Source organism: Bubalus bubalis, chromosome X (assembly GCF_019923935.1).
Source record: "Bubalus bubalis isolate 160015118507 breed Murrah chromosome X, NDDB_SH_1, whole genome shotgun sequence".
NCBI classification, from domain to species: Eukaryota; Metazoa; Chordata; class Mammalia; order Artiodactyla; family Bovidae; genus Bubalus; species Bubalus bubalis.
In genome coordinates, this window is record NC_059181.1 from 105009589 (window position 1) to 105124231 (window position 114643).

At 56.2% G+C, this 114643-nt stretch overlaps 7 protein-coding genes and 1 non-coding gene across 16 annotated transcripts; 4 read left to right on the top strand and 4 right to left on the bottom strand.

The window, feature by feature from the left end:
- Positions 1-15061: 15061 nt before the first annotated feature.
- Positions 15062-20048, top strand: PDZD4 (PDZ domain containing 4). Its single transcript, XM_045164563.1, has 7 exons — positions 15062-15333; positions 16305-16395; positions 16825-16923; positions 17334-17396; positions 17822-17923; positions 18110-18220; positions 18413-20048. Exons 1-7 carry the CDS (start codon positions 15263-15265, stop codon positions 19976-19978), a joined length of 2103 nt encoding a protein of 700 aa, XP_045020498.1. The 5' UTR covers positions 15062-15262; the 3' UTR covers positions 19979-20048.
- A 3627-nt stretch (positions 20049-23675) lies between these two features.
- On the bottom strand, positions 23676-27599 carry SSR4 (signal sequence receptor subunit 4). Of its 3 annotated transcripts, none has more exons than XM_044937562.2 (6): positions 27392-27574; positions 25461-25576; positions 24615-24689; positions 24360-24449; positions 24034-24099; positions 23676-23837 (listed from the first exon to the last, which is right to left on the bottom strand). In XM_044937562.2, exons 1-6 carry the CDS (start codon positions 27456-27458, stop codon positions 23733-23735), a joined length of 519 nt encoding a protein of 172 aa, XP_044793497.1. In that variant the 5' UTR covers positions 27459-27574; the 3' UTR covers positions 23676-23732. The 3 variants fall into 3 exon arrangements, with proteins under 3 accessions (XP_044793497.1, XP_006043733.1, XP_044793498.1); XM_006043671.3 differs by having other exon boundaries at positions 25461-25579; positions 27392-27558; XM_044937563.1 differs by lacking the exon at positions 24360-24449 and having other exon boundaries at positions 25461-25579; positions 27392-27599.
- A 138-nt stretch (positions 27600-27737) lies between these two features.
- Positions 27738-36304, top strand: IDH3G (isocitrate dehydrogenase (NAD(+)) 3 non-catalytic subunit gamma). 3 transcript variants are annotated; one of them, XM_006043668.4, is made up of 13 exons: positions 27739-27895; positions 31310-31348; positions 31669-31680; positions 31954-32051; positions 32341-32453; positions 33391-33451; positions 33534-33666; positions 33792-33925; positions 34110-34212; positions 34304-34450; positions 35593-35687; positions 35771-35831; positions 36099-36304. In XM_006043668.4, exons 1-13 carry the CDS (start codon positions 27815-27817, stop codon positions 36198-36200), a joined length of 1179 nt encoding a protein of 392 aa, XP_006043730.2. In that variant the 5' UTR covers positions 27739-27814; the 3' UTR covers positions 36201-36304. The 3 variants fall into 3 exon arrangements, with proteins under 3 accessions (XP_006043732.2, XP_006043730.2, XP_006043731.2); XM_006043670.4 differs by lacking the exon at positions 34304-34450 and having other exon boundaries at positions 27738-27895; XM_006043669.4 differs by lacking the exon at positions 31669-31680.
- Positions 36305-36335: 31 nt separating this feature from the next.
- Positions 36336-41036, bottom strand: SRPK3 (SRSF protein kinase 3). The gene is made up of 15 exons (XM_006043675.4): positions 40895-41036; positions 40693-40823; positions 40451-40559; positions 40225-40312; positions 39852-39939; positions 39183-39289; positions 38931-39096; positions 38801-38826; positions 38189-38318; positions 37878-38117; positions 37690-37790; positions 37233-37340; positions 37088-37157; positions 36913-37005; positions 36336-36800 (listed from the first exon to the last, which is right to left on the bottom strand). The coding sequence occupies exons 1-15, from the start codon at positions 41017-41019 to the stop codon at positions 36616-36618; spliced, it is 1767 nt and encodes a 588-aa protein (XP_006043737.1). The 5' UTR covers positions 41020-41036; the 3' UTR covers positions 36336-36615.
- A 1401-nt stretch (positions 41037-42437) lies between these two features.
- On the bottom strand, positions 42438-57436 carry PLXNB3 (plexin B3). Of its 4 annotated transcripts, XM_025277253.3 has the most exons (36): positions 57069-57436; positions 55840-55953; positions 53346-54389; positions 52526-52705; positions 51943-52071; positions 51762-51862; positions 51197-51326; positions 50914-51070; positions 50715-50823; positions 50521-50635; positions 50314-50439; positions 50125-50241; positions 49763-49856; positions 49507-49676; positions 49190-49341; positions 48850-48955; positions 48194-48324; positions 47833-48009; positions 47546-47738; positions 47208-47450; positions 46955-47116; positions 46716-46867; positions 46472-46572; positions 46159-46382; positions 45835-46013; positions 45597-45663; positions 45019-45346; positions 44808-44911; positions 44622-44718; positions 44198-44376; positions 43900-44060; positions 43513-43660; positions 43310-43374; positions 43165-43240; positions 43013-43087; positions 42438-42762 (listed from the first exon to the last, which is right to left on the bottom strand). In XM_025277253.3, exons 2-36 carry the CDS (start codon positions 55864-55866, stop codon positions 42658-42660), a joined length of 5724 nt encoding a protein of 1907 aa, XP_025133038.2. In that variant the 5' UTR covers positions 55867-55953; positions 57069-57436; the 3' UTR covers positions 42438-42657. The 4 variants fall into 4 exon arrangements, with proteins under 4 accessions (XP_025133038.2, XP_025133037.2, XP_025133036.2 ...); XM_025277252.3 differs by lacking the exon at positions 57069-57436 and having other exon boundaries at positions 43026-43087; positions 55840-56129; XM_025277251.3 differs by lacking the exon at positions 57069-57436 and having other exon boundaries at positions 55840-56127.
- A 9941-nt stretch (positions 57437-67377) lies between these two features.
- Positions 67378-83197, bottom strand: ABCD1 (ATP binding cassette subfamily D member 1). The gene is made up of 10 exons (XM_006043677.4): positions 81818-83197; positions 78428-78608; positions 74381-74523; positions 74106-74274; positions 73606-73700; positions 71810-71955; positions 71406-71551; positions 68965-69049; positions 68596-68721; positions 67378-68507 (listed from the first exon to the last, which is right to left on the bottom strand). The coding sequence occupies exons 1-10, from the start codon at positions 82730-82732 to the stop codon at positions 68300-68302; spliced, it is 2214 nt and encodes a 737-aa protein (XP_006043739.2). The 5' UTR covers positions 82733-83197; the 3' UTR covers positions 67378-68299.
- Positions 83198-83434: 237 nt separating this feature from the next.
- Positions 83435-112564, top strand: BCAP31 (B cell receptor associated protein 31). 2 transcript variants are annotated; one of them, XM_006043678.4, is made up of 8 exons: positions 83435-83590; positions 84450-84584; positions 86007-86107; positions 89736-89883; positions 109356-109491; positions 110333-110453; positions 111251-111351; positions 112220-112564. In XM_006043678.4, exons 2-8 carry the CDS (start codon positions 84493-84495, stop codon positions 112256-112258), a joined length of 738 nt encoding a protein of 245 aa, XP_006043740.1. In that variant the 5' UTR covers positions 83435-83590; positions 84450-84492; the 3' UTR covers positions 112259-112564. The 2 variants fall into 2 exon arrangements, with proteins under 2 accessions (XP_006043740.1, XP_045020456.1); XM_045164521.1 differs by lacking the exon at positions 83435-83590 and adding an exon at positions 83861-84029.
- On the top strand, positions 88281-88385 carry LOC112582460. The gene has a single exon (XR_003106990.1). It is a non-coding gene; the product is annotated as a U6 spliceosomal RNA (small nuclear RNA).
- Positions 112565-114643: the final 2079 nt, after the last annotated feature.

A 114643-nucleotide genomic window follows, 5' to 3' on the forward strand; every position in this document is an offset into this window, starting at 1 on the left:
GCAGGGGCCCCTGGTAGGGCCAGGTAAATCTTTCTTACCTTCTCCTTCAGGGCCCCTGCCAGGGAATACAGTGTGTGGAGGTACTGAATGGCTCCCTGACTCAGTTCCTCAGCTTCTACATGTGCCACATGGGAATACAGAGGGCCTGCCTCCTGGCATCACTGCCATTGAGAAATCAGCAGGGCATTTGGTCCCCTGGAATCTCATCTGGGTGGGCGAGGGGTTGTGAACATCTGATCAGGCACTAAGGAGTGGAAAGTGGATGGAGAAGGCCTTCCTCATGAACCTGTCACAATGTCCAGTGACAGAAGAATGTCCAATATTATTGTGAGAGTTTTCCAAACAATAAAGAAGGGGGAGGGACTTACCTGGCCCTCCCGGCAGTTAAGACTCTGCCCTTCCAAGGCAGTGTGTTGGGGACCCCCTGGTCCGGGAATTAAGATCCCACAGGGTAGGGTACAAAACCAGACGGGCCCTGAGTTGTGAAGTAGAAAATATGAGATGAGTCAGGCACTGGACAGATACCGAGATGGAGGTACACTGAGTCCTTCTGCACATGAGCCGCGCCAAAAGAAGAAAGACCAAGAAGCTGGGGTTCAGAGCTGGCTTCGGATGTTACAAAGCATCACCCCTCTTTGTTAGTGCAGTCTGTCTCTTCTCAAGCTTGCTTTGAGCAGTGGAAATAAAAGGAATATTTTCATTTTGCATTGATCACTGAGGAAGGCTTCATTTGAATGAAAAGAATATTTCAGTCTTTATGCAGAATATTTGGATTACTGCAAGACATGGCCTTTGCCTTTGGGCCAACCAGGTTAGCCCAGAGGTACGTAGGTGGGAAGCTGTGAGCACGCAACCAAGGATGACCTTAGGAAGTGCTTTGCTTCACTTGTCCAGTGTGGCTTCAGTGGGGCATCCCTCACTCCCAGCCTCTCTCCAGGCAGGACTTGAGAGGTGCCTGAGAGGCCTGCTCATCCCTGGAAAGGCAGGAGGTTCAGGGCTGCTGGGTCAGATTTCAGCTTGCCCCTGGGTGGGCACCACCCACCCTTTGGGGAGGGCTTGGGGGAGACGAGAGACCCTGTGAAGCCCTTGCCTGTGGTCTGAATCCCTTCCAGGTGCCTGCAAGTCCCGGTTCCTCAAGGGGGCGCTCTGGGCCTGCACGACTACCCTGAGGCCCTTGTTAAAATGCAGAATCTGCTTCAACAGGTCCAGTGTGGGGCCTGGGATTACTCACATGCTCCCAGGGGATGGATGTTCGTGCTGCTGGTTTTAGCCTACACTCTGAGCAGTGAGGACCTCGAGTGTGACTTTGGATCAATCCGTGAACCCACAAATTCCATCAGTATCACATCAGTATCACCTAGCAAGTGAGTTTATTACAAATAAAAGGGAGGAGGCCTCAGCTCATATCTATCAAATCAATTTCCAGGGATGATTGTCCATGTGAGGCCCCCAAGGGACATAATCTGCTCTTCCAGGCCACGTGCAGCTCACTGAGCCTCTTCACGTCACCCACATCCTTACCAGTAACCCATAGGCAGCTCACATGGGAACCCAGACACACTCACCACCCCAATACTAAAGGATCCATTGAGATGAAGGCTTCCTGTGTGTTTCATTCTCTCCGATCCTGCCCCTGGGCGGAAAGGGTGGGTAGAGTTTTAGGGGTGGATGGTATAGCTTGTCCAGGCAGCCTCAACTGGGAGCACACCATTCACTGGGTCAGTCACATGTTGTTGGCATGTAGTATTGTTTCCCGCTAGAATTCTAACAAATGAAGGCATTTTGCAGCCACCAGTGCAATTCATCCAGTTGAACTGATCCAGCTGGGGAGCATCCTTGGGTGGTCAAACCATGAGATGAAAGTTGTTGCGGAAAAGAGTCCCTGGGTCTCAAGATATCACCCAGATGACTTGTGCATTAGGAAGGGAGAAGGCAGCTTTACCAGGGAGAGACTGAGTGATCACACTGAGCCTCCCTCACACTGTGTGGGGAGGGACACAGCCTGCCCTGGGTGGCCGGTCTCCTCAGAAGGCCTAAGCTGAATGTAACCAGGAAGGAAGGAAGCGAATCCAGACCCTGGGACTTGCTATGAGGCCAGTGCCCTGGACTCTTCCAAGAGGTCAGTGTCATGAAAGTTGTTTTTCAGTGCATAGGTTATTGTAGATACAGGAGACTAGAGACCTAAGAGACTTCCCAGGTGGCCCTAGTGGTAAAAGAACCTACCTGCCAGGGCAGGAGACATAAGAGACATGGGTTTGATCCCTGGGTCAGGATGATCCCTTGGAGAAGGACATGGCAACCCACTCCAGTATTCTTGCTTGGAAAATCCTATGGACAGAGGAGCTTGACGGGCTACAGTTCATGGGGTGGCAAAGAGTCAGACACAATTGAGCAGTGGAAGTGGAAGTGACAAATAGATTCAAGGGATTAGATCTGATAGACAGAGTGTCTGAAGAACTATGGATGGAGGTTTGTAATGTTGTACAGGAGGCAGTGATCAAAACCATCCCCAAGAAAAAGAAATGCAAAGTCAAAATGGTTGTCTGAGGAGGCCTTACAAATAGCTGAGAAAAGAAGAGAAGCAAACGGCAAAGGAGAAAAGGAAAGATATGCACCTGAATGCAGAGTTCCAAAGAATAGCAAGGAGAGCTAAGAAAGCCTTCCTCGGTGATCAATTCCAAGAAATAGAGGAAAACAATAGAATGGCAAAGACTAGAAATCTCTACGAAAATTAGAGATACCAAGGAAAAATTTCATGCAAAGATGGGCACAATAAAAGACAGACATGGTATGGACCTAACAGAAAGTGGAAAGTGAAAGTCGCTCAGTTGTGTCCGACTCTTTGTGACCCCATGGACTATATAGTCCATGGAATTCTTCAGCCAGAATACTGGAGTGGGTAGCCTTTCCCTTCTCCAAGGGATCTTCCCAACCCAGGGATTGAACCCAGGTCTCCTGCATTGCAGGCAGATTCTTTACCAGTTGAGCCACAAGGGAAGCCCAAGAATACTGGAGTGGGTAGCCTATCCCCTCTCCAGCAGATCTTCCTGATCTTCCTGACCCTGGCATCGAACCAGAGTCTCCTGCCTTGCAGGAGGATTCTTTACCAACTGAGCTATGAGGGAAGGACCTAATAGAAGCAGAAGATATTAAGAAGAGGTGGCAAGAATACACAGAAGAACTATACAAAAAAGATCTTAATGACCCAGATAACCACAATGGTGTGATCACTCACTTAGAGCCAGACATCCTGGAGTGAGAGGTCAAGTGGGGCTTAGGAAGCATCATTAAGAACAAAGCTAATGGAGGTGGTGGAATTCTAGCTGAGCTATTTCAAATCCTAAAAGATGATGCTGTGAAAGTGCTGCATTCAACATGCCAGCAAATTTGGAACACTCAGCAGTGGCCACAGAACTAGTCCATTGTTCATTCCAATCCCAAAGAAAGGCAATGTCAAAGAATGTTCAAACTACTGCACAATTGCACTGTCTCACACATTAGCAAAGTAATGTTCAAAATTCTCCAAGCCAGGCCTCAACAGTATTTGAACCATGAACTTCCAATGTTCACACTGGATTTAGAAAAGGCAGAGGAACCAGAGAACAAATTGCCAACATCCGTTGGATCATAGAAAAGCCAAGAGAGGTCCAGAAAAGCATCTACTTCTGCTTCATTGACTAAAGCCTTTGTGTGGATCACAACAAACTGTTAAAATTCTTCAAGAGATGGGAATACCAGACCTCCTGAGAAATCTATATGCAGGTGAAGAAGGAACAGTTAGAACTGGACATGGAACAATGCACTGGTTCCAAATTGGGAAAGGAGTACAACAAGGCTGTATATTGTCACCCTGCTTATTTAACATGCAGAGTTCATCATGAGAAATGCTGGGCTGGATGAAGCACAAGCTGGAATCAAGATTGCTAGGAGAAATATCAATAACCTCAGATATGCAGATGACGCCGCCCTATGGCAGAAAGCAAAGAAGAGGTAAAGAGCCTCTGATGAAAGTGAAAGGCGAGTGAAAAAGCTGGCTTAAAACTCAACATTCAAAAAATGAAAATCATCGTATCTGATCCCATCACTTCATGGCAAATAGATGGGGAAACAATGGAAAACAGTGAGAGATGATTTTGAACTGTGGTGTTGGAGAAGACTCTTGAGAGTCCCTTGGACTGCAAGGAGATCCAACCAGTCCATCCTAAAGAAAATCAGTCCTGAATATTTACTGGAAGGACTGATGCTATAAAGAAGGCTGAGGACACTGAAGAATTGGTGCTTTTGAACTGTGGTGCTGGAAAAAACTCTTGAGAGTTCGCTGGACAGCAAGGAGATCAAACCAGTAAAGGAAATCAACCCTGAATATTCATTGGAAGGACTGATGCTGAAGCTGAAAGGCCAATATTTTGGCCACCTAATGTGAGGACCTGACTCATTGGAAAAGACCCTGATGCTGGGAAAGATTGCAGGCAGGAGGAGAAGGGGACGACAGAGGATGAGATGGTTGGATGGCATCACTGACCTGATGGACATGAGTTTGAGCATTGGTGATGGACAGGGAGGCCTGGTGTGTTGCAGTCCATGGGGTCTCAAAGTGTCAGACACACTGAGTGACTGAACTGAACTGAACTGAACTGAGTGACTAACACTTTCACTTTCAGAGACCTAAGAACCAGGTGTGTGATCCTTGATTGGGTCCTGGATCTGGGGGAAAAAAAGGTTATAAGGGCATTAGCAGTATAATTGGAGAGATGATTGTGTCTGTGTTCAATCCCTGAACAAACACATTAAGGGTGTCGGGATTTCCCAGGAGGGGAAGCTTGGTGCCAGCTTTTTGCTTGGGAATGTGTGTGTTGAGACAGGAGGGAGCAGGTGCGTGGGATCTGGGTAAGGGGCATGCAGACGTCTCTGGGCAGATGCCATAGACAGATGTGCCAATGGCCCTGTGGGTTGACAATTTTCCAGCTCCAGAGATGGGAAGGCATGAATAAAGGCTTCTTTCTGGGCCCCTGAAAAGAGCCTACCCTGCTCTGGGTATCTCCTTTCTGGGTGCCGCGGAGCCAGACACCCAGCTGCATCCAAGGTGTTCCCTGGACACTGGCGACAGCAGAGCTGAGCTAGCCGGTGGGATTGGGCGCAGAGGCTAACTTTGGTTTCTGTTCTGCCTGGCCTCGGTTTCCCAATCCGCAGAGTGGGGTTGGGAGAGGCAATCCAGCCGTGGGCGCCCCTCGAATTATGGCGTCAACCCCCTCCTCCTCTCCTGACCCTGGGTGAAAGGGGCGTTCCCCAGACCTTCCAGGGGGCCGCGGGGCCTGTGGGACCCCCAGTCATCCGGCCCAGGGCTCTTTTCTCAGACTACCCTCCTCGCCCCGCTCAGCGATTCTCAAATCAGAGCATCTGGGACGGATGCTGAGGGCCTTCCACCTGAAGCCCCCAGCCTCCTAGAGCCGGGGCCGGAGATCCACCAAGGCTGGGGGCGGGGGCGGGGGACCAGAGGGGTAGGGGCCGTCGATCGGGCCGAGAAGCGCGGGAGAGACCCGGCCAGAGCGCGGGGGACCGGGCCGGCTGGGCGACCCAGCCTTGCTCGCGTCGCCGCCGCGGCGCGCTCTTTGTCTGCGGCTCCGCGCCCGGGGGGCGGGGCGAGCGCGCCCGGGCCCCGCCCTCTGCCGCCTCGGCCCCGCCCCCTCCCGGGCCGCGGCCGCCTCGCCGCTGGCGGGGGGTGGGGCCGTGCCTCCGGCTTCGCTGATCAGGCCCCTGCTTGATCCCCATTGCGTCCCCGAGCTATCTGCGTTGCTGTTCCCTGACCCCTTGCTCCTGTGTCCTGTCGTTGCCCTCATATCCCCACCATGTCCCACCGGACACCCATGTCCCTTCTGCTGCTCCACCGCCATTTGCCTCGCTCTTGCCCCCTGCCCCCCACCACGTGTTTCCCTCGATTCCACCCCCCCCCCCCAACATATACCCCCTACCCTTTCCAGGTCTGTCCCTCACTCTTTTTTGGCATTTAAAAAATTTTCGTCTTCTGAACCTACCTTTCCCAACGAGCATTCAAATGGTCTCACACGTCTGTCCTGGTAGAAACCAAACCTAGGGCTCTCCCACACCCCAAAGCCCCTTCCACCCCATTCTCTGCAAAAGCTCCCAAAGGCTGCGTCTATACAGGCCGGCTGGGCGTCCCCCTCCCCGACTGCCCTCTTTTAACCAATCTAGAGGGTCCTTCTGCATCCTGATCCCATCCAACCTCCCCTCCTTGGTACACTGTCTTGCCCAGCTTCCCTTCTTCACTTTCCTTCTCTTTGGGTGACTAAGCTCTGTATCTCTCTCTGCAACTGCTCAATGTCAAGGTGCCTTTGTGTCCTCCTTGGGCCTCTTATCTCCTCCTACACTCAATCCCTGGCTTATATACCTCCATCTCAGCATTTATAAAGGGTCTGCCTACAATGCAGGAGACCTGGCTTCAATCCCTGAATCAGGAAGATCTCCTGGAGAAGGAAATGGCCACCCACTCCAGTACTCTTGCCTGGAAAATCCCATGGACAGAGGAGCCTGGTAGGCTACAGTCCATGGGGTCGCAAAGAGTCAGACACGACTGAGCGATTTCACTTCACTTCAGCATTTTAAGTCAAGGACAGTCAATCCCTACTTGAATTCAACAACAATGGTCATATGACACTGGTTTGGTGGCTTGGTTGGAGACGCATGTAGGTGGAGTGGGGGATATCTGCAAATCTCAGGAACTTCAAAGCAGAGATCAAGATTTGCATCGGTGCTTCCCCGGGGGCTCAGTGGTGAAGAATCTGCCTGCCAGTGCAGGAGTCATGGTTCGAGCCCTGGTCCGGGAAGATCACACATGCTGTGCAGCAACTGAGCCCATGTGCTAAGAGAAGCCACCTCAATGAGAAGCCTGTGCACAGCAACTCGAGAGTAGCACTGGCTTGCTGCAACTAGAGAAAAGCCCTTGCAACAACAAAGACCCAGCACAGCCAAAAATGAACAGATTTAAAAACTTATTTTTTAAAAAATGATCTGCATTGAGTAAAACCAGTTCCCCAAGTCCTGCCTGTCCCCCAGCTCTGTGTCTTTTCCAGTGACCTGCATCTCTGTGAGGGCACCTGTGGTCTCTGTGGGTTCAGGGAGCAGTTTTAATTTTTTATTGTGGGCAGCGATGTATGTCATAAAGTTTCCCATTAGTGACATTTGAGTACTTTCAATGTGGTGTCATTGTCACCACCACCTAGTTCCAGAACATGGTGGTCACTCCCAAAGGGAACTTCCTACCATTATGCAGGCTCTCCCACTCTCTCTTTGCACTCCTCGACTTTCTGTCCTGATGGGTTTGCCTATTCTGGAATCATACAGCATGTGGCCCTCTGTGCCTACTTTCGCTCACTTGGCTGGGCTGCTGGGCTGTATTCATCCATGCTGTATTATTAGCATGTATCAGGACTTCACTCCTTTATATGGTGGAATGATCTGCTGGGTGGATATTCCCCCATTATGCTTATCCATCTGCTGGTGGACATGGAGGAGGCTTCCAAATTCTGCCTATTTAGAAAAATGCTCCTGGGAATTTCCCTAGCATTGCAGCAGTTAGAACTCAGCACTTCCACAGCTGGGACCCAGGTTCAATCCCTAGTCATGGAACTAAGATCCCCACAAGCTGCGCCACGAGGCCAAAAAGCAAACAAACAAAAAATAGTGCCGATATGAGCGTTTGTGTACAAGTTTTTGTTAGGGTGCCTGTTTTCCATTCTCGTGGTTATGCTGGATTGTATGGCAGCTCTAGAGAGTTTTCCACATCCACTGTTCTCCATTGACATTCCTGCAGCCTCATGCCCTCCCTTACTGTGTTCCTTCTAATCCCTCTGATTCCCGGAGAAGCCCTGTGGAGACAGCACAGCAGGACCTTGTGCCTGGAATCCTTGTCCTCACCCCCTGGGGCCCCCCTCAGTGCAGTGGGCAGTGACCCAGGCACCCAGACTCTTTGCCCCGGTTCAGCCTCTGATGCCAGGGGGCGAGGGGGGACCTCCCCTTCCTTGCTAACCTCCCCAACACCCTGGATTGTTAGAAGGGTCTTCCCCTGCCCACCATGACTGCCTCCCACTTAGCCTTTGGAGCTTGGGTTGAGCCAGTCCCTGCGCCAGCTGTGTGCCAACTGTGTCTCCTCTCCCCTATTCCTCCCACTCTCGCCCCTCTCCCCAGCTGCCACAGGCACCTGCCCTCTGGTTGTTGGAGGGGTCTCACCCCAGGGCCTGGCTTACTTTGAGGGGCTGGGGTGGGCAGGGCCCCCCTCTGAAGGCAGACCTGGGGGCCTGCTGTCTTCTCCCCCCTCTCTGATGCCTCGTGGGTCAGTGTGCCCCCATCCCTGGGGCCTACTGCTGCCTTCTGCTCAGACACGGGGCTGGGGGAGCTCGGGGCCCATTCCTTGGCCACCCACAGAAAACCCCTTCTGCAAATGCAGCCCTAGAGCCGGTGGCAGGGTGCACATGGGGGAAATAAATGGAGGGTGGGAAGGAGTCTGCTCAGTCCTGCCCTAGGCCTGAGACTAATTGACAGCCCCATGACAAGGCCCTTCTCGAGCCTTCCAGAACCAGCTTCCTGGTGTTCCCTGGGGTGGGCCTGGGACCCTCCTGGCCACTTCCCCTAAGGGTGGGCACTGCAATCCACTCAGGGGATCCAAGGTCCTGGGAGCTGCCCCTTCCATTTTAGGGACACCTGGACAAGAGCGTGCCTCCCCTGAGCTTCCCCAGCTCAGATCTGGATGTGAAGTCTGATGTGACTTTATCACCACTGCTCCCAAGGGGCCTGAGCCCAAAGGCTGCACCCCCCCGCCCCGGGCCAGGCCTGCCCAGGGGCCGGGAATACAAAGCTGCCCCTGAGCCTGGGGCCTCGGGAAAAAACTCAGAGCAGGGCACAGGCTAGATGGTTCTTGTCTGTTTTCTCTAGGTAGCCAAGTAATGTTTACGGGAGAAAATGCTGTAAAGAACAAAAGACGAAAGTCACCTAGAAATACTAACTCCCAGAGATAACCAGCCACTGCTGGAGGAGTCGCTCAGTTGTGTCCCACTCTTTGTGACCCATGGACTATACAGTCCGTGGAATTCTCCAGGCCAGAATACTGGAGTGGGTAGCCTTTCCCTTCTCCCAGGGATCTTCCTAACCCAGGGATCCAACCCAGGTCTCCCACCTTGCAGGCAGATTCTTTACCAGCTGAGCCACCAGGGAAGCCCAAGAACACTGGAGCGGGTAGCCTTTCCCTTCTCCAGGGGATCTTCCCAACCCAGGGATTGAACCCAGGTCTCCCGCATTGCAGGCAGATTCTTTACCAACTGAGCTATGAGGAAAGCCCTGACCACTGCTGACATTCTTCCATTTTCATGAATTTCCTTCCAGTCTTTAAAGAAAGGATTGTGTAATAATACTGATGCAGGTACCAATGAATATATATATCAGGCGCGCCCATTCCAAATAGTTTTCACAGCCCCGTTCACTCTCCAAGCTGCATACTTGTGGCACTACGATGCTCCTGTGGGCGCATATCTCCCTTCCCACCTGCACTCCATCAGCTCTCGAAACTGGGCTCACACTGAGCTCTCCCAGCAGGTGCTTGATAGTTTATTATGAGACTTGTCCAGCAATGCTATCTTTTTGAAGTCCATAAACAGTTTTTCAAAAACAATTTAGCCATGGTATATAAAGTTGGGAAGAAGGCAAATTCTCAGATCTTCATTTCCCTGGAACAATGTTTCTATATATTCTTTTGCAGTCTTTTACCTTAAACATACATTTTACATGATAGTCATCAGAATTCATGTGTCATTTTGTATCTTTTTTGAGAAACGCTTGTTAGAAGACTCTGGTAGGGCAGCTGTACATCTCTATGAGGCAGACACTTGTACTAAAGACTACTGTAAAGTTTTTGGCATTAGAAATAATGCTGGTACCTCCATACATTAAATAGAGAATGACCATATGGCCCCAAATATTTGAAAACAGGGTCTTGAACCCTTGGACACAAATGTTCACCATAGTGTGATTCACAATTGCTAAAATGTAGAAACAAACCAACGTGTGTTGAGGGATGACCGATTTATCCACTCAGTGCAGTTTTCTGGAATAGGTTGCAATATTACCCATAAAAGAAATGAAGTACTGATGCCTGCTGTCATATGGGTGGACCTAGAAAACATTTTGTGGAAAACTGCGAGACATACTGGACCACCTGTTGTAGAATTCCACTTAGGAAATGTCTAGAGGCAATTGCACGAAAGAAAGATTGGTGAGTGCCAGGGTGGGATGAATTTGGAGAGACTAGGTAGGGGGTCTCCTTTTAGGGGCTGAAAATGGCCTGGAATTAAATAGATGTGATGGTTGCATGACCGTTCAGAGGCATGAAATGCCACTGAGTTGTACACCTGAAATGGTTAAAATGGTAAATTTGACGTTTGCTGTATTTTCGCACAATATAATTAATAATGAATGCTTCTCTGTTCTGAATATCCTTATCATTCATGTAATATAAATTCTGATTATTTTAGGATCTATTATTTATATGAAATATACTGGATAAAAGGATATGATGAACATTAGCAAGGTTCTTTGTAGTTATCAAGATTCCTCCAGCAAGTTGACCATATTGTGTTTGGGGGTGAAACTGACCTTGGGCCCACACAGAGCGCCCCCGACTGGGGATTGCTTCTGGGTCTAAGCAGGAGCCGGGTGCCCCAGCTCTGCCTGGAAGACAGACACGGGTACAGCGCTGAGGGCCACTTGGAGCACTTCTCCTCTGAGCCAGGGTTGTGCCATCGGTCCTTGGGCCCGCTGACACGCACCCTGAGCCTTTGACCTCCCATGCTGGGAGGCAAGGCCCACGGGTAGCCTCCAGAACCTGATGGAAGGCGAGTCACCCTGAAACCGTCTGCTTGGCATTCTCCCTGGGGGGGTAGGGGGGTTGCCAGGCCTGGCGTGACTCTTGGGCTTGGAAGGGACACACTGGGGCATTTCGCCTTAAGTGAGTGTAGCTGTCCGCGAAGCAAGAAAGAAGGGCGTTGGAGGGAGAGAAGGCACCACAGGGGCCCAGCAAATGAAAAAGTTTGGCTGGAGTGCCAAGACCATCTCCACCTCGTCCACAGCTGCCACCCCAGAATCCCCTCCAATTCAGCCAAAGCCCCACCTTCTCCCCCCATCCCAGGGGTACCCACCATCCACACACCCCCATCCCCTACTATATATAGTCTGCTCCCTGCCCCTCACCAGCTGGAGATACCAACCGTGGTAGGCATGTCTGGGTGAATGGATAGTCGTGACACGTTCTGCTCTGAGTGCTTTTTGCCTGGTCCTGGAAAACGGGCACTAAGAGATGTATACCTGACAGATGAGGAAACGGGGGAGGCTAAAGGATTCACCCAGGACACAACGCCCGGGCCATAAACCTCTGCGGCCCAAGTCTCACCCCTTCCGCATCCTAATAGGTAACGGCCGCTGTCCCTCCATGTGGATGTGTTCTGGATTGTTTCTCAAGTATTGCGTGTGTACTGCCATCCAACCTCGAGGTGGGTCTTGTGGGTCTCAGTGTTCTTCCCATCCCTGACCCATCCCTCCCCTCCCCTGTCCAGGGGGATTCAGGTTTGTCACCCCGAGGTACATTTTCTCCTATCTGTGATGTTCATAAGCATGTGTATTGCCACAAACCACGTGTACGAATATACCACAACTTTTGGGTCCATTTTACCAATGGCAGACCTGCACTCTTTCTGGTATTTACATCCCACTGTCCTGAAGGGGCATCTCCTCAACCCTCCTCAAAAGGGTTCAGGGTCCCTTTTCCTAGAATCCCTGCTTCCCTACTGAGTTCTGGATTTTTCCAGTGTCCTGTTTAGTTCAGTTCAGTTCAGTCCAGTCGCTCAGTCATGTCTGACTCTCTGCAATCCCATGGACTGCAGCAAGCCAGGCCTCCTTGTCCATCACCAGCTCCCGGAGCTTACCCAAACTCATGTCCATCAAGTCAGTGATGCCATCTAACCATCTCATCCTCTGTCGTCCCCTTTTCCCGCCTTCAATCTTCCCCAGCATCAGGGTCTTTTCAAATGAGTCAGCTCTTCGCATCAGGTGGCCAAAGTATTGGAGTTTCAGCTTCAACATCAGTCCTTCCAATGAATATTCAGGACTGATTTCCTTTAGGATTGACTGCTTGGATCTCCTTGCAGTCCAAGGGACTCTCAAGAGTCTTCTCCAACACCACAGTTCAAAAGCATCAATTCTTCGGCACTCAGCTTTCTTTATAGTCCGACTCTCACATCCATACACGACTACTGGAAAAACCATAGCTTTGACTAGACGGACCTTTGTTGGCATTGTTCTGTAGGAGTTCTTTATTCTGGATAATCCTGTGTCCGTTCTGTGCCTGTCCTAACTGTAGTTATGATGTCTTTTGTTATCCAGAAGTCTTATAGTTTAACACAGTCAGAGTGATACCTTTTTCCATTCTTGTTCGCCCATGTTTTATCTTCAGGCGATTCCCTTGCTGTCTGGTGGTTAGGCCTGGGTGCTTTTGCTGCCATGGCCCACATTCAGTTCCTGGTCTGATCCCTGGTCAGGGAACTAACATTCCACAAGTCGTGAGGCCCGGCCAAAAGAAAAAGAAAAAATGGCTTCTCTGTCAGCACCATAAAAACACTTATCTCACTCGTCCAAGCTAGTTTTAAAGCTCGATCCATTTAGGACTTGGGTCCATTTCGAATTGGCTTGGTGTGGGTTTGGAGCAGTGGCAGCCAGCCAAGGAGGTGGGGCGTGCCTCTGGCGGGTGTAGACTGTGATCTTAACTTGTGGGGGACTCTGATGGGCTGGCTTCGGTTCACACCTGTCCAGACAGGAGCAGGGACATTTGAATGGTGGCTTGGCCCGTGCACACATGTCTTTCTCTTCTTCATGGCTGAAGGATGAGGGAGCATGAGAAGTGCAGAATACTGCTTTGATCCTTGCCCTGAATGTCGTCATCTTGTTGGTAGCCCTCACCCTCCCTGGGAGGCGCTCACATCTTACTTGTCCTGCCCTGTTCCTGCCCCTTATTAGCTCTGGGGGCTCAACGGGATGGCTGAGGAGGAGAGGAGGTTGAAGGCGCCCCAGGCGCTCGTGGCAGGAGCGGCCCCAGAATTCTAAGCCTCTGCACCCAGTGGTCTGCTTCTGCCTGGTACCACATGGGTCAAGGATCGGATGGCTGCAGGGTTATCACAGGGGTGGCCTGGATCTGCGTGTGTGTGCCCATCCCTCTCTTGACATCCCAGCCCACCCAGCTCTCCCCTCCCATTGCCTGGGCCCAGTTTCCATAGCAAAGCTGTGGCTGGCTACCGTTTCCAGGGAGAAGTACATCCCTGTGTTTCTCAGCGTCACCTGAGCATCCCACTGCACACCATGAAAATGTGAAATACGCCTCCTTCTGAAAATCCTGACTGCAGCAGCTCCACACGTCCCCTTCTGGACTTAAGGGCAATGGGGCATCAGTTAATGTTCTGAAAAACCCTGGTTGGGAGTGTTTGTCGATTTCTGTGGTGTGAATATTCCCACCACGACCACCACCCTGGCGTCACCGATCACTGGGTTGGGAAGAGACGCACAGCCACCCACCATCCTGTGGCGTGTCCTTCCAGACACACTAGACTAAAGGAACCCTAAGGGGCCATATAACTGGAAAATGTAGTAGTTAGAAAACCATGAGTTTGGAGGATTCATGGCCTTTGTTTTTAAGATAATTCATTTAGCTGTACACTTGTACCATTGAAAGGTCGATACTGGATGTGTGTTAACGGATGCCTCAAACATTCCTTGACCCTTTTGGCTCTGCTAAGGGCTTCAAAGCCAGTCTGCCCATTCCCTTGGCCCCCAGCCTTAGCCAGACCGGCCTTTACACACCCCCTGATGTACATAGCAGCTGGGCCTTTTCTCCCACGCACCTCCCTTCCCTCCTCTGTTTATAACTGCAACCTCCCTGGCTCTCTTGATCCTCTAGGGCTGTGCTGATAACATTCTACAACTAATATCTGTTTCCTTGATACTCTTTGATCCAATAATTCCACTTCTGGAAATGTTCTCTATCACCACCTAGATTATACAAAGACATACATAGATAATAGGTACAGAATGTACAAAAAAAGGTGTCTCTGCAACCTTCTTTCTGATTGAGAACCACTAGTGATAGACAGTAGAGACCAAACCAACACAGAGTGGATGGTCCATGAATAGGCTGCCTGCAGTCACAAAGTGGGAAATGACCAAGGAGGAGATATGCCAACAGTCACAGCTTTTACATCCCTGAGATGGTGGGTGATTTCTATTTTCTTCTTTAGGATTAAGTCTTTCTCAAATGTTCTACAGTAAAACTCTTTATTTGATAATTAGATAAACCTGATTAAAAAATCTTTCCCGACTATGGAAAAATTGGGGAGAGAGGAAATAATTTCCTGAAATTGCTGCCTACAAAGGACATATCCAGGTAGCCACAAGATGACTATCTGGGTTCCATGACTCAGAGGAGCCACCGGCTGTCCAAGGGTCCTTAGGACTCTGTACTTTCCTGGAACGACACTCAGGGGCTGGGCTGTTCTTGACAGCCCTGAAACCACAATTTTGCAACTATACTGGCTATCTTGGTGAAAACCCTCATTCCTGGAGACGCCCAGCTTGGGGGAGCACTGTCACAATTGAAGACTAGGAAAACTGTGGTCTTATCGGGGCCACTTCCTCAACCCCTCTCTTGGGCTCGGGTGTGTGGCATCCTTTTCTTTGTCGCAAGCCTTGGCTGCCTTGAGGATGGAGATCCAGTCCTTTGAGCCTTTTTGCTCTTCATGGCCCTTGCATCTGAACCTGTTCGTGGACTGACTTCCATTGGCAGAAGGCAGTCAAGCTCTCCCTCCCAACTCGGATGCTCGAAGGAGGAGGAGGGTGGCCCAGCAGGGCTCTAGGTGAGGCCCTCCAGCCCTCGAGGTGTGGCCCTGCCATCCCCAGATGGCTCAGTGCGGTGGCGGAGGGGGCCAGGGTCAGCAGGGCCCTGGCGCGTCCTCACTGGGGCGTGTCTCTGCCACAGGTGAACGGGAAGGAGCTCTCCAAGCTGTCTCAGGAGCAGACCCTGGAGGCCCTGCGTGCCTCCAAGGAGCCCCTGGTGATCCAGGTGCTGAGACGCAGTCCCCGCCTCCGGGGGGATGGCTCCTGCCACGACCTGCAGCTGGTGGACAGTGGCACTCAGACGGACATCACCTTCGAGCATATCATGGCACTGGGCAAGCTGCGCCCACCCACCCCGCCCATGGTCATCCTGGAGCCGTTCGTCCCATCTGAGCTGTGAGTTGCCCTCAGGAGGGCCCCGGGCCCTGCCTCCAGAGAGGGCACGCCACCTGGGGCGGCCATCCCAGGCTACCCAGAGCTGCTATGTTGTCGCAGCTCTGGGCATGGTGGGGAAACCCCGAGTGGGTGCCCTCTATGGCAGAAAGCAGGCTCCTTGGCCTGCAGAACTGACTGTCACACCCCCGGGCTCAGGAATCTCTGGGCTTCTAGCCTCTGGCTGGAGGCCAGCTGGTTTTGGGCCCGGGGGGTCTGACACGCAGGCTTCCCATTGTATCTACCCCCAGGGCCACAGGAGAACCGTCCTGGGACCTTGCTTCCGGAAGATTGGGGGTCCTCAGCTATTCCTCCTCCATTCTCTCTTCTCCTCTGCCAGCATCACCCCTCAAATCTTCTTGCATCTTTGTCTGTTCCATTCCTCTTCCTGCTTTCAGCTTCTTCCATCCCTTTGACTTTCTTCTTTGGCCCACTCGGAGGAAGGGCCTCTCCTCCAGGCCTGATGGCTCATGACCGTGTGAGCGCTGACTCGTTTCGCTAGAGTCTCCCGGGCAGCAGGGAGGTGGTCCCGTGATCCCCTCCTCTGCAGAGAGGCAGACCCAGGGCTGGCAGTGGCCAGGTTAGCCTCGGGGCCAGGAGGGCTGCCTCTGGATGGAGACTGGGTCCTGCTCCGCTGCCCAGCCATCCTCCAGGGCCTGAATAACTCCTGGGGGCACTGTGTGAGTGGGTCCAGTGCCAGCTGGGAGGGGCGCCTGCTGACTGGCATGGTGAGAGGCATTGAGCTGGGGGTCAGGACAGGAATGGTCCAGGGCAGGGTGAGGAGAGCTTAGGCACGCCTGGGTCCTCGGTGCGGACGACCTCACAATCCTGTTCAAGATATATTCCTGGTCTCTGCCTGGGTGCGTGTAGTGCAGGAGGAGGGGTATGGAAGAGGTAGCTGGGCTGCCACCTGATGCCCCACTTCTCCTGGGCAGCCCCCCCATCAGTCATGAGTATTATGACCCAGCGGAGTTCATGGAGGGCGGCCCGCAGGAGGCAGACCGGATGGATGAGCTGGAGTACGAGGTGAGACGGGTGGCCAGCCCTGGGATAGCTGTTGGCCGCCCAGCTCAGGCCTGGTTCCCACTGCCCCCAGGTGGCCAGACCTCACGGTCCTGTCCTGTGCGTGGCTTTTTACTCGGGCCCAAAGGCCAAGTTGGGCTGAGTCGGGGAGGGCACACGTGAGATCCCTCGCTTGGTCTGTGTTGCTGAGTCTGTGTCTCGTGCCTGTGTCTATCCCATGAGTCCCGTGTGTCCTCTGTGTGTGTCCTGGGTGTTTCCTGGGGTAGGGGAGACCACGGGACCTGTGTGCCGTTTGGGATGGTAAGAGAGAGCCTTGGGAGCTCGGCTGATGTGACACAGTCCTGGGGTCAGGGCTGAGCCGAGGCTGCCCCCTCCCACCCCCCTGACCCCCCCGCAGCTTCTCATTGTCTGTTTCTTCATCTCCCACGGCAGGAGGTAGAGCTGTATAAAAGCAGCCACCGGGACAAGCTGGGCCTGATGGTCTGCTACCGCACAGATGAGGAGGAGGACCTGGGCATCTATGTGGGAGAGGTATGAAGCTGGGAGGGGGCAGGGGTCTTCTTGAGGGCTCCATGCAGCCTCCCTGTGCAGCAGCCTCCCTGTGCAGCAGCACCCAGGAGGGGCCAGGGCACCCCGGGGCTCTAAGGCTGCTCAGAAGGAGCCCACTTAGCACCACAGGGAGGTTGCCGGTCAGCGAGGCCAGGGCAGCCCATAGCTTCTGTGTGTGTGCAGTCAGCTGGTCCTCCCCACAGGACCCGGGCTTGTAGTGGAAGAGCCCTTCCCAGCAATCACAGGGGTCCTTCTCCTCACCTGTCTGCTGCACTCAGAAAGTCAGCCCCCTGTTCGCTTGCGGGGCTGCCCCGAGGCAAGACTGCCCCTTCCTACCAAACGGGCACCTTAGTGGAGGGGGCCGAGGCCCCATTGATGCCCGTGCCTTGCAGGTGAATCCCAACAGCATCGCAGCCAAAGATGGCCGGATCCGTGAGGGAGACCGTATCATCCAGGTGAGCTTGGGGGACAGGCTCTCTCCCACTCAGAGCCTAGCCTGAGGCCGGGCAACCCCCCACCCCCGTGCCTGAAACCAGGGCTAGGACTCACCTCCCTGCTGCACAACCATGCCCCCGGCTCCTGTGTGCCCATGGGATCTGCTGGCATGGCAGGCCCCTTGCTAGCCTGTTCCTCCGTGCCCCCGACATGAGCAGGTCTCCCACTCCACGTGTGTCTCTGAGCACACGTGCTCTTGGGTGGGCCAGGTGGTCTCCATCCATGGCATCTTCCACTTGCCTCCATCTTGCCAGACTCCAAGAGCCTGTCCTGGCCCAGGGTGCTTGCTTTGCAGCTCCAGGGGAGGGGGACCCCTGTAGCTCAACTGGGCCCTGCCCCCAAGCCAGCCCCGGGATCTCCGCTGATGGTCCCTGGCCTGCCGCAGATAAACGGCATGGATGTCCAGAACCGGGAGGAAGCGGTGGCCATCCTGAGTCAGGAGGAGAACACCAACATCTCCTTGCTGGTGGCCCGGCCCGAGAGCCAGGTGGGTGTGTGCCCACTCAGGTGTCCTGGGCCCCCGACCCTGGGTTAGGGCTTGGGCTTTCTGGCACCGATGGGGGGCAGGGGGGTGCGATTCCAGGGCCCATTGCCCTCTCTGGGCTCTGATGAAAGGGGGGCGCTCTGGGGTGGTCCTTGAGGCCACAGGGACAGCACAGGCCTGTCTCTGCAGCTGGCAAAGCGCTGGAAGGACAGCGACCGGGATGACTTCCTGGATGACTTTGGCTCTGAGAATGAGGATGACCTGCGGGTGAGGAAGCTGAAATCCCCCCCGGCCCAGCAGGTGAGGAAGGGGGGTGCGGGCGGGGAACCGGGTGCAGGAGGGCAGAATGAGGAGGGGTTTGGGGGGGCTGTAGGAGATGCAGCAGACCCAAAAGAAGCCCTTGTAATCCCCACCCCCTGGCGACATCCCCCCCAACCCCGCCCTCCCACCCGATGGGGCCCCCACTGAGCAGGACTCCTCTTGCCGCCCCAGCTTGGACACGAAGAGGAAAAAGGGGCCCCCGAGGCGGGCCCAGGCCTGCACAACAGCCAGGAGCTGGACAGTGGGGTGGGCCGGACAGACGAGAGCACCCGCAACGAGGAGAGCTCCGAGCACGACCTGCTGGGGGACGAGCCCCTGAGCACTGCCAACACGCCTGGGCCCTTGCGCAAGTTCGGCCTGCAAGGGGATGCCCTACAGAGCCGTGACTTCCACTTCAGCATGGACTCCCTGCTGGCTGAGGGCGCGGGGCTGGGCGGCGGTGATGTGCCGGGCCTCACGGACGAGGAGTATGAGCGCTACCGTGAGCTGCTGGAGATCAAGTGTCACCTGGAGAATGGCAACCCACTGGGCTTGCCCTTCCCCCGGGCTGCGGCCAGCCACGGCGCCCTGGATGTCAATCGCAATGAGAGTGTGGGCCATGAGCTGGCCGTGCTGGAGGAGGAGCTGCGGCACCTGGAGTTCAAGTGCCGCAACATCCTGCGGGCACAGAAGATGCAGCAGCTGCGGGAGCGCTGCATGAAGGCCTGGCTGCTGGAGGAGGAGAGCCTGTACGACCTGGCGGCCGGCGAGCCCAAGAAGCACGAGCTGTCTGACATTTCCGAGCTGCCCGAGAAGTCAGACAAGGACAGCACCAGCGCCTACAACACAGGCGAGAGCTGCCGCAGCACCCCACTGCTGGCCGAGCCCCTGCCTGAGAGCCCCCTGCGGCGGGTGGCAGCAGTGGCGGGCAACTCCAACCTCAACCGGACCCCCTCGGGAGCCCCTGGCGCCGCCCAGCCCAAGGCTGCTGCCCCCCCTCCCGTGGGGAGCCCCGCCAAGTTCCGATCCCTCTCCCGGGATCCCGACGTGGGCCGGAGACAGCACTCGGCTGAAGAGCGGGTCCGCCATGGACCCAAGACAGGGGTGGCCCTGGAGCGCGTGGGCCCCGAAGGCAGCCCCTACCTGTCGCGGCGCCACCGCGGCCCAGGCCAGGAGGGCGAGCACTATCACAGCTGCCTGCAGCTGGCCGCCCCACGCGGCCTCGAAGACCTGGGCCCCGGCCCCTTGAGTGTGGCCGCTGGCCCCCGGGTGGGTGGAGGGGCCGTGGCTGTGGGCCCTGAAGCACCCCGCATGGAGTGGAAGGTCAAAGTGCGCAGCGATGGGACCCGCTACGTGGCCAAGCGACCCGTGCGTGACCGCCTCCTGAAAGCCCGGGCCCTGAAGATCCGCGAGGAGCGCAGTGGCATGACCACTGATGATGATGCGGTGAGCGAGATGAAGATGGGCCGCTACTGGAGCAAGGAAGAGCGGAAGCAGCACCTGATCCGGGCCCGGGAGCAGCGGAAGCGGCGCGAGTTCATGATGCAGAGCCGGCTGGAGTGCCTTCGGGAGCAGCAGAACGGAGACAGCAAGGCTGAGCTCAACATCATTGCCCTGAGCCACCGCAAGACCATGAAGAAGCGAAACAAGAAGATCCTGGACAACTGGATCACCATCCAGGAGATGCTGGCCCACGGCACACGTTCGGCCGACGGCAAGCGGGTCTACAACCCTCTGCTCTCGGTCACCACCGTGTGAGCACCCTCTGTGCTCCAGGGCGTGGGTCCAGTGACCTGGCCAGATCCCCATCTCCTGCCCTCGCTTAGCATCTGGCCTGTGTCTGTGTGTGAGCGTGGGACTTTGCTACCCAGACAGAAGCTCCCGCAGAGAAGGGATGCCTCTCCTCATCAGCAACTTCCTTCTCCTCAGGGAGGGTGACCACATCCATAGTTGGCTTGGGGACAGACATGTATCTGCCTCCCTTCAGCCATAGGACGTGTGTGTGTGTGTGTGTGTGTGTGTGTGTGTGACATGAACCCAGGCACATGTATGTACACACACATGTACTTCCCTCTAGAGTGGCTACTTGGGGACAGGGAAGTCTGCTGAAAAGGAGAGGCAAAGAAGACTGTCCTAAGCACAAGAGAATGTCCATTATTTGTAGACAGAGGCAACCCTGATTTTTTGTGGCTCTTTACCTTTTCTGTGCTTGCTAATTGTTTTGGTTTGTTTCTTTTGTTTTGTGGACCTGCTCTGGAGCCTGGCAGCTCCTTCAGGCAGCCTGACCAAGGTGGAATCCCCAAGTGATGGCTGGGAAGGAGGGGGTGGGGGGAAGAAGGGACGGGCGGGGGGCGGTTTGGGGGTGGGAGGGAAGGTGGGGAGATGAAGGCAAGAAGGGGAAGCAGCTTTGCAGGGGGCCTCCCCTCTGAGGTGTGGGGACAGGGAGCGTAGGTGTGGCTTGCCATGCTCACCCTGGAGGTCACCTCCTTCCCTGGTGGCCGTGGGGACGTAAGGGGCAGTCTCTATCCAAGACATCAGCGAGCCCAGGCTATGTCAGACACCCCTGGAGCTTGCCTTCTCTCCTGAGTGGCAGGAGGGGTCCAGAAGCCAAGTCCCCTGAGTTGCAGCAGAAGATCCTGGTGACGAGACCCATATGGAGCTAGGGAGCACCCTGGCCCTGAGCGACAGGCAGGTGCTGCCAGCTGGGTGGACTGGGGAGCAGATGCCCTTGCACCTCACTTTGCCAGTGTGGACGGGGGCCCCCCTCAGGGACCTGTGTATCAGTAAGAGCTGGCCTCAGGACCCTTCCGCAGTTCAGAGGGCCTCAGATGGGAAGCAGACAGACTACCCATCCCTGCCCCCTGCCAGTGTCGTGAGAATAAAGCAAGCTGCCTTTTGAGGGTGACTCCTGGTCTCCTGGTATTCATTCTTCAGCACTGGGGGCTGGTTTGGGGCTTGGTGGGTCACGGGGAAGCTGAGAAACAGGGAAGTGTCCTGCAGTCAGCCTCCAGAATGCCGGGAGGAGGAGGGACAGAGCGCCAGGATCATTTCCAAGGTCTGGCTCGGTCACAGGGATGGTACCCAGGTGTAGGAAGCGAGGCAGAGACTGGACTCAGGACTGGCAATGGCCTGGCGCTGGCATGCACCTGAGGCCAACACCCTAGCTCTGGTCAGGTCCTAGAGAAGTGGTTCAGGGAGAGCCTTACAGGGCAGTGGGCTGTGGTCTTCTGGAAGGCAACGGCTAGCACTCAATGTGTCTTTTGACCTGGGCTGGTGGGAACTCTCAGAGTCCATCCAGCACAGCAGTCCTGCTCAGTGCCAGGAACCCTGTTAAGTCTAGCAATTCCAGGGACCATGTGTGTGGCCAGCCCTTGAGCTTGGTGTCCTGAACAGGACAGGACACTGCCAGCACCTTAAGTGGGTGGGGATACATTTAAACATTTTCTTGGAAGAGCAATAGACTTCCTCTAATTTGCCAAGATTGGTGTGAGCAAGAAATCTGATCCCATAGAAGTGGAGTGCCCTGCTGAATGAACAGCTGGGAGGGAAGGCCCAGCATGGCACATGGAACAGCAGTGGCTTCTTCATGAAAAGGGCAAACAGCTGACATCCTAGGCCTCTGGAGGTGGGGGCTAGGCATGGCAACTCTTGGGACACGAGTGTCCTCGAGAGGGGACACTCCATACACGTCCCCGCAAGAATGGGGTGCCCAGGGCCCAACCTGTCACAGAAAACTGGCTAGAGCAGGTGACCAAGGGCACTCACTTTGATCTCTGAGGTGGGGTGCCAGATGCCCAGGGCTCCTGGGATGGGGTCTAGAACAGGCCTGTAACCTTGGGTCCCCATGTGAGAGCTTAGCTCTCATTGGCTCTGGCAGATGTGACATCACAATGCCCTGGACCAGCGACTTCACATTTGGGTCTCACCCTCTCCCAGCAGAGTGGTGATGGAGCCTGCATCTTAAAGAGCCCCAGCGTGGCCAACTGCTACTGTGCCTTTTTAGGAGCAGTGCTCAGCTAGCAAGCACCTGTGTGGAATACAGAAAGCCCCTCAGCCAGGGTGCCCTCACCCCTTCCGGTCTTAGGGGCACTCAGCTGTGACCTGGAACCTCCCTATTCCTGCCAGTCACCCCCTGCCCACCTGAGGGTGGGGGCAAGGAGCAGCTGGGATCCCAGAGTCCTAAGGAGGTCCCCAAACAAGTCCCTCCATGCTCCCAAGGACAGAGCCCAGAGGAGACCCCCTACCTGCTCAGGTAGGTTTTGAGTCTACCCTGGTGGCTCAGTTGATAAAGCCTCTGCCTACAATGAGGGAGACCCGGGTTCAATCCCTGGGTTGGGAAGATCTCCTGGAGAAGGAAATGGCAACCCACTCCAGTATTCTTGCCTGGAAAACTCCATGGATGGAGAAGCCTGGTAGGCTACAGTCCACAGGGTGGCAAAGAGTCGGACATGACTGAGCGACTTCACTTTCACTTTTGGTGCAGCCTCCCTGGAGGCTTGTTATTCATTCTCTCTGGTAACAGGTAATGGGCGCCAGGTGCTTTGCTGGCTGATCCCAAAACAATCTCTCACTGATGCCCAGGAAGCAGCCAGGTCACAGGTGAGCAAACGTGTGCAGTGGGGAAGGACCCTAGGCATTCCCCCCTCACCCACCCGCGGCAGGAGGGAAACCGGGCTGGAGGGAGGGCTGTGGGTTGACTCAGAGCATGGAGCCTGCACAGGAATGCCTGCCAGGTGCTGGGGGGGCGGGGAGGGGTTGCTAGGAAGCAGGTTCAAGGCCAGGCTGGAAAGGGCTGACAGTGGGCTCCTTGGAAGCTCGGCTGGGGGGGGGGTCTGTCTCTGCCTTTCTCTGGGCCCCACCTGATGTCATGAGACAGGAGCATCCTGGGGGTAACTGGCTGGAGCAGAGAGCCTGCAAGGACTATCCCCCAGAGAGCTACTGGAACTCGATTCAACAGCATCAGCTCCATAGGGGTACCTGCAACACCCCCCAGGAAAAAACACAAAGTACTGGGGTGTGGCTCGTGCCCCGAGTTCCAAAGCCCAGGAACCCTTCCGAGGGCCAGAAGGGCTGCGCCTGCATATGCTACTAACTCCTGAGTTCCAGGCAAGCTTCCCACAGCACTGTCCCTGGGACCCTGCCCTCACAGTGGCAGGTGGTCAGAAGGCCCTTCCCTAGGTGGGCCCAGGCAGGCTGGGTGAGGGCAGGCAGACAAGGCCACACTCTTCCAGAAGACGGGTGGGAGGGAAACCACGAAGTCAACCCTGAGAGATGCTGGGCACTGAGCATTTGGTCCCAAAAACCATCTAAGGGCTAAGAACGGAGTGGTAGTGACAGCCAAGGAATGAAGCAGACACACATGAGGAGGAGAGGACCTCCAGACCTGTGCCGTCTGCCTGGGTGGACGGATGCTGGGCACCCAGCTCTGCCCATGTGCGTGACCCAGCTCCAGTGCTCAGGATAGCCAATAGCTCTTTATTCAAAGAAGCAAGGGTGGGGGCGGGCACCACCCTCAGGCCTGGATGTGGCTCTTGGCGCTGAAGGCCAGGTAGTAGATCACTAGTCCGATGGCTGCGGCCAGGACTTCAGTGGAGACCCAGGGCCCGTTCCAGGCACCCTGCAAGAAAGGAGACCACGGTCATGGTCTCCTTGGGGAGACCATGGGGACAGACAGGGGAGGGGGCCAGCCACTCCAGGGGGCACAAAGACATGCCACCCACCTTGGCGCAGCCCCCAGTGCCCCCTCAAAGGCGAGGCTGGCCATGTGCCCCACCCCTTCCCCTGGGCTGAGCCAGTCCCCTCCTCCAGCTTACCCGATGGTCCACGCTGACCGTGAATAGAGGCGGGATGACAGAAACGTCCTCGTTGTTTCTCTGAGCCTGTGAGGGAGGTGCTGGGGTCAGGGGGCTCTGCCTGGTGGGCAGGTTGAGGCAGAACCCTGCCCAGAGTTGTGGGAGAAGAGAGGTGGGCAAAGGAAAGGCATGGGGCTAGCTGGGGTGGGCGGTCAGGCAGGAAGGTGGCTACCCATCCATCCTGCTCTGAGTTGGGGAGGGGGATGGGGCTTGCAGGGGAGAGAAAGCTGTGGCTGTGGGCTGCACCCTCCTTCCAACAGGCCTGGGGGGGCTTTGGGGACACTCACCTTCCTTAGGAGGCTATAGGACTCCTCATCAAAGAACCGGACCTCATAGGTGCCCGCGTGGGCACTCTTGTGATCTAGGCTCCAGGACACCTGGGTGGAGTGCGTTTGGCAAGGGGTGGATACGATGGGCGTGCTGCTGCTACCAGCGCACAGAGTCCAAGGACCTCAGCTCAGCTGGCCAAGCCGCCCAGGGCTTCAGGCTGCGCCTGCGAGCAGGTGGCCTCCCCCGAAAGTGACGGCCACAGCCTCCCTTACCTGGTAACGTCCCACGTCCTGGCCCCGGGTGACAGGAAATTGTTTTCCGCTGACGTCAGCATAGAGAGCCATGTTCTGGGGGAGGGGATAGAGAGAGAGTCACCTTCTCCCCTCTTGGGCTGTCTGTGAGGTTTCGCTATGCCCACGCCTGGGGTAAGCAGGCTGCCAGGCAGAGTCAGGGACTGTGCTAGGTCTGGTAGGGGCACCAAGTGAGAACCATGGGGGCCAGTCTCTCCATGTTGGTCTTGCTCCTTGGGGCCCACACCTCCCCGCTGGCCTGGTCTCCCTAATCCCCAGCAAGCCTGTTAGGTGAACAGGGGTGAGATGACTGAAGTGTTCTCCTTTCTTCTCTTGAGTCTGGAAGTGAGTACTGGGATCAGGGGCACCCAAGGAGCTGCCTAAAGAAGGTGGTACCTAAGAAAGCCCAACTTCCATCTTTCTTTGGGCCTTCAGGTTGCAGGGACCCAGGCCAGGGCTGCCCAGTTTTTAAGTCACCAAATGCCCACGTAGACACATGTTTCAGCCAACAGCAACCAGGAAGGGGGTACAGGAGCCCTGGGGCTGAGCCTGGCTCTCTCCCTTCCCACGAGCATGCGTTCCAGACACAGCAAAGTGTCTACCCACACCGCTGCATGGGGGAAAAGTAGACCTGGCCGGTGAGCTGGATGTTCTTTAGTCACCTGTGCCCTGTTCTCGCCTTCAGCTGGGCAGCGAAACCCTGATGCTCGCTCTGTCCTCGTGGAGCCCTGGGTCTGGGCTCACCTGGTGCTACTGAGGGCCCAAAGGCTCAGGCTCCCTGCCCACCTCTGAGCCTTTGCCCTCTTGGCTGAAGCCCTGCTGCCTCACCTGAACCCTGTTCTTGCAAGTCAAGGAGATCTCCACGATGAAGACAGTCTCAGTAGAAATGACAGCATCCGAGGTGGTATAGTAGGAAGGGGTGATCTGGGGCTCCACACAGGCCTCTGCTGCAGGGAGGAGGCAGAGAGGGAGGGATAAGGCCTGGCTTTCGCTCACTGAGTTGCAGGGCAGAAGAGACCACCCTACCCCACTTCCCAGAGCTCATCCACTAAAGACACAATGGGCCCTTTGGACCCTGCCAGGTGGAGTCTGGGAGACGGATCCAAATGACGAATCAGAAGCGCAGGGGCCAAGAGGGGTGGGGTAGCCTTTAAGGAAGGCAGAGAAAGGGGGATGGGAAGACTGTGTGTGTGTGGAACCTTGATGTCAGGGCAAAAGAACAGGTGAGCATGTTGGGGGGCGGGGAGTGCACTGTGTGAATTCACTGCACAACTCGACTCTGTGCCTGGACCTACAGACAGAAAAGCCATGCAATGGTTTAGGAATACAGCCTGCCCTGGAATACCCCAAAAGCCCAGGGCCAGGCTGACCTCAATTCAGAGCCGCAAGGCCCTAGCTAGTTGACTGAAGACGTGCTCTGCAGACATAAAAGCACAAAAACTTATGCGGGCTTCCCACATGAAGGGTCTCTGCCCCAGACAGTTGACAGAAAGCCAAGACTGGCCCCAGCGGTTCCGGAGGAAAGGAAATGGGCGATCTGGGTCCAGACGCACAACTTGTCCTCCTGCTGCCCTGAGAGAAAGGACACACCCTCACCATCTCCACACTGCTAGAGGCCACAGGGAAGGAAAGGTGTCACCTAAACCACCAGGCGCCAGCTGCTCTAATGCGGTGTCAGGGCAGGGCCATGACTTAGGCTGAGGCTTGGGACTGAACCAGTGGGAGGAAGACGCCTGGGAACGTCGGTGGGAAGTGGTTCTCAGGAGCCACGTTCCCCAGATGCTTCCACACTTTGCCAAGTTTGACCTTCTTCCTCCAGACGTGGGAAAGCACAGTTTCACGGTCAGGTTTGTCCTTTCCAGGCATCACTGCCTACAGCACGGGGAGTTCCTGAGGAGCCAGTGACCAGGGTGCGGGTTGGGTGGCCACTGAGGCTGGTGAAACACTCCAGGCATCAGGGGCGCTGGCCTGAAGTAGGGCAGATAAAGTGAAAGTGCTCAAAGTGGTCCTAACCCAGTCCAGACCCCTAGGCCCATTGTGGGCTCCTGGAAGGACCTCCTGCTAAACACACTTCTGGACTCCAGTGTCAGTCAGAACTCAGCCCGGCCACTGTTAACAACCTCTCAAGAATGTGAAGCCCTCTGACTCTGCTGAAAAACCCTATACGGATCCAACAAGGCCTTAGGGGACACAAACCAAGCGTCTGATCCAGACACTCATCTTTCCCTCTTCAGGTCCCTTCTAACTCGTCCGCACTCTGGGCCCTTCTGCCTGCTGCCTGGACCGTCTCTGCTTCCTCGCTTCACTCGGAGCCCCATTCCTAGGGAGGCCTGACCCCACATCGGGTCAGATGGTTCCTCTCCACCGGCTCAGTTTCTCGCTCCGATCGCCCTACACTGCAGAGCTTTGCTCCTGTCCACTCCCCTCCCCGCCCAGATCGGGGGCTCTAGGAGTGGCGGCAGGGACGAGTGTCACTTTCCCTGCTGGAGCTGGGGCCAGGCTCACAGAAAGGCTCTGGGAGTCTTCCTCACTGGAGCAGACGGGGCACAGATCAGGCTGTTTCTTCCAGCAGCTCAGCTGCTGGGTGAACGTGTGTGGTGCACGAGAGCATGGTGGCCTCGGCCGCCGCGACCAGAGACCACCTGCCTCTCAGAGGGAGAAGGCCCAGACCCCCGCTCTGCCCGCACCCGTCCTCCCCCGACGCACCACCAGTCGTGGGTGAGAGGCTCGCCAGAAAAGAACTCCGGCCAGGCCGCTACCTGAGCAGCAGGAGAGACCGGACAGCAGCAGTAGCGCCAGGGCGCCGAGAGATGCCAGCGCCGCCATCGCTTGTTCTCTGCCAAGGGAAAAAGAGAGTGGTTAGCCTGAACACGAGGAGTAGACGAGGAAGCGCGACGCGTCAGCGGCCGCCGCAGCCAATCGGGCGCCGGCGGGCTGGCCGGGCCTGTGACGTCGCCGGCGGTACTGACGTGTCTCCTCCCCGGACCAGGCGCCCAGCCGACCGCCTTCCAAAGATGGCGGCGGCGGCGCCTCCGGCGCCGGAAAAAGGCGTGGGAAACCGGTGCGGCCGTGTGCGTGCGTACTGTCGGGACCACGCCCCCTCCCGAGACGTCGCGCTCGGCCGAGCTCTCGCGAGAGCGGCAGCTGCGTGTCGGAACCTGCGGCTGTCTTCACGTTCTGTCATGGCGCTGAAGGTGGCGACGGCCGCGGGCGGCGCTGTGAAGGCAGCGCTCAGGCCGGCCCTCCTCTGGCGTCCTTGGGAGGTGAGAGGGAGGAGCGGCCCACGGGGACATCCGCCGCACTCACTAAGAGGTGTTAGCACCTCGGCGGGGTTAGGCGGGCCGCCGCCGCGCTCGGACCGTTCTGGACCCCGATTGGCTGCGGGCCTCACGGGGAGGGGAGAGTGTCGCGGCCCGGGGTTGATTGGCCACCTCCGCTGTCAGTGAAGGGGTTAGCTGAAGTTGACCCTGGTCTGGCGCTCCAGGAGTCTGCATGTGGTGGCGGGGGAGCTCCCGGCGAGCGGGGGGCAGTGTCACTTCCCAGTGTCCTTGTGGGAACCCTCGTGAGGCGGTCGCGTGTCCGGCCCGCCTTGCTCTTGTGCTCCTGGGAATCCGTTCCCGGCCGCCCGTCCTCCTCGGGTTTCCCTCTTATGAACCGCTTTGCCACCTCTCCCAGTGGAGGTGGCCAGTCTGACTTTTCGGTGCCCCAGGGACTTTCCCACCCTGCAGGCGCTGGGAATGGGAAGGAGCTAGGATTCCTGAAGCTGGCGGCGGGTCAGGAGGCCGCGAGGACTTTGCTTCCGTCCTTCTCTGTTTAGGATCTTGCTTGTTCGGGTCTGATTCCTCTCCTGACACACTTCCATGAGGATAGTGTAGTCCCTAGGTGGGTGGGAAGTCCGAAGCGTCATCAAGTCGGGACTGGCCCGAAGGGATGAGAGGTCTGACCTCTCTCTCTGGGCTCCAGTTTCCCCTCGCTGTCAAAGGATCCACCCACCTCTGACCTTCCAGAACTCAGTGACTTTGCTGACACTCCTTGCGGTCACATCTCCTGGCATGCTTCCCCGCTCTGAGCCCTTGGGAAGGCTGGCCTGTCGCAGCTTCTGCCTTATTAAATTCTGTGTAAAGTGCTGACTTCTCCCACTTGCTGGCGAGAGGCTTTCCAAAGGTCCCTGGCCGCTAGGCTCTTGCAGGATCCTGATGGGGACATTTGTCTCCTTGCTGACTTCACCTGTGTGTGTGCTTGTGTCCATATTGGGGCGGGAATGAGGAGACTGAAAGGCTGCTAGCTGGCCAATGCCTTGCCCTGAGACTGGTTGTCTTGGGTATGGGAACCTTTAGAGATGAAGCCCGGATCTTTGGTCCCAATTAGTGGGCCCTTGTGGGAAAACATGCAGACACTATTGGTACTTGATCCAACAGAAACATACTGAAGAGAGAAACTTCACTAAGGTGTGCAGCACAGGAGCCCTTTGGTTGAGTCACATACCATTCTGGAGTGCTTTCTGTGGTACTCTCAAAGGACGAGGGTAACAGTCCACCTTCCTGCTTGATGAACAAGCTGGAGACCAATGCATGTATCACATCTTGCCTTGTCCTGGGGTCCTTTGATGGGTAGGTTCACAGAATCTTTGTAACTCCCTGAAGGAAGGGGCCTGAGTCTGTCCAGAGCAAGGTCAGGGAAGTTGCTATCCCGAGAGCTCTCTGGGTCTTTGGCCAAAGCTGGATGGAACATGTAGCATTGGGACCAGATGAGGGAGAGGTTCATCCTGGTGGTAGTCATGGGACCCATGGTCTGGTGGGGGGTTCTTGCACTGAAATAGAGCCAGGCATGGTGTGAGTGGTGGCTCACCATTGTGGCCAGGTTACCTGGCCCGTGCCTGTGGGCCTCAGAGAGCTGGAACCCAGGAGGAATTAGCTGGCAGCCATAGGGGCCAGCCCAGCATCTCCTCATTGGTCACCAGCCTTGCACACTGGCCTGAGGGGCTGCTGAGGTGAAGGGGAGCCCTCATCCCTCAGCTCGGGACTGAACAGCTTGCATACCTCTTTTCGCTTAATGCTTCCAGTGGTCAGATAAAGTAGGCACTTCTGTTCCATGGATTTCAGGTAAGGGGAAGAAGCTTAGCAAGGTTAAGCTGTTTGCCACCAGGAGTAGTGGATGGAGGCTTTGGACTGAGGTCTCCCTAGCCTCAGAACCTGCCATATCTTTCTTCATCTTTTGATGCGTTCAGTTCAGTCAACAAATGTGTTTCGTGTCCCAGCTCTGGACCAGGCATTCTTCTGGGTCCTGGGGTGATAGTAGGAGATCAGACAGATGCCGTGTCTACTCTCTGGGGCTTAAGGGTTGGAGAAGGAGTGAGGCAGCCATAACCTAGGGAGATGGGGATTGGGAGGAAGGGAACGAGTAGGGCTTTGCAGCCCAAGGGGACCAGCAGCTCATCAGCCTTAGGGCATCGGGAAGGCTTCCTGGAGGAAGGGCAGTCTAAGCCACCATGTGCAAGTTTGTGTCGAGAGCCTATAGACAGATAAATCTAGATACTGACAGTTGCTAGAAGGCAAACAGAAAAACCCCAAGCATGCATCTGGCTCCTGATCCGGGGGCTCAGTGGATCAGTAGAAACCCAAGGAGCATCTTGTCCTGTTCATCACCCCCTTCCTAACTCCTATACCTACAGAGCTTTATGCAAGTGGGTACCTTGTGAAAACCAGCCGGAGAGACCCAGATGGGGTGGTCAGCCTCTGCCTGAGCTTTCTAGACTCCTAGCAGGAAGGCAAGGCTCTTTGGAAAATGGCCACAGTGACTCTATCATTGGCTGGCATCCTCTGCTGCTCCCCCAGCAGGCAAGTGGCAGGGCATCCCTGAGTGAGAAGGAGGGACTGTGGCTCGGTCCCCGCCTCTTTGCATTGAGGGGCACGCAGGTGGGGCCCCCCAGAGAGGAAAGTGTGAGCCTGTAGCCCCCTGTGGCAGGAGCTGGGACCTGGGCTTCTTCCTCCAGGAAAGTGTGGGGACTCCAGATGGGTCCCTCTGAGCACCTGTCCCATTTGACTCAAGTGGCTGTTGCTCTGAAGCTCTCAGGCATGGCACTGACATGACCACGTGTGGCCGTTGCAAGTGGGGGGGTTGGGGACATCTGTCATCCACGCAGGCCATGAAGCATCTTTGCAAACTTTTATGAAGGCCTTGATTAAGGATGAGCGTCTGCTCTTCTTCTGATCCTAGAGGGCTATTCCCCATGTGGCCAGTAGGGCTAATCTCTGGCTGGGCAGAGGGCTGGGTGCTATCTTTTCCCCTCTGGTTTCCATGATCCGGATCGTCACCATGTTCTGACCGTATGCTGCTTTTGTAGTAAGGAGACGTGATGGAAAAAAATGACATGCATCATGGTCGTGGTAGCCTTGTGGTTTGCTATTATGGTTTCCCTTCTGTACTGTGTTGAGTGTGCCAATTTCTGCTCACTCAACAGACCTCACTGAGCAGGAAAAATTGGCTGAGAAAACTCAGAAACAGCAAAAGGCGGGGAGGGAAGCGTCAACATTTTTGTAAATGTCTTTGGACAGTGGAAGCTCCAGAGCCACAGGGCCTGTCTGGGCAAGGTGGGGGTGCCCACCTCCCCTGCCAGGAGCTCGGCTGACCCTGGCCGACTTGACAACAACCACTGGCATCTGGGTTCTCTCTGCCAGGTTCTAGGTTCCCACGAGGCCCCCCGGAGGAGCTTCTCAGTAAGTAACCTGCCCTAGTGCATACAGGCACGTGTCTGTCTGTACGTGTGTGCAGAAGAGCGTGTGTGCAGGTGCATGTGGATGGGTTTGTGGGCACCTGGGGTGTAGAGGGGTGTGTGTGTGGGCACATGTGTGTGCCATGCCTCTTGGCTCTGTTCCCTCCATGTGTCCCCTGAGGCGCAATCTCCACCTCTCCTCCTTCCCTCCTCTCCTCTCCTCCTCCCCTGAACCCTGGGGGCAAAGCCTGGTTCCCTGGGCCCTGCCTTGTTCTTCTAACCTCGGCTGATCTGTGTCTTCTTCCTTCCTGTCCCCACCTCTAGCAACAAACAATTGTGAGTATCCTTCCCGTCTGCCTGTTTGTCAGGTTGGGGGCTTTTAGTGGCTTTGGGGTTGACCCAGTTCCAGGCGGAGGTGGGACCTGCTTCTGTGGTTGCCCTCCTGACTTGGGGGGACTGCAGCTCCCCACGAGCAGCGCTGCACTGTGGGTGGGGCAGGGCATATGGTTGGGGTACCCTGAGTTGGCACCTCCCAATTGGCTGGCCCACTGAGTCAGGGCTCGAGGGAGGAAGGGAACTGAAGGCCTGCCCCCTCCCCCTCCCTTCCAGCCCCCGTCGGCGAAGTATGGTGGGCGGCACACGGTGACCATGATCCCGGGAGATGGCATTGGGCCAGAGCTCATGCTGCACGTCAAGTCAGTGTTCAGGTACAGAGGGGGACCCTGAGAACGGGGCACCATGAGGGTAGCGAGCCAGTGGTGGGCGGCCCCTTGTCCTGGTGCCTGCCCTCCTGCCAGGCTGAGCCGGGTGAGGGGGAGGGCAGAACCCGAGCGACTCATGCCGTCTTGGAGTGTCAGGGCACCCCCATCAGCTGGCATAGCTAGGCTCAATCTCCCCTTGGCCAGAGCCCAGGCAGAGTGGGCAGCAGCAGAGGAGAGACCTCTGCGCCCTGTGCTTGGGGCCTGGGATCACCGTCCTGATCCCACTCTGCCCCAGGCATGCATGTGTGCCTGTGGACTTTGAAGAGGTGCACGTGAGCTCCACCGCGGACGAGGAGGACATCCGCAATGCCATCATGGCCATCCGTCGGAACCGCGTAGCCCTGAAGGGTGAGACTCCCTTGTGAGCTGACCCTTGTCCCTGGGCGCCCATGGGTGCTGCACCTCGGTGGTCTCGGTGTCACTAGCTGCTATGGGAGCCTGTCTAGGCGTGGGCTCCCTCCCGCCTGGGGCCGCCCTCTTTGCTGGAGTCAGCTGTGGCTCTCAGAGTCTTCCTTCACACACTGGGTGTCACACCGATGCAGGTTTAAGCCCCCACTGGTGGCCTTGGCTCTAGTTGGCACAGCTGTGGAAGTTACAGCTGGGAGCTTGACCCTCACTGAGTATTCCTCAGTTGGGTCCAGCTCCTTAAACTTTCCATCACTCATTCTGTACACTTGAGCCCATCACCTGCTCTGTAGGAGCAGTGAGTGAGCCGAGACAAAGGTAGAGATGTAGGCCCTGGCTGTGGCCTGGAGGGGCTGACATGCCAATGATAGGGTGCCCGAGGTAGCCCCGTGGGGACCTGAGAAGGGCCCCCTCAACTTGGCATTCTCTGACTGCCTTCTCTCAGGGGCAGCTGGCCCTCTGGGTGCCCTGGTTCCAGCCAAGGTGAAGGCGTGGTCTTTTACAGGCAACTCTTGCCTGCCCCTGAGCTGGAGCTCTTGTGGTGCCTTGACACAAGGCCTGGCACGAACCCTGGCCAAGCTGCCCTTGCAGCTGGACCCTGGCCTTGCCAAGCCTCACCCAGGGTCTCGCAAGACCTTCTGGCTCGCTGCCAGCTGTTTTCATCCCTTCCTTCATTTAGTATTTATCGAGCGTCTGTTATGTGCCATGAAGCCATCAGTGAACTCAACACTCAGACGCACACATCCATCCGCCCTCATGGCACTTCGACTGCAAGTGCGCTAGGGTGTTCTGTGAAGCCCTGCTCCCACCAGCTCAAATGCAGGAGTACACTGGAGCCTGGGCCCCTCTCCAGCCTGCCGGTCTTGTTTCTCTCCTGCAGGCAACATTGAAACAAACCACAACCTGCCCCCATCCCACAAATCGCGAAACAACATCCTTCGGTGAGAGCCAAGGGTGCAGCGTGGGTGCTGGGTGGGGATGGTGGTGGCCGTGGCCGGCTGATCTGATTTGGTACACCTGCAGCACCAGCCTGGACCTCTATGCCAACGTCATCCACTGTAAGAGCCTGCCAGGTGTGGTGACCCGGCATCGGGACATTGATATCCTCATTGTCCGGGAGAACACAGAGGGCGAGTACAGCAGCCTGGAACATGAGGTGAGTGGGGCGCAGGGGGCACCTGGCTAGGCTGGTAATCAGGAAGGCCATGCCTGGACAGAACCTCATGCCGGAGGGCAGGCTCCGACAGGATATGAGTCTCCGGTCCCTCCTTGCCTTCCCAGAGTGTGGCGGGCGTGGTGGAGAGCCTGAAGATCATCACCAAGGCCAAGTCCCTGCGCATTGCTGAGTACGCCTTCCAACTGGCCCAGGAGAGCGGGCGGAAGAAAGTGACAGCCGTGCACAAGGCCAACATCATGTACGTCCCCAACACTGCCCCTCTGCGCCAGGGCCCAGGCCTGTTCGCAGTGCACACATCGGGGGGAGGTGGAACGGGGTTCTTTCCACTCTGCAAACGGGACTGGTGGTTCTGTGGTGTTGGTGAACCCCGTCCCTCTGGTGGGTGGTGGCCATGGCCAAGCTGGTGTCCTGCATCACCCTAGGAAACTGGGCGATGGGCTCTTCCTCCAGTGCTGCAGGGAAGTGGCAGCCCGCTACCCCCAGATCACCTTTGAGAATATGATCGTGGACAACACCACCATGCAGGTAGTTGGGCTGCCATGCTGCACGGGCCCCTGCCCCGGGTGCATGGGCCTGCTGGTGCTCCAACTCCTGACTGCTGCTCCCCACCCCACAGCTGGTGTCCCGGCCCCAGCAGTTTGATGTCATGGTGATGCCCAATCTCTATGGCAACATCGTCAACAACGTCTGTGCTGGGCTAGTTGGGGGCCCCGGCCTTGTGGCTGGGGCCAACTATGGCCATGTGTATGCCGTGTTTGAGACGGTGAGTGCCACCAGCGATGCCAAGGCCGTGGGCCTTTGTGAACTAGAGCTCAGTCAGTTCAGTTGCTCAGTCATGTCTGACTCTTTGCCACCCCATGGACTGCAAGCATGCTAGTCCTCCCTGCCCATCACCAATTCCTAGAGCTTGCTCAAACTCATGTCCATTGAGTCGGTGATGCCATCCAACCATCTCATCCTCTGTCGTCCCCTTCTCCTCCCACCTTCAATCTTCCCCAGCATCAAGGTCTTTCCCAAGGACTCAGTTCTTCCCATCATGTGGCCAAAGTATTGAAGCTTCAGCTTCAACATCAGTCCTTCCACTGAATATTCAGGACTGATTTCCTTTAGGATTGACTGGTTTGACCTCCTTGCAGTCCAGGGGACTCTTAAAAGTCTTCTCCAACACCACAGTTCAAAAGCATCAATTCTTTGGCACTCAGCTTGCTTTATGGTCCAACTCTCACACCCATACTTGAAAGTGAAAGTGGAGTTGCTCAGTCAGTGTCCAACTCCTTGCGACCCCATGGAGTGTAGCTCCTCTGTCCACGGGATCCTCCGGGCAAATACACTGGAGTGGGTTGCCATTTCCTTCTCCAGGGGATCTTCATCTTCCCAACCCAGGGATTGAACCCTGGTCTCCAGCATTGCAGACAGACTCTCTACCATCTGAGCCACAAGCGAAGTCCACATACGTGACTACTGGAAAAACCATAGCTTTGACTAGATGGACTTTTGTCAACAAAGGTCGGCAAAAAACTATAGCTCATACACTTTCTAGTTCAGTCATTGAAAGTAAATTATTTAGTGGTTTCTAGAATATTCAAAATTTTGCAAACATCCCCACTAATTCTAGAACATTTTCATCACCATAGAGAGAAATCTTGTAGGCCCTTGCCCTCTGCGATGGCCCACTCGGTAGAGCATGCTTCTCTCTGAATCTGAATGAATTCACTTCTTACCAAAAAAAAAAAGAAATCGGGTAATTGTGGCCAGCATTCTCTTTCCCCTCCCCCCAGCCCCTTGCACCAATCTCATCTGCTCAGTCTCTGGATTTGCCTGTTCTGGACAGTTCACACTAATGCAGGGTACCCTCGGCATTCTTATATTCACCAGCCCCCTCCTTTTTCATGTCGCCTCTTCCAGGCTACAAGGAACACAGGGAAGAGTATTGCCAATAAGAACATTGCCAACCCCACAGCTACGCTGCTGGCGAGTTGCATGATGCTCGACCACCTCAAGTAAGTGCCTTTTCAATGCCCGGCCATCAGCCCCCAGACTGCGAATGAGGCCCAGAGGACTGAATTCTGTTCTTCCTCCTCAGGCTGCACTCCTATGCCACCTCCATCCGCAAGGCCGTCCTGGCATCCATGGACAATGAAAACGTGAGGCCCCCCAACCCCCAACCCTCTCCCAGGTTGAGCTGATAGAATGCCCAAGGGGCTGGAAATGGTGACCTAGTGCCACCATGAGGAGGGTGACACCAGGTTGGCTGGGCCTTCTTGGCCTTAGCTGGTACCGCGGCCCCCCTGGTGGCCCTTCCAGCTCCTGCAGGCCACAGAGTGTAGTAGGCAGCCCTGGGCTGCCTGCAGGCCAGGGCTCAGGGATTGGCCGGATCCTGGTGTGTGCCCAAGTTTGCCCGTCTCCTGCAGATGCACACCCCAGACATCGGGGGCCAGGGCACCACGTCGGAAGCCATCCAGGACATCATCCGCCATATCCGCGTCATTAACGGCCGGGCCGTGGAGGCCTAGGCTGTCCCCGGGACTGTTTAGGCCCACTCTTCAGATCTGCTTGGCGCCACCAGCACTCTGGGTGGCTCAGTGGGCGGACCCAGAATAAACCCACTTCTGCCCCAGCCCTTGGTGGCGTTCTTTTGTCACTATTGATGCAGGTGTTTCAGGTCACACTTTATTAAGAAGAGAAACAGCACACTTCCCATTCAGAGGGCCCCTCTGTGAGGGTTGGGGGGCAGAACACATTCTGAAAGGCCAGGTCCTGGCCTCGGCAGATGTGTCTTCTCTGGCCCGCCCCGCCCAGGTGGGTATGAGAAAGCTCCCACTCAGCAGGGTGGGCAGGAACTGTCCTGCTTTCCCTGAAGGCACTAGGGGCCAGGGGTGTAGGGAGGGAGCCGGGCCCGCCCCAAGCTGCCCAAAGTGCCCACGGGGCCTAGGGATTGAGCCAAGGGTGCTGCAGGCAGTCGGCTGCACTGGCCCGCTTCTCGGGGATGTATTCCATCATGGGCAGCAGGAAGGCGCTGAACTGTGTGGCCTGCTCCAGGGGCCACTCGTACTTCTCCATGAGCACCTCGTACAGGCCCCAGTGCTTGAGGTTGTGGATGTGCCGAAGCTCCCCTGGAGGCAGGCCAGCATGCCGCAGGTCAGCCTCCTCCTGGGAGGCCTGTCATCTGAGACCCCTCGGCGGCCCCCAAGTTCCCACATCACCCCTCCATCCAGGTGGCCCCACCTCTCCGGTTGAAGAACTCCCGGGAGTAGCGGCCTGAGAGGGCAAAGGCTGGGGGGATGTCTCCTAACAGCTCCACAATGTGGGCGATGTGGTCTGTGGACAGAAAGGGAGCTGGGAGGTTGGCCAGGCGGCTGGGAGGTCCTGAGGCCGGACCCTGGGGTTCGCCACTTCCTACCCTCATCACGACTGTAGTCTTCTCCCGAGTGTGGTTCGAATAGGTAGTCGCCAGTGGCCAGCTCAAAGGCCTGAAAAGGGCAGAGGGTAAGGCTGTTGGCCCCAGTGAGTCCGCCCGGATGGGGTACAGCCGTAGGCAGACATACCATGCACGCTGTGCTCCAAATGTCAGCTGGGGGCCCATACTCAGCGCCGATCAGCACCTCCACAGCCCGGTACTGCCGTGTCTGGATGTCCTCGGTGAAGTGCTTGTGCTGGAGGCAAGGGGAGCCCGGGAGAGGGGCTGGGGCCAGGGCTGGCCTGCCCTTAGTTGCCCCCAACATGTCTCCCACCTTCTGTGGGCCCATGTACCCCAGGAGCATCGTGGGGCTCGCTCTGAGCCTCAGGGGCCCCCCTTGTCCTAACAGGGCTTGGCAAGGTGACCTGAGACAGGCCAGCCCCTGCACCATGGCCGTCCATCCCCGCCCATGGGCCTAGTCCTGCCGACCGGGTGGGAGAGGTGCTGTTTTGGGCTCAGCCCTGGGACTGCAGCCTGAGGCAGGCATGGGGGTCTGGTCGAGCCCCGGGGACCAGCCTCGTTCATAGCAGGGTGCCTGCTCATACCACCCAGCAGGCGTTGCCCAGGTCTGCGATCTTGATCTTGATCTTGTCTGCGTTTTGGGGCTCTAGGGGGTTCACCAGGAGGTTGGAGGCACCAAACGGTGCTGGGGAAGCAAGAGAAAGGAGAGTGGCTGAGCTGGTTGGGCACCGGCCCAGCCCTGCCCACTGCCTGCTGGCCTGGTCCCACTTACTGCTAGGGGAGAGGAGGCCGCCAGCCTCCCGCTGGTTGGACGAGCCTGAGAGGATGGAGCACGAGGCGGGGGAGAAGAGGGAGCCCGAGAAGCCTGAGGTCTGGGAGCCTGGGCTGAGGCTGCGGTTGCCCCTGGGGGCCGGGGATGAAGAAGCCGGAGAGGGGTCAGCCCCCATGCTGCCCAGGTGGCAACCGGAAGAGGATGTGGAGCCGCTGCCCGCCTCAAGTCTGGAGCTGGAGTCTGGGGAGACAGGCCAAGGTGCTGAGTGGGCAGCCACCACCGGGGGGCCCACTCCCTGCTCCCGTCCTTACCCTCGGCCTGGGCCGCGGCCTCCATGGCCTCTAGTTTCTGCAGGTCACGCAGTCGCTCCTCCAGCAGCCGCTTCTGCTGTTTCCGCTTGCGCCGCATTTTCTTCCTCTTGTTTTTTGACAGCTTCCCCGTCTGCCGAGAGCCAGGGTCAGCCTGGGGGTGCCTGGCAGCCAGCCACGGAGCAGCCCAAGTGTGTCCACAGGGCTCCCACAGGGGACAAGGTCTGCAGGTCCCAGGACTCCATGGCCACCAGGGCATGGTCCTGCCACCTCGCCCACCTCCTGGGTCCCCTCCTGCCCTCCACTCTCCAGAGCTGGAGGCCAAGGAAGAACCAAGAAGCCTTTGGCTGGGCGCCAGCCTCCCCTGGGGCCAGCTGTAAACACATTGTCCTTTTGGGGAGGTGGTGGTGAGCCCCAGTGGCCACCCAGGGCCGTTTGGGGCTTGTGGCCCCCTCTGTATCACCCTCATCCAGGCCACCCAGCCTTTTGGAAATGCCTCTGCAGGAGTGTTGGGCAGCAGGGAGAGTTAGGGAGAAGGGGGAACCAGAGAGGCTGAGAAGTGAGCTCTGAGCAGATGGGAAAATGAGGCCTAGGAAAAGAGGTGGCCCAACTTACCAAGACCTCCTGGGGGGCAGTGCTGACTGCGGTGGAGCAGGCAGAGCCAGGAGAAAGAGAAAGGAACTGAGACTCAGGCTGGGGCTGAGGCCCATGGGCCCTGCCCCGGCCCCACGCAGGATCTGGGTACCTGTGGAGCGGGATGGGGGTGGTGCCCCTGACTGTTGCCACTCTGTGGCCTCAGCGGCCAGGCGCCGGATGTAGGCATCCCCCACACACAGCAGAATGTTCTCGGGCTTGATGTCCGTGTGGATGATCTTGCACTTGGTGTGGAGGTAATCCAGGCCGTGTAGCACCTGTAGAGAGCCAGTCCTGAAGTCCACCCGCCCTCCCCTGGCTGCCTGCCACAGGGCTCTTCCTGCTGAACTCAGGAAGAGCTCACCTGCCTCACGATGCTCTTCACACAGGGTACGGGCAGGCCCTGGTAGTTGGACTTGATGATCCACTTGAGCAGCTGGTGGCCGAGGACCTCCAACACCATGCACACATCTGGGGCCAGGAGTGAAGGGCAGCCGCTGGGCATGCAGCTGGGGCCCAGGTCCTGCCCACCCTCAGCTGGGGTGCGGGAGCCCCAAGGCTCAGGCAGCATAGAGCTGGGTCTGGGAGGTCCTGTATCACCACCGTCCCGGTGGTGCTCTAGTGTCCCTGTCACTCTCTAGTGTGCCAGTTGGCACCGTACTTTATGTGGTCTTCCTAGGGACAGGGCACTGGAGGAGTAGACAGGTTTCTCGGAATAGCCCCAGTCCTGTGCCCATGTCTGCCCAAGAGCCTATTGACAGCCCCCCCGAAAGGGAAGGCACACTGAGATGGTGCCTCCCACTTGGGGGTAACCTAGCCATGGATTGCCAATGCCAATCTGGTTATTTGCTCCACCCCCCATGCCCAGACACAAATCCCTGAAGTGGTGGGGGTATTTCATAGACTAGTGTTATTGGAAGGGATAAACCGCCTATCACACAGATAGCAAACTGAGGCCCCTAGAGCTGGAAGGCACCAGCCAGCTATCTCCTGCTGAGATGCCACACTTGTTTGCTCAGCCTGCAAAGGATATGGACTCCGTTAACCCCTGAGATCCTGAAGTCATCGATGAGCTGGACAATGGTTTCTCTTTTGGGGTCACTGGGGTCACTATCTCGGACCTGCAGTAAAAGCCAAGGGGCCACATATAGCTTCAACCTCCCCCTTGCCAGCTGCTCCCCCGGGGTGGGCAGCCTCTCCGGCCTTCCTGTCCCGCTGTGCTTGGGCCTCACTGGAAGAAAAGCCTCAGGCCCGCCCTCCAGGTCCTCCCCCTCAGCCGAGCCAGCTGGAGCCTGCCCTTGTGGGCGCCCCGCCCCAGCCTGTGGAGCCCGGCAGGCCTCACACCCACATTGCCAGGCCCCAGGCGGCTCCCAGGGAGCTGGGAACGGGTAGGGGAGGTGCCTCACACATTTCAGGAGCTTGATCTCATCTACAGCTGTCTCCGTGTAATGCCCCGCGCTCTTCACCACTTTGAGAGCCACAAAACGCTTGCGCCTGCAACACCGAGACCCGTGTCGGCCGCCGGCACCAGACAGACCCACGGGGCCCTCGCCATAGCCGCAGGCGTGCCCAGGGGCAGGATCCCAGCTGGCATGGAGCCCTGGGGCGGGGGGGGGGGGGGGCGACACTCACTGGATGTCCCAGCAGAGCCAGACAGTGGAGAAGTGGCCCCAGCCCAGCTTGCGCACCACGTGGTACCGCCCATTGAACAGGTCCCCGATTTTCACAGGGTAGTAGCCGCCTGGAGAAGGGAGCCCACAGAGGCCGCTGAGGGTGGTGCCTTACCCCTGCCCCAGAACGGCGCCTCGCTGCCGGAACCCCTGGCCCACGTGGGTGGGCTCCGGGCCCCCTCCTCCTCCTCCCCGGGGCCTCACCCTTGCAGTAGTCCTTGGGGTCTTCCTGCTCCTCATCGTCGGAGCCCAGCAGCCCCTGCAGCATCTGCGGCGCAGGGGCGGCGGGGGCCAGTTCGGAGCCGGAGGACTCGGGCCCGCAGGAGGCCTGCGAGCTGCGGGTGGGGCGGGCAGGCAGTGAGCGCGCGGGCCGCCAGGGGCCCCGGGCAGCCCGGCCTGGCCTTACCTGCTGCTGCTGTCGCTGTCGCCGCCGCAGCCGCCGCTTGCGCTGGCGCTCATTCTGGCCGCGCTGCCCGCAGCTCCGGCGCCCCGGGCGGCCGCTCCTCTGGGGCCCGGTCGCAGCCCGTGCATTTATAGCCTCGGCCGCTGATCTCACCCGCCTTTATAAATAGCCTCCCAGCTGCTCGGCTGTGGGCAAGGTATGCAGCGGGGAGGGGGCGGCGCGGTGACAGCGGCCCTCGAGGGCCCGATCCCCCAGGACAAGCCCCCCGCCCCCATCCCAGGGCTGGCCAAGGGCGCCGCCGTGGGGACACGGTGTGCCACTGCCTCCCTGGGGAGTTCCCTGGCACCCTAGGACCACCATACCGGAATGTGGTGACCTGGACCCCGGGCTAAGCTCCTGCACCCCAGGACTGGCAGAGGGCGCTGTAGAGTGGCCACGTGGTGGTGAGCTGGTCCTCAAACTGGAGAGCCTGCTAAGGGCCCTGTGGGCACGGTGCCCCCTCTCATATGCCCTCGGGCAGCGGCCACAACTGAAAACATGCTCTGGCTTCTGGCTTGTGCAAGCCTGCCCAGAGGCGACCCCAGCCACTCTCGTGGGTACCTCACTCCCTGGCCACTCGGATCCTGGAGCCCCAAGACGCGGCAGCCCAGTGTCCTCTCGTCCCTCCATGCGGCATCCCTGAGGGGCCCTGGCCAGGCGCGGGTCGGGGGCGTGAGGTCTTCCCACCAGAGGTACAGGCCTGGGGGCTGCCCATGTGGGACCCCAGGGCTGCATGGCGTCCCTGTGGCTCCCTGGGTCCATCTCTGCCTTGCTCCCTGGCTCCAACAAGTGCACATGTCCATGTGGGATGCACAGGGAGGTGTCCACCCTGACCCTGCCCTCGGGGAATCTTCAAGTGGAAAGCAAAGGAACCCATGGCTGTAGTGGTCCAGGTCACACAGCCTTCCAAAGCCTGTGACCCTGGGGTGGTAGCCAAGGGACCAGGTTTTGAAGAATCCGGTCCCTAAAAACGGGGTGGGCAGGGGAACCTCCAGAGAGGGAGCAGGACACACTGGAGACCTCTGTGGCTGGTCTTGGCTGAAACCAGCTGTGGGTGTGGAAGGCGAGGTGGGGCGAGGGGGCTTAGGTGACCAAGGAGCCCCCCAGAGCCTGCGGGCACGAATGTGGGGTTTCTGCAGAGGGTCATGGGCACTTTGGCTCTTTAGAGAGAACACGCTGATTGTTCCTGGGAGGGAATGGAGTCAGAATGGAGTAGAGGGAGCTTGGTAGTAACTGGTGATCCCGAGATGGGACATACTTGGTTCTACATCCCTGTACCAGAAAATAGTTGGGAAGGTGGGGTGGGCATAGATGGTGGTGGGAGGGCAGGGGCACCGTTCCTGCAGGGGTCACGTGAGGGAGGAGAACAAGGCCTTGGGGTCCTCTTTTTAGCATGTGGCAGAAGTTCTAGCTGCGGGCTGGGGGCTGGGCCAGGGCACCCAGGAGACTCACGGGGAAGGTGGGGCTGGGAACTGGGCATTTTCTAAAAAGACATGTTTGTGTTTTATTTCCAGATGTGATCCTCCAGCAAGCACATAAATACAGTGAGGGAGGGGGAAGGATTGCTATAAATTAGAAAGAAGCCCCCCAGCAGCGTGGCAAGGAGGGAGAGGGGGAGGCCCTCCCACTCTGTGCAGACTACGCCTCGGTTACGGGCTCCATCCAGGGCTCCATCCTGGGTCGAGTGCGGGAAGGCGCGGAGATGGTGGGTCCTGCTGCCGCCTGACTCACAGTTCGGTCACCTTGTTCTCCACCAGCGCGGCAATCTGCTGCAGGCGGCAGGCCAGTTGCATCTTCTGGCCCACAGGATCCTCCTCCAGGGCACCAATGATCTGCCAGGGCAGAGGGGGCCGCCTGAGGCCTCGGCCTCTGACCTGCCTCCATCTCAGTAGCAGGCTGGGAGCCAGACCTTCCTATCGAATCTTCCTCCATGAGGAAGCCGAGCCCCTTCCCCAGCCCCAGGCCCTTCCATTCCTCTGCCTACACTGGACCTGGACACTCCCGCCCCCAAGGGAGACTCCTGGGGCCTCCCTCTGGGCTCCAGAGGCACGCCCTTCTCCTCAGAGTGCCCCCAGGTCTCACCTGGTCATAGTACCTGTGGATGTGGGTGTAGAGTTCTTGCAGAGCTTGCAGGCAGTGGGGAGCCGAGGTGTAATTCTGGGGGAGGCACATGGTGGGTGAGGCCCTGGCCCAGACCTTGAGCCCCCAGCTTCCCCCTTCCCCTGTGTCCTCACCCCCGAGAGCTCAGTCAGAGCTGAATTCATCTCCTGGTAGCTCGCTGGAGGGCTCTGGCGAATATCAGAGTAGTATCTGCAAAAGGGCACAGAGTTAGAGGCAGGCAGCCCAGAAGGTCCCTAGTCCATGATGCCCAACACCTACCTCTCTACCATCTGCTTGTAGCGAGGGATCTCCCGGGCGTAGAGCAGTTTGTTCACTGGGGAATCCTGCTCCGGGAGGGGTGGGCATAAGCGGGGAGGTGCCCCCTCCTGGCCCCATGCCCCGTGGGGGTCAGCCCCACCCAGGGCTCAGTGCAGAGCCCCTGTGGCTACCCTCCACCCCGGCCTGCCCTCCTTGGCCCTCACCCGGCCCACTTTATGCTCCGAGACTGTGCAGGAGTCCATGAAGGTCTGGGCGATGACGGCGAGGACTGCGTCCACATTGTCTGACACCCGCACGTCAAAGATGAGCTGCGGGTTCTTCAAGGTGTTCACCCAGAACCGCAGCAACAGGCTGGAGACACAGGCCAGCCGTGGAGTGAGGCCCGGCCAGTCCAGCTCAGCTCCTCCACCTGGACCCCCGTGGCCCTGAGCTGCCTGGGGAGCTGGCCATACAAGGGGGGAGGGGGGCGGGGGGCGACTGGTCACCCAAGGTGACGGCCCCCAGGCCTGGGCTCCTGTCCTGGCCACGCTGGCAGTGTCTTGGTCTCTCTGGGACTCCTCTGCCCGGGGCCAGGCTGGCAGGTGACACACCTGTTCGTCTTCCAGATGTGCAAGGTCTCCGGGTCCTCAATGCTGTGCTTCTCCGCCAGCTCATCCAGGAAGTCAAACAAGTACTTGACGGCGATGGGCACGGGCCGATTCACGCTGAGGATGGCTTGGAAGGCGTCATCCACAAACTTCTGCAGCGTGCCCTAGAAGGCAGGGGATGGGGCAGTTATTTTGGGGGGTCAAGGTGGGGGGCCCTTCGAGCTGCGGCCAGCTCCATCGTCCCACAGCATCTCCCCGGCTCTGTCCAGGTGCCCTTGCTGAGCCTCCCCGGGAGCCCCACCTTCATGGACAGCAGGCGCGTGAGGTAGATCTCCGGGATGGCCTTGGCCCGTGCCCGCTCCCGGTCCCGGTCCCTCAGGCTGCTCCGCCGCGCCTTGGCTGCCTCGGGCTCCTCAGGGGCTTTCACCAGGTGCCACAGACGGACCCCACCCTCCTCGCTATCCTCCAGCATGGGGGTGTCTGAGGGTGCAGAAGCTGGGCCTCAGTCCTTGGTCCCCCTGCACCCATGCCACCAGCTGGGGAGCTCCAGCTCGCACCCAGGAGCTCCCTGAAGGTGACATGCCACCACCCTCGTCCACCCACGGGCCTGGGCCCAGTAGGGAGTCTTGGCTTCCCCGCTGATGAGGTGTTGGGAGACCCAGGTAGGGCCGATGGCATGGCCTCGAGCTCCTTGGGGCCTGTGGTCCCAGTGGGACCACACTCACTCTCCCCCGATGGGCAGCTGGGGGCCAGGCTCTGGGAGATGATGCCTCCTCTGTTGTGCAGCTGGGGGATGAGCCTCACCGTGGCTCCGTCTGGGACCTGGTGGGGAGGGGGGCAAAGGCTGGGCTCCTTCCCTTGCCAAGCCTGAGGCAGGGGGCCTGCCCCCCCAGACCCCACCCGCCAGGCACCTTGTAGTGTTGCAGGGTGTTGAGTCTCTTCCAGCGGTTCTGAGTCACCGATGTCACATCCTCATCTGACAGGGTGAGGTGACCCGCCAGGCCTGAGCGCCACTCTGGGGGTGCGAGGAAGGGACCCGGGGGAGCCAGTGAGCCCACAGCCCATTCCTGCTGGACAGAGCTAAGCTGCCAGGGGCAAGGAGAGCCTGGGGCGGGCACTCACCGAGATCCAGGGTGTGTGCCGAGGGCCTCTGGGAGAACGGGGTGCCCTTGTAGATCTGATCCAACACCTTCTCCTTGACCTGAGTGATTGTGTCTGTGTCGAGCACCCGGGTGGGGATGTGCAGTGCTGTGTTGCTCCTTGATGGCCCGCCTGGCCCCGGGCTGGCCAGCACCATCAGCGTCAGGGCCCGGAATTCCACATCCTCCCGCAGCAGGCGGCTGTCGTTCAGGGTCCGTTTTGCCTTGCCTGTCACTGCGTCCACGGGGCCCTTGTCCACCTGGTACTGGATGGCCCGGAGGAGCATGTACATTGGTTCACCAGCCACTTCCTGCAAGCATCAATCCGGGGATCAGCCGGCTGCATGAGCTCACAGGGGCAGCTGGCTGCGCGGAGCCAGGGCAGAGGGCGGCCCATGCCAGCAGGCTCGGCTTTGCATGTGGCCAGGGCAAAGGTTCACCACCTGTCCCTTACCGACACCCTGCCCTTGTGCCTGAAGCCCCCTGGGAGGGATTGGGCCACAGGTCAGGGAGGCCCAAGGCAGCAGCCCTGGCATGGGGTGAGGGGAGAGGGGCCCTCACCCTCAGGAAGGCGTACAGGCATATGGACACCCAGTTGGTGAGCAGCTTCTCTGCCATGGTCTCTGTCCTGCATGGAGCGGGCCCCAGGTCAGAGGGGCTGCGCAGGGCCGTCTTGTCCCCCACCCAAGGCCAGTGGCAGAGAACAGGCAGGGCTGACTTGCCCTACCAGTGGCTCGGGACCCAGCTGGCCGCCTGGGGCTCCCCAGGCCCACCCTGCCCAGAGCTGTCCAGGGCCAACCTGCGCAGCATGAGCTTGGGGTTCTTGTGCACGTAATGGGAAGCTAGGTCACTGAGCAGCGTCCTCATGATCTCGGTCAGGTACTCGAGCTTGCTGTGCAGTGCCAGGGACAGCAGCGAGGCCACGTGGCAGCGGTCCCGCTGAGAGAAGCTGGGTTGCCCCTCCAGGGTGTGGATGAGCTAAGTGGGAGTGGCAGGGCACCGGCACTCACTCTGGGGAGCCTGGCAGCCCGCATGGCCTCCCACCACGCAGCCCATGTCTGCCGACCACCCAGCCTCCCTCTTCGCCCCAGGCCCCCCTCCAGCCTGCCCGCATGGCCCTCACGGTCAGGAGGAAGAGCTTGCTGTTGAGCAGGTTGGAGAGCTGCATGAGGCCCTGGTGCATGGGTGCGCGGCGACCCTCTTCACCCGGCCCCTCGACGGCTGGCTGCAGGGTGCCACCACTGCGCCCGGGGAAGAGAACCCGCTCGGCGTAGGTGCGGTAGTCCACAAAGGGGATCCCGCTGGCCTCCAGGTCGCTGCTGAGGTCAGTCATCTCTGTCATCAGGTCTGCAGGCCGGGAGCCACCGGGGTCTGAGCTCGGGAGCGGCTCTGCCCGCGTCCCGCTCCCCCCGCCCACCCTCCCACCCCTGCCCCACCTGTGAACTCCTTGCGGCACTGGTCACCTACGCCGATCTCCAGGTTCTCCAGCTGCACCAGAACCTTCTGGTAGTCCCGCAGGGCTTGTTTGCTCTTGTGCCTGCCGCCGGGGGACCGAGCGTCAGCCACACAAGCCGGCCTGCCTGGGCCGAGACCCCCAAGCCCAGATGGCCGACTGTGGGGCACCCTTGCCATAAGTGAAGAGGGGACTGGACTGGACACTAGCGTGTATGTGATCCTCACCTGTACATGAGGGTCAGGAGGAGCACGGCAGTGATCAGCAGGGCTGCGCCCACGCCCAGGCCCACTTGGGCCTCCACGGGGAAGGCAGACAGCACGGGTTCCACCTCATACTGGACCGGGCCCAGCGCCAGGTGCACGTTGCCCATTTGCACCTGGGGGTGGTGGGAAGCACAGGATTCCTGAGCACTGGCTCTGATGGCTCCGGCTGCCCACCCCTGTGCCTGGGGTCCCAGCCTCACCACAAACTGCAGCAGGGTGCCCGAGCCATTGCTGGGCTGTGGGACCCGCGGGGGTGGCTCACAGTACAGGTGTGTGAGTGTCAGCGTCTTCACCAGGCACTCGCCGTCGCCAATGTGCACGCGGACTTCCTCCTTGCTGATGGCCAGGTTGAGGCCCTCGCCCTGGGAGGCCGATCACGGGCCTGAGTGAAGTCACTCAGCCTGTGTCTGCAGGTCCCCCCAGCCCCCCAGGACTGCTGGCGGAAACCCTGACCTCCACATCCAGGATGTGGCCTGGCTTGAGGCGGTAGGGGCGGGTGGGCCCCCCCTCATGATGGAGGGGGGCCAGCCGAGGGTTGGGCTGGTACAGGAAGTCCTGGCCCCCACTGGCGCTGGCAAAGTCCACATGTACGTTATCCAGGCTGAAGAAGACCCGCCGGGGGCTCGCCGTGTCAGGCACCGCGGGGCTCCGGCAGAGGAGGAGGGTGGATGAGTTGATGGAGCACACGCTGGAGCACTGGGAGGGGGCAGGCCGAGGTGGGGTGAGCTGGGGACTCCCGGCCCGCCCCGATCCCTTGCTGAGCACAGCCTCGCCTGCCGCTGCAGGCTCACCTGCAGCCAGCCCCGCTCCAGCTGGGTACAGGCCTGGGGGGCCGCAGCTGGAGCCTCGCAGCCGCTCCTAGGGGTCCGGTCCTGGGACTGCAGCTTCACAGCGGTCCCCTCCGAGGTCTCCAGCCACACGGACAGCAGGGGCTGCTGTACCACGTCCAGGCCCGTGCCCCTAACTCGGATCAGCCGCCCGCCCCTGCACCAGGACGGGACTCAGCACGGCCCGGGCAGCCCGGCCCCATCCTGCCACCCCACCCTGCTGGCAGGGTGCAAGTGCACCAGGTCCTTACCCCCGGAAGCTGACACTGGGCTCGGCTGCGACGAGCTGGGGGTTGGCAGTGTAGTGGAAGGGGCTGGCGAGCAGCAAGCGCTGGGCCTGGCCGAAGACCACTCGGACCACTGCATCTCCTGGGCTAGCCTGGGGCATGGTGTGGCACACGATGGCCTCAGGACACACCGGCTCTTGGCTGCAGGGTGGGGAGTGGTCTGGCACCTTGGGTTTGAGCCTCAGCCTAGCCAGCCCGCCAGAGACCCACTTTGCCTCTCCCACCAAGGGCAGAGACCCCCCACCACCACTGTACGCCAGGGGACTCGGGCCCGTCGGGAGCACCCCCAGCTGGCAGCGACCAGCTGGAAGCAGGAGCCACTTACATAGGGCAGGGCTGGCTGCCCACAAAGGCGCTGATGTTGCCTCCTGTCTGGAGGCGCTGTCCGTGGATGGTGAGCTGGGTTCCCCCTGCCTGGGGGCCCCTCTGGGGACTCAGGCTCAGCAGGACAGGGTCCTGGGAGACAGGGCAAGCTAGGGCAGGCATAGCCATCTGGCCTGGCATTTCCTCACCTTGGCTCCAGTCCCTAAAGCCCTGTGCCCCACTGCCATGCCCCACCAGGGGGTGCTCTGGTCCCCTCCCTGTGTCGTCTTGTCCTCAGCCCCAGCTCTAAGCCCTAAGATGCCGTCACCTCCTCGGGGACCTCATCACCTCCTCGGGGGTGCTGTCTGTGCCAAGGGCTTCCTGGCTCCGGAAAGGGCCCCGGACAGGAGGACAGGAGGGCTCAGGCTGGCACCTGGAGGCATCTCTGCTCTCCTGCATCCCTGTGCCCTCCTCACCCTCCCACCTTGGCCCCCAGCCCACCCCACACTCAGTGGCCAGAATGACCCCTCAGATCACATGGCTTCCTTCCTGGACAAGAGGTAACTCTTCCTGCTCCCCTCAGGTCAAGTTGGAAGTGCTTATCCAGACGTCACTAGCCTTCTGCCCCTTCTTGCTACAATCCCCCGGTATGGGCACACACCCTGGGCAGGCACTGACCTGGTAGGTGAAGTACTGGGTTGAGATGCCTGGGGGCCGCCCTTTGATGGCCACTTGGATTGGCCCCATGGTGCGGTTGGGGGCAGGCGATGTGACACACACGATCCTGGTGATGGAAAGCCCATGGCTGCTCAGGGGCCCTTGCCTGGCGGGAGCCATGGGGCATTTGCCAGCCGCTGCCCAAGGCTCAGCCCCCCTCCCTCTGGTTTATCATCCTTTGGTGCATCTGACCCCGGGCCCACGTGTCTTGGCTCCAAGCCTCCCTTCTTTCTGGGTGGCCAGTCTCTGTGGGCCTCCCTGGGATGGCATCCCTCCGCCCCTGGCTACCAGTATGCTTCACCGGGTCGAGATGCGGTAGAGAGATGGCTCAGGCCTGCAGGGCCGGCCAGCCACGCTCACAGCGTCCTGCACGTCGGCGAAGTCCCGGCCCAGGTTGGAGCCCTGGATGGTGAGAACCAATCCGCCCTCAGGGGGGCCAGTCAGGGGCTCAACCTGTAACCGAGAAGGATGGTGAGGGAATGCCCTTGACCCACACCCACTGAGGTGGGGTGGGCAGGGCTGCTAGGACCAAGAAAGTGGGGGCTAGGGGTTTAGGGGAGGAGGCGGGTGGCTAGGCCGTGGGGGGGGGGGGCGGTGGGTGCAGGTTCAGGGGCTCACAGTCTCGATCCTGGGTGTGGGACACAGCGTCTCCACGGCTCCAGGTGGGCATAGCGGCCCATAGCGACAGGCAGGCTGGCCGTGGCTGCACCACAGGCAGCCCAGACTCCCATTGGCTGCCTGGCAGTGACTGCAGTCAGGGTGGCCCACAGCGCAGTCGTACAGGGTCACTGGTGGGGGGGGTTTAGGAGGCATGGTGAGGCACCCCCGCCGGCTGCATGCCCTGCCCTGCCCACCCCACCGCCCCCGAGCTGACCATGAAGACTGTGGGCATTGTCCAGCCGCTGGCCCTCGCCACGGGTGACGTAGATGGGCACCGGGAGCTCCCGCTGGACCATGGAGGGCTGGAACTGGGAATGGAAGGGAGGGTCAGGCCCAACGCAACTCAGAACTCCCAAGACCCCCGCCCACCTCCTCCGGGAAGCTCTTCCCCACATGGATGCCCCCTCACCCCTGCCTGGTGCAGGGCACATCTCCCAGCCGTGGCCTGCCCAGAGCAGACCTCATGGGTGTCAGTGGGTTAAAGTGGGCAAGCGAGCCCCCGAGGGCCTGGGACAAGCCCAGGCGGCAGGAGGTGTCCAGCGGCAAGTGAGACTGGGGGGTCGGGCACCTGCCCACCTGCTGGGCCTGGCAGTGAATGAGGCCTGAGTCCCCAGACACCTCCTCCAGGGATGCTGGCAGCCTCTGCAGTTGTCCGGGCAGCTCCAGCCAGCAGTGGTAGGAGGCAGGCAAGCCCTAGGGGGTGTATGCCGTCAGCAGCCTGAATGCCATCGTCTGCCCCCGGCCCCCACCTGCTGGAATGCTCACCTGGAAATGCTGAAGGTTCTGCACGCGGAGGGCCAAACGGCTCTCCCAGCCCACTGGCACCAGGAGGGGGCCCACCAAGCCCTCGACCCGAGGACAAGCCCCCGGGCCACGCACCTGGATGTCCGCCTGGCCAGAGGAGACCGCTTAGCGCTTTGGAAGGCAAGGGGCCTGGGGCGGGGGGGTGTGGGGCAGGGTGGATCCACTCACCTCTTGGGTGCTGTAGATGGTCCTCTCGCCCTCTGGACAGTGTTCTCCATACACACAGTGGCTGCTCTGGGGGCACCAGTGGCAGCGCCAGAGGCTGCCCACACAAGCACGGCACCTGGGAGGGCAGGGGGCTGCTGAGATGGGGCACTGTCTAGGGTGCCCACCCCTACCCTGCAGCCAGGCTGGGCACTCACGGGGCAGCTGCCTCCAGGGCTGTGACTGCACTGCAGTCATAGAAGGAGAAGTTGGTGGCAGCCACGGGCACGTCCTCGAACATCAGGGCCAGGGGCAAGGTGATGTGGTCTGGGAGGGGGGTGGCAGCGGCAGGGCAGGTCAGGTGGCTCCTGCCTCTTCCAGTTCCCGCCCTCACCCCTCACCCCAGGGGCCCCTCACCTGTGCCTGGAGGGTTCAGTGGCAGCTGGTCCTGGGGAGGAGTGACGCAGGCCACCTGGGGCCCTTCCACATGAGCCAAGCTGTCATAGTTGCCAAAGGCACAATGGAAGTATTCGTCCATGGCCAGGGTGGGCAGCCGGGGTATCGACAAGGTGACCTAGGGCACATGCAAGGAAACCCAGCAGGTGGGGGCCTTTGGAGGGGGCCACGGGGCTGAGGCAGAGGGGTCCAGGCCGGGAAGGTGTGGGCAGAGGCAGAAGGAGAGAAGGAAAATGGGGTTCACCTGGCCCTGCTCCTGGCGGGGGTGTTGGGCTGGTAGCACGCTCTCAATGTGCAGACAGAGGCCGTCCGCGTACGTCCACAGCCACTGGTTGGGCTGGGTTGCCCGCCTGCATTGGCTCTTGCGGGTACACCTGCGGGGCAGAGGCCCGATGGGGCCTTGCATGGGACTCAGGCTCCCTGGGTGATGGGCAGTGAGGGGCATGATACGGTCCAGGTGGAGCACAGCAAGCGGGGGGCAGGGGAAGGGACTCCGCTCAGACAGGAAGGGGCTGACCCCGCAGGGCCTGGGGGCTGACACACGGCCTTTGGCCTTGACTGTGAGTCGAGGGCTGCTGCTGCGGTGGAGACGAGCACACGGACCTGAGTGACGGGCGCCATCAGGGATTGATTCCTTGGGCTGCCAGGTGGAGGGGAGCTGGAGTGGGCCAGGGGGCACCTGAGAGAGGCCGACAGAGGCCTTGCCCAGCCTGAGGCAGTGTTGGCAAAGGGACCCCAACCAGGCTTGGGGAGGTGGACTGACCTCCAGGCCCACCTAGAAGCACTGCAGACACAGTGTCCCGCCTCACCTGCCCTGCAGGACGCACCAGCCACACAGAGGGTCCTGGGCCTGGAGGCAGCTGCTGCAGTCCGGGAGCTGTGGGCAGGCTGCCACGGGTACCCGGGCCACCTGGACAGGAGGCAGAGGGCAGAGGTGGTGGGTGCAGGGCCTCAGGCTTCGTGTGCCTGGGCCCCTGGGACAGCCCTCACCTGCTGGGACGTCAGCACGTAGAGGTGGCTGCCGCTGCTGTCCACGAGCAGGTCGGGGCTGATGGCCGAGCCTGGGGTCCCCACTTGCTGTGAGTGGTACACCTGGCCTTGAGTGCCATTGAGAAAGACCTGGGGGAGTGGGGGACAAGGCTCGCTCTCAAGATGGCCACAAGCCAACCATTCGGGGCAGGTACTGTCATGGCTGGGGTTCTAGGGGAACCTCCTGGCCCACAGAGCCGGCTCCCATTCCCCCCAAGACAGGGCAGCTGGGCCAGGCCATTGCGGGTGAGGCAGGCCCCCGGGCATCCAGTGTGCCCAAGTAGCCTCCTCGATTGAGCCTTACCCAGCTAAGGGAGACACGCAGACCACGAAGAAGCAAGAGTCCCCTGTTACCAGCTGCAGCTGCCGCGGGACATCCCTAAGCTACACATCCAGAGGTGGAAGGAGACGGATGCTTCTGTGAGCCGTCCCAGGGTAGGAGGGCATCCAGTAGGGCCACTGAGGCCAGTCCCGGCATGGCAGCATAGAGGCTGGGCACCGGGGGGTCTGGCTGAGGGCCGCCTTGCCTTCCTCAGGCCCTTACCTTGTGCAGCTGGCCCCGGACATCCCCCAGGAAGGCGATCGTGTGTCCGTCCGCCTGGAGGGCCGCGACAGCACTGATGGAGTATTTGAGCTGCAGCAGAGGTCCTGCCTCCACGGGCTGGCGGCCTGCGATGGGGCTGGGCGTGTGCTCATCGCCACAGGGGTATGACTCTGGGGAGTCCTGCAGAGATGAGGACGAGCGGGGAAGGAATTAGTGCCCAGAAGAGGGAGGCCGGAGGTGCCTTCCCTGGGCCCTGGTCTGCAGTCCGTGGAAGAGGGCAAGGCAGCTGGTAGGACGTGCCCAAGGTCGCACCTAAGAGGGAGAGACGATGAGCCTGGAGACTTAGCCTAAGCTGGCCCTCCGTGTCATCCTCTAAAGCAGAGGTCACTGGTAATGGGGAAAGCATCCAGCCACCCTTGGCCAGACAGTGGCTGGATGGCTCAGAGAGTCCCTGGTGGCTCAGACAGTGAGAGTGTCTGCCTACAGTGTGGGAGACCTGGGTTGATCCCTGGGTAGGGAAGATTCCCTAGAGAAGGAAATGGCAATCCACTCCAGTATTCTTGCCTGGAAAAATCCCATGGACGGAGGAACCTGGTGGGCTACAGTCCATTGGGTCGCAAAGAGTCGGACACGACTGAGCGACTTCACTTTACCCTTGGCCAAGGACCTGTGACAGCCGCGGCTCTGGGCTGGGAGATGATTCAGGTCCACAGAGGGCCAGGGCCAGGGAGGCAGGCTGGGATAAGATAAGGTTGCCAGATGCCAGCGTGCAGAGTCTCAGGGGACAAGGCAGGGGTGAGGCCTGGGCCCAGTCACTCACGGGCGGCAGGGTGACACAGCGCGATGTGACGCCATATTCCACGGTGGCTTCCTCGGTGCCGCTGGGGCCCCGGCCGCCCGCCGTGTAGCAGAGGCGCCGGGCCCGCTCCATGCTGGCATCCAGCTCGGCCAGGGGAAAGGCGCACAGGGCCGCCTGCACGCCCCTCAGGCCGGCGGCAAAGGCCCCCAGTAAGGCTCCTGGGGCAAGGGCAGCGGCCTGTATGAGCCCGTGGCCCCGGCAGCTGAGGGGCACTTCCACGTAGGAGTAGAGGTTGGCATCCCTCAGGCAGACCCGGGCCACATACGAGCGATACTCGGCCTGCGCCCGGTCCCCGCGGCGCCGAAAGACAAAGTAGGCCGACTGGGCGTCGGCGAGGGCCGCCACATAGCTGTTGTTGTAGTCGGAGAGGTCACCCACCACCAGGCGGCCCAGGCCCTCGCTGGAGAAGGGCTGTGGCCCGGCCAGCTGGCGCACCGTCAGGGGTGGCACCCCCGCCGATAGCTTGCCTGCCAGGCCCCGGGCCACCAGCAGGAGGTCCCGGTCGGGTCCAGACACCACCAGGCCCACCGTGGGCACCCCCAGGGTGTTGGCGGCCACGAACTGCCCGTCGCCTGGGTCCTCAGCCCGGTAGAGGAGTTCTGCCACATCCTCCAGCCGGCGCTTCTCGCACACACCCTGCCGCACCTGCCCGCAGGCCACCAGCTCCCGGGCCCGCCCGCTGACCAGCAGCAGCTGGTTGGTGTTGTCCGTGAGCCGGGCCTGCGGGCACTCGGCTGGGTCCCGGAAGGGCACGCAGTCAGGGCTGTCGAGGACGGGACCCGTGATGGCCACTGACTCCAGCTGCAGCTCAGGGCTAAGTTGGAAGAGGCGATTCACCGCACCCACGTAGAGCGCCCCCTGGCCCGGTGCCAGCGCCAAGTGGTGGAGGGTGGTGTTGGGTGCTGAGAAGTGGTGCGCCCCGGTTGGGGTGGGTGGCGGGCACAGCAGTGGCAAAATGAACAGCAGGCGGGCACCCGGCAGATGCCGGGGTGCCATCTCGGGGCCCTGGGGGAGGCCAGGCAGGAGGGCGCAAGTCAGGGTGGCCATGGGAACTGAGCGCCGGGGAGCAGGAGGGACAGGCAGACAGAAAGGGAGGGAGAGAAAGGCGGATAGACAGAAGCAGAAAGCTGGGGCAGACAGAAGCAAAGGGAGAGGAAAGAGAAAAAGTCCAAGCGACTGGGGGACCAAGAGAGGGATGGAGAGTCCCCAGGGATGACAGTGGGGTGCCCATGCATGTGCAAGGGAAGAACTTTCTTCATCTTCCACTTTATATGCAGATCCTACAAGGCCACGAGAAGACCTGCAGAAGGACTGAGTCACCGAGAGAGGAGAGACCCCTGAAAGACCCTATAGACAGCAGGGGCCAGTGGCCAGGGCCAAGACAGAGAGCAGAGGGCTTGGGGGATAGAGGAGGGTGTGGCCCAGACTGAGCTGGGGGTCCTCAGTGCCGAGGCAGGGGAGGTGCAAGGGACCGAGAGACCACCCAGGGTTCAGGGATCAGGGGAGGCCAGTCCTTTGCTCCATGGCTCCAGGAGCCAGGGGTCCACCAGGGTCTGGCATGGAGAGTGTTGATGGGGATAGGGTATGAGAAGACAGGGCAGGGACTTCCTTGGTGGTCTGGTGGCTAAGACTCCATGCTTCCAATGTAGGGGCCCTGGGTTTGATCTCTGGTCAGGGAAATTGATCGCACATGCCACAGCTAAGACCCAGCACAGCCAAATAATTAAATAGAAACTTAAAAAAGACAGGGCAGAGAGAAGACAGGCAGAAAGAGTGGGCCCGGGGGAGTGAGAGGAGCGCTTGAAGGAAAGCTTGAGCCAGGAGTCAGGCATCCCCGCACCCCAGCCTTCAGCCATTTAGGGTCCAGACTGGAGGGAGCCCCCCGCAAGCCCCCACCCTGCCCCGGCCCTGTAGGGGCCCAAGATCGAGCCCGAAGCAGAAGGCTCTGAGTGGGGTCCCTGCTGCGCCTTCCAGCTCACCTCCTGGCCAGGGGCAATTAGCAGCCTTGCATGGTGCCCAGGTGACAAGATGACACGTCACGAGCCCCTGGGCCCATGACCTCCTGAGCCTCCCTCCTCCTGAGCCCAGAGGCAGAGCCCCAGAGACGGGGCAGAAAGCAGGTCCTGAGTTGTTGACTGAGGGTCCCACACTGTTGGGGGTGCGGGCAGGCACCAGCCAGGAGGGTACCCGCGGGCATTCCATAGCCAGCAGCTCCAGCCCCCATGGGCGTGCCAGCTGCTGGGAGAGCCCCCGAGGAAGGCCCCTGCGCCCTTATCTCGGGGGCACAGACAGGAAGGTCAGGCCTGCCTCGGGGACTGGGCCATTTCCTCTGGGGCCCGGTATCAGCGGCCGTGTCTGGGGCGGGTCTGAGGCTAGAGGGCCTGCAGCTGGAGGTGCTGGGCAGGAGACCCCTGGGCTCCAGGCTCTTCTGTGCTCGAGGGACTCGGGTACTTACCCCGGCGGACGGCAGCAGCAGAGGCATCTCCTGGGTGGCGTGGCAGACACCTCCTGGGTTCAGCTGCCCCGGGGCAGTGGTGACGGACACAGGATGGCTGTAGGGGGCATTGTCCTGAGTGGGAGGGAGACAGTCGAGGCTTGGCCCCATTCACATTCACCCCGCAGGAGGAGGGGGCCGGGGCCTGGCAGGCGGGCTCCCCCACAGCTGGCAGCTTTGTCTCTGCCCCAACAATGTCCCTTCTGTCTGGAGGCCCAGGCCAGGGACCCACTCTCTGGTGTTCCTAGTCCCACATCCAAGCTGCCCTGACCCGGGGGCTCCCTGTCACTTCCCACCCCCAGGGAGACACCCCCCTGGGGATCTGGAGACAAAGGGGGCAGAGTGCCTTCAGCCAGAAAAAAATGAGACCCACACAGCCAGTTCTCCCATGCCCACCCGGTGCCAGCCACCAGGCTCCTCTCTGTGTGCCCCCAGGGGTCCCTGTGAAAGGCCTGGAGGAGGTCACGGAGCGCCGGCCCCCCCGAGGGTCAGCCCCTGCATGGGCAGTCTCACCCTCTGCAGCCTTGGCGCCTGGCTGGAGGCAAGCCTTGGCCCTCAATGCCTGCCTTTGTCGCGGCCGGAGGCAGGGGAGAGGCCGGCCAAGGCAGCACCCCCTGCCGGGAGACCTCCCCTTATGCCCCCAACTCCCCACCCCCAGGGACTGGCAAAGTCGTGCCAGGTACAATCTGGTGCCAGTGGAGGGGGCCGTGGCCAAAAGGATGCACAGGAGCAGATGGGCACCCAGCCTTCAGCCTCGGGTGGGGACAAGACTACCAGCAGGTGGCCAGCTTCCCATGCCAGGCTCACATGGCCCCGTCTGCACACCGAGCTGACAGTGCTCAGGCCTTGGCTGTGGGGTGGGAACCAGTCAGGGTCCCCCTCTTGCCCACGGTGTGCAACCGCAGCAAGCTCCAGGGCCCAGTGGCAGTGGCAAGGCTGGCAGCCACCTGGCTGGGCCGGTTGGGTAGCTGTGGGGGTGGGCAGCAAGGTGGGCTGCTTCCCTACCCCCTGTGCCCTGCCCAGTGGCCAGAGGCACCAGCTCTCCCATTTGGGGCCATAATGGGAGTCTTACCACCCAGCTTTGGGGCCACCCCCCTGGCTGCGGTGGGGAGATCCATGCCCCCCACTCCCCCACCCTTGACCTGGAGGCCCCTGAACCCTGTGCCTGGCCAGCCCCGGCTCCTGCCTACCTGGGTGGGGCTCCTGGCCGGGGCCGAGGAACAGCTGGCAGTGCCAGGAATGAGTCCCGGCCTCCCTCCCCACAATGCAATCGCGCCCAACCCGCCTCATCCCGGTGGCCCAGCCTGGGCAGTCCAGCCCCTCCATGCCCGCCCCTTTGCCCAACGGCTCAGGGCAGGGCACTGCTGCCCTCTCCTGGCTTTGGTGGGCAGAGGTGCAGGGGCCGGCTGCTCACTTGCCCAGAGGAGATGGTGCCCTCCCATGGCGGGACTGGCAGGCATGCAGTCCATAGCCTGCCATGAAGTGCCTACTGAGTGCCAGACGTGACCCCGGCACTGGCACCGTTCAGAGACAAAGCCCACTGCTATCTGTCTCAAGACATTCCTGGATCTAAGAGGCATAACTACCTACCAGCGGATGAGACCTCAGCTCATCTGTGGACGGCACTGTGGATCACCAAGGACGGGGACTCAAGTCTACGGGTGCTCAGGTCCTCTAGATGTACAAACTGGGTTTAGAAAAGGCAGAGGAACCAGAGATCAAATTGCCAACATTCATTGGATCACGGAGAGAGCAAGGAAATTCCAGAGAAGCATCTACTGCTGCTGCATTGACTACATGAAAGCCTTTGACTGTGTGAATCACAACAAACTGTGAAAATTCTTTAAGAGATGGGAATACCAGACCACCTTACCTGACTCCTGAGAAATCTGTATGCAGGTCAAGAAACAGCAGTTACAACCGGACATGGAACAACAGACTGGTTCCAAATTGGGAAAGGAGTACGTCAAGGCTGTATATTGTCACCCTGCTTATTTAATGTATATGCAGAAAGCATCATGCAGAATGCTGGGCTGGATGAAGCACAAGCTGGAATCAAGATTGCTGGGAGAAATATCAATAACCTCAGATACACAGATGACACCACCCTTATGGAAGAAAGTGGAGAGGAACTAAAGAGCTGCTTGATGAGACTGAAAGAGCAGAGTGAAAGCTGGACTAAAACTCTACATTCAAAAAACTAAAGATCATGGCATCTGGTCCCATCACTTCATGGCAAATAGATGGGGAAACAATGGAAACAGTGACAGACTTTATATTTGGGGGGCTCCAAAATCACTGCAGATGGTGACTGCAGCCATGAAATTAAAAGACACTTGCTCCTTGGAAGAAAAGCTATGAGAAACCTAGACAGCATATTAAAAAGCAGAGACATCACTTTGCCGACATACATGCACATAGTCAAAGTTATGGCTCTTCCAGTAGTCATGTACAGATGTGAGTGTGGCTGTGGCTTAGTTGCTCAGTCATGCCTGACTCTTTGCGACCCCATGGACTATATAGCCTGCCAGGCTCCTCTGTCCACAGGGATTCTCCAGGCAAGAGTACTGGAGTGGGTTTCCATACCTTCCTCTGGGGAATCTTCCCGACCCAGGGATTGAACCTAGGTCTCCTGCATTCAGGCGGATTCTTTACTGTCTGAGCCAGTTGGACCTTGGAAGGCTGAGCACCGAAGAATTGGTGGTTTCAAACTGTGTTGCTGGAAAAGACTCTTGAGAGTTCCCTGGACAGCAAGGAGATCAAACCAGTCAATCCTAAAGGAAATCAACCCTGAATATTCATTGGAAGGACTGATGCTGAAGCTGAAGCGCCAATACTTTGGCCACATGATGCAAAGACCTGACTCCCTGGAAAAGACCCTGCTGCTGGGAAAGGTTGAAGGCAGGAGGAGAAGGGGACAACAGAGTATGAGATGGTTGGATGGCATCACCGACTCGATGGACATGAGTTTGAGCCAGCTCCAGGAGTTGGTGATGGACAGGGAGGCCTGCTGTGCTGCAGTCCATGGGGTTGCAAAGAGTTGGACATGACTGAGCGACTGAACAATAGCAACAAGTGCATCATGGAGAGCTTCACAGAGGAAGTGAGGTTTCAGCTGACTTTGAACCACATGGTCTTACCCCTACTGTTGTCCTCCAATGAACAAGGGCTGGTCTTAGTGTTTGCTGTATGTGAATTCATTCAGTCCTTCCAATGACCCTGGAGGGGGTTGCAGTTACTTCCCCTGGTTCACAGGTGGGGAAACTGAGGCAGGCGAGGTTAGGGAACTTGCACCAAGTCACATGGCTTGTAAGTGGCCAGGCCAAGAGTCAACCATGGGCTGCTGCCTTTAACTATCAGGCCCTGAGGCCCTGAAGCAGGAAGCAGGCATTGGGTGGGAGGGGAGAGGGGATCTGCCTGAGGCCAAGCCTGCAGTTGACACACCCACAGAGCATTTCCTCCAACCTTGAAATCAAGTTGGTTGAGGTGGTGAAGGCAGGAAAACCCAGGAGATCCCTAGAGAACAGGACTGCCAGTGGAGGGGAGGACGGGGTGGGGGGTCCACAAGGCAGAAGGAGGTGGCCAGTGGAGCCGGTGAGGTCTTAGCCTGAGAAGCTTGGCTTGGGGTGATGAACTCTGGGGGTGAGTGATGGTCACAAGAGGGAACTTGGGAGACCAGGGTGTCAGGGGAGGTGAGCCACCCAGAACCTGAAGGTCCAGCAGATTCAGAGCGTGGGTGCTCAATGAGTTGTCTTCGTCTACACCTTTCATCTCCAAGGCAGAAGGCCAAATGCCCAAGAAGGGGCCTAGAATGGAAGGGCCTAGAAGGGTGGGATCTAGAATCTCTGGGTGGGGCAGGCTGCTGGCAGAGTGATGGGGCAAGGGTCTCTGGACACTAAGACTGGAAGCAGAGACAAAAAAAATGCAGATGTCTCTGCGTTTCAAGACTGGAAGGACTGTCCTTCCCCCTGCCCATAGAAAGTTTTAGAATTTTCAAATCAGCTTGTCAAGTTCCAGAAAAAAACCGTTGGTACTTTTTTGAGCAGGTAAATGGAGATTTTGTTGAATTTTGAATCCCTTTCTAGACTAATCATCTCTAAAATATCGTTTCTCCATCTCTAAGCATGGCACCTCTCTCTACTTATTAACATCATTTGAGTACATTTTCCCCTAAGGACTTGCACATCTCATGTTAAATTTATTTATTATTTGATGCCATTAGAAATGGTATCTTTTTAAAAAAAAATCACTTTCTGATTGTGTTGCTGGTACATAGAAGCACAACTGGTTTTTAAAAAATTGACGTTAGCTGATTTACCATATTGTGTTAGTTTCAGGTGTACAACAAAGGAAACACAGTGGACTTCGGTGTACGGATTTTGTTTTTTTTGGCCACACAATGTGTCACGTGTGATCTTAGTTTCCTGACCAGGGATCGAACCCGGCACTGGAAGAGTGGAGTCTCAACCACTGGACCACCAGGGAAGTGGTTGTCTACTTCCAGTGTATGGATTTTGTATCAAGTAACTTCATAAATGCTTGCATGAAGTCTAATAATTCTTTCTGGATTCTTTTTTTGTGGACTCTTCTTGGTTTTCTACTTACACAGTCATACCTTCCACCAGGAATGAGTGTTTTGTTTTTTCTTTTTCAGTCTTTTTAAGTACAATTTCTTTTTCTCACTGTATTTCCCTAGACAGTACAAGGTTGAATGGAAGCAAAGAGAATATTATTAAGATTTTATCATTAATTATGATGCTTGCAGGGGGTGTTTATAGACACCTTTATGAGATTAAGGAAGTTCCCTTCCTGTCCTAGTTTGCCATATGATGAATGTTATCAAATATTTTTCCTGAATGGACTGAGTCGATGGATGATAGAATTTTCCTCCTTGCATCAGTTAATGTGGTAAATTATGTTAATTGATTTTGTAATTTTAAACCCCTCTTTCAAAGAAATGCTTACTCTTGTGCTTCTCGGACTAAACTCAAGTTTGTCATGGTGTATTGGCGGATTGGTTTTGTTTGCTGTTTTTGGAGCATTTCTTCTTTTTCTGTTCCCTGGAACAAATTATCTAATTACAAGGGTTATCAGTTCCTTGAAGGCTTGATAGAATTCATCTATAAAATGATCTAGGCCTTCCTTGTTTTTGCAGCCACCAGCCCCTCTAACCATACATTTTAAATTACCAATGTCTTTAATAACTGTGGGACTGTTCAGGTTTTCTGTTTCTTTTTGAGTCAATTTTTTGTATTGTGGTAAAAGAATGCATAGTATAAAGTTTACCATCTTAACCATTTTTGTTTACATATCAGTAGTGTTAAGTATACTCACATTGTTATGAAACAGATTTCCAGAACTTTTTCATCTTGCAAAACTGAAATACTATATCCATTAAACACATCTCCTTTTCCCCAGCCCCTGGCACCCACCATTATACTTTCTGTGTCTATGAATCTGACTACTCTAGGTACCTCACATAGGTGCATATGTGCTAAGTCACTTCAGTCATGTCCGATTCTTTGCAACCCCAAGGACTATAGCCCACCAGGCTCCTCTGTCCATGGGACTCTCCAGGCAGTAATACTGGAGTGGGTTGCCATTTCCTTCTCCAGGGGATCTTCCCGACCCAGGGATCAAACCTGTGTCTCCTGTGGCTCCTGTATTGCAGGCAGATTCTTTACCTATGAACTACTGAGGAAGCCCTCACATAGATGGAATCGTGTATTTCTCTTTTGTGACTGGCTTATTTCACATAACATAATGTCATCAAGGGCTACCCATGTTATAGCATCTGGTTGGATTCCCTTCCATTTTGTGTATAGACCACATTTTGTTCATCTATTCATCTGTCAGTGGACATTCAGCTTGCTTCTGCCTCTTGGCTATTGTGAATAGCACATGGATATGTATATGGGTCTACTTTCAGTTCTTTTGGATATATACTCAGAAGTGGGAATGCTGGTGGTAGTTCTGTTTGCTTTTTTGGAGAACTTCCAGACCATTTTTTTTTTTATGGTAGCTTGCACCACTTTACAATCCCACCAACAGTGTACAAGGCTTCTAATTTTTCTACATTCTTGCCACTATTTGATGTTTTCTGTGTTTTTTTTTAAGTAGTAACCATTCTAATGGGTGTGAAGTATTTTATTGTAGTTTTGACTTACATTTTTTGATGATTAGTGATGTTGAGTATGTTTTCATAGGCTTGTTGGCCATTTGTGTATCATCTCTGGAGAAATGTCTATTCAAGTCCTTTGCACATTTTTTAATCAGGTAATTTGATCTGTTGTTGAGTTGTCAGAGTTCTTTGTGTATTCTAAATATTAACCCTTTATCAGCTATATGACATAAATATTTTCTCTCATTTTGTAGGAGGCCATTTTACTCTGTTCATTGTATCCTGTTACTACACATACGTCCCCAGTGTCAACTGGAGGGTAACATTACCAATGACTCTGAAGCCCTCGTATACCCTCCTCCTCCCTTGACAGAGGCAAGCACTATCCTTACTTTTCTTTGTACTTGGCACAAATATGGATAATCCTTAAACAATATACATAGTTTGGTTTTATATTTTTGGAATTTATATAAATGGAGTCATACTGGATGTATTTTTCTGTAACTTGTTGCTTTAGTTCCATATTACATTAGTGACATGAATCCAAGTTTGAAACATACAGCTGGAGTTTATTCATTTTTATTGCTGAATAGTTTTCCATCATATGACTGTAACATTGTTCTCCTGTTAATGGACACCTGCTTTTTTTTTTTCTTGGCTTTTGCCTATTATAAATAAGGCAGCTATGAATGACCTGTACACATAATCTGGTGTATTTGCAAAAGACCTTCTATAGGATACACTCAGGAGTGACACTGTCAGGTTGTAAATATGTACATCTTCGATTCCACTGGGGTTTAGTTGCTAAGTCGTGTCCAACCCTTGCGACCCCATGGACTGTAGCCCGCCAGGCTCCTCTGTCCATGAGATTTTCCAGGCAATTCTACTAGATAATGCCAAATTGTTTTCCAGAGTGATTGTACTAGTTTATATCTCCCCCACAGTGTACGAGTTCTTGCTACTCCAGATCACTGCCAACACATGGCATTGTCTGACTTTTTGTTGTTGTTCAGTTGCTAAGCCTTGATTCTTTGTGACCCCATGGACTGCAGCACGCCAGGCTTCCCTGTTCTTCACTATCTTCCTGAGTGTGCTCAAACTCATGTCCAGTGAGTCAGTGATGCTATCCAACCATCTCATCCTCTGTCGCCCCCTTCTCCTTTGTCTTTTTCATTTCTATCAATCAGTGCATGGGACTAAAATGATATCTCACTGTGGCTTTTTTTTTTTTTTTTTGACCGTGCTTTATGGCATATGGGATCTTACTTCCCCGAGCAGGGACTAAACCCACACTGCCTGCATTGGAAGTGCAGTCTTAACCACTGGGCCCCTAAGGAAGTCTTCACTGTGACTTTATTTTTTTTTAATATAAATTTATTTATTTTAATTGGAGGTTAATTACTTTACAATATTGTATTGGTTTAGCCATACATCAACATGAATCCACCACGGGTGTATATGTGTTCCCCATCCTGTACCCCCCTCCCACCTCCCTTCCCGTACCATCCCTCTGGGTCATCCCAGTGCACCAGCCCCAAGCATCCTGTATCCTGCATCGAACCTGGACTGGTGATTCGTTTCACATATGATATTATACATGTTTCAATGCCATTCTCCCAAATCATCCCACCCTTGCCCTCTTCCACAGAGTCCAAAAGACTGTTCTATACATTTGTGTCTCTTTTGCTGTCTCGCATACAGGGTTATCATTACCATCTTTCTAAATTCCATGTATCACTGTGACTTTAATTTGCATTTCCACAGACCTTCTTTTCTAACTCACCAGAGAGTAAAGTCAGCTCTTCTGCATGTGGTGGGACAAAGATGTGAGAATCTAGCAGCTTTTTATATACATATATGTATGTGTATATATATATAATTTATGTATATAATTGAAATACATGTGATCTAGTAGCCTCTTACACAGACTCTCAATAGATCCTCCTGTTCCCCACCCCAGCACACATACACACACACACACACACACACACACACACAGTATTTCTACTGAGTTATCTGGTGCTTCCAATTCTTGTGGAAACCAGCCTGTGCTGCCGGCTGCCTCTCAATGCTGTTTTCAACAAAACCAAAGGTTGGTACTTTGAAATTAGTTCTGCTTCCTCAAAACACTGCAAAAGTGATGGTAAGGGGATGACAAGTGAAAAAAGGAATAAATGTACCACAGAAAAGGAGTACCTTTCAGGGGCTACACAGGTGTCCACGCTTCCATGCTTTATCCAGAGCCTCTCATTACTGGCAAGGGATGTGGCAGCTGTGATTCTACCTCTTTTCCCTCCTGACATCATTTATTTGGATACCCTCTCCTTTCATTCTTGCCAGTGAAAGTGAAACTCGCTCAGTTGTGTCCGACTCTTTGCGACCCCATGGACTATACAGTCCATGGAATTCTCCAGGCCAGAATACTGGAGTGGATAGCCTTTCCCTTCTCCAGGGGATCTTCCCAACCCAGGGATCGAACCCAGGTCTCCCACATTGCAGGTGGATTCTTTACCAGCTGAGCCACCAGGGAAGCCCGTCTTTCTTGACAGAGCCTTATCTATGTTACTAATTTCAGAGAACTTTTAGTTTTATCTTTGTTTTTTCTCAATTTCATCAACTTCTACTGTCTTTGTGAGTTCCTTCTTTCAGCTTTGAGTTTATTCTACTGTGGTTTTTCTGACTTCCTGTGTCGGGGTTCAGCTCCCTCAGCTTAAAGCTGGACGTTTCCTCATAAGTCCTACTTGAGCTACATGCCGCACGTCTTCATTGTCGTTCAGTTCTAACGTCTTTTAGATTTTCATTATTATTCTTCTGGACCAATAAATTATTCAGAAGTGTATTTGTAAATATAACTATGTAAATTTAAATTTTCAAATGTGGGAGGACTTCATTTTAGCTTTATCATCCATTTATGGGTTTATTCTATTGCAGTTTGAGAACATGCTCTGTGTGATACTCATTCTAGTATTTGTTGAGATTTGTTTTGTGGCTGAGAACACGGTGGGTTTTAGTAAGTGTTCAAGGTGAACTTGAAGTGTGTACCCCCTAGTTTTCGTGTATCTGTTAATCAAGCTTGTTCAATTGGTGCTACATTCTTCCCCCTTTTGTCTGCTTGAGCTACCAATTGGAGTGAGGGGTAGTGTGACTTATTGTGGTGAATTTACTAATTTATTAATTTTTCCTTTTCCTGCTTTTTTGTTTGATGTACATTTGAGGCTCTGTCTTTAGGCAGCTACACACACACCTTCAGAATGGTTCAGTTCAGTTCAGTTCAATCGCTCAGTCATGTCCGACTCTTTGTGACCCCATGAATCGCAGCACGCCAGGCCTCCCTGTCCATCACAAACTCCGCTTCTCAATGGATTACTTCTTTAATCATTGGGCAGCAACCTCTTGTATTTCTAGTAATGATTTGTGCCCTGAGGTCTACTTTGTCCAAAGTTAACTTCTGTCCATTAACTTCCTTTTGAGTGATATTCACTGGGTATGTCTCTTTCCATCGATATCAATTAGGGTTTGGTGGCAGACCACAGAACCATTCTAGCTTTGTAAATTGAAAAAAAAAAAAAAAGGATTTATTATCAAGTAGGGACAACTTGCATAATCTTTGCAAGAGACAGGGGAATGACTCCTAAACCTCTGAATTGCTAGTTCTCCCAGGATCAGGAACAACTCCTAACCTCAAATCTCAGATAAAACGCAATCTGCCTCCTGTTTCCCAGATAAGAGACCAAGGCACCTCCTGACCACGCTGCTTCTCTGCTGGCCAACGCCCCCTCAGAGGACCTCCAGCCTGGAGCTCTCAGCCAGTTGCACCCTCCTAGTGCCAACTGCCTGCTCATCACTTCCACTCGTGCCTTCTGCCGGGGCTGCAGGCCCAGGGCCAGCAAGCAGTCATTGGGCAGAGTACCTTCTCTTCGACCTGTCCTTTCTTCAACAGGTGCCACCACCCACCCGGCCACCCAACCATCACCTTGAGTCTCACCCCACCCCTTTCCTGCCCTGGAGTTTGAGCTGTGCCCCCAACCATCCGTTTCTTTCTTTTTGGCTGCCCTGCATGGCATGCACATGTGAGATCTTAAGTTCTCCCAAGCAAGGATTGAACCCCGGGCCCTCTGCAGTGGAAGTGCAGAGCCTTCACCACCGGACTGCCAGGGAAGTCCCCCTGTTGACTTCTAATTACTCTCTAATCCATCTGGGGTTTCAGGCCTCGGCACATCCGGCCCGGGTTGTCAAGCGGTGTGCTCCTTGTCTATGTCTCTCTGTATCACTTCACCTATTATCCATCCATCCACCCATCATCATCATCAATCTATCATCTCTATTATCTATCGGTCATCCATCACTTCTACCTCTTTAGGATCAGTGTCTCTATCATCTATTTTTCGAGGTACAATTCACATAAAGGCATACCTTTTAAAGTGCACACTTTGTTGGCATTTAGCAGATGGACAGTATTTACAACCATGGCCTCTACAGATCTAGAACATTCTTATTACCCCCAAAAAGGAAAACTGAGCCCATTCAGCAGTCACGCCCCAGCTCCTGGCAGCCATCGGTCTACTTGGTAAGTGGAATAATACTCTATTGTATGCAGAGACCACATTTTGCTTGTGCATTCATCTGTTGATAGACATTCCAGTTGTTTCCACTTTGGATTACCATCAACAGTACTGTGAAGAATATTCATGTGCAAAGGTTTATGACTGAACATCTATTTTCCATTCTCTGGGTCTAAACCTCCGAGTGGAAGTGCTGGGTCACGTGGGAACTCCGTGCCCAGCTTTCCCGGACCCGCCACCCTCTTGCCCACCATGACTGCCCCGTTTCCGGCCCCACCAGCAAGGGATAAGGGCCAGGTGTGGTGTTCTTGCCTCCCTCCGCTCAGCCTTCTTGAAGCAGAGCTCCCACGTTATCTCCATCCTGCTTTCGGAATAAGTCCAAGCTCTTTAAACAAGGCTCTGGCCCCTCCCTTCCCCCTGTGCTTGGCATGTGGCACAAGCGTCTCCCACTCCTACAAGGTCTAGAAGCCTTGTGTCCCGCTGCCCTTGGCCTAATTGGCTCAGGACTCTTGTTCCTCTGTGTCCCCCACCAGTCCGCTGCTTGGTATCTCTCTCAAAGCTTCTCATGCATGGACCAGGCATCAGCCCCTTCCTCTTCCCTGGCACAGGGTCCAGGGTCCTCTTTGGGCTTAAACATCATTTTGGGGAGATACTGCAGATGCCTCCTTGCCATAGCCAGGTCCAGAAGATGTGCAGGCCAGCATCTTTGGCTGCAGGTGGGCCACTGAGGTTGCCCCTCACCCAGGCCCACGGCTGCCCCTCCTGCCTCTCCCCCAACAAAGCCCCCATGTGGACAGAGAGGCTGGGAGGCAAGAGTGCACTTTCCATGGCAGGTCTTTACTGAGGAACTCAGGGAGGCTCCCTGACCCCAGGGCTGAGGGCCTGAAAGGCACACGGCGGCATGGCAGCGGTGGGGGTCTCCCTCTCAGGTTGAGGCTGCCTTTGCGGACACAGCTTCCCCGCTGACCCCTCTTTGGCACTGGACTGGGCACCACGGTGCCCTCATGCCTGGTGGCCCCAGGGTCCGTCACCCCTGGGGCTGGCCCGCCCCCACCCACCCTCTGGTGGTCGGCAGTGTAGGCTGGTGGGGTGGTGGGTGGGCCAGGGGCTGGCTGACCGGGTGCTCCCGCTGGCAATGGAGATGTCTACAAAAAGGAATCCAATAAATTAGCTTGGAGAAGGGGGGAGGGATGGGGCTACATTCTTATCATGGCTCGGTAGGAAAAGCTGTGCAATTCTTTTCCTTGTGGATTCTACAGAATGACGGGTGGCGGGAGGGCCATGAATGAGGGGCTATGTCTCATTCTGAGGGTCTCACTTGGCCGTTTTTATGGCAAAAAGGGTATCCCAGGGGATGGGAGCCTTGCTGGGTCCCTGGGATGATGGCAATAGAGGCATGGACCATGATGTCTCCGAGGGACTGCAAACCCAAGAGTGATGAGCTGCAGCCTTGGGAGGTGCTGCCTGGCAAACCCCAGGGCTCCAAGGCCCAGGCTGCTGCTGGCAGCTGGTTGCGCCTCTGGCTGCTTTCCCTTCCCCTTGCTCAGGTCCCCGGAAAGGGGGCACGGGTTTTGTGGGTGGTCCCCTGGGAGGCCCGGGAGGATAGTGAAGCATGTGGTGGGGGGCGGGGGGGCGTGGGGCCGGGTTGCGCAGGCGCTCTGTCTCCTTCATGTGATCCGAGGGTTGGGGTGGGGGCGGAGGGGGGCCAAGGGTGAAGTAAGAGAGCCAGGGCCCTCGGTCAAGTGGCAGCGCCCTGGTTGGCCCCGGGGCCCTGGCCCAGGATCTGGCAGAGCTCCTGGAGGCGCCGCTGCATCTTGGGGATGCCTGCCAGCTGCTGCTCAAGCCGCTGCTTCTCCTCAGTCAGGCTCAGGCGGGCGGCTGAGTCCAGTTTCTCGAACTTCCAGCCACCCTCCCCGTCAAACTGCAGCAAGTGGGTGTGGTACTTCCTGCGTCAGGAGAGGGACAGGGAGGAGGCACTCAGCGGGCCGCCAGGACCCTCTGCCAGAGTCCTGTGGGAAGGGAGGGCACACCTACCACAGGGAGGGTCGGTGGGTGATGGAAAGCAGCGCGATGCCTGCATCCTTGGCCGCCTGGAAGATCTTCCCTTCCACGTCGATGCTCACAGCACTGGTACACTCATCCAGGAGAGCGTACTTGGGCCTTGGGGGTGTGGCCACGTGGGTGAGGCTGTGGGCCTCTGGGGCCAATGCCCCAGGCTGGCCCCAGCCCCTCAGGCAGAGGCAGGGAGCCTGACCCCAGTCCTGCTAGGCCCCCAGGGCTGGGGCCAGGCTTCCAAGCAGTTCTGCCCTCCCCACTTCAGGAGGTCCCAGGGAAAGAGGATCAGGGAACTCCCGGTGCCCGAGGGAGCCCAAGCTCCCAGGGACTGGGAGGCTGGCAGCTCACCTGTGGTAGAACATGCGGGCCATGCCGACTCTCTGCTTCTCGCCCCCTGACAGGACATCTTTCCAGTCACACACGGCCTCCCAACCTGGCACAGGACAAGGGTTGATGTTCAGTTCAAGAGGGCTGGGCAGCATCTGCACAAGGGCCTAGGCATGGTAGGTGTGGTGGGAAGGCTTGGGGTTGCTCAGAGGGCTACAGACATGAGTGAGAGCAGAACATGGCAGGGAAAGGCTGGCTACTGGGGACGTCTGTGGACACTGTATTAGCCCAAAAGGACTTGGTCCAGATTTACACACATTTCCTCCAATAGACACCGGGCAGCCCTCACCCGCAGGCCCTGAGGATGCCACCCACCGCACGTGGACACTGGGTCTTCTCAGGGGTGATCGAGTTAAAGGGAGGTCACAAGGGTGGTCCTAGTCCAATGGGACTGTGTCCTTATAAAAGGGGACACTTGGAGACGCAGACACGCACAGAGGAAAGATGACGTGAAGACACAGGGCCCAGACGGCCTCTCCCATCCCAGGAGAGAGGCCTGGAACACACCCTCCCTCATGGCCAGCAGGAGGAACCGACCTTGCCCACGCCTGGATCGTGGACGTCTGGCCTCCACAACTTGGAGACAATACATTTCTGTTGTTTGCCCCACCCAGTCTCTGGTGCCAGCAAAATCACACAGGACCTAATGGGGCTAATGAAGTGCCAGTGGGCAGCAGACAGTCAAGGCAGAGCCCCAAGAACAGCTCAGGGGGTCTCTCTGGAAACCTTCTCACCAACTGGGACAAGGCCTGTGTGTCCCAGTGTGAAGCATGTCAGCAAGGCTCAGGAGAGTTCCTTGGATGAGGAAGGAAGTGGGTGATTCATGAGAAACGCCTCCTGGCTTGCTCCCTCCACTCTCTTTCCAGAGAACTAGAACTTTCAGTAGGGCATGTGGCCACCCACCAAAAAAAAAAAAAAAAAAAAAAACACTTCAATGCCCAAGTTGCCCCGATGGGAGGTTTAACCACAGAACTGAATCCTGGCCAATGGGGTGTAAGTTTAAGTGTTACACATGTGGCAGCTTCTGGAACTTTCTTTAAAAGACAGCATTCACTCAGTGATTGCCCCCACCTCACCTTCTCTATCCTATGGCCCAGGATATGTGATGTGATACGATGCCAAAGCAGCCACCGTGGACTGCGAAGTGACCTCGGGAATGGAGACCACATACAGCAGTGTCCCAGGGGCCTTTATGGGGTGGGGCAATCCCCGCCAACTGCGGCCTGACTTCCTCAGGACTTCTATGTCCCAGTAAGATAAACTCGTAAATGATCTGAGCCACTGTTGGTGGGCAGTTCTGTTACTCACAGCTGAACTTCATGCTAACAGGGTGTAACAGCCAGCCTCGGGGACCCCAGGCACTCAGGGGCACGTGTGGAGCCCAGGTGGAGGGGAGTGCTCCCAGGGTGAGCAAAAGGGGCCCCAGCAGGCCAGGAGGAAGTGAAGTGAAGTGAAGTCGCTCAGTCGTGGCCGACTCTTTGAGACCCCATGGACTGGAGCCTACCAGATTGCTCTGTCCATGGGATTTTCCAGGCAAGAATACTGGAGTGGGTGGCCATTTCCTTATCCAGGAGATCTTCCCGACCCAGGGATCAAACCCGGGTCTCCGCATTGCCAGGAGGAAGCTGAGGATAAAGCTTTTCAGGGATCGTGGCAACCAGGGGCCCCAGAGGAGCTGGCCCACTGAATCCACTGTCTGCAGCCCCTTTCTGCACAGGCGATGACACCTGTCGGCCCTGAGCTTGAGACTAGCACCTGCCTCTTCTACAGGTGGAGGGCATGTCCAGAGGTCAGGTTTGGCTCAAAGTTAAGCTGCCCCTCAGTGGCCAAGGCAGGACTCTGACTTCAGTCATTTGGCTTTCAGTACAGAAATCCCAAAGCTGGCAGTTGGGCCACCCCACCCTCCTCTTGGTGCCGTGGGCATTTAAAGACCAACCTGAGAGGCCCCCGAGTACTGGCCTGTTCCTCCTTCCTGTGGTCTCTTCCCAGGGGACACAGCCCTAGGCTGGAGAGAGACACATGGGAGGGCAGGCATCCCCTCCACCTCCACTGTCGCCATGCACATGCCAGGCTGCCCTGCCTACACCTGGGCTCCGTCCTCTCACTGAAATGCCTAAGGTACTGTGCATTCCCTGCCTGGCCCGAGGGGGCCTTGCCTGCCCCTGAGCCCACCGCCTGGAGACAGTGCCCCTCTGGATGCCCCTGCCAGGGTTGGCTCCCTTCCACGCTCAGGCTGTCTGGGGCTGTGTGCTTCCTGTGGGTCCTCCACCGGGGTGAGGCTCTCCCGACTCCATTGCACTTTGGACTCCTGCATGTTGCTTGGGGTCATCTTCACCCGGGGTGGGGGAGGCTAGGAGGGAGGCAGGGGCGGCACTGGTGGGTGGGGATGCCCCTTCCCCTACCTCCTTCCCGCTGCAGGATGTGGTTCAAGTGTACGATGTCCAGGATGCCTTCCAGATGCTCCTCGGAATAGCCTTTCCGGCGCATGTCTTCCACTGAGTCGGGGTAGATCACCTGGTCGCGCAAGGAGCCCACGGACATGTAGGGCCTGCAGGAGAGCCGGGTGGCCATGGAGGCAAGGCTGGCACCTCGGTGGGGAGCACCAATCGGAGGGTGGCACACCCACCCCCTGGCAGGCTCAGACACACTCACATGTGCACACATGCCCCATGGCGGTGAGGCTTCTGGGCCAGTGGGTTGCAGCGGGGGACTGGCAGGTGGAGGTGCCCAGCCCCTCCAACCCCAGGGGCAGCCTATTGCCGCCCTCTGCCCCCTCGGATCAAAAGGGGCAGGGGGTGCTGCTCACCTCTGGGGGATGTAGAACATGCGCTGGGGTGGGGGCTTGTAGAGCACGCCGCCATACGTGGGCCACAGCCCACCCAGGATCCGGAACAGGGAGCTCTTTCCGCAGCCGTTGGGGCCAGTGATGAGCAGGTGCATGCCTTCTTCCACCTGTGGGGGCGGCAGGCAGCTGTGGGCACTGCCCAGGCCCCCTCCCCTCACCTGTGGCTGACCTGCTGGCCTCAGAGAACACCCTGCACCTGGCCCACGCCCACCTTCCATCTCTGGCTGAGGCACGGCAGGGCCCCTGGGGCAGGCTCCGGGGTTCAGCTGTAGGGCTCTGGCTTGTCCCCGACATACGCCAGAGACCACGGGGACAGCAGGACAGCCTGTCCTGCCGCAGCCCAGTGAACAGTCAGCGGTGCCCCCCAGGACACCCGGAGGCCATGTGGCCAGCAGGTGCTTCAGGCTCCACAAAGAGCCTGACATCTGCTGATCTGGAGACACCTGGGGGGTGCTGCTGTCTGCAGGGTGGGGGACGGCACTGAAGGCACAGCTCCCTGATCGCCGCCCCCACCACCACCACCTTGTGTGATTTCACTGCAACACCCCAGGCCTTCCAGCCAGGGCGGTCCTCTCACCATCCCAGAGCATGTGTCCCAGGCAGTCTCCCTTGCCCCCTTCCCTGAACCTCTGCGATTGCCCTTCTTACCCCATCACCTGGCTGAACAGAGCTGGGCGCGCCCCGTCCCTAACCTAACCAGAGCCCAAGTCCACCAGTGGCTCTGCCAGGAGGGAGCTCTTTCTCAGCCCCCAGCCCCCACTCCCTCGCCTCACCTCACCTTCTAACTAGCTGCCCACCTGGGCTTCCCCTGGGCCTGCCTGGCAACCATTCAACCTGGATAAACCGGCCATCAGCGGCACCCCACCTCCCAAAGGTGACTACTCCCAGGGGTAATGGCGATCATACCACTGCTCTGTGCCCAGCCTCCAGCTGGCAGCCTGCCCACCTGCCCAGAGGCTCCTGGGTGAAGCTTCATGTGACTTCTACGCCCCCAGAGCTGGTGAGCTGTGGTCCTTGCTGAACCTGGGGAGCCATCTGACCCGGGCTCTTTGTAACCCTTAAGGGCTTCCCTGATTTACCTCTGGTTTACAGTGCCCAGCCTGGAGCTCAGGGAACATTAGGTGAATGAATGAATGACTCCCATCCCCAGGACGCCCCTTCAGTCCATCACTCCGTCCAAAGCCCTAGCTAGGCACATGGGTGACTGATGGCTGTTGGCCCCCAGGGAGTCCTGTCCACAGACAGCCTGCATCGTGGATGAGCGCTCTCCCAAGGAGCCAGGCCATGCCCACCACCTACCTGCTCTGGGGGCCTCTCACAGCATATGGGTGGGACCACATGCCCAGGTTGGTGGAAGAGCTTCCACCAACCTGGGACCAGAGTTGGACCAGAGTCCCCAAGTCCTGGGCCTCTCAGGGACGGGGCGGGGTGTGGGGTGCTGGCAACAATATGGCTAGGAACCTATGGGTGACTCTTGCCCAGTCCTGGTAATCACAAGGCTCTTTTATCAGCTCTGACTCCATTGCCCCAGAACTAATAGGTAGACACATTGCTCTTTCACCTTTGGCTTCAGCTGCTGCCACGTAAACCTGGGGTCAATGGCTACTGACAACACAAGGCAGGCTGACCAGGCTGGGTCCTAAGGGCTGAGACTTGCGGGTGGCTTGTGGGTACAGAAGGCCAGGCCTGGGGCCTCAGGGTTGGCTTCAGCCCCGCCCGAGCTTCTGGGCTGGTGCTTGGCTGTGCCTTCTACTTACCCTGATGTTGAGACTGGCCACCACCACCTCCCCAGTGGGCGTGATAATGGGGATGTTCTCACACACGATGCCCTGTTCCACATCCACCACTTGGCCTGGAGAGAGGGCGTGAGGCAGAGAGAGGGGGGCGGAATGCTCCCCCACCTTCTGCTGGCTTCCGTGGGCCCCCACCTCCCGGCAGCCCGCCAGTGTGTGGCTTTACCATGTTCCCCTTGCTGTGCTCAGGGCTGGGGAGAGGGACAGTGTCTGCTCCTGCCCCGCAGCACCCCCCCAAAGCCAGCTTCAATGCTTGGGGCGTCTTCCACAGTGTGCCCCCCAGCCCCTACTCCACTCAGGGGCCACCCTCCACCTCTTTTGCAAAGAGAAATCCTGGCAAGGGCTACTGCTCTGGGAAGTAGGGCAGTGGGGACCACAGCTTTCCCGGGAAGCCCTCCAGGGCACACCAGGCAGTGGTGGGAGGGCCGGGACCTGTGGGGCCTTTCTGGGGAGGGCGACCTTACCTCGGATCTGCAGGGGCCCCTCCATGCGGACGCCAGACCTCATGATGGCCCCGGACCCTGCGTGTGCATCCTCCGGCTCCCCGGGCCTCTTAAAACGGCACTGCTGGACATCTTCGAACACCTGGAACATCTCGTAGACCCTGGCTGTGTAGCCAGCCAGCTCTGTGACCTGCAGGGAAGGTGATCCTGGCTTAGCCTCTGCCAGCAGGGGTGGAGGGGAGAGGGCACAAGTGGGGTTGGGGGAGGGCTGGGCCATGGGCTGGACCGGGGGCTACCTCCTTGTAGGATGACATGACCCGCTCGATGGCGTCTGCAGCAGCGGTGAGGAGGTTGCGGGCGATGGTGAAGGCTTCTGTGCGCTCGCTTACCAGTTCCCCCTCCTTCATCGCTTGGGCCGCCTTCTTCACTGTCTCCGAGTCTGCAGAGCATGGTGGGGGTGGGTGGGGTGGGTGAGGAGGGGGCAAGGACAGTGGAAAATCAAAACTGAACCACTAGGGGAGAGAGGAAGTCCCTCTAGCACATGATGCTTGGACAACTGGGTCTCCACGTGCCAAAGACGAACCTCGACCTCACACAACACACAAAAACGAACTCGAAGTGGAGCCCTGGCCTGCACACAGAGCTGAGACTATGTAACTCTTAGAAGAAAGCACTTTGGCATTAGGTACGGCTCTTTGAATAGGACACCAAAAGCAAAACAGAGAAGGGAGCTTCATCGAAGAGAAAAAGTTGGGGGCACCAAAGTAAATCATCCACAAAGTAAAAACACAGCCTATGGACTGGAAGAAAGTATCTGCAAATCATTAATCTGATAAGGGCCTAGGTCCCAGAATACATAAAGAACTTTGTCAATTCAATAGTAAGGAGATAAACAACCCAATTAAACAGTGGGCAAAGGATCTAAATAAACGCTTCCATCGTAAGATACACAGATGGCCAATAAACATGTGAAAAAATGTTGATTGACCCCGTTTTACCCTCATCTCTCCCCTTGATGCTGTATTCTCTGGCCATCCTCAATGCCACTATTTCTCTAAAGGAGCCCGCTCCTGTCTTGACTTGCTTTTTTCTTTTCTGTCTCAGTTGAGACCTCATGGTTGCCCAGTGCAACCCTCTTTTGTCCATGGCTTTGACTCTCTTGATCCTTGGGTCCCCTAGAGGGGCAAGGCTTTTATACAAGGAATGTTCTCTAAATGGTGATGGGAAGCAAAACAGACTGACTCTGAAGGTTAACTCTATCCACGGGCATGAACGGTTCTGAGCCAGGAGTCAAGGATATGATGGTGGGGGTGGGGTAGGAAGGGGCAGAAAGGTTAGGGCAGGTGCAATAGGGGGTAGACAATGCTGGACCACTGGCCAGAGCACCAGGAATCCAGGGCACTGGGCAGGGGAGGGGACTGGCAATTCTGAGAGTCTAAATCCCAGAACTTCCTTCCAACCGTGGTCCTAGGCAGGGCAGGGGAGGGGGGAACACAAACCATCCTCTCCAGACGTCCTGAGAGCTTGAAAGGGACTGCACACAAAGGGGAGGGGTCTGTGGGGACCCTGGCAACAGCGGGTACCTCCCTGGAGACAGCATAACCCTCTGCCGCTTTCCTCAGTGCCCACAGCTAGACACTCGACAGCTATTCCTGGCCAGGTGGCCCCTCCCTGGCCTTCTAGCTTGGAGGTGCCGGCAGGCCAGAAGGGCAAAGTTAGCTACATCTGTTTCCCCTGATGATTGCCTGCCTGCTTACCTCATTCCCAGCGCTCTCCAGTTTGCAGTTACTGGAGACACAGCAGAGACAAAACAGACACACCTCTGACTTCCTTGAGTCTGGCCACAAAGGTGGGCACAGGAGCTGAGGCCTCTGAATCGCCCACAAAGCCCAACACGGCAGAGGCTCCAGAAAGTCCTAGGCCTGCAGAAGAGGGAAGTGGCTGCAGGCACTTCCTCCCAGAAACCGCAGGTTGGTTTCCTCCTGGGTCCCTTCCCATGCTCCTGGCCTAAATCAAGGCCACCCCTTGAATAGGTCCATTGGTGGAAACAACGACCGCCTCCAACTAGATAGTTCCTCTTGGCAGAGAGAGACAGACAGCTGAGGGTACGGAAGCCCCAAGAGAGAGGCACCGATATGGAGAGAGTGAGAGACGCTTCTGGTTCTGGAACGTGCGCGTCAGGCTCACTCTCTTTACATAGTACTGAAAACCCTCTAACTACCCAACTGCACAAGATACAACACCTTTTCCATGGGAGCTGTGCTTGCAGGAAAGCAAGGGAAATTCCCAGGAGTGAGAAGAGAAGCTAGCAGCTAGTGCTCCTGTGACGTCCCTGGAGATGGAGATGGGAGCTGCTGTCACACAGCCAGGGCTCAAGATGCAAGGTCTCCTCTCCGAACTGGTAATTATGTGTCTAGGGCTCAAATTAATATCACCTCCAAGTTCAGGAACCCCTCCACCCCAAGTGGAGAAGTTAACAGGAAATGGCCTCCAAACGGTTCATTACCTGGGAGCTCAGCTAAAACCAAAGCCAATGAGTGCTCTGGGGAATCCGACCCTCCAGTGCTTGCTAAGCCCACAAGGACCTTGAGCAAAGAAAACCAGCAGCTGGAAGATGAAATTGGCTTAGACTCTCAAGAATTCAGACAACCAGATGGCTGGATAGATAGTGAAGTGGCTCAGTCGTGTCCGACTCTTTGTGACCCCATGGACTGTAGCCTACCAGGCTCCTCTGTCGGTCCATGGGATTTTCCAGGAGAGAGTACTGGAGTGGGTTGCCATTTCCTTCTCCAGGGGGATCTTCCTGACCCAGGGATTGAACCCAGGTCTCAAATGGCTGGATAGAGACCTTGGAATAAGCATGATTAGTATGGTAGCTAGCAAAAGAGGGGCAGTCAGAGAGATGAGAAAGCAGACACAAACACAGCTTGAAATTTCTATTTTCAAATGTCTATTTAAAAGAGAATCAAGTAGAACTTTACAGAAACATCATTGAAAATGAAAATAATTTAAATTAGATGCAGCCAAAGAGAAAACTAGCCAATGAGTGAGCAGGAAAATCGGACGACCCCTCCCAGAATTTAGCACAGAGAATGCGAGGTGGGGAAGGGGGCAGATAGGCCAGAAGGAAAGAGCACAAAGAACGAGAGAGGAATTCATTAAATTCATTCATATATTTGAAAAGGGAACAGCTGAGAACTTTCCATGATGGAAGCAATCTGAATGACGGAACAGTCTGGATATTCACAGGACATACAAGAAGTTTCAAGCAGAATAAATGGAAACACACGGGCAAACACCTCCCAGAGAAACTGCAGAGAAAAAGTCTAACCAGGGAGACCATGCAGGCAGCTAAGAGCAGTTAGGCTGATGGCAGGTTTTCCAATAGAGGCAATGGGATGTTGTCTACGGGCTAAAGAGAGACCAACAGACCGCCTCAACTTCCTCATCCAACTAAACTTCAGTTGTTGGGGGGAGGGTAAAATAAAGACATTTTCAGGCAACAAAATATTCTCAAAGCTCCCTTGACAAAAGCCTCACGGTATTCTAAAACTAATTAAAAGTCTTTGGAAAGGAAAAAAAAAAAAAAAAGAACAAAAAAGAACTTCTGAAGGACGTCTGACCGAAGGAGGGTTACCGGCCTGCAGGGAAGGGCTTTCCTAGAGAAAACTGCAGAGAAAGAGAACAAAAAAAAAAGCAGAAACTCACGGGCGAATCTGAACATGCAGTGACCCGATAAAGCCATGGCAAACTTGATGGTGGGCTGGTCCTCCAAAGTGTGGTAAGCAAGGGCTGGGATGAGCAGGAGCTATTGATTAACCCAGACTTTTCTCAAGTATGCACGTTAACCTTTGAAGGGCAACCACGAAGACTGCAAATAGAATGAATTCCTTGCAAACTGGTAGAGGAACAAACTGGGAATCCTTCACAGTCCCTCAGGCCTCAGGCAAGAGGGCCCTGCCCTTGACAACCTTCAAGAGCTATTGTGGGCGTGGGAAAGCCCAGGTTTGAGCCAGAAAGGGGCTCCTTGAACGTACTTCCCCATAATCCCACTGCCAAGATGGGTCAAGACAGGGCCAGGTAGGCAACTGTGCAGATGCCTGTTGAAGGGTGTTCCTGAACTGACATCCTTGGGCTTGGCTGAGTGGGACCAAGAAGCGTGAGATACTGTAAGGGGGACCCACATGTAGGGTGGCAGAGAGGAGCTCTGGGAGGGTGTGACTGCGGACATTTCCCAAGGGTGCCAGCTGGGGTCCCCAGCAGTAGAAGAGGCAGGTGGGCCAGCTGGGCACTGGGCCCTCCCAAGCCTAGCCCAGTGGTCCAGAAGGCCGGCCCTCTCTCACCTGACTCTGAGTAGCCAGTGGCAGTGATGATGGGGACAGCCACCATGAGCAAGCCTGAGGCGCTCCACACGTACTTCATGAGGAACTGCTCCAGCATGACATACCACAGGCGTTCCAGCAGAATGAGGTTGATCTGCGAAGCCAGGTCCTGGTAGGAGTGCTGCAGAAGGGCCAGCTCCACCTGTGGGGAAGGGGTGCCAGAGACCCAGAGGCGTGGCAGTCAGTCCCCTGGGGCAACAGTGAGCATCCCTGAGTGCCAGGCTACACAGGCCATGCCATTCGAAGGCCATGACAGGGCTGAGAGCCGGGGCTTAGGACTGGGCCACGCTTGATGAGTCAAAGCATTGTTTACCAGAATTGGCTTTGCTTAATGGCTCAGCCTACCTGGTCCAAATGCCATACCTCTTGCCACCTCCAGGCTGTGTGAGCTGGAGCAGGTCACTTTCCCTGTCTGGGCTACCATGGACAGGGGGACAGGTCTCAAACTCAGGAGAGGTATGGCATAGACAATGCAACGCTGGGGTACAACGGCAGTGAAGGGGCTCACCCCCTCATTTCTGAGGCTCCCACCCCCTTTCCACTGTCTCTTCAGTTGGGATGCTCACCATGCCCCCTCTCTGCCCTGGAGAGCTTTTCAACATGGGCTGAGGGCAGCTACCTTGCCCATTTCTTTGAGCAACTGCTGAGGGGTCACCCTGAATGAAGCAGAGGGGAGTGCAGGAAACCCAAAGGCAATAGCTGGTTTCGAAGAATGTGCTTCAGTCATCTCTACCTCTGTAGGCCCTGGCCTCCCTTTCCTTGCCCACAGTTCCTCTGGGTGACAAACTTGCACTGCGTCCTCCCATCGTGATCGGCAGGGCACACTCCCAAGAAAGCTCGTTCAGGCATCACCCCCAGTGGACAGCCCCATGCCAAAGCCAGCTGAGGATGCCAGCCCACCAGCCAGGCCACCAGGGGGCCTGCCCTGCCTGCTTGTACACTGGCCACCACTTGCCATCTCAGGAGAGAGAGTGGGCGAGAAACAGGCTCTCTGGGACAGCAGCAGTTAGATGGGCTGGAGTGGCCAAGAAGCAGTTGCAGCAAGGTGGCCACTGGGTCCTGGATGGCTTGGTAGGGGCACCTGCCCTGATCCTGTCTCCCCACCCAACGAACAAGAGCTGCCCAGCCTGGAATAGTTTCCTTTGCCAATTCACCATGTTATAGCTGACTCTCGACTTCATTCTCACCACGTCCCATTATATGTGTATTCTCCTGTCCGTGGTAGCCCAGACAGGCAAAGTGACCTGCTCCAGCTCACACAGCCTGGAGGTGGCAAGATGTATGGCATTTGGACCAGGTAGGCCGAGCCATTAAACAAAGCCAATTCTTGTGAACGATGCTTTGACTTATTAAGAAAGTCTACCCATGCTCAGGCTAATAAGAGGTTGGGTGTGTTGGTATGAGCCTGTCTAATAACCCTTCTGTGGAGAAGGAAATGGCAACCCACTCCAGTATGCTTGCCTGGAAAATCCCATGGACTGAGGAGCCTACCTACAGTCCATGGGGTCGCCAAGAGTTGGACAGGACTGAGCGACTTCACTTTCACTTTTCACTTTCATGCACTGGAGAAGGAAATGGCAACCCACTCCAGTATTCTTGCCTGGAGAATCCCAGGGACAGAGGAGCCTGGTGGGCTGCCATCTATGGGATTGCACAGAGTTGGACACGACTGAAGTGATGCAGCAGCAGCAGCAGCAGCAATAACCCTTCTCCTTGACATCCCAGGAATAGCAAAATACTTGGCGGTCTGCCCTCCAGTCAGCCAGCTACCTCTGCCCCAGCCTGCTGATCTGAGCCCGGGCCAGTGTCCATGGGGACATCAGCCATTGGGACTGGGCTGAGCCACGTGCCCACACAGTGAGGGCAATCAAGCCACCCATGAAGGCCCATCACATCACACAGCCCTTTGCCTGAGGCCTCAACAGACAGGTTGGGGACGCACATCAGGCCCCTCCCACCCCAGCCGGTGAATCTGCCCCGTGAATCTGCCCCGTGAACATGTTATTTCCTGAAATTAACCCAGAGGAAATCCTTCAAAGAGCTAGCGATTCTCCCTTCTTCCCACCTCCCCTATCCCCAGCCAGGTCTTGGGCATTGCTTTGCTGTTCCTGAAGTGAGCACGCCTACTCTGAGCGCCCTGGCGATCCAGGCTCGTGCTGGGAGCTGGCAGGAGTGCCAGCTGGGGCTGACAATGTAGCTGCGGGTAATGTGCCAAGTGCCTCACCCAAGGCCACGGCTGCCTGCCAAGACCCTGCGTCCCTGGAGCACAGGGGAGGAGGATGGGGGGTTGCGGCTGCAGATCCGGCCCTTTTTCTCCTTATCTGGAGCCCAGCCGGGAATGCCCCCTATCTGCTCAGGGATAAGTCTTTAAAAAAAAAAATCAGGGACAAGCCTGCCTCCCTGCCTGATAAGATGGGCTGCCAATGAGACAAGGTCGAGGACACAAGGCCATCTGACCTAGGGAGGATCCGTGGGCCTTCAGGAGCTGGATGCCATTGTACCCCTCCCCCAGAAGCACTGGGGAACCGAAACCAGAGTCGCAGAGAACCTAGCCGGAGGCAGCTGCAACCCAGGCAGGAGGAGGGGAGGGGCCGGAGCACTGGCCTGGAGTAACCTCTCCCAGGCCCCGGCTCCTGGCCCTAGCTGGCTGGCCGCTGACCCAGCCTGCTGGGGAACTGCACGGCTGGGACCTGGGCGGAAGGGCGGCCACACTGGGGGCAAGGTGGCCGCCGGGAGGGCAGGAAGTGCGTCCTGCTGCAGCGGCAGCTTGGGCCCTGGCACCCCTGGCTGGGGCCTCGGGGAGGCAGCCAAGCCTGCAGCCAGGCCAGCCTTTGGGCTCCGGAGGCGGGGAGAAGCTTGATCTGGAGCGCTGAGATCCGATCAACACACCGAGCGCTGCTGCTCGTTAACCTCCGCTTGGGCTGAGTCATGCCCATAATGCCCACTTGCCCGGCCGGACGCCGGTCTTCAAAGGGCCTGGGGGACTAGGAGGGGGCCAGGCAGCAGGCTGCATCCCGTCATCCCTGCCCCCAGATGGCAGGAGCCCCTTCTCTGTTAGCTGCAGGCAGGGGGCAGGCTGGGAGCTCTTGGGTCTCCCATCACTAGGGTCTGCAGCCCTAAGGCCAGGACAAGGGAGGCGGGGAGGAAGCAGAAGTGACCCAGGACAGTCTCCACCCAGCCTTCCTGCTTCTCCATTACTGTGCCGACCTGGGCTGCCCACGGCTCTGGTCATCCCTAGTCTCCCTCTCCCATGGCCAGCCCACACCTGTGCCATCAGCCGCAGGCAGCCCCCGGCCTTCCTGCCCTGGACTCCCCCATCCACGCGCTTTCCGGCCCCACGAGCGGCCCCACCTCATGGCCCCCGTAGAAGGCAATCTCCTCTGAGTTGGCCACCACTCGGGAGTGCATGTAGCGCAGCTCTCCCTTGCGCCGCGCCTCCTCAGCCACCAGCTCCCCGAACTTGGGCGAGAAGGCTCGCAGCACATTGGCCGTGAGGAAGACCACGAGGCCAGCGATGGCCGAGGGCCAGGCTGTGCCGGCCCCGCGGGAGCGGGCCGCTCGAACCAGGGTGTAGGTGGTCACGGCCACATCCAGGAGTGGCTTGGTCAGGTTGGAGTAGAGGTGGGCCACGGAGGCAGCGAAGGCCACCACATCCTCTGTCAGGGACTGGTCCGGGTTGCGAAGACGCCCGTCCATGTTGCTGACCCGGTAGTAGGTCTGCTGGGAGAAGTAGAGGCTGTAGGCATGGGCCACCAGCCGGCTGCGGAACGCCAGGGCCAGCTGGCCCTCCAGGTAGCGGATGGCACTGTTGATGAAGGTGGCAGGCAGTGCGATGAGCAGCCACTGCACGAGCTGCCAGCTGAAGGCCTGAGGGTCCTTGCGCACAATGCAGCGGGCCAGCCGGCCGTCCAGGCGGGCCACATACACTGACAGGAAAGTCCGGCTCACCAGGGCAGCTGAGTGCAGCGCCAGCAGCCCCGTCTCCCGGCACAGGATCCTGGGGAAGAGCAGCCTCAGGAGCCATAGGAGCCGCTGCAAGAACACCTGGTTGACGCCGGCCTTGCCCGCTGAGGCCACGGGGGCACCGGAGACGTCTGCTGTGGGCTCCCCCTCCACCGCGGGTGCTTGAGGGCTCCTGGCCGGAGCCAGGCACTGGCGCACCCGAGGGTAGAGTTTGTGGGCTCCATAGGCCACGAGGGCCAGGACCACAGCAGTACGCTTCAGCGTGGTCACCCGCGAGGCTCGGGGGGTAGAGAGCACCGTCATGTCACCTGGGCTGGACTCACGGGACCGGGACGGGTGCCTGAGGCAGCAGAGGAGGCAGGTGGCTGCAAGGGTGGTGGCTCTGACCCCGGGCTCGTTGTCTAGGCAACTGGAGACCTCGCAGTGGTCCCTGAGACTGTCGCTTTAGGCCACCCGGGTGGTGCTGGGGCCCCTGGCGCGGGTGGGCTCAGGGCCCTCCAGGGTCGCGGCCTCTTCAGGCGGCCGAAGTGGAGGAACTTGTCAGTCCTTGGAACTTGTCAGTCCCTTGGCCCTTGGGGTCAGAGCCTCCAGAGGTCTCCGGCCGAGAGGGCGTCTTTTTCTCTCCACCTCCTACTCCTCCTCCCCTGGTGGCGCCCCTCCCTGGGGTACCGGGCGCGTCCGTCCGCTCCACAGCCCGGCTGAAGCGACTGTGACTCCGCCACCCGCCCAGAATCCCCACCTACCCACCCACCCCTCCCCAGGGGCGAGTCGGGGGAGGGGGAGGAGGCGGAGGAGGGGCGGGAGGCGGAGCTCAGGCACGGGGCGCCCCACCCCGTTCTCGCCCCACGGTGGGGCCCCGCCCCCTCCCCGGACCACAGAGACGCGGGAGGACCGCGCGGGCTAGAGAAGCAGCACCTCGCCTTCCCGCCAAGGCCGGGGACCCGTCGCTCCGCGCGCGCGCGCGAGGCGCGGCTTCTTCCCTAGTCCCAGGCGTCGGGAGCCTCGGCTCGGGGGCGGGGCCTCCGGGGCCTTGTGGCGGTTGGGGGCGGGCCGTGACTAGCGGGGCGCTTCCGGTTCCGGCCGCGGGGAAGGGGCGGGGCCGGGCTGGTGGTGGGAGAGTTTGGCTGTGACGAGGCGTGCGTGGTGACTCTGGAGAACTCGGTGAGCGGACTCGCGCGCCGCGCTGGGCTCCCGGGCCGCCGAGATCCCCCGGCTCTTCGACGAGGGGGCGCGGGGAGGCCCACTGCGCAGGACCAGGGCCGAGGCTGGAGTGCGGGGGCGGGACCGGGCGGAGGGAAGTCGGGGTGGCGGCGGGTGGAGCCGTCTCCCGGGGTAGGGGGCGACGTCGAAGTCCCTCCGGAGGAGCCGGCGGGGTGGGGCTTGTGAGGGCGTTCCGGGTCGGGGCCTCGTCGAGGGGTCTTCTGGAGCCTGATAGGCGCCGCGACCGACCTGGGAGGCCGGGAGGGGTTTCTCTGGCTTCGGAGGAGACAGTCTTCTAGAACTTTCTCTGGACGGGGCCGTGAGGTGCTGGGTCGAGACCCGCTCTTGCCCTTGGCTCCTACTCTCGTCCTCTAGGAGTCGCTCTCGGGGGCTCTCAGAGGTACCGAAAGCCCGAGCCGAAGGGGCGGTGGTTGGGAGGCTTTGGAGTTCCGCTCCTGCCCTGGGAGGAGCTGCTCGCTCCTTCTCTGTCGGCCCGGGTGGAAGGGCCCAGAGGCATCGCAGCTTGGGAGGAAGCGGGAAGGCGTTACTAGGACCGAGGCTGCGGTGTGGTGGGCGGTAGCCTTTGGCGCCCCTCGGCGGGGGGCGATCTCCGGGCTCCCCGAACTGCCGATTCCCATCCACTGCTGCCAGGGTTCCGCAGGCGGAGTCCCCTAGACTCCACGGGGAAGAATTGTTTGGAAGGGTGTCTCTGGAGGTGTTGGCAGCCAGGCTGCGGGGCTCGAGGGCTGGGAAGGCTCTGAGGTCTAGGGCTGGTGGCTGCTGAGCTGTCACGACGCCTATTCGTTCTATGCTCCGTCAGGAACAGGCTCACATCTTCCTGGTGGAAAGCTGCTAGCAACACGATGAGTCTGCAGTGGACTGCAGTCGCCACCTTCCTCTATGCGGAGGTCTTCGCTGTGCTGCTGCTCTGCATTCCCTTCATTTCTCCCAAAAGGTATGGGCAGGCAAGCCAGGAAGAGTCTTGGTAGCTTGTGCCTGCAGAGTTGGGGGGCCCTGGAATTGAAGCCAGCCGGAAACAGGTAGAACCTGTCTGGGATGGGGGTGGCAAGGACTGTGTTTATTATTGCCAGCTAGGCCCACAGTTGTGCTCAGTCACATCTTGACGAGGTCCTTTCCCCTGCACCCTGCCTTCTGGTCTTCAGAGTGTGCCAGAGGGGAGAAGACTGAGCCACCATTCTGGGAACGATGCCTTCCGGGTGTTTAGGGGATGGCATTGTGAGATCTGCAAGACTTGCCCCTGGGTCATGTTCCCATTGATTTGGTGACTTCTGTCCTCCTAACCAGTCTCGCTGGGGTTGCGTAGTGGCCTCATGAGCATTACTCAGCCTAGGAATGCTGAAGCCATGTTTCTTTTCAGTGAACAGAGGACTTCTGAAAAGTTATTTTGAAATTCATCTTGATTACATATACTGTAGGAACACATCTGGTCTTAAGTTAGAACATTACAAATAAGACTCTTTTCACAGATGTTTTCATAAAAGCTTCTTTTTAATGAAAAATTATAGGCCACTGTTGTGATAGAAAGTGTACAGCATTGCTTAAGGAATGTTCTTGACAAAAGCTAGATCTGAATCACCGTATACATTTCACAGGGAATGCAGGGACAGTGGCCCACTTGGAGCTGCTGCATGGAAAGCTTTGCAGGACAAACAGCCTGGTTTCTGCAACAGTGAATTGGGGGAGAAAACAAAAGAGAGCAAGGGAGGGGGGAGTTCGTAGAATAAGAGAGGTTTAAGGTGCTTGTCAACAGAATGCAGAGTCAGAACCTTGTCAGGATTCAAACAGACCAATTGTTAAAAAATAATTGCCTCAATTGGACTTTGGAGTTCTGGCTCTGATGATGAGAGACTTTTCTTGACATTTTTGAGGCCTGGCAGTGGCATTGCGATTGGTAGCCATTTCTGAAGGCTCTTCTCTGATGGAGCTGTATGCTGAAGTATTTATGGAGGGAAAGGAAGAGAGGTCTGGGGTCTGCTTCATGGTAATCGGGGGTGGTGGGAGTCTAGATGAGCCGAGATTGGGCATTCATTTAGTTTAAAGAAATAATGTGGATTTGGCAAGCATTTTGATACTACAGAGGGAACACTAAGTTTTGCATTTCTCTCCCCAGAGCCTACCAGTGTTTAAGATTTTTTTAGAAATTTCTATACTTGGACAGGTATCTTTTTTTTTTTTTCTTTTTAACACTGTTGAACGGATGTCATAAGTTGGAAAATTGCAAGCAGCTAAGGCTGAATCTGTATAAGATATTCAGCCTTTGAAGAAGAGTGCAAAACTGTATTTCTGTTTTCAGGGCCCTGGATCCCAGGTGTGTGTTCTTACTCTACTGACCTTAACCTTTTTGTCCTCTTCACAGATGGCAGAAGATTTTCAAGTCCCGCCTTGTGGAGTTGGTAGTGACATATGGCAACACCTTCTTTGTGGTTCTCATTGTCATCCTTGTGCTACTGGTCATTGGTGAGTGAGTTGTGGCTGATGGTAGCTACCTGACTTAGACCTTTTGCTGTGGCCTCTGCTACAAAGCCCTGTGCCATGTGCTATGTTCCATGATTAGAGTACAGCTTTGATTTCTCAGAGACAGACCATTTAGTGCGCCTGTCTTTCTCTTGGGGGAAGAAAAGCTCCCTTCGTCCACAAAGACATCAGCATCCCTGCTACTGACTGCTGGCAGGGTCTTTGCTTTGACCAGCAGCCTTTGTGCCCCTGGTGCTGACAACCTCGTGTCTCAGGCAGCTCCTTGGGTCCTTCCAGAGCTGAAACCAAGAGAGGCTAATGGACCTGTGCTGACCTTGGTCTCAGTAGGCTGCAGGGTTTAGGAACTGGGTGTGTGTGCTTTTGCTTTTAGGTGTGGGCTGGGGGTAAGAGTTGGGGTGGGGAGGGACCATGCTGGGGGATGTTCGCATAGAGCTTTGCCTTTCTGCACACCAGATTCCACGAACTCTCCTGGTATGGCAGATTGGGTGGGATTGGCCCCTTGCAGAAGGTGGTAGTTGGCAAAAGTGCCGTTTTTCTTTTTGAGGAGTCAGGGAACTGCCTGGGTGTTCTAGAGCGACATCCTGCTATGATAACAGGCTGCTTCATATCCTAATGTAATCTATAGAGGCTTGCCTAAATAAGTTGTTCAGTTCAGTCGCTCAGTTGTGTCCGACTCTTTGCAACCCCATGAATCACAGCACACCAGGCCTCCCTGTCCATCACCAACTCCCGGAGTTTACTCAAACTCACGTCCATCGAGTCGGTGATGCCATCCAGCCATCTCATCCTCTGTTGTCCCCTTCTGCTCCTGCCCCCAATCCCTCCCAGCATCATTCTTTTCCAGTGAGTCAAAAATAAGTTGCTGCTGCTGCTGCTAAGTTGCTTCAGTCGTGTCCGACTCTGTGTGACCCCATAGACGGCAGCCTACCAGGCTTCCCCATCCCTGGGATTCTCCAGGCAAGAACACTGGAGTGGGTTGCCATTTCCTTCTCCAGTGCATGAAAGTGAAAAGTGAAAGTGAAGTTGCTCAGTCGTGTCCGACTCTAGCGACCTCATGGACTGCAGCCTACCAGGCTCCTCCATCCATGGGATTTTCTAGGCAAAAGTACTGGAGTGGGGTGCCATTGCCTTCTCCGAGCAAATGCTAGCAACATAGCATAACTAGCTAGAAGCTGCAGCCCTGGCTGGCCCCTAGCCATCCCTGGGAAAGGGTCTAGGGTACATCTCACTGGGGGAGTGGGCTTAAAGAGAGTTCAGGGTCAACTGCCTTGGGCTGGAGGCCTGAGATAGAGAGGGTAGCCCTCTGCTGTATGACTTGAGTTGGTTTGGCCCAATGCCCCCATCCCTGGTTGGCTCTTTGCCATTAGTCAAGGTGGACCTTGAGGTGCTGGGGTCTCTGGATGCAGAAGACAGTGTGGGAAAACATGTTTTTTGTTTAAATCACAAAAATAGCACATCTTTAAAAATTTGCAAATTTAACTTACAAAGTTAAAGGTCCCCATAAACCCACGTCTCACAGGTAACTATTTTAACAGTCTGTGTTATGTTTCCACAGTTGTTTTCTGTGTTGCCGTGTCTTCACATGGAGGAAGGGACAAGGGAGCCCTCTGGAGTCTATTTTATAACGGCACTAAACCTACTCATGAGGGCCTTGTGCTCATCTCCCAAGGGCCCTACTTTCTAGTATCATCTGGTTGGGAGTTAAGGTGCCCAAATGGGAATTTTGGGGGTCAGGAACCCACATGTGTGCATGCTGAGTCGCTCAGTTGGGTTTGACTCTTTGCGACCCTGTGGACTGTAGTGTGTCAGTCTCCTCTGTCCATGGGATTTTCCAGGCAAGAATACTGGAGTGGGTTGCCATCTCCCCCTCCAGAGGATCTTTGTGACCCAGGGATCGAACACACATTTCCTGTGTCTCCTGCATTGGCAGGCAGATTCCTTACTGTTGAGCCACTTGGGAAGCCCACAGATGTAACACAAAGATACCATTAAGTGGAGGTGTATTTTCATGATGTAAAATCAGCCTAAAAAACAAGCAGTCTCATACCAGAGATTAAGAACCAGATAGTAGGCTTACATGGCCCCTCTCCCATGGGGATCCATTAAGAGTCTTCTTTAGGTAGATCTTTACGTATTGATTTTTGATGTCTTAGATGTTCATTTCAGCAGCACATATCCTAAAATTGAAATGAGACAGAGATGATTAGCATGTCCCCTGCATAAGGATGACACACAAACTCATGAAGCATTCTATATATTTTTTTAAGCACGTTGTAGGGGATATACAAATAGAAATAAAAAGTACTAATGGAACTTATATAATGTTACAAATCAGTGTACCTCAATTGAGAAAAAAGAGATAGCAGGGTTGAAGGAGAAAAGTAGTAGGTATGGGATGGTTCCATTTCTAGGCTGCAAATGCACAGATGTGAATATATGAGTGGCCAGCAGTGGTTTTTTAGAGCAGAGGTTTTTCACTGTTCAGGTGTTGTGCTCCCCCTGTATGCCTATAACTCTGTTAGGCCTTAGGGATGTAATAGGAAAGGTTTCTGTTCTTGTGGCGCTGTAGTCTAATTTGGGGGACATGGACATTAATTTTAGGTCTGTGTAATACAAAGAGAATAACACTGCCTAGAAGACTCTTGAGAGTCCCTTGGACTGCAAGGAGATCCAACCAGTCCATTCTGAAGGAGATTAGCCCTGGGATTTCTTTGGAAGGAATGATGTTAAGGCTGAAACTCCAGTACTTTGGCCACCTCATGCGAAGAGTTGACTCACTGGAAAAGACTCTGATGCTGGGAGGGATTGGGGGCAAGAGGAGAAGGGGACGACAGAGGATGAGATGACTGGATGGCATCACCGACTCGATGGACGTGAGTTTAAGTAAACCCTGGGAGCTGGTGATGGACAGGGAGGCCTGGCGTGCTGCGATTCATGGGGTTGCAAAGAGTCGGACATGACTGAGCGGCTGAACTGAACTGAATGGGACTGAAAATGACTGCTTTATTTAAGCTGGCCGCATGTAGTAGGTTCTACTGGAGGTGATTGATTATATTATGGGCTTCTTTCTCCTGCATTGAACATTGATGAGCATGAATTTCTTTTGTAAGCAGAATACACCAGTTTAACCAGTTATAAAGCTTAGACGCTTAGAAATGAAAACCTTTGAGTCTTTAGCAGGCATGCTCCAGGTCTTGACTCCTAGGCAAGCTCATGCCTGCCTCGTGGGCATTTCCATAAACAGGACTCACCTGGTTTATCAGTTGGGTGGCTGATGGCCAGCCCCATTTGTGATAGAACCAAACAGTGGGGGCACCGTGGGAAAGGGAGTTGCCCCAGTTGCCGGCAACATCTCAGATTTGTTGAGTTTCTTGACATGGAGAGCAAGCTTGCAGTCTGGGTAGAATGGGTCCAGAAGGTGACATGAGAAAAGCTGGAGGAGAGAACAGGTCGGAGGGCAGCACTTCTGACAAGGCACCCATGAAAATGTGTGTAGAAGGGGAAGAGCAGGGGAGACAGTTTCGAGGAAAGCAAGGCTGCCCAGACTCGCACCTTGCATCTCAGCTGGACTGATCCGGGGCTGAACACCTGTATCTCTGCTCTGCCGCAGATGCTCTTCGTGAGATTCGAAAGTATGATGATGTGACAGAGAAGGTGAACCTCCAGAACAACCCTGGGGCTGTGGAGCACTTCCACATGAAGCTTTTCCGTGCCCAGAGGAACCTCTACATTGCTGGCTTTTCCTTGCTGCTGTCCTTGTGAGTGGGGAGGGGTGAGGGACTGAAGGGACCTATGGGCTAGTCTGTGGCCTTGAATTGGAGGCCCTTTCTACATTCGGGGAACCACACAGTTTCTCCAGAGGCAGCATGGAAGATGGGAGAGGGCTGACTGGTATGCCAGAAGGCCATGCTGTGGCTCTGCCATAGCTGCAACATGTTCTTTTAGGGCCTTTGTGCTACTCTCACCTTGCTCTCTGTACACAGTGGAGTAAGTGACGGGTGCTTTCCCTCCTCTGGAGAGGCCCTTTGGAGCCCATCTTTAAAAGGGAACAACTGAATAGGGCCTTTTTGTGTATGGGGTCCAGTCCTGAGAAAAGTGGGCAGAAAGGGCACAAAACGGGGCTGAGACCAACTGTGTCGCCAGGGCCTTCCCCGGTGTAGACCTATCACAGGAGCATGAGACCTATTGGAACCTGAGGGCTGGCATGCTGCCTCCTGTTCACAGGGGTTCTGATGGAGTGAGGGGCTGGCTATTCTCAAGTGTGCTTACCTGGCAGGGAATAAGACATTGTGCTCAGGACAAGGGCTTCCAGGAGTATTGGGAAAAACTTACTGTGAGGTTACTCAGAAGTAGGGTGAGTTTGTGGATTCTTGGGCTGGGCTATCTTAATTCTAATCACCTGGACCTCCTTCTTCACTACGCATTGGAATGACTGTCTTGGTTTCCCTTTTTCACACAAAAAAGTCAGTTGCTCAGCTGAGCCTGGTATCTCTGGGTCAGATTTGGAAAGTGACAAGTGGTGGAGCTGGCAAGGGCTTTTCAGGGGGATACACCTAATCTCAGGAGTGATCTGCAGGCCTGCCGTGTTCTACCTTCTGAGAGTCAGGAACTGAGAGTGCTGGAAGGAGTTGGACACAGAGGCCAGGGTTTTAGGGTTTCAGGAAGCTCTAAAAAAGAAGTATGATCTTGTGGACTGAAACTGAAAGGGAAGCCGATCCAGGGGACTGAGTCCAACCGCAAGTGAGCCAGAGGGTTGGAAAAGAGAACTGGCTGTGTCTGAAGGACCACAGAGGCTCTTGGGGAGGATTTCATCTGGAAGTTAGGAAGGACAGAAAGAAAACTAAGGATTGGACTGGAAGAGGACAGGGAGCTTTAAGAATAGTATTGAGAAGGCAAAAGTCTGGTGAGCACTGGATCGGGAGCACAGTGAGGCCTGGGAAAAAGACAGTCCCCTCGGTGTTTCTGTGTAAAATAAGGAAAGGGTGGGTAGGGGGTCAGGGCAAAGGAAGCGCTGGGATGAGAGAACTGAAATCCCAGATGGGTGAGGCGATACTGGAGCGCCCAGCTTCTCTGACTTAGTTTCCGCTTGGGCTAATGAAATGATGTCCAGAGGCTCTGGAGTTCATTTGCAGCTGGAATCGCCAGTCCTTGAGGAATTGCAGGGTAGGAGAGATTCTGCACGACTGCAGACGGGCAAGCATCCCAGTTTCCAAAGGAGGGAGATAGTAGGTGAGGAAACAGACTGGGAGGGTCTGGTCTGACTTTGATGTCAAGCTGTGTTCCAGAAAGAACAGCTTGTATGCCTTTATTTATTTATTTATTTTTAAAATATAAGTTTATTTTAATTGGAGGCTAATTATTTTACAATATTGTATTGGTTTTGCCATACGTCAGCATGAATCTGCCACGGGTGTACACATGTTCCCCATCCTGAACCCCCCTCTCACCTCCCTCCCCATACCATCCCTCTGAAGAGAGAGGGATCACTGGCAACTATTGTGAATGCTGGGGGGACAGGTTCTGTCAGTCTTATCCCTGCCTTTGCCCATTTGGGGTGTGTGGATTTTCTGCAAAAGGTTTGCCAGTCTCCAATTCAAGAAGATTCTTATGGACCAGGTGCTGAAGTGTGGGCACTGTGCTGGCATAATAGTGTAGTTGGGTGGGGTCCTAAGTCCCAGGAGTGGCTGCTGTATGGGTCAGCTCCATCTAAATAGGGGTCTCAGGAGCTTGCACTCCATCGCTGGCCTGCTCAATGCTTCTCTGCTGAGGACATTTGTTATGGCGAGCAGGTGCAGGGAGAAATGGAAGTGGGAGGAGTTGAAAAACAGGTATGTGGGCTACTACTCAGAACCCACGGCCATCTAGACAGGTTTGCTGATGGGGCCAACTCGAATGAGACTTGAGTTTTTAACAGGGTTACGTTTGCAAATGTGTGTGTAGGTTCATAAAGAGCAGCGGAGACAAGGCCAAACAGGAACTTGGAAAGACTTGGGCTTGTGCCTTACTGCAGCTTAGTAGTTCGTGGCAGAGCTACTGCAGAAGCTCATGAGCTGTTAGTCCCCTCCAGTGAGGGCTGGAGGCACCAGCCTTGCTTGACTCAGTGTCAGCCAGTGCTGCGTGGAGGGTTGCAGTTGGGGTCCCACCTTTAAAGAGATGCTGGCAAAGCTCAGGTGGTGAATTTAGAAGTAGTCACAGTGCTGGTGGGTGGAATGGTGTTTGTTCCTCACGTACTGTGGTTTTGAAGTCTGACTCTCCTGACTGCTCTGCTTTTGTGATCTCTTCCAGAAGAATGCCTCCAGGGCAGGTATTATCTGAGTGGGCCGGGGGACAGTGTAGCCAGGTGTATCAGATGAGTGAGTGTGTGCTCACCTCAGTCCTCTGCAACACCATGAAGCTAGGCATTCCAGCTTAATTCCTGCAGTTGACTTTAAAAAACTGGCATAAAGCACAAGTCAGCATCTAGTTCTAGCTTGACCAGTGCAGAGTAGGAGAACACCACCACAGTCAGGGTGCAGAGCAGTTGGCAGTCTCCTTTCGAACCCAGACAGGTGAATTTAAAGAAGAGCAGTCATCGTTTATATCTCTGTCTTTTCCTAAGGGGGGCGTGGAATCTATAAGAGGAGAGTGAGATCTGGACCGCAGGTCCAATGCGCTCTGTCCTCTGAGCTCCCTCCCCCACTGTGCTCTGACCTCTCAGTCTGACAAACGTGTAAGGAAGGTTTCAGCGAATTCCCTTTAAAATGTGTCAGACAGTAGCTTCTTGGGCCTGGTTGTTCCCGCAGCTCCCCATCTGTTTGTTGTCTATCTTGGCTGAAAGAGGCTTTGCTGTACATGCCACACTCTCCTGGATCCCTGTCTAGTAGCTGATCAAAAAAAAAAGGATGTGAAATTCTCGTGTGACTTTTTAGAAAAGGAAAGTGACCTCGAGGATCGGTGTGGATTCACTAGTTGTCCACAGATGATCTGTTTAGTTTCTAGAATTTTCCAAGATGATATACTCCTCCCTAGTCTAGGGGTCAGACCCTGTATGGTGGCTGTGACCCTTGAGGAACTTCTCTCTTTGCATGACATTAGCCATAGAACTGTTCTTGTCCAAATACACAGCTCATATGCAGCTTACAGGAAACACTTTAAGAACACAGCTGTCACCTTTGTTATTCTGATTACAGAAGTTATCCCTACTCACTGTAAACATAAACAAAGCCCCCCCAAACTTCAAATAGTAATGTGTGGTGAGAAACTGCAAGTTTTCATCTCCAGAGATAGCTATAGGTAATAAGTGGGATGTTTCTGAAACTTTTAAAAATAATCTTTTACATATATGTTAACTGTTTTCTTATGAGCACTATGGGTTGTTTTTTTTTTTGCTCTGCTTTGACTTGCCCTTTTCACTCAATTATCTTGGCAGTTTTTCTAAATGACTTGCACAGACTTCTCCTGTGCTTCATGGCTGTGCAGTGTTCCGTGCTGTGAGGGCACCATCGTGTATTAAGTCAGTTCCCTGGTCACACATAGGTGAGCTGGTTGGAAATTTTTACCATTAAAAAACCACTTTCCCACATTGATGCTTTCTAATCTGGCACAGGATGCTTCTTTTTTTTCCCTTTTTCTCTGTTTAATTATTGGAAATGGGATCTGTGGGATCCTCGTTCCCTGGCACCTAGCTGCTCTCAACGTGGCCTGTGGCCAGCAGCATTGGCTAGACCTGGGGGCTTGTTGGGAACAGAGACCCTCTGCCCTGCCCCCAGCCTGCTGACAAGGACCTGCATCTTGCTGAGCTCCCAGTGACCCTGGTGTTTAATTGTTAAACATTGAAAAAATCGAACTATAGTTTATTTACAATGTTGTGTTAATTTCGGGTGTACAGCAAAGTGACTCAGTGGTCAAGTGCATTTAAAACACTTGGCTTACTCTCTCCCTCTCCTTGTGTACCTGGTTGGTATTTCCAGAAACCATGCTCTGTCTGTCCTGTAGTTTTGGAAGCGCTTTCTCTTTGAAGATTGCCTTCTCTCCTCTGTCTGCCCTACATGGGCTAGTTCCTTTATTGTCCTACATGGCTTTGCTTCCATCTTCCTCTCAACTTTTGTACACTTTTCTTTTGCATAAATGACCCGCTAACTCTTGTTAGCCGTGTGCAAGTCTGTGTGAAAGAACAAGAGAGATGTCTCTCTGTCACGGCTGGGTCAAGTTTAGGTGTATTAGAATTGTTTTGCAGAGTCCCACTCACGGTCTTAGCTCCATAACCAGAGCATCATTGTACAGGAGACAGAGCTGCTGCAGAAATACTGAGGGAGAGTAGTTGTATGTGTGAATTGCTTGGGTTCTGGTTCGGCTTGAAATCAGTAAGGACTTCTGTAATAGCTTCATAATTCAGGGGGCCTTTGTGAGTGGAAAAGGGCAACCCAGGAGAGAGGGAGCACTGGAAAGATGGCCTGAGTTGCACAGGTTCTAAATCGCCAGCCCAAGCCTCTGCCTAGTTCTGATACCAGTTCGGATGCCCGCTTGTTTGTGTTGGTGTGAGCTCTTAGTAACAGATTGTTGGTTTATAGTCTGCCTCTGACTGTAGACTGGATAGTAGGCTGTTTGTTCCCCTGGATTTTGGTAGGAAGGTGCCTGGGTCAAGCACACAATCTATGCATCAGCCTTAGCCTAAGTTTTACGAGTCCAGTGACTTTAATCTCTTAGTCCCTTTTGTACTCTGAAGATTATTTATTTGGCCACATTGGTCTTACTTGCAGCCTGCAGGATCTTCGCTGTGTCATGTGGGATCTTTCTTTGTGGCCTATGGGCTCTCTAATTGTGGCACAGTCTCTGGAGTTCACGGGCTTCAGTAGTTGTTACATGAGGGCTCAGTTGCCCCATGGCATGCGGGATCTTAGTTCCCCACCGAAGGATCGTCACGTGCCTTGCAAGGCGGATTCTTAATCACTGGACCACCACGAAAGTGCCCCCATGTGAAGATTATTAAGCCATCTGATAGTATATAGCCTTTGGAGGAAGTTGAGGCTTTAAATAAACAAATAAAAGACATCCTCTAAAATGTCAACCAACGTTGCCACATGCCTTTTTTGAATATCTTTCTAGACTGATATCAGTTACCATTTGTTAAGGATTCCATGTGCCAAGCACACATTAATTTTTACAGTAGTTCTGCAAAGCTGAGGTTCAGAGACCCAAGTTCACAGAGCTAGTCATCAGCAGAACTGAGAATTCCGATTTAAAGTGATAGGACCTCAGCACCTGGGTTCTTTCCCTACAGCAGCCACACGCGTCTTCACATTGGAACTACCACAGGTGAACTTGGATCTTTCACTGTCCGTCATGAACATTGTTCTACTACAGCCCATCAGTTTCCAGCGTTCTTACGAATCTACCAGTTCCCCGCTGCTAAACATCAGGCTCATTCCCCCAGTTTTCTCTCATAAACCAGGAAAACCCCTCTCAGTTGCCACTTTGCATGCCTCTCAGCTGGACCTCCTGGTCATAGTGTTTGTGTCTGTCTTCCTGTTTTTCTCCTGCGAATTTGCACATGTCTCACTGGCAGGTACTGGCCCAGTCCCAGAACCCAGTGGGCTGTTAGAGAAGGAGCACGTGGAGCAGGGCAGATGACTCAGGAGTGGCCAGAGACATGGTGGAGGGTTTTTAATGCCAGTTTCAGAGTATGTACCTGACCTCTGTGTGGTAAAGTGTTGGGTTTTTCCAGCGGTGCTGTGCCATGGTCCGAGTTGCACGTTTGTACTTGGCAACAGCACCTGGGGTGGGGTAGTTTTTAGCTCAAGAGCACCTAGAAGCAGGGGGCGCAAAGGGGAGATCACTGAATTGGGAGATGCTGGTGGCCTGAACCAGGTTTCTGAGGTGCTGGCCGGAGAAAGGGGGGGAACTAGTGGGGACCCCAAGCCTTGGAGGCAGAGGCGGTGGTGGTTCTGCTGTGGGTGCCCGCAGAGTGGCAAAACCCAGAGGAAGACTGGTACATTCATCTAGGGGAAGGGAGCTCGAGAGGCCCGCTGGAAGGCGCGAGGAAGCAGGGGCTGGGCAGTGGAGGGGGGTGGCTTCACGGAGGGGTCGAAGGATGGCTGATGGGTGAGAGGGCTGGGCGACCACTCCCTGGAAGCCAGGTTAAGGGTAATGAAGGCCGATTCAGGGAGAGGCAAGACTAGGGGAGAGAGACAGCAGGTTAGTGGTGAGGGGACCACAGAGGGAGAGAGCAAGGCTAGGAGAAGAGGCTGGGAGTGGCGCTTGCTCCTCCTGGGTCTGGGGTTAAGAGCACGCAGGGGGGAGAATTCCCTGACGGTGGTCCAGTGGTTAAGAATCCGTGCTTTGACTGCCGAGGGCTTGGGTTCAATCCCTGGTCGGGGAGCATCACATCCTTAAACAGATGTGTCCTTCCTCACAAAGCTCTGCCCTGCTGCTCCATGGTTGCTCTGACGTGGGGCAGCTTGCTACCTTCCCAGGTCTCAGTGCTTCCTGCTGAGAAAGCCCAGCTGTGGGCTGGGCCGCGAAGTTCGAGAACAGCTGTCTCCACACAGAAGCCCGGGGGAGCTCTGCCCATTTTTCTCATCACAGGTGATTCCCCAGCTCCTGTGGTATCTTTTTCGTTCGTTTGTAATTGTCAAACGTACATATAGCATCAAGCAGGCTATCTGAACCAGTTTTTCGTTCTTCTGTCATATATGAGATTGTCAGACAGGCTTTCTCATATTTGTTGGTTGCTGTTTTGGCCTGGCTGCATGGATCCTAGTTCCCCTACCAGGGGTTGAACCCGGGCCCTTGGCACTAAAGGCGCAGAGTCTTAACCACTGGACCACCAGGGAAGTACCCGCCCCCCCAAACCATTTTTAGGTGTGCAGCTCAGGAGTGTAGTTCAGGCAGCCCTCCCAAACTCTTCATCTTCCAAACAGGAACTCTGTCCCCCCTCCACAAACCAGGGAGCTTACCTCCTGAGCTTCTCTTCCTTGGTGTCCAGAAAGCGCTGCATCATCTCAGTAGGCTTCCTGCCCCACAGTTGCCCTCATAGCCTGTCTGCGCTGCCTGGTCCAGCCAAGCAAGCTTTCTGATGGTATAAAACCACCCCACCGCCCCTGCTTCCAGTGCCTTCAGAGTGGCTTTGACATCAGGGCCTGACCCTGAGACCTTCGGGATGTGACCCCTTCCTGCAGCCCTCTGAGTCTTTGGTTTGGTCTCTCTGTCATGAACCAGCCACATGGGGCCCCTTCCCTATTTTCGTGGCCTCAGCCTGGACCGCCCCCCCCCCTCCCCGCCACCCGCTGGCCTGCCAGTCCAGCCTAGAACCCCCGTTTGTGCTTCCTGCCTTTCTGATCCTGTGGTGCGAGGCCCGTGTTGTGCTGACCTCCAAGGCCCTGGTGGCCTGGGACATGGCGACCTAGGGTCACCCCCTCTAGTCTTGCCGGCTCCATGCCAAGGGCCAGGTACATACACAGGGCTGCCTTCCCCTTTGGGCCTGAAGGGAGTGTCCTGGGCAGACAGGGCCGGCTTCAGGCCCGTGTCTAGGTTGAACTCCTCGAGCTGCTGTGCCGACTGTTCTAGGTTGGACGCCCAGCTCTTCAGGTCTCCTGAGCACTGAGCAGGAATGCTGGGGTGGGGGGAGTGTGTGTGAAGACACACGTGTTGAGGACATGGATGCTGCTGGTTCTGGCGCCGCGCTGTGGATCTTTGGTCCCTGAGGGCACGGTGCAGGTCACCATTTAGGACGGACCCGGGCGCTGTGCACTGTCTCATCTGTTGCCTTCATGCCTCCTTCCCTGCTCTGAGTGGGGCTGCAACTGGCTGGTGTCCCTCTGCAGTTGCGGATGTGGCTGCCCGGCAGCTCTTGCTGGGCTGAGGTTTGCAGGTTCTAAGAGTCAAGCTCTGTTTTCTTTGCCTTTGAGGAAATGTGAATGGTCAGGACCAAAGTAGTAGTTGCATCCAGACCTGGGAAGGGCCCTCTGTGTGAAATTGCTCCATCTGTAACGACCTGAACTTGGTCCGCGGTTCCCTCTTGTTTTCTGCCTACTCCTTTAGGGCTGGATTCTGTCGCCACAGTCAATACGGATGGGGTGGCCTGGGCTTTCTTGCGAAGTTCCCTTCCCCAGTGGGATGTAACAGCCCACAACGGCCCTGAGAGGCAGGCGGCTGTAGTGAGAGTGGGTGTTGGAATTAGCTGGGTTTGGGCCCTGGGTCTGTTACTGTTGAGCCATGTCACCTCGAGGAAGTCACTCAGTCTCTGGAGCCTTTTCCCTCCCTGGTTAAACGGCTGAGGATGCCTTTTCACAGGCTTGGTGTAAGGATTAAGGTGACCAGGGCTGTGTTCTTGGCATCCTGCCTGGCCTATGGGGATTGCTTCATAAACAGTGACTGTTCCTGGTATCACCCCAAGTAGTGAGAGAGTTTTGTGGGATTTTCCCCACTCGTGTGGTGGGCTGTGCCACAGAGAATGCCAGGCCTGTCCCTCAGGGTCTTAACTTTCCAGGCTGGGCACAGGGTGGGGAGAGTGAGTGCAGGGGGACGAGTGGAAGGCCAGGAGAGGCCGGCCGAGGAAGGGCTTGGGGGGACACACCGAGGAAGCCTCAGGGCCCTGGCGTCTGGTTGGATGTTGCTGGGGGTTCTCAGGCCTGGCTGAGCACTGGAGGCAGTAGAGAAGAGCAGCCCCCTGCGGGTGTCACTCAGTTTCAACAGCGAGTGTCTCCTTGGCCAGTCTAGTTTGATCACCCCCGTTGTCCTCTGGAGTATTTTGAAGCCAATCCCAAATAGCATGTTTACAGGCAAAATAGGATTTTGGCCTATCGCTTTGAAAAGAGAGGGACTTGGTTAAAAAGTTTTAAGCACGCTAGCATTTTGCGTATGAGAACCTTAGAGTAACTTCACAGTAACCAACTTAGTGGTGATTGGTCACATTTCCCAGATTATGTTGCAGGTTTTGCTTATACTTTTTTGAAAGTGAACATGAAGGTGAAAGTCGCTCAGTCGTTTCTGACTCTTTGCGACCCCATGGACTATACAGTCCATGGAATTCTCCAGGCCAGAATACTGGAGGGGGTAGCCTTTCCTTTCTTCAGGGGAGTTTTCCAACCCAGGGATCAAACCCAGGTCTCCCGCATTGCAGGCGGATTCTTTACCAGCTGAGCCACAAGGGAAACCTAAAAAAGTATACTTTTTTACTCTTGCTTTAATCCACATCTAAATAAGATAAATGAGGGGTTTGTAAAATCTGATGCTCGAGATCATCCCAGAGATAAAGTGATTTAACTGAAGGGCTGACCTTAGAAGGCCAGGTAGAGGGATTTTTGGCCTTTATTTCCTCTTGATCCGTCAGTCAGCTGCCATCATTTTCTGAGACTTCAAATACAATAGTGCTTCAGAGCTAAGCACTGAATAACAGACTTTTTGATAAGTCCATTGATTTCTAGTCCCCTCCTCCTCCAGCCAAAGTCGCCCAGCTGCATTAGTGTGCTGATGTCCTGTGGGTGCTAGGCCCAGCAGGGCCTCTGATAAAGTGGGGACTGCGGTAAAGTGTGGGGAGTTGCCTATGAAGAGATCACAGAAGACCATCTGACATGCATCAAAACGAGCATCAGCTTCTTTTAAAATTGGATTTTTTGCTCAGCTACTTGGTTTTGGCCAAAGAATTCTCTTCCTCATACTCTAAAGGCAAATGGCAAATGAGCAGTTTGGGGGCATGGTGCCAAACAATAGGGGCTCAGTCTTCCTAATTCCAAGGTCATGGGAAGGAAGCCTGATGGTCTAGCAGGGCCCCTTTCTCGGAAGGCAGAGGGCAGGAGGCATGGAGAGCAGGTCTGTAGATGGGAAGGACTGTGAGCTCCTCCAGCCCAGCGCCATCTGACCAGTTGCCTCCAGGCTGGAAACATGCTCGCTGTGAACAAGTGTGGCTGCTGTGACTGAGGAGTTGATTTTTCATTTAATATCATTTCAGTTCAGTCGCTCAGTCATGTCCGACTCTTCGCGACCCCATGGACTGCAGCACGCCAGGCTTCCCTGTTCATCACCATCTCCCAGAGCTTGTTCAAACTCATGTCCATCGAGTTGGTGATGCCATCCAGCTATTTCATCCTCGCTCATCCCCCTTCTCCTGCCTTCAGTCTTTCCCAGCATCAGGGTCTTTTCCAGTGATTCAGTTCTTTGCATCAGGTGGCCAAAGTATTGGAGCTTTAGCAGCAGTCCTTCCAGTGAATGAATATTCAGGACTGATTTCTTTTAGGATTGACTGGTTTGATCTCTGTCCTATCCACGGGACTCTTAAGAGTCTTCAACACCACAGTTCAAAAGCATCAGTTTTTCAGGGCTCAGCATTCTTTATAGTCCAACTCTCACGTCCATACATGACCACTGGAAAAACCATAGCTTTGACTAGATGGACCTTTGTTGGCATGCTTTTTAACATGCTGTCTAGGTTGGTCATAGTTTTTCTTCCAAGGAGCAAGCGTCTTTGAATTTCATGGCTGCAGTCTCCATCTGCAGTGATTTTGGAGCCCAAGGATATAAAGTCTGTCAGTGTTTCCATTGTTTGCCCATCTATTTGCCATAAAGTGATAGGACCAAAATTTTAATTTATTTAAACAGAAAGGCCACCAGTGGCCTCTGCATTGGATCGAGTAGCTGATACCACCTCTAGTCCTTTGCTTTGTTCCCTGTTTGGGCCAGTCCTCTTTCCTGGGCTCATTGCCTTGCAAGAGACACTTTGCTTTGGATTGGAGTACTGTGTGGGGCTTTCCTTGTAGCTCAGTCAGTAAAGAATCTGCCTGCAGTACAGGAGACCGGGGTTCGATCCCTGGGTTGGGAAGATCCCCTGGAGAAGAAAATGGCGACCCACTCCAGTATCCTTGCCTGGAAAGTCTCATGGACAGAGGAACCTGGTGGGCTGCAGTCCATGGGGTTGCAAAGAGTCGTGTATGACTGAGCGACTAACACTTACCGGCTGTGTGGGGCACATCTTGGGTGACTGCTCCCTCCCTCTGAAAGGTTGCTTCTGCAAGCCGAGCCATGACCTCCAGAGGAGAGGAGTTCGAGCCAGGGTTAGAGACGAGGCTTGACTACTTGGAGCATTTTGTGTAGCAAAGTTTTATTAAAGTATAACAGATAGGGAAAGCTTCTGGTATAGACATCAGAAGGGGACAGAATATGTCTGTTAGTAAGCTTATTAATCAGATAAGAGAGATACCTCAAGGCTGAGGGGTTTCACCAGGCCCCTTTCCCACAGTGTATGTGCATGTTTGAGATAGGATGGTACGAGGTGTCTGATTCCCCCCAGCCATAAAACAATTGACATGAATACTGGTTTGTTGAACCATTATCAGCCCAAGGTTTGAGAAAAGAAAAAAAGTTAATCTTGAACCACTTTGAAGAAAGGCAGATTCTAAAGTGAATACATAGTTCCATTAAGAAAAACATTTCCATAAGAAAAACACTTGTGTGTGTGAAAGTTACTCAGTGCTGTCCGACTTGTTGTGACCCCATGGACTACACAGTCCGTGGAATTCTCCAGGACTTACTGGAGTGAGTAGCCTTTCCCTTCTCCAGGGGATCTTCCTAGCCCAGGTCTCCTGCATTGCAGGTGGATTTTTTACCAGCTGAGCCACAAGGGAAGCCCAAGAATAATGGAGTGGGTAGCCTATCCCTTCTCCAGCAGATCTTCCCGACCCCAGAATCAAACTGGGGTCTTCTGCATTGCAGGTGGATTCCCTGATAGCTCAATTGGTAAAGAACCTGCCTGCAACCAGGGTCTCCTGCATGGCAGGTGGATTCCCTGATAGCTGAGTTCCATGTAGGGTTCTAACTGTTGCTTCTTGACCTGCATACAGATTTCTCAGGAGTCAGGTAAGGTGGTCTGGAATTCCCATCTCTTGAATTTTCCACAGTTTGTTGTGATCCACACAGTCAAAGGCTTTGGTGTTAGTAAAGCAGAAGTAGATGTTTTTCTGGAACTCTCTTGCTTTTTCAATGATCCAGCAGATGTTGGCAATTCGATCTCTGGTTCCTCTGCCTTTTCTAAATCTAGCTTGAACATCTGGAAGTTTTTGGTTCATGTACTGTTGAAGCCTCACTTGGAGAATTTTGAGCATTACTTTGCTAACGTGTAAGATGAGCAATTGTGTGGTAGTTTGAACATTCTTTGGCATTGCCTTTCCTTGGGATTGGAATGAAAACTGACCTTTTCCAGTCCTGTGGCCACTGCTGAGTTTTCCAAATTGGCTGGCATATTGAGTGCATCACTTTAGCAGCGTCATCTTTTAGGACTTGAAATAGCTTAGCTGGAATTCTATCATCTCCACTAGCTGTGTTTGTAGTGATGCTTCCTAAGGCCCACTTGACTTCACACTCTAAGATGTCTGGTTTTAGGTGAGTGATCACACCATTATGGTTTTCTAGGTCATTAAGATCTTTTCTGTATAGTTCTTCTGTGTATTCTTGCCACCTTTTCTTAATATCTTCTGCTTCTGTTAGGTTCACACAGTTTATGTCCTTTATGGTGCTCATCTGTGCATGAAATGTTCCCTTGGTATCTCTAATTTTCTTGAAAAGATTGGTAGTCTTTCCCATTCTACTGTTTTCCTGTCTTTCTTTGCATTGATCACTGACGAAGGCTTTCTTATTTCTCCTTGCTATTCTTTGCAACCCTGCATTCAGATGGGTATCTCCTTTTTTCCTTTGCCTTTAGCTTTTCTTCTTTTCTCAGCTATTTGGAAGGTTGTGGTGGAGAGTTCTGACAAAGCATAGTCCACTGGAGAAGGAAATGGCAAACCACTTAAGTAGTCTTGCCTTGAGAACCCCATGAACAGCATGAAAAGGAAAAAAGAATGGACACTGAAAGATGAACTCCCCAGGTCGGTAGGTGCCCAATATGCTACTGGAGATAATGGAGAAATAACTCCAGATAGAATGAAGGGATGGAGCCAAAGCAAAAACAGTACCCAGCTGTGGATGTGACTGGTGATAGAAGCAAGGTCCGATGCTGTAAAGAGCAATATTGCATAGGAACCTGGAATGTTAGGTGCATGAATCAAGGCAAATTGGAAGTGGTCAAACAGGAGATGGCAAGAGTGAATGTCAACATTTTAGCAATCAGTGGACTGGAATGGGTGAATTTAACTCAGATGACCATTATATCTATTAATGTGGGCAAGAATCCCTTGGAAGAAATGGAGTAGCCATCATAGTCAACAAGAGTCCAAAATGCAGTACTTGGATGCAATCTCAAAAATGACAGAATGATCTCTGTTCGTTTCCAAGGCAAACCATTCACTATCATGGTAATCCAAGTCTATGCCCCGACCAGTAACGCTAAAGAAGCTGAAGTTGAACGGTTCTGTGAAGACCTACAAGACCTTTTAGAACTAACACACAAAAAAAGATGTCCTTTCATTGTAGGGGACTGGAATGCAAAAGTAGGAATTAAGGAGATACCTGGAGTAACAGGCAAGTTTGACCTTGGGGTACAGAATGAAGCAGGGCAAAGGCTAACAGAGTTTTACCAAGAGAACGCACTGGTCATAGCAAAAACCCTCTTCCAAAAACACAAGAGAAGACTCTACACAGGGACATCACCAGATGGTCAATACCGAAATCAGATTGATTATATTTTTGGCAGCTGAAGATGGAGAAGCTCTATACAGTCAGTAAAAACAAGACCGGGAGCTGATTGTGGCTCAGATCATGAACTCCTTATTGCCAAATTCAGACTGAAATTGAAGAAAGTAGGGAAAGCCACTAGGCCATTCAGGTATGACCTAAATCAAATCTCTTAGGTTTATGGTGGAAATGACAAATAGATTCAAGGGATTAAATCTGATAGACAGAGTGCCAGAAGAACTATGGACAGAGGTTTGTGACATTGTACAGGAGGCAGTGATCAAGACCATCCCCAAGAAAAAGAAATGCAAAAAGACAAAATGGCTGTCTGAGGAGGCATTATAAATAGCTGTGAAAAGAAGAGAAGGGAAAGGCAAAGGAGAAAAGGAGAGATATACCCATCTGAATTTTGTGTAGAGAAGGCAAAAAACCCTGCAGTTTATTTCCTCCTGCTGCCTGGGGAGCTCTGGCCTCCCTACCTGTTACCCACTCACCTCCCACTCTATCCAAGTAGCCAGAGTGCCCCCAGTGCATTTCAGCACTGGAGCATCTGCCTAGGGTGTGTGGCCTCTTTTGGTTGCTCTCTGTTCCTGATTTCAAGAAGGCAATGTGACAAGCTCGCTCCTGTTCACGGCTTCTCTTCAGCTCCAGAGGGCCTGCCGCCCCTGCACTCTGCATCTGGCCTTACTGTCCCCAGGGTAGACATCAGGGCTTAAGCTTGAGTTGCTGCAGGGCCTTGGCCTTTCCCTGACCCCCTCCTGTTTCTTCTGACTTCAAGAGTGAAGAGGACCTCTGAGGGCTGAAATGTATTCCTGAGATGGATGGATGGGGGCAGCCCTCAGAAGATTTTTCCCTGGACAGTTTCTGAGTCAGCTCTCCTTCCCCTTCTGCCGCCTCCTTATTTCTGTGACTCCAGACTCATTAGGGTGAGAGTTCTCTAGGGCCACTTCAGCCCTACTATTAGACTTTGCCTGTGTCCTTTGCCTCAAGCTTTTGCTGGGGCGGCACCTGGCTTTCAGCTCCTCACCAGGGTGGCCACCTCCCCACGCATCTGCACCGCAGCCTCTGTGTTTTGCCTTGGCGTCCACCTGCGGCCCAGGGCACCACCTGGGACAGGGTTGTAGTCAGGCTGGAATGTCAACAGGTGGCGCTGTGACCCCAGCTTCCTGCTTGAGCTGTGCAACAGGGTAAGGGAAGGTGCCTGCCCATTTGTCTTGTCCTGTCGTGTCCTGAGGGCCGAGTGACCTGGTAAATGCTCATGGCAGGATCGGCAACAGCCAGGGTGGAGCGGGGTGGCCACAGGCCTAGAATATTCCATTTGGGATGTGCGAGGACACTCCTTCTTGCTCTCTTCTCAATTCCTATGAAGCCAGCCCTCCCCTCCAGTTCACCCAGAGGAGGCAGACAGGATTGGTGGAGAGCACCTGTGAAGCACGTCCCTGCTGCTTGATATGCTTGGCTCTCTCTCTACTGCCGACTCTTGTTTACTCAACCTTTTAGAAAAGCAGGAAAGCCCTCCTCAGTGTCCAGAAACATCTTACTAGGTCTCTGGGGGTGACATTTGTCCGCCAAGGCCACTTTTGGATTCTCTTATGGTTTGGGCCCTGACGTCTCTCTCGGTTACTAAGTGTGTTTATAACCCAGACCCTGGGCCCTTCTGCCAGCCCTGTGCCTCTGGGAAACCCCTTTGGCGGTGGCTTCTCACCTGTTGTCCAGAAATGGCTAAGAATAGGTACCTGCAGAACAGGACTTGGGCGGTCGAGCCGAGCGTGATGGAGCAGGGCCAGCAGGCATGGGGAGAGCAGGCCGCCAGCCTTCTCTCTAGGCTGACTGCCATCTCTGCGCTGTTGAGACTTGGAGATTCTGAAGTGGAGCACCTCCCACCATGTGCCCTGCTCTGTCCTGGGTCTGGGTCCCAGGGGAGACGCAGAGCATTCAGGAGACAGACAGAAAAAGGGTGCACTGACGTGCTTGAGAGGGAGTGGAGGGTTCCAGGAGCTTTGGAGCTCGATCTTGGGTGAATGAAGGGCAGGCCCAGGAGCATGGGCCATAATGTGTCGGGCAGTAAGAAGTTCTAGAACGCCGACTCCTGGGTAGGCCTGGGTCACCATGCTAGGGAGTGCCGCTCTTGGTTTTTCCGGGTAACTGGCAGGGGCACCCTTTGAACTTGGGCCGGGGCACTGGGCTCTGCCCCCAGCTTTGATGATGAATGTTTTCCCAAGTGCCTTCTCAGCTACCATGGCAGTCACAAGCCTAGCTGGCTCATCACCACAGGTCTGACATGGCACCTGCTGTTGCTGTTTGCTGTCACCCTATGGTTCAACTGACGGGCAAGCCCTGCCCGTGTCAGCCTGTGTCCCCCTCGCTGCGGCCGGGCTGAGGGAAGGCTGAGTCTGGGGAGAGCCAGGGCCCTAGACCCACATTCTGTCCTGGCCAGAGGTGTGATCTCACCGCTGCGGGGGGTGGGAGACGTCATCTGCTGGGCCCCTTCCCAGTGGACCTGGGACAGAGGGTCTGGAGATTGAGGGTGCTGTCCCGGGCCCGAAGGCATCTGTAGCTGGGCAGCCAGGTGAGGAGCAAGTGACACGGTGATGTGGGGAGATGATCAGGAAGAGCAGGGACTGTGCAATGGGCGGAGGGGACCCTGGGCGTTCAGGAGAGGCTTTGAGGGGAGAGCAGGCTGGCTCTTGAGTCATCAGTGAGCGCGCTCCACCGGGAGGGGGACTGGCGCGGGCTGACATGCAGCGGCATGGAGATGAGGCAAGCGAGGACTGGTGTGCTCATGCACAGCCAGCGGTTCGGTGTTACTGGAGCAGAGGGCCATGCAGGTGGGGAGGGGATAAGAGCCAGCTCACTGACGGCTGTGTGCCAGCCAGAGGCAGTAGGCGGGCATCAGGGATCGCAGCAGAGGGGTGACATGGTCAGACTGTCTTGGAGAAGGGTCACTGGCTTTCCTTGGGGTTGTGGTTTGCAAAACTATGATCAAGGGTAGGGAGGAGGCCAGTTAGGAGCTGTTACAGTCACCCAGGAGAGAAGCAGTGAGGCCTCAGGAGGACTGGGGCCCCGGGTGACATGCAAGTCCGAGAGCTCAGGTAGATCAGAGATGCCATCTACCGCAGGGCTGGTTGGCTTGTCTTGGATGGGCTGAGTCGGCCATGCCTTGGGGACACACAGGAGCCACCAGAGGGTAGGCTGCTGGATGTCGAGATCTGGCCAAGATCCTGAAGGCAGGCATTCGGGGGTGTTGGAGGGAAGGGCAGGGAAGAATTGCAAGGGGGTGACCTGTCAGCTGCCCCAAATGCTACAGACAGGCTGCTCCTGGGATGCGGCGGTTTCTGCTGGTGGCGTGGTCAGGGCAAGGCTCAGGTCAGTGTAGGTTGGGGCGTGGAGGGGCCAGGGGAGCCGTGATGGGCTTGGGCTGCTGGGCAGGAGAGCCTGGAGGGATGAGGCTCCTGGCGGAGGGAATTACCCGGAATTGCCAGGGGCTGGATTGGAGGAACAGGTCTAACAAGAAAGGAGAGGACAAGGATGAAGGCAGTTGGTATGAAAGACACGTGGCGGGGGCAGGGCCCTGATCCTGGAGGCGCCTGACCTGAATTGGGGAGGCCCTCACGGTGGGCATTTCTGGGGCTCGGTACCACGTGTTTGCTCTTGCTGCTCACCCTGGTTCTCCGTAAGTGGGGCTGGGCCCGGAGGGCCCCGAGCAGAGCTGGGCCTGGCCTCCCTGGCTCGGCCGCTGTAGTCACTCACAGCCCTGCTGCAGTCGGCCTGTGGGGGCCGGCAAACAGGGAGTGTCACTTCGGGTTGGCCCGCCCTGTCATTTCCAGCTGGGTCTGCCAGGTGGCACACGTGCCCTCCCCCCCAACCCAGTCTCCAGCTGGGAGGAGCAGCTGGCTCCACCCCACCAGGATCGTCTGGGGGCTGCCTGTGGGCTTGGGGTTGAGTGAGACTTGCCTTTCCTGCAGGGCTCCTCCGGGGACCGCCACTCTGCCTGTGTGCCTCAGACACGTTGCTTCTCTCTCTCTGGCTCCTGGGGCGCTTGAGAGGTCCCTGCATTTCCAGGGCTCCAGCCTGGTGGGGGGCAGGCTGGTGGGCAGTCGGGGCTGAGACAGGGAAACCTGAGCCCCAGGCCACGAGGTCCCGCTCGCTAATTTTAGAGAGCACATGTCACTGGAAACTCTCCCTTCCTGCCAGGAATCAGTCGCCTGGCTCTCCCCGTCCTGACAGGGGCCCCTGGAGCCGCTCTCTGAACCAGGAAGCGTGATGGGTCCCTCACAGCCCCCATGAGTCGCTTCACCTCGGGCTCATCCCTGGCAGGGGCTCGGCCAGGGCGAGCTGGGCGTCTCGGCCCTCCCGTCTCGCCCTGCTCCTCTCAGCCGGTGTGAGTAGCTGGTTGTCCACAAGAGCCCTGAAGAGGCCGGAGATGATGCCTCAGAGCAGGCGGCCTTGGTTGCTTTGTCTCCTAAGAGTGAGCACGTCGTTGGGGAAGTACCCTCGCTGAGTCCTCCCCTCGCCCCTGGGGCCCTGGCTGTCCTGCACCCTCCTCGGGGCAGTGACTGGGCAGGTCCATCCTAGCCTTTGCTCTGCTACATTCTGTACTCCAAGGCCAAACTTGCCTGTTCCTCCAGGTGTTTCTTGACTTCCTACTTTGGCATTCCAGTCCCTATAATGAAAAGTACATCTTTTTTGGGTATTAGTTCTAAAAGGTCTTCATAGAACCATTCAACTTCAGCTTCTTCAGCATTATGGGTTGGGGCATTGACTTGGATTACCATGATATTGAATAGTTGGCCTTGGAGATGAATAGAGATCCTTCTGGCTGGCAGCGGCGTGGCTGGTCTGGACCTGAGATGTGTACCTGGGCCCTGATCCCTTATCCTCTGTCCCCCTCACCCTGGGAAACCTCAGGGTGGTGATCTTGTCTAACACATGTGCTCTGGCAGCCGCCTGTGGACTGCCTGTGGGAAGGGGCTGAGGAGAGAAGAGGTGTCTCCATCTTGCGGTCGCTCTCAGGCGTGGTTCCCTGGAAACTGAGAACATGGCATGGTTGCCAGCTCAGGCCTTGGGGTCAGAACGGGCAGGAGTGCACATTCCAGCCACATTGGTTTCTGGCTTGTAAGCGATGGCTTCAGCTGCCTGAGTCTCTGTTTCCCTCTGTAAAATGTGGGCAGTGGTAGTGTCTGCCTCCCCAGGTGGCCTGCACGATTCAGCTGGCCCGTTCGAAGTGCCCCCAGCACGGGCTGCTCCGGGTGATCAGGGCAAGTGCAGCCTTGCAGCAAGGAAAGGGGCATCAGGGCTGCTTTGGCATGTCCGGGCCCCGCCCTGCAGAGTGCCAGGTTCTGGGCCTCCAGGCTGGACGTAAACCCGGTCCCCATTGTCCTGTCAGGCCCCTGCTGCCTGTGCCTTCGAGGCTGGAAGAGAGCCTCAGGGCTGCAAGCAGCCTTTTGGGAGCATTAGCAATCATGGTGGCAGAGGACAGCTCCCAGCTCCATCTCCATCTTTGCCCTCATGTTGGCTGTACGTTGCTCTTCTCCAGGCTGGTGATCCAGAAGGACAGGTCTCGGTTGGAGGCAGGTAGAGGGTGGGTGCAACCCAAAGAAGTTCCTGCAAGCCATTTTTTCCTCTCCCTTCGTTTTATCAACAATTATAGCCTGCTTAGACGCCTGGTGACTCTCATCTCCCAGCAGGCCACGCTGTTGGCCTCCAACGAAGCCTTTAAAAAGCAGGCAGAGAGCGCCAGTGATGCGGCCAAGAAGTACATGGAGGAGAACGACCTGCTCAAGAAGGTGAGTTGGGTCCACCTGACCCCCTTCCTTCCCCTCACCACGAGACAGTCTTCGTGGGCCTCGGAAATGTGTGACGCTGCTGTTGTCCGAAAAGTGAAGCAGTCAGGCAGACGGACTAATGGACATTTTTTGCTGTGGAGGGCGGGTGTCTGGGAGGGGTCTGGGGGTCATGGTGGGCAAGGGGGCGCCCTGGCTGTTCTGTTGCCTCCCTCTGCTGTAGCCAGGTCAGACTCTTCCCTGATAAAACCGACTCCCTAAGGAGCTGAGCCCTGGGCTGCGAGCATGGGGCAAGTTAGCACAGAAACACCCAAGACAAGACCCCCCCAGTCTTCCTAAGGATGGCTATCAGCTGGGGATGAAGTGGGGCAATCCTCAAAGGCTTGTCTGAGGAGGTGAGGTGTGAGCCAAGCTGGGGAGGAGGAGATGGACGGAGCTGGATTCAGAGGCAGAAGACAGTTGGCCCAGCAGCGCTGCGTGGGGCCTTGGCTAGAGTGAAGGGTGGCGCTTGGGGAGAGGGAGATGGGAGGGCCTGGGTCAGTTGGGGGTGACTGGCCACAGTCCCCAAATGACAGCAAGTTGAGTTGTTGGCTAGCCTGGGGGTAAACTTGGAGGAGCTGCTGAGAACGGAGCCAGGGCAGGCAGGGCGTGTGGCCTGTGAGCTGTAGCAGGTGGCTGGGAACACACAGTGGCCCGATTCTGTGCTGACATTTCCGAAGGGGCAAGTGCCCAGGGCAGCTTGAGGAATCCCAGCTCAGTGGGGAGGACGGACCAGGCCTCCTCTCCCTCCCTCCCCCCTCCCCTCCTCCACCTGAGTGACCTGGATCCTTGGCGCTCTTCCTAGGAAGCTGGCGGTGTCACCAAGTTGGGTGGCAGGGACAGCGAAGTGAAGGTGCAGGAAGAGAACAGGAGCCTGAAGGCTGATCTCAAGAGGCTGAAGGACGAGCTGGCTGTCAACAAGCAAAGTGAGTGCTACCCTCGGGTCGCCCGTGGCCCCCAGAACTCTGGAGCCTCCGCGGGTGGCTGCCGCACCTTCTGTGCCAAAGGATTCATACCAAACTCGCACGCAGGCTGAAGAGCTGGGCAAAAGTAAACAGTGGCTCCCAGCTCGCCCAGCCGAAACCCAGCTGGGGTTGGCCTCAGCCATCGGGGCTTCGTGGTTTAGCAGTCTGTCTAGGGTCCCAGCAAGGAGGGCCCAGGCACCCCAGAGATGCAGGGGCTACCTCCAGAGCATCTCAGCCAGTGCCAGGCATGGGGAATGGCACTCTGTGTGTTGTCAGCAGGGGCCTGGTGGGTGGGGAAGGCAGGCTAAACCAGAGCCGCTAGAGATGCTCCCATTTGCTTTCTTCCTAAAGCCCTCTCTTGACATGTCTCTTGTTCCCAGCTTCAAGGCTGGGGTCCTTCTGCTGCTCTTGCCCCCAACCTTTTCAGAATGTTTCTCCCAGGCCCCCAGGCCCCATGAAGTCACTCCTGCTGAGAGCCACACAGGGTCTCTCCATGACAGGGTTTGGGGGGAGGGAGCCCTGATGTCTTCCTGTTGCTCCAGGTTTGTTGGCCAGGCCTCTCCCACTTCTGGAGACTCGCCTTCTGGATGCTTCCACAGCACCTGGTGGAGGAGTCTTCTTGAGAGGAGGGGTCTCCCAGACACTCTCACTGGGGACGGACCTGGGGCAGCCACATCTGCTGTCTCCAGTAAACGGCGCTTTTCTCCCTCAACCTTATCTTTTCATTTTCCTTCCTTTGCCATGTGTGCTACCCCCAGAGCTGGAGAAGGCGGAAAATGAAGCTCTGGCCATGCGGAAGCAGTCTAAGGGCCTCACCAAGGAGTATGACCGCCTGTTGGAGGAGCACACGAAGCTGCAGGTCAGCCCCTCAGCCTCCAGGCCGATCTGTCCGCTTGGCGAGGCCTTGGCAGCAAGCTGGCTGCTGTCTCTCCCAGTTCCCCTGATTTCCTCTAGTGCTGCTCCAGCCAGTGCCAGTCTGGGCCCCAATAGCTGGAACCCCTCCTTGGGTAGGAGGGCTGTGGCCTGGTAGATGGCTGTCACTTAGCAAGGTGGCCTTGGTCTCCAGGCCAGCCCTTTGCACTGTGGGCCTTCCCAGCCTCATGCCCAGCATCAGTGCCCTTGAGAAGAGTGCCTTTCTTGCCGTGTACCCCTGGTGCACAGTTTTGAGCCCCCCTGACTCCTGTTCAGGTTCACTGAAGGGCCTCAGCAAGTACCAGAGAGATTCATGGGAAACTCCCCTCCCTGCCCCAGGCCTTCCCTGCGCTGGGGCAGAGAGCAGGGAGCATCACAGGTCCTAGTCACTTGCCCTGTTTCCACATGCTCTGGGAGACCGGAAACTCGGCATGAGGGCTACGGAAATATCCCTGAGCTCTGACAGCTTGACTGAGTGCTTGGGGGCCCAAGTTGGGGTGCCACAGAGGGTGGAAAGGCTGTGCCCAGCCCCCAAAGGAGGACCAAGAGCTGAAGTCGAGGGCAGGCTTGCAGGCCGGACGCGGGAGGGACTCGGAAATGTGGAGGCCACCGTGAGGATGAGGGGGGTGCAGGTGAGGCCCGGGAGACGGGGCTGCTCAGGGGGGGCTTCCTGGGCTTGTCGGCTGCCTGGCGTGTGGTGAAAGGGGCACCCGGCCGGGTCTTTGGGGCTGAGGGCACTGGAAGGCAAAGGGGAGGAGTGCACCCTGGCCCTCCCCCCCCCCCCACCGCTTTGCAATCTTCTGTCCCCTCTGCAGGCTGCGGTAGATGGCCCCTCGGACAAGAAGGAGGAGTGACGCTCCCTGGCCGCCTGCAGCTCGCTCAGTACCGCCACTCTCTCCTTTGCGCTTCTGTTTCCTCATGCTGCTTGCTGTTCCATGCGCTGCCTGCATTCCTTAGGGGACCCGGGTCCCCCCCCCCCCCCCCCCCCCCCCAGAATGAGCCAGGCTGCGGCGGGGCTTGCTTCCCACTGGGCTAAGCCCCTCGATGTTGCGTGCTGATATTCTGGGCTCCTAAGGCCCCTCTCCTTCGGTCCTGCCGCAAGGCAGGCAGAGCAGGAAGAATAGCTTCTTGGGGGGCAATAAAGTCTGTTGTGTTATGTCTGTGCTGTGTGCGTGTGACTGAGGCCCCCTTGTGATCCCCCCACCTGGACCAGCTGAGACACTGTCCAAGCAGGCAGCTTGGACAGAGACTCCAGCCCCAGGCTTGGCCCCAGAGGCCTGCAGGACGCTTTTCCCTGCCTTTGTTCTAATTCCCAAAGGCTCCCTCCTCCCAGGCTGGGTGCGGGCTCGCACTTGCCCCGTCTATGCCCTGCCTTGGGCACCCCAGACCAGGCCTGGCTTGACGGCCACGCAGGGCATGTTGGTCCTGTCATCTCCCTGGGCCCAGGGGAGCTCAGGAGACGCAGGGAACCCACTGGGCTTCCGGGTGGCAGCCTCGCCCGCCTCCTCTGGGTCCTGTTCATCACATTGAGGCCAGATAGAGCATGGCAGAGTGCCACCAGTTCCTCCCTGCCCTGCCCCCTCCTGAAGGTTTCCAGGATGACCTCTGACTAATGCCGGCGAGAGCGAAGACGTGCCCTTGGTGGTGACCTACGCCTGGCCCAGGGCAAACGGAGGAAGTGGGCAGAGCCTCCAGGTGGCTCTGGGGTCCCCTCCACCACCCCATGATCCTGCTCTGGCCTGGACACCCCCTGCGCTGGCTTGGCAGGTGGCCACCATCAAGGAGGCTCCAGTGTTTTTCTGCTGCTTCTGAGGACTGGGTGAGGGGGGTTGGGGGCAGGTCGGAGGTGTTTTCTGTTGGCATTCAGGGGCCCCTGGAAATGGGTGCAGACAGCCAGCCTTGAGCACCAGCTTCTCCCACCGGGCTCAGGCTGGTGGCTCCCTTAAGCAGTGTTCTTTGCCCACGTTCGCGTGGGGAGTGCCACCCCCCTTTCCGGGCAGCCTTCTAGGTGGTGTCTGCCGCGGAGGGAGGCTGCAGATGACACCCTCTGGTTGCTATGCCAAGGCTGAGAGCTCGTCCCACTTTTCCAGGAAGTGTTCCCTGACTACCTCGGCCTTCCTGAGCTTGCCTTGCTCTGAACTCCTGCAGGCCAAAGTCCACACCATGGGCCCTTAGGCTCTTCCCCGGGCTGGGTGGAGGGGAAGCAGCTAGCTGGGGATGAGAAGAGTGACGGGGATGGCCAACTCTTAAAAGTGGAAAGCATGGTGCCCACCTTGCTTAAGACTGGAGGGCCACCTGTGGGCACTGCCCCCTCCAGCCCATTCTGAAGGCTGCTTTCAGCTGGCAGCCTCTGCTCAGAGTGGGGCTGTAAGCCACTATACCCAATAGTCTTCCCTGCCTTGCTTGCACCTCTGGTAACCTCGTGGGCACCACAGGGCTGGGCTGATCCATCTCCTGACCTGTCTCTCCCACTGCTGGTCCGCATGTTCTCTGTCTGCTGCAGGGACGGGTTCCCTAGTTAACAGGACCCGGCCAAGCAGCATGACCTCTGTCAAGTGCCCCTTACTGCGCTGTTGATGTTTTCTGAGTCTTCGGTGGCCTGGTGGCAGGTGGCCTGGAGGCCATTTGGCAAGAGGTGACAAGGATGTGAGCCAAGGCATGGCTACAGCTAGAAGAATGGAGATGTGAAGGAGCTGGTGTGACTCAGGGTCAGAAGATCCCCTGGAGGAGGAAACGGCAACCCACTCCAGTATTCTGGCCTGGGAACTCCCCTAGACAGAGGAGCCTTGTGGGCTAGAGTTCATGGGGTCGTGAAGAGGCAGACACGACAGCACATGCAGGGTGGGGAGTGGCGAGGGTCTGGGGCGGCAGGGACTGTTGAGTTGGAGGGTGTGAGGGCCTTCTTGGGAAAGCTACACTGGTGCTGAGCTGCCAGCGCACAGGCTTCTTGGGGTTGTAGGTGTGGCGAGAGCAGAAGCTTGTAGGATGAGGAGCCTTTCAGAGAAGGGTGGGACAAGGGTTGGGTTGGCAGGCCAGGCGTTGGCACTGCAGGGGCTGGGCCACCATCTCGCCAGGGAGGCGCCTCCGCCAGCTGAGGCTCCAGAGGCCCAGGTTGACTTGGGGTGGGGCCTGCTCAGCTGATATTCCTCCCCAGGCTCCGGTGACCTGCACCCTGTCCAGGTTCTCCTTGGTGACCACCAGAACGTTTGCTTATGACTGGCACAAGCCAGAGCCCACCC

Excerpts from the sequence above, each read along its gene's own strand:
- PDZD4 (XM_045164563.1), top strand. The coding sequence starts at position 15,263 with ATGGCACTGGGCAAGCTGCGCCCACCCACCCCGCCCATGGTCATCCTG. Across the intron at positions 16,396-16,824 it reads TGGATGAGCTGGAGTACGAG|GAGGTAGAGCTGTATAAAAG; the intron begins GTGAGACGGGTG and ends CTCCCACGGCAG. Across the intron at positions 18,221-18,412 it reads AATCCCCCCCGGCCCAGCAG|CTTGGACACGAAGAGGAAAA; the intron begins GTGAGGAAGGGG and ends TTGCCGCCCCAG.
- SSR4 (XM_006043671.3), bottom strand. The coding sequence starts at position 27,458 with ATGGCGGCGCTGGCATCTCTCGGCGCCCTGGCGCTACTGCTGCTGTCC. Across the intron at positions 24,690-25,460 it reads CTTGCAAGAACAGGGTTCAG|AACATGGCTCTCTATGCTGA; the intron begins GTGAGGCAGCAG and ends CCCCTCCCCCAG. Across the intron at positions 24,450-24,614 it reads AGGACGTGGGACGTTACCAG|GTGTCCTGGAGCCTAGATCA; the intron begins GTAAGGGAGGCT and ends CACTCCACCCAG.
- IDH3G (XM_006043668.4), top strand. The coding sequence starts at position 27,815 with ATGGCGCTGAAGGTGGCGACGGCCGCGGGCGGCGCTGTGAAGGCAGCG. Across the intron at positions 33,667-33,791 it reads ACAGCAGCCTGGAACATGAG|AGTGTGGCGGGCGTGGTGGA; the intron begins GTGAGTGGGGCG and ends TTGCCTTCCCAG. Across the intron at positions 33,926-34,109 it reads GTGCACAAGGCCAACATCAT|GAAACTGGGCGATGGGCTCT; the intron begins GTACGTCCCCAA and ends GCATCACCCTAG.
- SRPK3 (XM_006043675.4), bottom strand. The coding sequence starts at position 41,019 with ATGCACGGGCTGCGACCGGGCCCCAGAGGAGCGGCCGCCCGGGGCGCC. Across the intron at positions 39,940-40,224 it reads AGATCAAGCTCCTGAAATGT|GTCCGAGATAGTGACCCCAG; the intron begins GTGAGGCACCTC and ends CTTTTACTGCAG. Across the intron at positions 39,290-39,851 it reads CTCAGGGGTTAACGGAGTCC|ATGTGTGCATGGTGTTGGAG; the intron begins ATATCCTTTGCA and ends TCCTGGCCCCAG.
- PLXNB3 (XM_025277251.3), bottom strand. The coding sequence starts at position 55,989 with ATGGGGCCAAGCCTCGACTGTCTCCCTCCCACTCAGGACAATGCCCCC. Across the intron at positions 51,863-51,942 it reads ACGTGCTGACGTCCCAGCAG|GTGGCCCGGGTACCCGTGGC; the intron begins GTGAGGGCTGTC and ends CCTCCTGTCCAG. Across the intron at positions 47,451-47,545 it reads TGGAGCGGGGCTGGCTGCAG|TGCTCCAGCGTGTGCTCCAT; the intron begins GTGAGCCTGCAG and ends GCCCCCTCCCAG.
- ABCD1 (XM_006043677.4), bottom strand. The coding sequence starts at position 82,732 with ATGACGGTGCTCTCTACCCCCCGAGCCTCGCGGGTGACCACGCTGAAG. Across the intron at positions 69,050-71,405 it reads CATCCTGCAGCGGGAAGGAG|GTTGGGAGGCCGTGTGTGAC; the intron begins GTAGGGGAAGGG and ends GTCCTGTGCCAG. Across the intron at positions 68,508-68,595 it reads ACCCACCGACCCTCCCTGTG|GAAGTACCACACCCACTTGC; the intron begins GTAGGTGTGCCC and ends CTCCTGACGCAG.
- BCAP31 (XM_006043678.4), top strand. The coding sequence starts at position 84,493 with ATGAGTCTGCAGTGGACTGCAGTCGCCACCTTCCTCTATGCGGAGGTC. Across the intron at positions 84,585-86,006 it reads CCCTTCATTTCTCCCAAAAG|ATGGCAGAAGATTTTCAAGT; the intron begins GTATGGGCAGGC and ends TCCTCTTCACAG. Across the intron at positions 110,454-111,250 it reads GCTGGCTGTCAACAAGCAAA|AGCTGGAGAAGGCGGAAAAT; the intron begins GTGAGTGCTACC and ends TGCTACCCCCAG.